At 42.4% G+C, this 144,179-nt stretch overlaps 1 protein-coding gene across 1 annotated transcript; it reads left to right on the plus strand.

Moving 5' to 3' along the window:
* The first annotated feature begins 41,265 nt into the window (after positions 1 to 41,265).
* Positions 41,266 to 104,274, plus strand: LOC124777215 (cytochrome P450 9e2-like). The gene is made up of 8 exons (XM_047252532.1): positions 41,266 to 41,420; positions 49,116 to 49,503; positions 64,901 to 65,038; positions 70,749 to 70,954; positions 71,041 to 71,233; positions 73,516 to 73,737; positions 84,677 to 84,943; positions 103,964 to 104,274. Exons 2-8 carry the CDS (start codon positions 49,119 to 49,121, stop codon positions 104,128 to 104,130), a joined length of 1,578 nt encoding a protein of 525 aa, XP_047108488.1. The 5' UTR covers positions 41,266 to 41,420; positions 49,116 to 49,118; the 3' UTR covers positions 104,131 to 104,274.
* Positions 104,275 to 144,179: the final 39,905 nt, after the last annotated feature.

Raw genomic sequence — 144,179 nt, forward strand, 5'->3', positions numbered from 1 at the left:
TTACACAAACTACAAGAAAAAATCAGAAGAATCCAGTGAGGTATCCTGGCAGGGTCGCCATATGAAACGTCCCCTTTTTGAACAGTTATACACGTGACTGGGCTTAAACTGACACACAATATTCTTTAGCACAACACAATCTGACTTTCAATAATCCCTACAAAAGAATGGCCCTGACTAACATTAACCTATACCTTTCACAAATCACTTACCTCACGAAAATCTTCGTTACTCGAACTACTGCAATACAGCGAGTGCCACTACTGCCAGCTAAATAAAAGATTCAAACTACGGAAGGCACTAACTACTGGTAGGCATAGTTAGCTAAGAAACGATTTTAATAGAGAACAAACAATGTATTTACCTTAATAGTCATAATATATATAGCAGTTCGTGACATCCATTCTTACAAATGTACTGTTTCTGATGGACACACCTCCAGATTATCCATTCTCAAAAATCCGCCATCTCACTTCCCCACATCCACCACTGCTGGCGGCTCGCCTCCAACTGCGCAACGCTACGCGCTGTTAACAGCCAACTGCCCAACACTACAATGGCAGACAACAATGCAAACTAGCCACAGACTGCACACAGCACAGCCAGTGATTTTCATACAGAGCGCTATGTGGCGTTACCAATAAGAAAACAGAAACAGCCTACTTACAACAGATCAATCGAGAAAACAGGAAGAAGTTGTGTGGAACTATAAAAAAAATAAGCAAACTATACAAAATGAGTAGTCCATGCGCAAGATAGGCAACATAATGGAGAGTCTGAGATCAGGAGCACTGTGGTCCCGTGGTTAGCATAAGCAGCTGCAGAACGAGAGGTCCTTGGTTCAAGTTTTCTCTCGAGTGAAAAGTTTTTCATTTTTTATTTTCAGACAATTATCAGGCACTCACACATAATCAACTTCGTTCTCCAAAATTCCAGGACATGTTCAGATTTGCTTGGACATATGCAGGATTTGACGGTCTACACCCGGAAATTTTGAAAACGTTAAAAACATACGTTTTGACAGAGCACAGGGAAAACTGTGCGACTGTGAAACTGTTGCATTCATTTGTTGCAGTTTATGTGACAAACACTTATGTTTTCATCTCTTTTTTGGGAGTGATTATCACATCCACAAGAAAACCTAAATCGGGCAAGGTAGAAGAATCTTTTCACCCATTCGCCAAGTGTACAAGTTAGGTGGGTCGACAGCATATTCCTGTCATGTGACGCACATGCCGTCACCAGTGTCGTATGGAATATATAAGACGTGTTTTCCTGTGGAGGAATCGATTGACCTATGACCTTGTGATCAAATGTTTTCGGTTCCCATTGGAGAGGCAGGTCCTTTCGTCTACTACTGATCATAACTTTGCAAAAATAAACTTTTCACTCGAAGAAAGACTTGAACCAAGGACCTCTCGTTCCGCAGCTGCTCACGCTAACCACGGGACCACGGCGCTCCTGAGTTTAGATTCTCCTTTATGTTGCCTATGTTGGACATGGACTACTCAATTTGTATATTTTGCTTATTTTTTTCGTAGTTCCACACAACTTCTTCCTGTTTTCTCGATTGATCTGTGTTTAGTTTTTCAAGACCTATCCACTGTGCCAACTTATAACTAAATCTGAGGGGGATGCGATGGGGAGGTTCCCTTGTTAGAAGAAAAATTAAGGAAAGGCAAACCTACGTTTCTAGCATTTGTAGACTTAGAGAAAGCTTTTGACAATGTTGACTGGAATACTCTCTTTCAAATTCTAAAGGTGGCAGGGGTAAAATACAGGGAGCGAAAGGCTATTTACAATTTGTACAGAAACCAGATGGCAGTTACAAGAGTCGAGGGACATGAAAGGGAAGCAGTGGTTGGGAAGGGAGTGAGACAGGGGTGTAGCCTCTCCCCGATGTTATGCAATCTGTACATTGAGCAAGCAGTAAAGGAAACAAAAGAAAAATTCGGAGTTGGTATTAAAATCGATGGAGAAGAAATAAAAACTTTGAGGTTCGCTGATGACATTGTAATTCTGTCAGAGACAGCAAAGGACTTGGAAGAGCAGTTGAACGGAATGGACAGTGGCTTGGAAGGAGGATATAAGATGAACATCAACAAAAGCAAAACGAGGATAATTTAATGTAGTCTAATTAAGTCGGGCGATGCTGAGGGAATTAGATTAGGCAATGAGACACTTAAAGTAGTAAAGGAGTTTTGCTATTTGAGGAGCAAAATAACTCATGATGGTCGAAGTAGAGAGGATATAAAAGGTAGACTGTCAATGGCAAGGAAAGCGTTTCTGAAAAAGAGGAATTTGTTAACATCGAGTATAGATTTAAGTGTCAGGAAGTCGTTTCTGAAAGTATTTGTATGGAGCGTAGCCATGTATGGAAGTGAAACATGGACGATAAATAGTTTAGATAAGAAGAGAATAGAAGCATTTGAAATGTGGTGCTACAGAAGAATGCTGAAGATTAGATGGGTAGATCACATAACTAATGGAGAGGTACTGAATAGAATTGTGGAGGAGTTTGTGGCACAACTTGACTGGAAGAAGGGATCGGTTGGTAGGACATGTCCTGAGGCATCAAGGGATCACAAATTTAGCATTGGAAGGCAACGTGGAGGGTAAAAATCGTAGAGAGAGACCAAGAGATAAATACACTAAGCAGATTCAGAAGGATGTAGGCTGTAGTACGTACTGGAAGATGAAGCAGCTTGCACAGGATAGAGTAGTATGGAGAGCTGCATCAAACCAGTCTCTGGACTGAAGATCACAACAACAACAATTCTGTCCCATCCAGAAAGTAAGGTGTCAGTCACAGAGTTGGCAAACGTATCCTGAGTTATTGCCAAGATCCAGTAACACTACAACCAGAAAGAATACCAGCGTTTTGTCTGTCGATCGGGCTTGGAAGCCACTACAGCTTGCACATCGAAGAAATGGCAGCCGAGGGTCGATGTACCAAAATTAAATGCCACAGAATTTAGCTCCCATTTCTGAAACTAGGTTTCAGGACTGTAGCATAATTATTAATAATACTCAAATGCACTGACTGTAGACTATGTACTGTAAATCAATAACTGTAGCAATTAGATTTGTATTTGTGACTCAAGTGCACTGAAAATAGGAAATTTGATTTACCAGACTGGGTTAACATTTTTAGAGCATTCCAGTGATTACTCTATAAACATTGTGTGGAAGTAGCATGTCTTTTGAAGACTGCAGACTTTGACAATATTTTTCTTAAGAATGTAGTTGTTGGCACTATTCCCAAAACAGTGGAAGACAAGTGAAAAGGCAACACAGCATTGATTGAAAAACTTTAACATGTACGGAGAGATTCATTAGGTATGAACAACTTAAACCTCCAAGTCAAAAGCATCGTTGAATATCGAAACCAAGCACCATGATCCAAAAAGTGGGCTCAAAAGGGAGTGGAGAAAATCAAACCAGCTAACTTGAAGGAAGAAGCAATTGTCACTACCAAGTGGGACAAGGGTTTCAGAATTCTGACAGTAATCACTAGAGTAAATCATCCTTACTCAAAGCTGTCGTTCAGTCGATAAATACTGAAAAAACGACAAAAATCGTGTACTAGTTATGGTTACAATATAATCACTTCTGATGGTCTGTCAGTAAAAGCGAAGGGCGTCTGTGGTGAAGAGCACTTCAGCTTGCGTTACACTTAGGACACAGAATATCGCCGGCCAGTGTGGCCGAGTGGTTCTAGGCGCTTCAGCCTGGAACCGCGCGACCGCTACGGTCGCAGGTTCGAATCCTGCCTCGGGCATGGATGTGTGTGATGTCCTTAGGTTAGTTACGATTAAGTAGTTCTACGTTCTAGGGGACTGATGACCTCAGATGTTAAGTGCCATAGTGCTCAGAGCCATTTGAACCATTTTTGAACAGAGAATATCAAGCTGAGCGTGGTGTTAAACTTCAATGCAGCACTTCGTGGTCAGCACAGAGCTTTATGAATTTAGTCCCTGACAGTTCCGTACGAACGATACCTCTGTGCTAACACAATCTTAAACTGTGATTTATCGGGACGCTGCGATAGCAAGCGCTTCCCTCTGACGATGCCGGTGGAAGCAGGGTCATGTCAAAGAGTGGTGACCCTGCCCTGTAGCAGCACGTGTTCTTCCTCACCTCAATACCTTGGGGAAAACATTTCCTAAAACCCTCACATCTCAATCAATTCCTATAGAGTTTCTCACCTTGTCTTAAAATCTACTGGACCAGGATGAGAAAAATGTTGAACTTTAAAACAAAAACACCTCAACCAAGTATAGCTGGAGGCACGAAAAGTACTGAACTGGTAGTCGGACCCATGGATTCTGGGATAGGAGAGCGGAGTGTAGCATACAAAATTCTTACTGTGAGACTTGAAGAAAAATTTGGCTATTTGGAACTCAAATTGCAAAACATTAAATGGGACAGACTCGGAATTGGTGAGACGAGTCTCAAACAAAGGTGAAGTGACTACTGAAGTGGCAGGGGGCCAGTTGGGAAGTGGAAACCTACTGTGGCCCCAACAATAAAGTACATTTTAACAGTGGTCTATTAAAAATAACCAAACTCATTACAGTGATAATAAAATAATGCAACGATAACCAGCGAGAAATTACAAGTTTTTAAAACGACCTATAGGACAAATAAAAATTGCCTTGCACAACAAACTCTGAATAGTTTAGTAAAAATGTGTATCACCGGTCAGCTTGCCGTTAAACATGTAATTGACTTGTGGCTTCGTTCGTAGAAGTGTACCAGAATGAAATTAGAAACTTAGCAGCAGCAAAAGTGTCTTAAGGCCCCGATTTAAAAGTATGTTTTACCATACAACTGAAATTAGTTACAAGCTTGTGTAGTTAATAAGATAACGGTGCAAAGCGAATTAAAATATTCTTCGTAACTGCACCAACGGTTTAAGGTCCTATTAAAAACAAAATAAGAAGGCGAGTTACAATAATATATACAAATGCGAGGAAGAATTCCAAATTAAAAACTGAAAATTTGAAACCAGTGATTTGCACTTGACAACTGTATGAAAGGGCTCATAGACCAAATAAATCATCTAACTGCGTAGGCACTCCACATATTAAGGGGACTGCAAATTTTACAAACACTAAGCTTCAGCAGTATTTGAATACGTTAGAGCGTGTACAGAGTAAATGAATTAACGGGCGGTAGCAAAGAAAAAAAAATTACAGCTGATGTAGTCGTTTTAAGGTTAGACCGAATTCCCCTTAACTGTAAAAAAATCCGTTAGGAAAGTTTCCAAACAAATAGACGGAATTTACATGACAGATTGCCTCTTAAGCGGCATTTCTTTACTTAAACCCCAGTTGTGAGAGTAACAAGAACAGTGAAGATGGATACCAAAACTAAAATTACAGCTAGAACCAAATTTTAAGACTTAGAAGAATTTTTCCTTACAGTACTTTTAAAAGAAATACGTCCACTGAGCCAACGGCCGCCAGTCTCTTAAACAAGTCTTACAATTGGTAGAAGTGGCTTTGGGACCTGCCCTTAAACCCGACAAAAAGACATGGAGTGCATAAGTAATTTATACAAAAAGACTTTTCTCCCCAGCCGCCAATACAGTAGTAAACTAAGTTTGAATTAGAGGGCGCACTTCTGCGAAACCAACAATTAACTTTAGAAGAGGAAACAATGGCAGTAGCTGCTCAAAACTACTGACAGACTGGGTAAGGCCTACTATGCACAATCAAACAAACAATTGACGAATAATTGACAGATAAAGAACTATTTCAAAAATAATAAACGTACGTAATAGTGATCTAAACTACACAGTTGGCCAGCTTGCTTGCCAGAACAGATCACTATAAAGCAACCAGTCTGACATCTGTCATGGCGCTGCTTAAGGCACGCAGTGTGGCCTCTCACAATGAAGCTTTAGTAACGGAATACATACCCTCCAACATACACATGAAATTTAACAGCGCAGTATTCAAAACCAGTGCCACGGATACAAGAATACACGCTAAGGGCCACGTGCACTGGTGTTGCGAGCTGTGACGTAATTGTGCATCTTTTCGCCACGCCGCACTGCAAATGAAGCTTATAGGCACACGGTGCACACATGTTTAATTCTTACGCAGGTGTGAACGTAGTCAGGATATCCCATGTTTTAATATATTATTAAGCTTTATATTAGACTATATTTTTCTACACTCAGTGAAATGCTAGTTTGTAGTTTCAACATCGAACTTTTCCACCATCTTGGAGGGCACTGCTCTTTTTGCTGTGGAAAAGGTTCACACAGTCTTAGATCACATAGACCTCTATCTAGTACGGAGAAAATCCCTATAATGTAATTTTAAACTATTGAACTGTATTAACAGGTTTTATTTTTCTTTTCTGGTAAGTGATGTTACAAACGTTTTCATTTTTCTTTAGTTTTTGTCGCATTTTTTCTTGCTGATAGCTTTCATTCTGGTGAAAGAGCTTGTCCTTATGAAACATACTACAACAAAGTCCTCCATTCCTCGATATATCTCATGTATAATGTCCTTTAACCTTGTAACGACTTGTTGGCTATAAACAATGAAACTGCCGTGGAACTGTTGAAATTCTCTTCCCATTCACGAAGCAAATTACATGAAACTTTCAGTTTGCTTCATTAAAGATCCATTTGAAATCATTTGAAACTAGTACTTTCCTGAAATCTTTCAGTTTGCTTCGTTAAAGATCCATTTGAAATCATTTGAAACTAGTTCTTTCCTGAAACATTTACGTGATCAGTTAGTTTACCATACGAATGTGCTAAGTCGAGGTGTTCACGTTTAACTCTATGAGCAACATATCCTACAATCATCTCCAAATGCTGAATATTTTCCCTCAAATCTTGAACAACTCTCCCTTCGTATTACGTGCAATTCTCAAAACTTTCTACCACTTCTGAAGCAATCTCTTCAACTTTCTTGTTATCCCAATCACTGTCATGCTAAGAGTAAGTGTCTAGCTTCTCGGAAGACAGTCATCTTTTATCCCATCAAGACAATGCCCATTCCATTCAACTGCTCTGCCAAATCCTTTGATTTCTGTGACAGAATCACAATTTCATCGGCAAACTTCAAAGTTTTTATTTCTTCTCCATGCTTCCAGCATACGGCTCCACTCAGAAAACAAACGTTTGTGTTGTGGTGCTAAACAGCGGCCTAGATATGGGACTGCAGTTCCCTTGTTCGTTTGTTGCGAGTCTTAGACCAATAATGTTGGCACAAAATACTGCAGGGAGTCCGTAGTTGTTCTCGGATGGCTGACGCAGATGTGAAGAGGTTACGATATGCACGGTGCACAATATGGCGATCCTCCCATTGTAGTGGGCAGGCGCTGTTGATCGGTGCCCTGAGCATGTGTATGTTTGCTTCTGTGTTCCCTTGCAGTCCAATATCGGACCACTGTGATATCCAGTTGCCCCGCTAACGAGTATGTTGCACGATTCGACCGGCCGGCCATAATGGAGATCCACTGTGTCAGGTGCTGATAATCCTACCTCACATGAGCACACAGCATCACTGTATCCTTCATACTTTTCACTCAACATCTGATGCTATCCACGATCTTACCGAAACTGGTAACAACACTAAACAAGAACTGAACTAATTCGCTCTGTTTACCTTTCTAGTTGCCACAGAGTATTCCAAATCTAACGTTCAATAACCTCCGATATTTGTGTATGAGTACGAAGTTATGTTGCCATCGGACCATATCTTCTGGATCCTTTGATTTTAACAGTTCACGAAGTTCGTGGTGTCAACTTTTTTGAAGAGAAGAATGGCTTCTGCATAGTTCCATGACTCTGGAGTCTTCCCTGCCCTGAGTTACTTACTTAATAGAACTGCGAGTCCTTCTTCGCCTCTCCTCCATTTTAAAGCATCGCGCTCGTGAATTTGCCTTCTCCTGGTGCCTTACAGTTCTTGTGTTGTTCCAGCGCTGTTCGCATTTCATTTTTATCGATCGGTTCTAGTTTTTCCGAACCAAAACCTACGGAAGATTGTTCATGTTCACACTGTTTTTGTGGTCGCCCCGATCAATCTTGTGTTCATGCGTTAACTGATCTCTTCCTTACGTTTTTGTTAAGGTCTCTCTTTTTGGGCGAGTGTCTGTCAGTGTTTCGCTTTTCTTTTATAAGCTGTTGTGTTTCGAGGCTGAATCTCGGAGTTTTCTTTCTTCGGAATGCAACACATTCGGTTGTTCAGTGTGAGAATGTAACCTATTTCATTTTTAACCGTCTCATCAGCGCTTCTCCAGGTCCACAGGTCCACTTCCTTTTCGGACTTTTATTATGAAATGTGTTCGCGCAGTATAACCGATATTTGTTAAGAAACATTATCACCCTTTGTCCTCTTTGGACAAACGGTCGATTTGAAGTCGATAATTTCCAATGCAGGGATAGTTTTATGTGGAATTCACTCCTATCACGGCACTAAAATCGCAAAGCATTAAGGAAATGTGATGTTTTCTGAAATATTGTCGTTGTCAGAACTTCATAAAACTGCTCTAGTCTTCATCGGTTGAGGTGGAAGAAGTTGCAGAGCCACAGGTGATTTGGAGATAATCCAAGCTTTCAACTCCAGGATCACGTAGATCACTCTGTCTGAAATGTAAACACGGGCACTGGCGATAAGGTTCTCCTTACTTTCGTGAAATAGCAGTGCTACGCTGCCAATAGGCGAACACATGTCCACGTTATTCCTTAATACGAGGTGCCCAGACTTGAGGATGGTAGTTGTGCCGTGCGGGCATGACGTCACTGCTGGTATCCATTACAGTCGCGCTGGCCTTCTCTCTGGTCGTTGTTGATCGACAGGGTGGATGGTGGCCAGTGGAGGGTGTGTGTAAACGGCCACGGGCGGGTTTTATTCCAGCTTTTGGCTGGCGGTTGAGACTGGCTCTTGGCAGTGGGCGACGGTCCGTTATCAATGGAGGGCGAATGAGTGCTCCGCGTTGGCAGAACATTGCAGGAAGAGGGCGGCTCCGCTTGTGAAGATTTATCAACGACATCGCACTAGCTGGGAACCTGGGTCAGTTCTGCCCGACCACTGAAGAAAGTAAGCCTGCCGGGGACCTGTTACCTGCACACATTGTGGACTACAGTGAGACACTTGATTGCTGGGTCCACATTTTTGCATCCTGGTTTCTCGTGCGTTTACTAATTAATTGTGGGTATTACGTCTGATATTGTGAACCAAAGCTGGTCGTTTGGTCCGACAACTGAGCACGTTCTCGCGATTTGTTGCGTTAAAGGTGTAAAACTTGTTTGCTGAGCATCTTGGCTGCGTTGTGGTATGTGGAAATGCTGTTTTCTGTTATATACTTTATTAGATTACTTGTCCTGTCCTTTGCCTCTTGTTACTTTTGTATAGAGACGTTCACTACTTGCTTAAACAGTGCTCTAGGCGCCTACTGGTAAGGTTACTTGTATTTAGCTGTCTCACATGTCACTCAGGGGTGTTATTTGTTTTGTTAGCGATTTAAGTTCTCTATATACTTAGCTAATGCACTGATCTCGGTTACTAGAATACACAGTAGGTATCACGAGGTGTATGCCCAGTAACAAAAACAATGGTTCAAATGGCTCTGAGCACTATGGGACTTAACATCTGAGGTCATCACTCCCCTAGAACTTAGAACCACTTAAACCTAACTAACCCAAGGACATCACACACATCCATGCCTGAGGCAGAATTCGAAGCTGCGACCGTAGCAGCAGCGAGATTCCGGACTGAAGCGCCTAGAACAGCTTAGCCACAGCGGCCGGCTCCTAGTAGGAAGCCGGGCAGCTGACTTCAGAGTGAAACCGAGCAGCGCTCTGTGGTCGCCGACTGCCATACAGTTTTGTGTTGTAATTGCCTTTACGAGCGAAAGTGAGGTTGTTCACGGCAGTGTGAACTTTTATTAGTGACTGGCAGTTGAGAGCAGAGCTACACCGTAATTATCAGTTTACCGAGAAAGTACTTGGCCCGAGTCAAAAATAATCGTTTGCAGCATGATCCCAGTTGTACTAACCATAGCAGACAGGTAAGTAGGTTAAAAATTAAATTTCATGTATTCCCTATAAACAATGAGAGGAAATGAAAATGATTAAGTGCTTGTAAACATGCAGATTTGTTTTCAGTTGAAAATGCTCGTGTCTGATCAATACATTTCACTGATTCGGATTTGAAAAGTGTACTGTTAAATTTTCCTCCGAAACGCCAGCTGAATGCTGATGCTGTTCCAGCTGTAAATCTACCACCCTGTGGTGCTGAGTTAGGACGTAGTAGTGAGCCTAATAATGAGAGAAATACTCGGGCACAAAAACGAAGCTACGAAGAAGATATTTCGCAGGTCAATCCATTGCCAAATAATGAAGAAATTTCTACTAGACCCTGAAAATAAACACTGCTACGAATGGGGTAATGGTTCTGACGCCACTAATTATAAATTTTGGAAACAGAAATAAAAACCTGAAGCAAATGAACGCAGATTTACAGAATCGCCTCTCGGCGCAGCGCTGAGCTGTGATTCAAGGCTCAGTTTTCTGACTGTCAGCAACAATTGGTTTTGAAAGGTCAGGTAGTAACTAGTCACGTGAGCATGTTTCAAAAGCTGCGACTTTGCATTCTCTATCTCTGACCAATTTTTGCCTACGACCGTCCCCCAAAGAATTAAGTCTCTGATTTTGAGCCATAATGCTAACGAAGTCCTATCAGGTAGTACATGCAATAATGAGGAAGAATTCGGTACTTTAAGTGTTACTTTACTGGCTGAAACTCGAGCTACAACTTTTCGGTGCACAGCAATGGAATTATTACGTCAGGAAATTCTTCTTTTCACCTCAGATTCAGGTTAGGACTATCTGTTATTTTTGTTGTGGTCTTATCCAAAGACTTCTTTGATGCAGCTCTCAGTGCTGCTCTGTCTTCATCTCCGAATAAGTACTGCAAAATAACTGCTACGACACACATCCTTCTGAAACACCTTACTACTTTCGTCTCTTGGTCTCACTCCACGATTTTTACCCCTCTAATACTGAACAGGTGACCCTTTGATGTCTCAGAATGTGTCCTGTAAACCGACCACTTCTTTAGTACGGTTGTGAAACAAATTATTTGTCTCCTGAGAAGCTCCTCATTTGTTACGTGGTCTACTCATCTTATCTTCAGCATTCTTTAGTACCACCACATTTCAAAAGCTTCTGTTCTCCTCTTGTCTAAACTGTTCATCGTCCAAATTTCACTTTCATACGTGGCTACACTTCAGACAAAAGACTTCGTAACACTTCTATCTATATTCGTTCTTAACAAATTTCTCTTCTTCCAAAATGCTTCTCTTCCTATTGTCAGTCCCTGTTTTATATGCTCTCTACTTCGGCTATCATCAGTTACTTTGCTGCCCATATAGCGAAACTCATCCATTAGTTTAAGAGTCTCGTTTCCTAATTTCCTCAGCATCACCTGATTTAATTCGATTACATTCCATTATCCTTGTTTTGCTTTTGTTGACATTCGTCTTATATCCTCGTGTCAAGACATTGTCCATTCCATTCAACTGCTCTTCCAAATTCTATGCTGGCTCCAACAGAATTTCAGTGTCATAGGAAAACCTCGAAGTTTTTATTTCTTCTCCCTGATCTTTAAATCCTACTACAAATTTGCCTTTGGTTTCCTTTGCTGCTTGCTTAGTGTAGTGACTGAGTAACATCGAAGATAAGCCACATACCTGTCTCATTCTCTTCTCAACCACCGTTTCCCTTTTATGCCCCTCAACTCTTATGAGTCCCATCTGGTTTCTGTATAAGTTGTAAATAGTCTTTCGCTCCCTGTATTTTACCCCTGCTACCTTTGGCATTTCAAGGACTATTTCAGCCACTGTCAAAGATTTGCCTGTAATTAAGCTATCCTCTAAGGAACGTTGTAGGGTGGGCATTGCCTCGCATGATGCTACATTCCTGGAATCCAAACTGATGTTCCCTGCGGTTGGCGTCTACCAGATTTTTCCATTCTGCTTTAAAGAATTCGTGTTAGTGTTTTTCAGTCATGAGTTATTAAAGTGATAGTTAGGTAATTGTCACACCTGTCAGCAACTGTTTTTTCTTAATTGGAATTACTGCATTCTTCTTGATGTCTGAATGTAATTCGCCTGTCTCATATATCTTGCACACCTTTTGTCATAGATGGCTCTCCGAAGGGTATCAGTAGATGAGACAGAGTGTCATCTACTCCCGGGGCCTTGTTTACACTTGGGTCTTTCAGTTCTTCTGTCAAATTCTTCTCGCAGTATCAAATCACCCTGAGCTAAAGAGCTGAAATATTTATTTTTTTCAGACTAGGAAACTCGGCGAGAAGACAGAAACACAGGAAGCTTAAATAAACACTCAAATACCTGAATACATTGAGATACAGCGAAAGCTCTACTGAGGCAAGTCTGAGAGAAGCATAACCCTGCGCAATTTTTCTATCAAGCAAGACTAGCCAGAATTCTAAGTCACGACCCTGCAGCTGAATTTCACAGAAGCTGTGTCGGAAGCCGGTCCGTGAGGAAGATCCTTTGGACCGCTCTGTCGCTGGTATTTACAGTCTTTGATAGCGTTCTGCCTGCAGCTCCTATCTCCCCTCTCGAGATGTTTATCGTCAGCTAAGCCTCTGGACGCCGTGGTGACTCACACTCTCAACTTCAGCTAATGTGGCGTAACTTTGTAGCAACGGTATGACTCACACTGGTAATCTCTTCTTTAGTTAATGTGACGCAACTTTGTGAACACCCTTGCTCCTCTGATGTCACAGGCCAACATATAAAACGATCAGAAATTAAAAATTTGGCGGGACATTGAAAACTAAAAATTTGGTGGGACATTGAAAACAGCCCAATTGTGCTGACATCACACCTCAGAGCCCAGTTTTACTACATGTAAACTGAGTGGAAATCCAAGATGGTACATTGTCTCGTTGGTACGAAATGAAAAAAAATCCAGGATGGCGATCCAAGATGTTGGAAATACAATTGAAGATGGCTGCCTTGGTAACAAAGGGACAGATCTATGATGTCACAATTCAAAGAAATGAGCCTGAGAATACAAGCACAGCCTCTGTGACGTTGCCGTTCAAGATGGAGGAACTGGGAATACGAGCACCATCTGCATAATTTATCAAAGTTCTCAGCTGAGTGGCGCAACTTGAAAGACTGTCAGATATCACTTGTGCTAAGTATAAAATCCTGTATTAAGTCGAAAATGTTGGGAAATTAAAATCGTTGGTTTTCTGCAAATGTTGGCGTTGAAAGACCACTTACCCCATGTTTAAATATTTACATTGGGATAGGATGGAAACAACTGTATCTTTATTTAAACAAGTATGGGCGGGCCCCTTCTTCAGTCGCAAATTTCGCGAGCGCCATGCCACCAGCATCACGCTGGACTGGGCTGGACCAGGCTTCCACACTGAGCAAGCAGGGAAGGCCCGCCTCTCCATCGGCCACCTTGGTGAACCAGTTCAAGTCTCTTCAACGCGACAAGCTGCCCTGGAGACTACGGGCACCCATTCCAGAGTCTATAATCAAAGATCCCACATGTATTAAGTATAAATTGAAAGTAAATTTAAAAATGCCAAAGAGTACTCTCAACTGACACCATTTGGAAGCTACTTGCTGCTGCAAGACAAACACTCTCACAATCTCTCTGGCACCACACCCCACGCTCCAAGTCAAAATGGCGCTGAAATTTGAAAATGGAAGATGCATATGTATGCTTTGTTCCATGTCCAAAAGTGGTGGGAAACTCAAAATTGTCCTAAGCATGTAAATACACATACGCACAGTCTACACCGAAATTCAGAAAATCAAATACACCCTGTGGTGTCACCGCCAGACACCACACTTGCTAGGTGGTAGCTTAAATCGGCCGCGGTCCATTTAGTACATGTCGGACCCGCGTGTCGCCACTGTGTAATCGCAGACCTAGCGCCACCACCAAGGCAGGTCTCGTGATACGAGAGAGCACTCGCCCCAGTTGTACGAGAACCTAGCTACCGACCAGATGTGCGAAGCCTTTCTCTCTCATTAGCCGAGAGACAGAATAGCCATCAGCTAAGTTAATGGCTACGAACTAGCAAGGCGCCATTAGCCATACAGTGATTGTACTTAAAGTCTTCTGTGTATCGTCAAGATCGATGTACCACAAGGAATGAGTAAAGTTAAGTATTAAACCTGCTCCGTACTTTTCTTCCTAACATTAATTACGTATCCTGTTCCAGTACTTCACGCCCATCTGCGTTAGTCTAGCTTGCCTTTTCAGCCATCTCAACTTCACGGTGTCGGCCCAGCTACCGACACAACATTGGCGACGAGATAAAAGAGTTCTTTCTGATTGCTTACATTTAATTGTGTCATGGCTTCGCCACATTCTCCAGATGTACTGTCCGAATTTTATCGCTTGCAGAATCAGCAGACGCAGGCGTTATTGGATGCCCTTGGACAGCTCGTCCAGGGCCAACGTGCGCTGCAAACCGATGCGGCCGCCGCCGCTTCTTCGCTACCGCTGCCACTAAACGCTGTTGCACCTCCCTTTCGACCATACGTGGCAGCCGATGAGACCTGGCACGAGTGGTCTCGCCAGTTCAACTTTCATCTAGCAGCCTACAGAATTCAAGGTAATGAGAGGCAGCCGTTTTTGCTTTCTTGTGTCGGTGTGTCCACATACCGTATGATAGTGAAATTGTTTCCCCGACGAGACGTAGCAACTCTGTCCTACGAGGAAATTTTGTCTGCATTAGATGCCTATTTCAAAGAAACAGTTAATGTGGTTGCAAAACGGTATACGTTCTTTCGTACAAAACGTATGGCCGGTCAAACTAATAGGGAGTGGGTAGCAACATTGCAAGGACTTACTAGGGACTGTGCCTTTGAATGTGACTGTGGTCTTTCTTCTTCAGATACAATGGTGCGTGATGCAATTGCACAGAACGTTTCTGATGTTCGCATACGGGAGCAAATTTTGAAACTAGTTAATCCCTCCCTTCAACAAGTGATAGACATATTGGATAGACAGGACACACTTGACTGTGCTCAGGAATCTTTTGAAACTTCGCCAGCCGTGTGTAACATTAACCGGCCCGCTGGACGCGCTGCGCGGCCCGGTAACCGGGCCTCGCGCACGTCCGCACAGCTGCCGCCGCGCGCTAAGCCACGTGTGCCGCGCCAGCCCACAAATGTAGTGAAATCGTGCCCGCGGTGTGCTACTAGACATTCGCGTGAACATTGCCCGTCACGCCAAGCTATTTGCTTTTTCTGCAATAAGAAAGGACATGTTCAAAGTGTTTGCCAGAAAAAGCTCAGATCAGACAATCACAATCATTCCAGGCCCTTTGCTTCGCGCCGGAATCGAACCAAGGACACTCAGGCTCGTGGACCTTCGCCTATGGACATTCATGTCGTTAATTCCACTTCGTCCAGTGACACTTTCTCTAACAGTAACTGTGTTCGTCCCACAAAAACTGTGCGTCGACGTCGCCGGAAATCACGTCCATTAGCAAGTGATTCTGTACCAGTGTCTATTCAAATTGCACAAAACAGTCGCTCTTATCGTCAGCAGGACAATAAACTTTTTGTGGACTTAGACTTTGAAGGCAAAGTGATACCATTCCAGCTCGATACCGGAGCTGCAGTTTCATTGCTCAATCATGACACGTACAAACAACTGGGCAAACCTCCGTTGCGTTCCGCAAATGTTAAGCTCACTACATATTCCGGACAGACAATTCCTGTGTTAGGACAGTGCAGCCTTCTTGCAACATACAAGGGACAAACAAAACTTGTGTCATTTTACGTTCTTCGTTCTTCTTCTGCAGTGAACTTGTTTGGACTAGATTCATTTCAGTTGTTTAACATGTCTATTGTAAATCAGGTCCTATCAGTGAATCAGACAGTGCCTACAGACGGTGTTTCTCGCTTATGTGACGAATTTGCAGACATTTTTGCACCGGGCTTAGGTTGCGCTAAAACCTATGAAGCACATTTGGCACTGGAAGGAAACGCGCAACCGAAATTTGTCAGAGCGCGCAATGTTCCCCACGCATTGCGTCAGGAGGTCGCAAGAACATTGCACAATGTAGAATCACAAGGTGTGAGTGAATGTGCGCAATGCCTCTTCCATTTCAGCTCCGCTTCATCGCTTACGCCGTACAGGTGTTCCGTTTCTCTGGACGACGGAATGCGAACGCGCCTTTCGCCAGTTGAAATCGGCGTTGCTTTCTAATACTTGCCTTACGCCATTCGATCCCCAGAAACCCCTTTTGTTGATGGTAGATGCATCGGATTTCGGGATCGGTGCTGTGCTTGCGCACAAAGTTGGCTCCCATGATCGCCCGATTGCCTTTGCGTCCAAATTGCTCTCGTCTGCGCAAAGAAATTATTCACAGATAGAGAAAGAAGCTTTGGCTCTCGTGTTTGGTGTTACTAAGTTCCATGATTTCTTGTATGGTCGTCACTTTACCATCATCACAGACCACAAACCTTTGACATCGCTTTTTCATCCGACCAAGTCTGTACCTCCACGTACAGCGCAGAAATTCATTCGCTGGTCTATTTTCCTCTCGCAGTACCGCTACGATATCTTGTATCGGTCCCCTGCTAAGCACGGAAACGCCGATGCGTTGTCCCGTTTGCCTGTTGCTGAGGATAAAGCATTCGATTCTTCCGAACTTGCTTGCATGTTCATTGATTCGGAAACCGATGAAGTGGTCGAATCGTTTCCGATTGATTTTCGTCGTGTCGCTACAGCCACAGCTGCTGACCCTGTCCTTGCTACTGTTTTACGTTTTGTTGCTACGCAATGGCCTTTGTCAAAGTCTCGGATCGAGGATCCGTTGGTTCGCCGATTTTTTGCTCACAACGAGAGATTTTTTGTTCGACGTGGTGTTTTGTTGTTGCGTTCTGATAATGATCAGTCCAAAGTCGTGGTCCCACGTTCGTTACAGTCCTCTGTTTTACGGCTTCTTCACCAAGGACATTGGGGTATAGTGCGAACGAAACAACTTGCTCGTCAGCACTGTACTTGGTTCGGAATCGATGCTGCGATTACGAATATGTGTTCTTCGTGCCCGGCGTGTGCCGAACAACAATCCGCACCACCGCGGAAAGTCTTTGCATGGCCAAAAGCCACTTCCCCTTGGCAACGCTTGCACATTGATTTTGCTGGTCCATTCTGGAATGCTCGATGGTTGGTTCTGGTCGACGCCTTCAGTAATTTTCCTTTTGTTGTCCGGATGTCTTCCACGACGTCCTCCGCCACCATCCAAGCGTTGTCTGCTATCTTTTGCATTGAAGGTCTTCCGCAGACTATTGTTTCCGACAATGGCCCACAATTCATGTCCGCAGAATTTCAGTCATTCTGCCAGGCCAATGGTATTCAACATCTGACATCCGCGCCGTTTTCGCCTCAGTCCAACGGTGCCGCTGAACGATTGGTCCGGACTTTCAAGTCACAGATGTTGAAATTGCGAGAGTCGCATTCTCGGGAGGACGCATTGTTGCTCTTTTTGTCTTCGTATCGCTCTCAGCCCCGAGATGGTCGCTCGCCGGCTGAGTTGCTCCACGGTCGTCCTCATCGCACCTTGATGTCTTTGCTGCATCCGCCGCATCAGGTTCCTGTGCAGCGGCAGACTCCTGCTTTTGCTCCAGGCGACGTTGTATTTTATCGCCACTATCAAGGTTCACGGCGTTGGCTCGCAGGGCGCATTCTTCGCTGCCTCGGCCGCGCGATGTATTTGGTTTTGGGGGCCTCTGGTGAGGTGCGTCGGCATCTCAATCAGCTGCGCCTCTGTCGTCGCTCGGGTTCTGCCGCTCCCCGTCTGCTTTCAGCGACGGTGCCGTCCGGCCAGCGCCCTGGGGACCCATCTACTGGCTCGCCTCATCCCCAGGTGTTACCGACGATGCCTTCCATTTTGCCCCATGGCGACGCGCCGCCGCCGCCGCAGCAGCAGCAGCCGCCGCCGCCGCCGCTTGTTCTCCCGCCGGCGCCGCCCGCATTCGACGCTTCGTTGCAGCCGCCAAGCGCCTCCCAGGGTCACGCGCCGCCGTTCGCTTCCCGTGACCAGCTGTCCTCCGCCATGGCACTCCCGCCCGCTCCGGACCACATGACGTCATCGCGCGTCGGCTACCCCGACGCAATGGAGGTTGATCCTTCGGTCCCTCCTGTCTCTTTACGGGCGCATACACCGCATGTTGACGTGCACACTGGACTAGTTTTTCAGGCGTTTCCTAGCTCCCCTCGGACCGAATGGCCGGGTGCGGGTGGCACAGCCTCGCCTGTTGTTCGGCTCCCCACCTCATCGCATACGTCAACATGTGGTCCTCCCCACGGCGGGCGGAAGCCTTATCACACGACCGTTCGCCGATTTGCGGGGGAGGAATGTGGTGTCACCGCCAGACACCACACTTGCTAGGTGGTAGCTTAAATCGGCCGCGGTCCATTTAGTACATGTCGGACCCGCGTGTCGCCACTGTGTAATCGCAGACCTAGCGCCACCACCAAGGCAGGTCTCGTGATACGAGAGAGCACTCGCCCCAGTTGTACGAGAACCTAGCTACCGACCAGATGTGCGAAGCCTTTCTCTCTCATTAGCCGAGAGACAGAATAGCCATCAGCTAAGTTAATGGCTACGAACTAGCAAGGCGCCATTAGCCATACAGTGATTGTACTTAAAGTCTTCTGTGTATCGTCAAGATCGATGTACCACAAGGAATGAGTAAAGTTAAGTATTAAACCTGCTCCGTACTTTTCTTCCTAACATTAATTACGTATCCTGTTCCAGTACTTCACGCCCGTCTGCGTTAGTCTAGCTTGCCTTTTCAGCCATCTCAACTTCACGGTGTCGACCCAGCTACCGACACAACACACCCGTCCTATTGGAGAACTTGTGCAAATAGATCAGGATCAAAATTAGAGAGAAAAAAGAAAGAAAAAAAAAACAACTAACAGACTAACTGGAAACATCCCCCAGGAATGCTAGTTCTGCAAGGTACGCAGGAGAGCTTCTGTAAAGTTTGGAAGGTAGGAGACGAGGTACTGGCAGAAGTAAAGCTGTGAGTACCGGGCGTGAGTCGTGCTTCGGTAGCTCAATTGGTAGAGCACTTGCCCGCGAAAGGCAAAGGTCCCGAGTTCGAGTCTCGGTCCGGCACACAGTTTTAATCTGCCAGGAAGTATGAAGCACATAGAGAACTAAATAAGTTTATCTGATTTCTGATGTTGAGAAATTGGAAGGCACGATCTGTTTCATTTGGCAACAAACTATCTACACCGGTCACATAAATTATTCTTTAATTCTGACAACATGTTTCGACTCCTGTACTTATATCTTCTGGTCTGTACCATTACGCACATACAAAAGACATATCTTCCATCATTTTTGTTTGAGATTACGAAAAACGGAAATGGAAACTTTACATTTATATACTTTCAACATTTTTGTAACAAAACATGTCCATTGTGAGTTAGAACCTCATGCCATCTTGTCATAAGGGTGGATAGAGTGTGGCACACTATACAAAAGTTTATTAGCCATAAAACATGCACAATTAAAAATTGCTCTTTGCACGTGGCCATGTCTGTATGTATGCTGTTTACATGTGATTGTCAATTCTTAAGAATCACAATATACAGTAAAATGCACATTTGCACATCTATGCAACTGGATGGCAGTTTGGCAAAAATGAACTGTGTATGGCGTGTTATAGCCAGTAGATAGCACTTACATAGGTCTCATAATAAAAGAGTGTAATCTGTTCTCTTCTCACATTTAAAATTACATACTTTTGTGAATAGTCTTTAAACACTGCACTGTTACAAAACTATACCACATTTGTCCACAAAAAATATTTTACATTCCAACAACACACTTCAAACGATCTTTCTCCTACATGCATGATAGGTAAGTTTTGGTATTCACTCTGCTAGCATTTAATATTGTGTTGTGTAATGTGCATGCCAACAACAACAAAACTGAACCATGCACCACTCAAGATGCCCGATGCCCGACGGCTGACAGATGATGCATAACGCATCTGCAAGCTACCAAACACCCTGGGCTTAGTAAAAGGAGAGTGCTGGGTGGACGGGGGATACGGAGCCAATGTGAGCTGAGCACAGGCAACTGGATACTGTAGTGCACGGGCAGCTAAAGTATAGGATTAGGAGTCTGCAGGTTCAAAGTACAGTATCCACAGAAATCACACAAAAAAACTTGCATAGATACCATCAATCCACAAAGTATATATAAATTATTTGAGCAGTGCGTGGCTCGTGTTCATGCATTATCTCATTTGACATCCTGTTTTTACTGTACTACCACCTCGTTGTGTTAATTTCAATTACTGGTGTCACAGAGTTGCCGCCTTGCCTGGCGTATCATCTTTGCTGACTGGTATAACCTCCCGGTTGTCATGTGCTGCTAGTGAGTTCGGATCTGCCAGTGAGTTGGGAGGCGCTAGCAGTGCAGTTCGGACCTGGCAGTGTTTGGCTTAGGAGGTGGCGGAAGTTCGGTCGGGGCGCGGCTGCACTGAGGTCCGGACAGTCATGACTCGTCCGACAGTTGCCGATGCATATCACTTGAGTGCGGACCACCCTGGTTGGTCGTCGGTCGGTCGTCTTGTCAGATGACGTCTATGTTGACCAGCGATCGCTTATGTATTGCCTGCGTGTGCCGACTCGTGATTCTTCCTTGTTATTGCACAGTCGCTGCCGAAGTATTGTCTGGTCCTTGGTGCAAGTGTTCGTGAAACTGTGTGTAGCTTGTGATGTCGACTGCTCAGTTATTTTAGTGCTGTCTCCGTGCTGATGTGTGGTAGTCGGTCGGTTGGCGTGGAGCAGTGAGGAAATCTCAGCGGGGCGTACTTTGGTCGGGCCCACTGGCGGTCTCTATGCGGTGTCGGAGTATGTGGGGCTGTTCCCACTGCTGCGAGGTCTGTGGCTCACCGACCCTGGACACGAGAGTTGAGTTTGAATTTAATTTACCAACAAGTCAAGACTGTTCACATTGTGCCGTTTGGTTTTCGTTGTTGGCTGTTGGGACATTACTGCGAGCAACAACTTCTGTGTTCGAGTTGGCGAAGGTTTAGCCATCGTCCTGTGGAGTCTAACTGTATTTGGTTATTTGCAACTGAAGTGCACCAGCGGAATCTTCTGCCTTGTGGCTGTTAACGTTCCAGTTACCTGCCCGAGCCGTTGACGTAAATTTAGGCAGTGTCCCTTCCCCACTGTGTTGTCGCTGTCCAGCGCGGTGTGTAGTTCGAGAGCCTAATGATGCTTGGTTGTGGGCGTCCATTCCTTTTACGTTTGCATTGAACTCCCGGTTGTGTGCTGGTCGAGTGGAGCGCAAGTTACCTTGTGGGTGGGTCCTTTGACTGCCTGTTGGTTTGGTTGTCGTCGGATCGAGAATGGTTGGGCCGACTGCCTGCCTCACCTAAGTGAACGTTAGTATTTCAGGTGCTGGCCGACACCCGAAACTTCTGAGCGCCGTTAGCTGCGCTTCCTTTTCTTATTTTCTGTCGTATGTATTTGTATGGCTCATAGCCGATGGTTTTGAATTAAAAGTTGAATTGTTTCTAGTGGTGTTTCTAAGTCATGGGCCTTCGGCCACTTTAAAATTAAAGTTCCTTGCTTTTCAAGTGTTAGATTGTTTGGACCTTCAGCCTAATTTAAGATAAGGCCTTCTGTCTTCTTTTTTTTTATTTAATTTTACCTTGAGTCTTAAATCATCGGCCTTGAGCCATCCTTAAATTAGGGTTGTTGCTTTTCAAGTGTTAGATTTTTGGACCTTGAGCCAAATTATAGAACTCGCCTATCGTAAGGCCTTCTGCCTTCTAAATATTCTTTTTGCGTCTAAATTTTGAGTTATTGGCTTTTAGCTGTGTTTTTAAATTAAAGTGATTGTTCCCCTAAGGCATAAGGTAGTGTGGCGTATTCAGACGATAACTAAGTTCAAGAATTTGGACTGTAATGTTAGGCCAAATAAAGTTATGTGTTTGATTGTAGCTGACAGCCACCCATTTTGGCCCCTTCCCACAATTCCAACTACCTGTCATGTCCTGTGGGTTTAGCAGGGCGTCTCACTTTCCCTTATAAAATATTAAAGCAGTTATGTATAATTCTTCACAATGGCATTGTATATAGCATAGAATGAATGTATTATATAATGGCACTGGTGAAAGAAAGAGGCTGTGCAGTTCAACAGTATAAATCTACCTTTTCCTTGGACAGACTTGAATTCACAAAAAACATCTGTAGATAGGTACAAGTAATACTCTACTGTGGACGGCTATACATAAATAGGTGTGAACCAGGTTGTACCTCGTTATAAACAAATATATAAATATGTATATCAGAGTAACTACCATGTAAGTAGAAGTATATGACACAACAACAGAAAACATGGACAGAATGTTATTTATGCAATGTAAGTGGCAACAGGACTATTTTTTCAGACAAGAACATACAGGAGCAAATATTTAAGACAAAAGGTCCCAGCAAAGAAAGTGTTTGGACTATATATTATTTTTGTATTGTAATTAAAGGAAGGTAATTAAAAGAAACAACATACAAGTGCGATAATTTAAGAATAAATAGTCTCCATACATTAAAAATCCCCCCCATGAACCATGGGCCTTGCCGTTGGTGGGGAGGCTTGCGTGCCTCAGCGATGCAGATGGCCGTACCGTAGGTGCAACCACAACGGAGGGGTATCTGTTGAGGGCCAGACAAACGTGTGGTTTCTGAAGAGGGGCAGCAGCCTTTTCAGTAGTTGCAGGGGCAACAGTCTGGATGATTGACTGATCTGGCCTTGTAACACTAACCAAAACGGCCTTGCTGTGCTGGTACTGCGAACGGCTGAAAGCAAGGGGAAACTACAGCCGTAATTTTTCCCGAGGACATGCAGCTTTACTATATGATTAAATGATGATGGTGTCCACTTGGTTAAAATATTCCGGAGGTAAAATAGTCCCCCATTCGGATCTCCGGGCGGGGACTACTCAAGAGGACGTCGTTATCAGGAGAAAGAAAACTGGCGTTCTACGGATCGGAGCGTGGAATGTCAGATCCCTTAATCGGGCAGGTAGGTTAGAAAATTTGAAAAGGGAAATGGATAGGTTAAAGTTAGATATAGTGGGAATTAGTGAAGTTCGGTGGCAGGAGGAACAAGACTTTTGGTCAGGTGATTACAGGACTATAAATACAAAATCAAATAGTGGTAATGCAGGAGTAGGTTTAATAATGAATAAAAAAATAGGAGTGCGGGTTAGCTAATACAAACAGCATAGTGAACGCATTATTGTGGCCAAGATAGACACAAAGCCCATGCCTACTACAGTAGTACAAGTTTATATGCCAACTAGCTCTGCAGATGATGAAGAAATTGATGAAATGTATGACGAGATAAAAGAAATTATTCAGGTAGTGAAGGGAGACGAAAACTTAATAGTCATGGGTGACTGGAATTCGAGAGTAGGAAAAGGAAGAGAAGGAAACGTAGTAGGTGAATATGGATTGGGGGGAAGAAATGAAAGAGGAAGCCGCCTTGTAGAATTTTGCACAGAGCATAACTTAATCATAGCTAACACTTGGTTCAAGAATCATAAAATCAATATACATGGAAGAATCCTGGAGATACTAAACGGTATCAGATAGATTATATAATGGTAAGACAGAGATTTAGGAACCAGGTTTTAAATTGTAAGACATTTCCAGGGGCAGATGTGGATTCTGACCACAATCTATTGATTATGAACTGCAGATTGAAACTGAAGAAACTGCAAAAAGGTGGGAATTTAAGGAGATGGGACCTGGATAAACTGAAAGAACCAGAGGTTGTAGCCGGCCGAAGTGGCCGTGCGGTTAAAGGCGCTGCAGTCTGGAACCGCAAGACCGCTACGGTCGCCGGTTCGAATCCTGCCTCGGGCATGGATGTTTGTGATGTCCTTAGGTTAGTAAGGTTTAACTAGTTCTAAGTTCTAGGGGACTAATGACCTCAGCAGTTGAGTCCCATAGTGCTCAGAGCCATTTGAACCATTTGAACCAGAGGTTGTAGAGAGTTTCAAGGAGAGCATAAGGGAACAATTGACAGGAATGGGGGAAAGAAATACAGTAGAAGAAGAATGGGTAGCTCTGAGGGATAAAGGAGTGAGGGTAGCAGACGATCAAGTAGGTAAAAAGACGAGGGGTAATAGAAATTCTTGGGTAACAGAAGAAATATTGAATTTAATTGATGAAAGGAGAAAATATAAAAATGCAGCAAATGAAGCAGGCAAAAAGGAATACAAACATCACAAAAATGATATCGACAGGAAGTGCAAAATGGCTAAGCAGGGATGGCTAGAGGACAAATGTAAGGATGCAGAGGCTTGTCTCACTAGGGGTAAGATAGATACTGCCTACAGGAATATTAAAGAGACCTTTGGAGAGAAGAGAACCACTTGTATGAATATCAAGAGCTCAGATGGCAACCCAGTTCTAAGCAAAGAAGGGAAGGCAGAAAGGTGGAAGGAGTATATAGAGGGTTTATACAAGGCCGATGTACTTGAGGACAATATTATGGAAATGGAAGAGGATGTAGATGTAGACGAAATGGGAGATAAGGTACTGCGTGAAGAGTTTGACAGAGCACTGAAAGACCTGAGTCGAAACAAGGCCCCGGGAGTAGACAACATTCCATTACAACTACTGATGGCCTTGGGAGAGCCAGTCATGACAAAACTCTACCATCTGGTGAGCAAGATGTATGAGACAGGCGAAGTACCCTCAGACTTCAAGAAGAATATAATAATTCCAAACCCAAAGAAAGCAGGTGTTGACAGATGTGAAAATTACCGAACTATCAGTTCAATAAGTCACAGCTCAAAATACTAATTCGAATTCTTTACAGACAAATGGAAAAATTGGTAGAAGCGGACCTCGGGGGAGATCAGTTCGGATTCCGTAGAAATTTTGGAACACGTGAGGCAATACTAACCTTACGACTTACCTTAGAAGAAAGATTAAGAAAAGGCAAACCTACGTTTCTAGCATTTGTAGACTTGGAGAAAGCTTTTGAAATGTTAACTGGAATACTCTCTTTCAAATTCTGAAGGTGGCAGGGGTAAAATACAGGGAGCGAAAGGCTATTTACAATTTGTACAGAAACCAGATGGCAGTTATAAGAGTCGAGGGGCATGAAAGGGAAGCAGTGGTTGGGAAAGGAGTGAGACAGGGCTGTAGCCTCTCCCCGATGTTATTCAATCTGTATATTGAGGAAGCAGTAAAGGAAACAAAAGAAAAATTCGGAGTAGGTATTAAAATTCATGGAGAAGAAGTAAAACTTTGAGGTTCACCGATGACATTGTGATTCTGTCAGAGACGGCAAAGGACTTGGAAGAGCAGTTGAACGGAATGGACAGTGTCTTGAAAGGAGGATATAAGATGAACATCAACAAAAGCAAAACGAGGACAATGGAATGTAGTCGAATTAAGTCGGGTGATGCTGAGGGAATTAGATTAGGAAATGAGACACTTAAAGCAGTAAAGGAGTTTTGCTATTTAGGGAGTAAAATAACTGATGATGGTCGAGGTAGAGAGGATATAAAATGTAGACTGGCAATGGCAAGGAAAGCGTTTCTCAAGAAGAGAAATTTGTTAAGATCGAGTATAGATTTAAGTGTCAGGAAGTCGTTTCTGAAAGTATTTGTATGGAGTGTAGCCATGTATGGAAGTGAAACATGGACGATAACTAGTTTGGACAAGAAGAGAATAGAAGCTTTCGAAATGTGGTGCTACAGAAGAATGCTGAAGATAAGGTGGGTAGATCACGTAACTAATGAGGAGGAATTGAATAGGATTGGGGAGAAGAGAAGTTTGTGGCACAACTTGACTAGAAGAAGGGATCGTTTGGTAGGACATGTTTTGAGGCATCAACGGATCACAAATTTAGCATTGGAGGGCAGCATGGAGGGTAAAAATCGTAGAGGGAGACCAAGAGGTGCAGATTCAGAAGAATGTAGGTTGCAGTAGGTACTGGGAGATGAAGAAGCTTGCACAGGATAGAGTAGCATGGAGAGCTGCATCAAACCAGTCTCAGGACTGAAGACCACAACAACAACAACAACAACATTAAAAATATAAAATGGCAATCATTTAAGATAAAGTCTCAACAAACCATCCTGGAAATATGTAGGGTAACGTTATATAACAATAGTAACAAAAATATTGTAGAACGTAGGGCGATAGTTGATAATATAACATGACACAGTTACACTCATATATATATATAAGTGTGTGTGTGTGTGAAAATAAAAATTTTGCAGCACTGCACAGCAAAATTCTCAAAGGTGTAATTGTATGAAAACAAGGAATAAACATACATTTCAATAGAAAAGCATGTTAAGAAGGTATTATACTGAAACAGAAATAAAAGTTAACTTCATGTTCAGCTGAGAATCTTGTAAGTAGGTTATGAAATAAAGCACCACAAACATAAATGTAAACCATTTGGTAACGTAGAAGACACAGAAATGGACACAGCATGAAGCATATACAATATAATATAGTAATATAAGACCAGCAATTAAAGCAACACATGACTTCGTTAGTTATTTGTGACAAAACCAAACATAAAAAGGATTTAAAAATACAACATGGAGAAGAACAATACACACTGCTTACACCATGTTGAGCATATGGGATCTTCTGACAAAATATATAAGCATAATTAGTTGAAAGTATACATGTATCATATTCTGCTTCAAAAAATTGTATGGTATGTGCACAAAATTGGAGTGTGTATATTTAATAAGGAAAACATTTTGGTACATCATTCTGTTCGTAAGTTATTGGTGGACAAGGTCTTACAAGGACAAAGATACTGTAGCTAAGTAAGATTAGGCACTGTTTTAGAGAACTGTCTAGCACAGGTATGAGAGAACAGCGATATAAGTTGACCAATACTTAGATAAAAGAAGTAAATTGGATAACAATTAGTTAAGTTTATGTTAATTCCTACATGTTCATACAGCAATAACATTATGTGGCAATTATCATGTAATTACAAAGACGAATTCAAGTTGTATCATTTTAAAAAGAGGGATCATATAGCCAAACTCATGTGAAATCCCCACCAACCATGAAGACATATGCTGTGGTCATTGGTGGACAAAACCTGACTTACCATTCAAGGTGAAGAATTTATAAGTGGGATCATATACCATATTCATATAACATATAATATACATACGTCATATCTAATTGAAATGATTTGCAATGTAAATGTAAACATGGGTGAAGTTATGTAAGGCTGTACTTATGTTACAGATTGTTTCTTTGTATGATGTGACAGTTTTCTTAGGATGGATGGATAGATGGTAGTCTATTAAGGATGGGAAACTAAAAAGATGATGTAACCTTTATGTAAGCTTAATGAAAGCAATGTCTCTTTTTCTTCTTCTCCATGTTGTATTTCCCATCCTTTCATTTATCTTATGTTTTGTCACACATACCTTCACAAGTGATGTGTTGTTTTAAGTACACTAGCTTATGTTATTTTACCATACTACATTGTGTACACTGTATGCTGTGGCTGTTTCCTTGTCTTCTATGATATCACTTAGTTTATACTTGCGTTTGTGGTGCTTCACTTCATGATAACCAAGTTATATGCTCCTCATTATAAAGTTAGCCACTATTTGTATTTCAATATATTATGTACTCAAGATTTTTTTCTACTCTCATATTATGATAACTTTCTGACGTTGCAGTGCCATACCATAAGACTTTTGTTCACATATATATATATATATATATATATATATATATATATATATATATATATATAGTCAAACTATTTTATCATGTTATACTGCATACCACACTGATGGGTTCCTAATGCATTTTATATATGTTGTTATATAACAATTACCTCACATGTTTCCCAGAGTAAAGATACACTGATATCTTTCATCTTAAATGATTGGACTTTTATATTTATAATATGTTGGCACTTCTTGTTCTTATATAATCACAATTATATGTTGTTACTACAAATTGCACTCCAACAATTATCTATTACAAAAGTAGACTGCAGTGACAAAAATCATGGAATACCTCCCAGTATCGTTTCAGACTTCCTTCGCCTAGCGTAGTGCAGCAACACAACATGACATGGACTCAGCAACTCATTGGAAGTCCCCTGTAGAAATAAAGAGCCATGCTGACTCTATAGCAATCTATAATTGTGAAGTATTGCCAGTGCAGGAAGTTGTGCACGAAATGGCCTCTTGGTTATGTCCCATATATGTTTAATAGGATTAGTAACAGGCGATCTCGATGGCCAAATCATTTGCTCAAATTGTCCAGAAAGTTCTCCAAAACAGTCGCAAACATCTGTAATCTGGTGATGTGACATTGTTGTTTGGAACACGAAGTCATGAACTCCATGAATGTCTGCTAACATGGTTTCCAAGTAGCTAAAAAACCATTGCCAGACAATGATCAGATCAGTTCCATGTAAAAGCAGATCACACCTCTATGGACCCACCATCAGCTTCCATAGTGCCTTGTTGATATCCTGGGTACATGACATCATGTGGTCTGAAAACACACTCGAACTCAGCCATCAGCTCTTACCAACTGAAATCTGGACTCAGCTGACAGACCATGGTTTTCCAGTCATCTCGGGTCCAGTCGATTTCTCGTCCTTTGTTGCTTGTCTGTTAGCACTGACAACTCCACGCTAACGGTGCTGTTCTCGGTCGTTATGTGAAGGCCATGGGCGACTGCATTATCTATGGTGATAGGTAATGCCTGAAATGTGGTACTCTTGCACACTCTTGACACTGTGGACCTTGGAATATAGGATTCAATAACGAATTCCTGTTGCTGTTGTTGTTGTGGTCTTCAGTCCAGAGACTGGTTTGATGCAGCTCTCCATTCTACCCATTCCTTTGCAAGTTTCTTCATCTCCAAGTACCTACTGCAACCGACTTCCTTCTGAACCTGCTTAGTCTATTCATCTCTTGGTCTCCCTCTACAATTTTTACCCTACACACTCCCCTCAAATACTAAATTGATGATCCCTTGAAGCCTCAGAACACGTCCTACAAATCGATCCCTTCTTCTAGTTAAGTTGTTCCACAAACTCTTCTTCTCCCCAATTCTATTGAGTGCTTCCTCCTTAGTTATGTGACCTATCTATGTAATCTTCAGCATTTTTCTGTAGCACCACATTTCAAAGGCCTCTATTCTCTTCTTGTCTGAACTATTTATCGTCCACGTTTCACTTCCATACATGGCTACACACCATACAAATACTTCTGGAAAAGACTTCCTGACACTTAAATCTACACTCGAAGTTAACAAATTTCTCTTCTTCAGAAACGCTTACCTAGCCAGTGCGTCTACATTTTATATCTTCTCTGTTTCGACCATCAACAGTTATTTTGCCCCCAAAATAGCAAAACTCATTTACTAATCTAAGAATCTCATTACCTAATCTAATTCTTACAGCAATACCTGATTTAATTCGACTACATTCCATTATCCTCGTTTTGCTTTTGTTGATGTTCATTTCATATCCTCCTTTCAAGACAATGTCCATTCTGTTCAATTACTCTTGCAAGTCCTTTGCTGTCTCTGACAGAATTACAATGTCATCGGTAAACATCAAAAATTTATTTCTTCTCCATGGATTTTAATTCCTACTCCAAATTTTACTTTTGTTTTCTTTACAGCTAGTTCAATATACAGACTGAATAACATCAGAGATAGGCTACAACCCTGTCTCAGTCCCTTCCCAACTCCTGCTTCCCTTTCATGGCCCTCAACTCTTATAACTGCCATCTGGTTTCTGTACAAATTGTAAATAGCATTTCGTTCCCTGTATCTGACCCCTGCCGCCTTCAGAATTTGAAAGAGAGTATTCCAGTCAACATTGTCAAAAGCTATCTCTAAGTGCACAAATTCTAGAAACGTAGGTTTGCCTTTCCTTAATCTGTCTTCTAAGATAAGTCGAAGGATCAGTATTTCCTCAGGTGTTTCAACACTTTTACGGAGTCCAAACTCATCTTCCCCAAAGTTGGCTTCTACCAGTTTTTCCAATTATCTGTAAATGGTTCGTGTTAGTATTTTGCAGCTGTGACTTGTTAAACTGATAGTTCGGTAATTTTCACATCTGTCAACACCTGCTTTCTTTGGGATTGGAATTATTATATTCTTCTTGATATCTGAGGGTATTTAGCCTGTCTCATACATCTTGCTCACCAGATGGAAGAGTTTTGTCAATGCTGGCTCTTCCAAGGCTATCAGTAGTTCTAGTGAGATTTTGTCTACCCCTAGAATCTTGTTTCGACTTCTGTCTTTCAGTGCTCGGTGAAAATCGGCACGCAGTATCATACCTCCCATTTCATCTTCGTCTACATCTTCTTCCATTTACATAATATTTCCCTCCAGTACATCGCCCTTGTATAGACCCTCTATATACTCCTTCGATTGCTCTGCTTTCCCTTCTTTGCTTAGAACTGGTTTCCCATTTGAGCTCTTGATAGTCATACAAGTGGTTATCGTTTCCCCAAAGATCTCTTTAATTTTCCTGTAGACAGTATCTGTCTTACCCCTAGTGAGATAAGCCTCTACATCCTTACATTTGCCCTGTGCCCACCCCTGCTTAGCCATTTTGCACTTCCTGTTCATCTCATTTTTGAGACGTTTGTATTCCCTTTTACCTACTTCATTTACTGCACTTTTATATTTTTTCCTTTCATCAGTTAAATTCAATATCTCTTCTGTTAGACAAGGATTTCTACTAGAATTCGTCTTTTTACCCACTTGATCCTCTGCTGCCTTCACAATTTCATCTCTGGAAGTTACCTATTCTTCTTCTAGTGTATTTCTCTCCCCCATTCCTGTCAGTCATTCCCAAATGCTTTCTCTGAAACTCTCTACAATCTCTGGATCTTTCCGTTATCCAGGTCCCATCTCCTTAAATTCCTACCTCTCTGCACTAGAGTTTTAATCTCTAGTGCATAACCAGTAAATTGTGGTCGGAGTCCACATCTGACTGTGGAAATGTCTTACAATTTAAAAGCTGGATACGAAATCTCTGTCTTATCTCTATGTAATCAATCTGAAATCTTCCGAACTCTCCAGATCTCTTCCACATATACAGCCTTCAAATCGTTCAAATGGCTCTCAACACTATGAAACCTAACATCTGAGGTCATCAGTCCCCTAGAACTTAGAACTACTTAACCTAACAAACCTAAGGACATAACACACTTCCTGCGACCGTAGCGGTCGTGTGGTTCCAGACTGAAGCGCCACAGCGGCCGGCTATACAGCCTTCTTTCATGTTTCTTAAATCAAGTGTTAGCTGTGATTAAAATGTGCTTTGTGCAAAATTCTACCAGGCGGCTTCCTCTTTCATTCCTTACCTCCATTTCATGTTCACCTACTACTTTTCCTTCTCTTCCTTTTCCTACTATCGAATTCCATTCCCCCATGACTATTAAATTTTCGTCTCCCCTTACTGTCTAAATGATTTCTTTTATCTCATCATACATTTCTTCAATCTCTGCGTCATCTGTGGAACTAGTTGGCATATAAACTTGTACTACTGTGGTAGGTGTGGGCTTCGTGGCTATCTTGGCTATAATGATACATTCCCTATGGTGTTCGTAGTAGCTTACCCGCGTTCCTATTTTTTTATTCATTATTGAACCTACTCCGGCATAACCCCTATTTGATTTTGTATTTATAACCCTGTATTCACCTGTCCAAAAGTCTTGCTCCTCCTGCCACCGAACATCACTAATTTCCACTATATCTAACTTTAACCTATCCATCTCCCTTTTTATATTTTCTAACCTACCTGCCCTATTAAGGGATCTGACATTCCATGCTCCGATCCATAGAAAGGCAGATTTGTTTCTTTTGATAACGACGTCCTCCTGAGTAGTGCCCGCCCAGAGGTCAGAATGGGGGACGAATTCCTAAATGGAATTATTCGATGTGTCTTCTTCTAAATACCGTTCCCCATTTAATATTTGTTAATTCCCTTACTGCAGCCACAATCACTTCATAAACCTCTTTGCATAAATCACCTGCATACAAATTTCATCTCTGCCGATGCACTGCCATTTTATACCTTGTGTCCGCTATACTGCCGTCATGTGTATATGTGCATATCACTATTCCGTGGATTTTGCCACCTCAGCGTAATGTGCAGTCCAATCTGTTACTTTTCTGAGATCTTTTGTCTTAAATTTTTGCTTCTGTATTTCTCATCTTAAAGAGCAGTCCTGTTGTCAATTATATTACAAACAAATATGCACGCCTTGTTTTTATTGTGATGTGTGGTACTTATTCAGATATGTGTATCCATATAACGTCCTATGATGAGGTATAACCTGGTTTGCACCTGTGTGTGCATAGCACTTCAGAGGAGAAAATTATTTGCATCTCTCTACAGCACTTACGTGTGAATTCAAGTCTATCGAAGGAAAAGATAGATTTATACTTGTGTTTGAATTGCACTTTTTCTTTCACCAGTGCAACTATATATAACATTCATTATATGCTGTTTACATTGCCACTGTGAATACATTGTGTACAGATAGTCATTATGAAGTGCTTTAATATTTTATAATGGCAAGTTCATTCATTCTTTGTAGATTGATAGTATCTATGCAAGTTTTTTTGTGCGTAAATTTTCTGTAGATACTGTAATCTGAAGCAGCCTGCTGGGCCTGTACGCTACAATATCCAGTTGCCCGTGCTCAGCTCACAGTTGCACCATATCCCCCATCCACCCAGGGCCCTCCTTTTATTGAGCCCAGCGTGTTTGGTGGCTTGCAGGTGCATCACGCATCATGTGTCGGCCGTCGGCCGCTGGGCATCTTGAGTGGTGCATGGTGCCGTTTTCTCGTGGCTGGCATGCACATTACACAGCACAATATTAAATGCTAGTAAAGTGAATAGCGAAACTTACCTATCATGCATGTAGGAAAAACAACATTTGAAGGGTGTTGTTGGAATGTAAAATATTTTTTTCTGGAAAAATAGGGAATAGTTCTGTAACCGTACAATGTCTAACGACCACTCACAAATCGTTGCTGCCGAAAAAAGATCCTGCAAGCACGGGACCAACGACGACTGAAGAGGATCGTTCAGCGTGACGGAAGTGCAACCCCTTCCGCAAATTGCTGCAGGTTTCAATGCTGGGCCGCCTCAACAAGTGTCAGCGTGGGAACCGTTCAACGAAACATCATCGATATGGGCTTTCGGGTCGGAAGGCCCACTCGTGTACAATTGATAACTCCGCGACACAAAACTTTACAAGCTTGCCTGGACGCGTCAACACCGACAGTGGACTGTTGACGACTGGAAACGTGTTGCCTGGTTGGACGAGTCTCATTTCAAATTATATGGAGTGGGTAGACGTGTTCGGGTATGGAGACAAACACATGAATCTATGGACCCAGCGTGTCATCAGGGGACTGTTGACGCTGGTGGAGGCTCTGTAATGGTGTGGGGTGTGTGGAGCTGGAGTCATATGGGACCCCTGAAACGTCTAGATACGACTCGGAGCAGTGGCACGTACGTAAGCATCCTTTTTGATCACCTGCATCAATTCATGTCCACTGTGCATTCCGATGGACTTGAGCAATTCCGGCGGGACAATGCGACACGCCACAAGTCCAGAAGTGTTACAGAGTGGCTCCAGGAACACTTTTTTTAGTTTTAACTCTTCCGCTGGCCATCAGACTCTCCAGACATGAACATTATTGAGCGTGTCTGGGATGCCTTGCAACAGGCTCTTCAGAAGAGATCTCCACCCCTCCTACTCTTACGGATTTGTGGGCGGCTCTGCAGGACTCGTGGTGTCAGTTGCCTCCAGCAGTGCTTCAGACATCACTCGAGTCCATGCCACGCCGTGCTCCGGTACTTTTGCGTGCTTGCGGGGGCCCTACACGATATTAAAAAGGTGTACCACTTTCTTTGGCTCTTCAGTGGCGTACCTAAATCAATTAATTTTCTACATATATCAGTATTTTTGCATGTAATTTGCTCCATTGTCGTTGAACATGTACATCGAAGAACCAAACAGCTATTCACCAGTTCTAAAATCAGCAAACTACACATGACAGCAACCATGGTACCGAACATTTACATTTCAGGGTTCCTGCTTCACCATCTGTTTTGCATCGCACGTATGACAACAGATGTCTCTACGCGATTTTTAAATAATTTATGATGAATGGAAGCGAGTTCCCTCAACGAAGGCGCTCCTTCGCCAGTCACTCGCAGACCGTGGTCGTATGACTCAGTATGGTCGGGACTGAAGCATCAGGCGACCAGAGCGACCAGCGACTTGTGTGGTGAAGTGTCGTTCCATTAAGGCGAAAACAGTTGATGGTGACGTTGTCTCTTGGACGACATAGCCGTTCGTTAGCAGTTAACTATCGCCATCCGCTACCACTATTGACGCGCAGGCACTTTTCATACTTGTCGGTAGAATGGAATCTTCAGCGGTCAAACCTGAAAAAATGTAATGATGTGGTATGATGCACCCAAATACTAGCGTCCTTTTGTATGCAGTGTACTGCTAGCAAGACGTGTTTTTAGCGAGGTTAGATGTTTCCGAAAGATTCTGTATCACTGAAGAATTCGTGGATACTACAGACGTCCTACAGTGTGGACCAGTGTTCAGAGCAGATAAATTTGACGGCTGTGTGAGTTCAACTCGTTCAACAAAGAAATTACAGATGTACACCCTCGTCAGCGGCAGTTGGTGTTTCGTCTCTAATGATATCGATGCAGACTGTATGTCAAGCTCCAGTCATCTTACTGAAAACAGCAAACGATCTTGTATTCAGGCGAGCACTGCATTATTAAATGATCTTAAGCGATTCCTTACGTAAATTCTGTTTTACGTTGTGAACAGGACATCTACATCTACATTCATACTCCGCAAGCCACCTGACGGTGTGTGGCGGAACGTACACTCCCGGAAATTGAAATAAGAACACCGTGAATTCATTGTCCCAGGAAGGGGAAACTTTATTGACACATTCCTGGGGTCAGATACATCACATGATCACACTGACAGAACCACAGGCACATAGACACAGGCAACAGAGCATGCACAATGTCGGCACTAGTACAGTGTATATCCACCTTTCGCAGCAATGCAGGCTGCTATTCTCCCATGGAGACGATCGTAGAGATGCTGGATGTAGTCCTGTGGAACGGCTTGCCATGCCATTTCCACCTGGCGCCTCAGTTGGACCAGCGTTCGTGCTGGACGTGCAGACCGCGTGAGACGACGCTTCATCCAGTCCCAAACATGCTCAATGGGGGACAGATCCGGAGATCTTGCTGGCCAGGGTAGTTGACTTACACCTTCTAGAGCACGTTGGGTGGCACGGGATACATGCGGACGTGCACTGTCCTGTTGGAACAGCAAGTTCCCTTGCCGGTCTAGGAATGGTAGAACGATGGGTTCGATGACGGTTTGGATGTACCGTGCACTATTCAGTGTCCCCTCGACGATCACCAGTGGTGTACGGCCAGTGTAGGAGATCGCTCCCCACACCATGATGCCGGGTGTTGGCCCTGTGTGCCTCGGTCGTATGCAGTCCTGATTGTGGCGCTCACCTGCACGGCGCCAAACACGCATACGACCATCATTGGCACCAAGGCAGAAGCGACTCTCATCGCTGAAGACGACACGTCTCCATTCGTCCCTCCATTCACGCCTGTCGCGACACCACTGGAGGCGGGCTGCACGATGTTGGGGCGTGAGCGGAAGACGGCCTAACGGTGTGCGGGACCGTAGCCCAGCTTCATGGAGACGGTTGCGAATGGTCCTCGCCGATACCCCAGGAGCAACAGTGTCCCTAATTTGCTGGGAAGTGGTGGTGCGGTCCCCTACGGCACTGCGTAGGATCCTACGGTCTTGGCGTGCATCCGTCCGTCGCTGCGGTCCGGTCCCAGGTCGACGGGCACGTGCACCTTCCGCCGACCACTGGCGACAACATCGATGTACTGTGGAGACCTCACGCCCCACGTGTTGAGCAATTCGGCGGTACGTCCACCCGGCCTCCCGCATGCCCACTATACGCCCTCGCTCAAAGTCTGTCAACTGCACATACGGTTCACGTCCACGCTGTCGCGGCATGCTACCAGTGTTAAAGACTGCGATGGAGCTCCGTATGCCACGGCAAACTGGCTGACACTGACGGCGGCGGTGCACAAATGCTGCGCAGCTAGCGCCATTCGACGGCCAACACCGCGGTTCCTGGTGTGTCCGCTGTGCCGTGCGTGTGATCATTGCTTGTACAGCCCTCTCGCAGTGTCCGGAGCAAGTATGGTGGGTCTGACACACCGGTGTCAATGTGTTCTTTTTTCCATTTCCAGGAGTGTATTTTGAGTACCTCTATCGGTTCTCTCTTCTATTCTAGTCTCGTATTAATCGTGGAAAGAAAGATTGTCGGTATGCCTCTGTGTGGACTCTAATCTCTCCGATTTTATCCTCATGGTCTCTTCGCGAGATATACGTAGGAGGGAGCAATATACTGCTTGACTCCTCGGTGAAGGTATGTTCTCGAAACTTCAACAAGAGGCCGACCGAGCTACTGAGCGTCTCTCCTGCAGAGTATTCCACTGGAGTTTATCTGACATCTCCGTAACGCTATCGCGATTACAAAATTATCCTGTAACGAAGCGCGCTGCTCTCCGTTGGATCTTCGCTATCTTTTCGATCAACCCTATCTGGTACGGATCCCACACTGGTGAGCAGTATTCAAGCAGTGGGCGAACAAGTGTACTGTAACCTGCTTCCTTTGTTTTCGGATTGCATTTCCTTAGGATTCTTCCAATGAATCTGTCTGGCATCTGCTTTACCGACGATCAACTTTATATGATCATTCCATTTTAAATCACTCCCAATGCCTACTCCCAGATGGTTCAAGGAATTAACTGCTTCCAGTTGCTGACCTGCTATATTGTAGCTAAATGATAAAGGATCTTTCTTTCTATATATTCGCAGCACATTACACTTGTCTACATTGAGGTTCAATTGCCATTCCTTGCACCATGCGTCAATTCGCTGCAGATTCTCGTTGTAGATCATGTGACATTTCCAGTGGTTTCTAATAGTAGTGTCTTCTGCGGTTGAACCGCAAGTGGACCTGTAAGCCATGTACCTCAGTATCATCATAAGGAAGGTGAGCCTAGGCACTTTACAGATCGACCTCACGAGAGTGAATTTGTTGTACTGTCTTGCTTGGGGCAGTGGAAGCGCTGAGAGGGAGATGTGCTGTTCTTGATTTCCGTCACTCACTATCTCTGAGATGCCAGTTCGTAGCTTGACAGAAGTAGTGTGAAACTCTTGTACCCATTACCGCCGCAAATGACTCTGGACATGGTAGAGTAACCCTTTCGATTGGTGAAAGTCTAGCCTTGAACGATGACAAGTCTAACAAGTTCGAGATTTAGGATAAATGGGAGCACAGCGCTGAGAAGACGTGCAGTAAGTTAATTGTCAGACAAGGACAATCACACTTTCAACGGCATTTTTGAATCATTTCTGACGAACCCAGGTGTTACCTGCATCGATCTGCTTGGTACACATCTATAAGCGCGGAATAGACACTGACTCAGCAAGCTGGTGCAGTGGTTAGCACACTGGATATGCATTCCTGAGGACGATGGTTCATTTCCCGATCTGGTCATCCAGGCAAATGCCTGGACTGCTTCTTTGAAAATGCACGACTGATTTCCTTCTCCAACCTTTCCTAACTCGAGCTTGTGCTCCATCTCTAATGACCTCGATGTCGACGGAACGTTAAAATCTAATCTGCGAACTTCAGGTGTACACATCGACTCTCCCCACAATATTTCTAAATCATTTCTGATAAATACTGGCGTGTTTCCTTCAAAAAGGATGTTTGTGTGTTAAGTCATTTGCTGACCATGGTAGTAAGCGTTCACTATTGCAAGGATTTGCTGCTGCAGTCTACACTGCACTCCAAATGCAGAGAGGTCTAACGTCACGTATTTACACAATTTCCGTAAATTGTGCATCCAGAGCAGACGTTCGATACCGTAGAAAAAGTTCAAAGAAGGGCAGCTCGTTCTGTACTATCGTGAAATAGAGGAGAGTGTACAACAGACGTAATACGTGAATTAGGGTGGAAGTCATTAAGACAAAGGCGTTTTTCGTTGCGGCAGAATCTTCTCGCGAAATTTCTATCACCGACTTTCTCCTCCGATTTCGAAAATATTCTATTGGCGGCCACTTACACAGCGAGACGTAATCATCACGATTAAATAAGAGGAATCAGAGTTCGTACAGAAAGATTTAAGTGCTAGTTTTTCCCACGGTCTTTTAAAGAATGGAACCGCAGAGAAACTGCTTGAAGGTGGTTCGATGAACCCTCTGCCACGCACTTAATTGTGAATTGCACGGTAATCATGTAGATGTAGATAGACTGTCATCAGACATCCTCAACCCAAATAAAAAACAGACTCACCAAGGCGATTGTGGGTGCTAAACCCTCTCAATGTCTATTATTATTATTATTATTATTATTAGTTTTTATGATTTTCGGTTATTATTTCTCCCTCAGTGCAATGTTCCCCTGTGCCTGGTATATTCGAGCAGCAAAAGATAACTCAAAGACCTTTAACACTATAGCTCTAATGCTGTACTGATTTATTTTGCCTTTTGTTTTATTTAATGTTATATCGTTGACTTTCTGTAATTGTTCTATGATTAATTCGGTACTGTATAAAAATGTGTACTTTTTTCTTTACAGAAACTTTGATATCCTGGTTTAATCGTATGTAATGTATTGTCTTTATGAGTTAAATTCTTTGTCTCATTTGGAGGGAGCAAAACTTACTGTATATAATTCTAATTTTGTTTAAATAATTTTTATAGAAATACCAATATGTGAAAATGATATGTTTTGTTTAAAGTAACTACTGGTACTTGCTGTTATGTAAAGACTGATCCTCACTTAGGGTCCTTAGTTATTTTGTACGTAAAAGGTGGTGTGGTTCCCCTCCGGAACGGAACTTGGTAGCGCGCGCAAATTGTGGTTGGCATAGGTAGAAGAGGTGGATTAAGAGTCAGTCGGGGACGAGCTACTGAACCACCAACAGCTCAAGAAAAGACTTTGAATTGTGCTGGTGCCGAGAGAGGCTTTTCGTGCCGTTTTCCAGTGTGCCAAAGCCTCGGATGGATGCAGTAACTAGCTGGAATTATGTTGGAATTGATATCTATCATCGCCACCAAGAAATGACAGAGTCCAGCAATTCTACCTGCAAATCCACCTTCCAACATGCACTCGCCACCACATTTCGCAGTCACTGTAATGGAACAGAACAACTACAGTAATGTACTGTGAAGGATCAGCTCACTGGATTTTATAGTGTGCTCAAATATAAGGTAAATTATAACTGAACTGATGTACCTAGCGTGATTTATCCTCAGTCACAAATCCACTTAGGGTCCCTCCCACGCTAAAGTGCGTACCGAGTGTCCTTTATTGAAAGCATATTAAAATTAATATGGCAGTAGAGTGTGCTAAAATTAATATTGTTTGTTGGAAGAATCTTACAAATATCCCAATTTTGTGTTTCACTGTAATAAAAGTTTAGAATTGCAAGTGTTGAGAGTTAGTTACATTTTCATGCTTGTTAAGTGCTGGTTTCACTAACGTAAAGAAAGTGCGTTTATTTTGCTCCACTACAACAGTCAAGATTAACCCCCCCCCCCCCTTTTGAAAGTAGTCCAAATGCTCAAATTTACTTAACTATAGAAAGTTTCAGTTACTCTTGCTGTTCCTGTGATGTTCTGTACAATATTTGGTTCCTTTTGTGTATTAAAAGTGCGTATTAATGGTGTAACAGGATCCACAGTTTGTCTATTGTGCTCATGCTAGATAACGATTAATAGAAAGACCACTATTTATGAAAACAGTAACTCCTTTATTCAAAAGACAGTGAAAAGTAATTTGTTAGTGAACTCCATTTAATTTTCGTTCTAAGTGGAAAGCTGTTTTGTGGTGAGACACTTAATCTATGGACAATAAGCAATTTTGCTGTGAACCATATCCATATTTCATGTCAGGTAGGAATAAGTTTGAAAAGTAATATTGAACTTATGTCCAATTTACGAGTCTACATTGAATATTAATAGTAACATTATTGAGACCATTCAGTTTGACTAAGTCCTCAAGGTAATAGTGTGTTTCGTTATCAGTTATATTTATACAAATAATTTGTTCTGCTCTGACTGTCAGCTCCAACCTTAACGTGAACATATGCAGGTGCCAGAGTTCATTGCACTCTCGTGTGACAAAGTATAGGTAGCGTTTGTCCGTTAAAGTTACTCTCACGCGTAATTAAGCTGGTGACCGTTTTCTTTATTCTCTGAACAGTGTGGATAGGTTAAGTACTGTTAGTTACTGTTTAAATATTTACATAATTCTGAGTTCCACTTCCGAAAAGCCTCCTCCGTTTGGTACATCGCGGTGAACACAACAAAATTCCTTTGAGTGGGTAACAGTGCTCTGTTGCTTTATACCATAATAGCTTTAACTAGATAGTTCCATTTCACGATCTGCCTCCAGCTTCTAGGTTATGGTAATAGCAGTATTGGACGGTAGTGATATAGACTCCCAGATGCAGCATCCAGATTTCCTGTTCACCAGTGAGCAATAACCATAAACATTACGCCACTTGACTGTTAACCACATCTAAGAGCAATTAGAAATAAGTTAACACTGGATATTCTTTATTATACACTCGTCCCACTTTCCTCTCCCGCTGACTAAACTGTTACTTCAGCGCTGTTATAAGATGTAACAACACCTTCTGCAGCAGACTTGTTCGATAGAATCAACAGTTCGCATCGGTTCAGTAGAAGACTACAGTTTATTGTAAAATGATTAGGAATCATCAAAGACTGGTTACACTGGACGATCTATTTACACCCACAATGTTAGTGAAAGTCCGTTGATAGTGCGCAGATGAATCACAGAGCGAGTTACTGAGGGCCCCGGTGCTTCAGCGTTGGGATAGCCCACGTACATCAGCGCAGTTAGTCTTTATCTTATCGGCTGCTCGCACTCTGTTGCGCTGCGCACACGTCCCTCCTGATGTAAGACCAGCCTCTCCGCCGCCCCCTCCCACGCCCCCTGCCAACTCGTGCGATGCATATCAGCAGGTAGTCGCTTCGTGCGGGGCAACCCCGCCAGTTTCAGGCGTGCACCGCGGTTGGTGCAGTGTGTTCTTACGCTGCAGTACGTGTTGTTACTGTTGCTAGAGCTATACTGTGCTGCCAACTTACAAGTCTCCCTGTAACTGTTGGAAAAAGCGTGCAGGAGACACTTTGGCAGAAAAGGTAAGATGCACTGGGCTAGATTATATGGATATAAATCCCTGCTACTTGCGGGAAGAATAACAATGAAGTCTGTTTTTCTTTACACTGAAGTATGTGTACAGTAGATAAGGTAGCATTGACGTGTTAAGGCTCTTAGACAATAACTGATGAAAGAAGCTTTTAAGACTATTACGTTCTCTGTGTATTGAGAACAACGTTATTTTCACTGATTTCAAGAAGAATTATATATTGAATATTTTCGAGTAGCTACAAACATTAATAATAATAATAGCACTATTATCACACATCAAAGCTTTGCAGAAGTGATTAATGCTTCACTTAACTAGTAGAGCATTCTTCTGGGAGTTTGCCTGTGGAAGGAAGAAGTTTACTTATCGACCAATCGATGATGAAGACGTTCGAGACAGAGCACAAACTTGAATGGGGGAAGGATAGGAAAGGAAATTGGGTGCCAGTATTAAGCAACTTACTGAAACAATATAAAAACCCAAACGTGGTTGGGGACTCGGTTGGCTGTGTAACGTGGCATTGTCTTCTACAGAACGTAGTATAGGAATGCTGAGTTGCTAGAGAATCCGTAAAAAAACACATTCAGAGCGCGTTCTGTCGACCTCAATGAAAGTTACATAATCTGACGATTCGAGACGCTTTCGTTACCAACTTGCCTTTAGCAAAATGTTTCCTTCACAATTAAGAGTTTTTTTATTAATTAATGTCCGTCCAGTACATATTCGTCTCAAATAAAAATCTAAATGGGTAACAGATGTATACACTCGCGAAAACTGTAACCGGCCCTCCGCAGAGTTTTACGAGTCCGTATCGCGACGTTATCATGATCGATATGTGACTTCGCTGTGTACTGGGAAACTTTCTCCCATTTCTGACGCAACTCTAATGACGGGAAATTTTGAATTTCATCTTACTGCTACTTATTACGAGGGTTAGGACTTAAATAGTGGCAACTATTTATTCACAACCGATACAAAGGAGTTACATGTTTGCACCTGTTACTGTCCTTCAAAGTAGTCACCAGCGTTGTGTAGAACCCGTTGCTAGCGATGTGTAAGGCGTAGTATACCGTTAGCACAGCCTGTTTGTTGTTGGTGCGAATGGAGCGGTCTACTGCCTGTCGAATCTCTGGAACAGTTCTGAAGCGAATGCCACGAAGTGGTTTCTTCATCTTCGGAATCAAAGTCACAATGGCTTAAGCCCAGGGAGTATGGTGGATGGTACAGTACTTCCCAATCCCATCGACCGAACAGAGCAGCCACAGCTTGCGCTGTATGCGCCCGTGCATTTTCGTGTAACATGATGGGCGGGTTGCGCAGAAAGCGTCGCCGCTTCTTTGGCAAAGCTGGTTGCAGGCGATGCTCCAAAAACGAACAGTAATACTGTGCATTGACGGTCTGCCGTGGAGGAAGGTAATGCGTTAGGAAAACACCATCACATCGAGAATCATCATAATTTTAGACCGCTCCATTCGCACCATGAACAGAACAGGCTCTGCTAACGGTATACTACGCCTTCCATATCGCTGGCAACGGGCAACGGGTTCTACACAACGCTGGTGACTACTTTGAAGGACAGTAACAGGTGCAAACATGTAACTCCTTTGTATCGGTTGTGAATAAATAGTTGCCACTATTTAAGTTCCAACGCTCTTCTATAGCGGGCAGTGATGAACCTAGTTTTTTCGGTCGGTACTTCAGTCTAGTGACTGACCTTACAGCCACATGAATGAAAGCGCAATGAGAGCACCATAAGCAGTGTCCGCCATTTTCTACATTTGTTGTTGTTAGACTGATTTTGTGTTTTGCGCAACATTTGTAAATATTTCGCGTTCAAAGTAAGTAAGTGCTGAGTATATTAAAGATATCTGAAACACATTGCTAATGTTTCAGGTACGTACAGTGTGAAATGCTATCTATTTTTAGAACTGTAACAATACGTGGACAGTTAAGCCATGCAACAACCTTGAAACATAAGAAGGTCTTTTACGTGGACCAAGCGATACTTGTAAATGAACTAAGTTTCTTAAAAATTTTATCTGTCACGAAATTGTAATTTGTTTTAGTTTCCAGCAGTTTCTATTTCAAAATGTAGGAGGGCATGCTGACTCCGAATTTTTTATTCTGTTCTCAATATCGGTTGAGGTATCACATGTCATGCGTATAACTCGGCCGACTTTCTCGCCGCGCTGACGCAGACTGCAGTCGTCTGCCTCTAGAGCGCTCCGAATTACAGCGTGTAACGTGGCGGCGTCCAACAAATATGTCGGTGCGTGAGAAACAACGTGTTGTAATCTAGTTTCTAACCGCTGAATGCTGCCTCCAGTTGAAATCCATAGAATAACGGAAGCTGAGTGACTGCATCGACAAAAAATATAGTGAGCGACGTTGGATTGTTAGAGCTCGTAACAAAGGAATCGATGGTGCTCACCTGTGTGTCTGTGACGGAGCTCGGGGTTGACGACTACGTACGGCAACCGACGATACTCATCGGAATCTGGTTGATCAACTCATCTCAGAAGTGACACAGACACAGCTCTCAGCTAAGTGTGACATATCACGAGAGCGTGTACAGTCCATCACTGCACAACTGTGGTACAGAAAACTGGGTGCATTAAGTGCGTGTCTCAGTGTTCACTCCTGACATGGAACAGAGGGGACTGGACACCTGCGGGTTTCTTTAGCGTTTTTAGCGTGAGGATGAAAAGTTCCTTGAAAAAATTGTGTCATGTTATGACAGTTGGGTTCATCATTTTCACCCCTAAAATAAAAACACCAGTGGCGTACCGACACAAAGGTCACCGACGGCAATAGAGTTCAAGACCAGCAAAAACCTTGACTCTACTGGGGTCAGTGAAAGATGACCTAGGCCTTAGAAAACGAGGCGTTTATCAAATTCCCTGTCAGTGCGGAAAATCATACACTGGGGAGACAGTCCGCACTGTAGAAGAGAGGTGCCGCGAACACAAGCGCCACACCGAATTACGCCAGGCCACTGAATCAGCCGTGTCTGACCATTGTATAAAGACTCTCCATACTATGGACTACAAAAAAAACAAAAATACTCTGTCAATTCTCCTACTTCAAGGACTGCGTTACTGAAGACGCCATCGAAATCCGAAAAGGACGATCTAATGGCAATAACAACTTCTCCATTTAGAATAACAGACTATTCTATATTTTATTTCGGTAAATCCTGAGCCACGTTTCTGTTTCCTTTTATGGGTATAGAAGCACTTTCTTGCTCTTCTGTTGATATGCACATATCTCATTCGTGAGATTCCACTGTGGTACACAAGTGTTCATTTTATATATTTTTGGTGGGAATGATTTCTGCTATTCTATTGTGTTCTGTCCATTTCACTTACGGCTACACTAATTTCTCGCCGAATTGGGTATGTTTTATCTCTCCAGTTACTGTGATAAAATTTCTCTGTAATATCAACGCAGAAATCCTTGTCACTTAGTACAACTTTCCGTCTGATTATCTTTCAGATATGAAGATGATTGAAGTTTTCCGACCGAAACTATTTATTTTATTATTGTTATCTAATTGTGATCAAGACAATTTAAAGTTTCGTACAATTTTTTAAAAATATTTTTGATAGTAGAAATATGTTTGAGGTCGCTTCTCCCCACCTTGACAATGTCACTTAGTAATTAGAAACTTTTGGTCTTTTGTGTAAGTTTAAATTTACCCCAATTTCGTTTCTTCACTGAGATAAAAGCCCCGGGAGTAGACAACGTTCCATTAGAACTACTGACAGCCTTGGGAGAGGTAGTCGTGACAAAACTCTACCATCTAGTGAGCAAGATGTATGAGACAGGTGAAATACCCTCAGACTTCAGGAAGAATACAATAATTCCAATCCCAAAGAAAGCAGGTGTTGACAGATGAGAAAATTACCGAACTATCAGTTTAATAAGTCACGGCTGCAAAATACTATCGCGAATTCTTTACAGACGAATGGAAAAACTGATAGAAGCCGACCTCGGGGAAGATCAGTTTGGCTTCCGTAGAAATATCGGAACACGTGAGGCAATACTGACCCTACGATTTATCTTAGAAGCTAGATTAAGGAAAGGCAAACCTACGTTTCTAGCATTTGTAGACTTAGAGAAAGCTTTTGACAATGTTGACTGGAATACTCTCTTTCAAATTCTGAAGGTGGCAGGGGTAAAATACAGGGAGCGAAAAGCTATTTACAATTTGTACAGAAACCAGATGGCAGTTATAAGAGTCGAGGGACATGAAAGGGAAGCAGTGGTTGGGAAGGGAGTGAGACAGGGTTGTAGCCTCTCCCCGATGTTATTCAATCTGTATACTGAGCAAGCAGTGAAGGAAACAAAAGAAAAATTCGGAGTAGGTATTAAAATCCATGGAGAAGAAATAAAAACTTTGAGGTTCGCCGATGACATTGTAATTCTGTCAGAGACAGCAACGGACTTGGAAGAGCAGTTGAACGGAGTGGATAGTGTCTTGAAAGGGGGATATAAGATGAACATCAACAAAAGCAAAACGAGGACAATGGAATGAAGTCGAATTAAGTCGTGTGATGCTGAGGGAATTAGATTAGGAAATGAGTCACTTAAAGTAGTAAAGGAGTTTTGCTATTTGGGGAGCAAAATAACTGTTGATTGTTGAAGTAGAGAGAATATAAAATGTAGACTGGCAATGGCAAGGAAAGCATTTCTGAAGAAGAGAAATTTGTTAACATCCAGTATTGATTTAAGTGTCAGGAAGTCATTTCTGAAAGTATTTGTATGGAGTGTAGCCATGTATGGAAGTGAAACATGGACGATAAGTATTTTGGACAAGAAGAGAATAGAATCTTTCGAAATGTGGTGCTACAGAAGAATGCTGAAGATTAGATGGGTAGATCACATAACTAATGAGGAAGTATTGAATAGGATTGGGGAGAAGAGAAGTTTGTGGCACAACTTGACCAGAAGAAGGGATCGGTTGGTAGGACATGTTCTGAGGCATCAAGGGATCACCAGTTTAGTATTGGAGGGCAGTGTGGAGGGTAAAAATCGTAGAGGGAGACCAAGAGACGAATACACTAAGCAGATTCAGAAGGATGTAGGTTGCAGTAGGTACTGGGAGATGAAGAGGCTTGCACAGGATAGAGTAGCATGGAGAGCTGCATCAAACCAGTCTCAGGACTGAAGACCACAACAACAACAACTGAGATAAAAAATCCCATTGTGAATTTGGATTAATCTTTTTGAAGCACACTGCATACTATACTACCCACCACCTACGCCTTTAGGTAACTAACCTGAATCAGTACATAGATGCCCAATGAAGACTAAACTATGATTTGTTACACAAAGGTTTTTAATTAATCCTAAATAGTGGCTCTACAGACTTCAAAAGGATGGTGGAATAGTGGCACTGTAATTTAATTTTGTGACCAGATGAGATAGATATCTGATGAAAGTCAAAGTTACGTAAGTTCTGTTGTTTATTATAAGTCGGCACACAAAACGAGTGCGGTAGTTGGACTGAAATACAACACGAAGATGTTTAATAACATTCTAATCACTGACAATTTGACACAAGAATATGAAAGAGGTACCAGAAAATATGGCTGGCGGAAATTCAAGACAAGGAACCGAATAGTTTGGTTACTACATTATTAACACACTGAACGGTTTCTGCGGTTTGATGATAGTGATTTGCAAAATTTGAGTCCGAAAAATCAGGCATGCCAGAAGGGTGTCTTTCTCCTGTACATTAACACTCTAAGGTTTACTGAGTACATTGCGACCTGCACAAGACGAAGCCGAGTGTAGATCTCACCTTTTCTTTAGAACAAAAATCAGCAGGTTGCGTTGTCCGCCAGCGCTGGAGTCAGTGGCCACTGTATCGGCTGTTATGCCTCTGAATCGCGAAAAGCTATCTAAGGCAAACTTCCATCATCCTCCAGTTGGAGCTGCAAAATGAAATGACTACTTCTCACACATTGTGCGAGCAGAATTCAAAGTGGTCCTCTCAGTAGCAGCGGAAGAAGTGTCCTTAGTCCCTTCTGTCTTCCCTCGTAACATCCGCCCCTTCTTCGAGAGACAGTGCTAGGCTCTAATGAGCAGTCATCCAATTACAACTGTAAATTCTCTTGGAGCGTCCTCCCACTTCTCAATAATTTTCCACAACTACTACATCAGACCTGGCTGAACAACGAAATTCCCGGCTTTTTGCGCCCAGAGGCCTACAACGGAAGAAACCAATTTGTTTTGGCTCTGTCCTGTCGGTGCCTCAAAGGAGCGCGGTATTGTGTTACAGCAAGTTTCTCGCAACCCTTCTGAGACTCGTATTCGTTTTATGTATATGAGGGGCCAAATACAGCTGTTTTTGGGATGAAAAAGTTGCAGTCTCACCTCACACCTCGCCTGCCTTGTTGTTCCGAGAGTATATAGCCATAAATACCTGTAGCTTTCACACAGCCTGCCACCGGTACATTGCTCTCCTACTGGAGGATTGATGTCGTCTTCTCTGCATTCTCCGCCCAAGGCCCGTAGCTGCCCGCCTTCTGCGACCATTACTCTACTTTGCAACGCCCTCACCGCAGAAAAACGCCTTGGGAACACGGGAGCGGCGGCCGCCTCGTGCGGGATTGCGAAGACTCCTCTGAGCCCGTCCAGACGCCTGCAGCGTTGCCTGCTGTCTGCATTGTGTCGGCTTCCAGCGGGCGTCCCCACATCGAGCCCGGTAGCTGAGTGGTGTCGGCAGCGTGTTCGGTCAGACGGTTACGTGCCCTCTGTAATAAAAAAACTGAGTTAATCGATCATCAACGAACTTAAAGGGATGTCTTACGACGTCCGCCCCGAGCAGACGCAACGAACAAAAGCGAACAGAATGAGCTTAAAAAAGAAAAAAAAAGTGGTCAGCGCGACAGAATGTCAATCCTAAGGGCCCGGGTTCGATTCCCGGCTGGGTCGGAGATTTTCTCCGCTCAGGGACTGGGTGTTGTGTTGTCCTAATCATCATCATTTCATCCCCATCGACGCGCAAGTCGCCGAAGTGGCGTCAAATCAAAAGACTTGCACCCGGCGAACGGTACCCGTCATTGATCGTGCCCAGTAGACCCAACAGCCTTCGGTGAATGCTATCCTACCTCCCATCAGCGTCACCTTTTACAACCCGCATTAAGTTAATGGTGCCCATCGCCAAATTTGATCTGCTGTCTGTGAAAATGCTAGCTGAGCCAAACGAAATTCTCAAGAAATAAAACGCCTACAAGTACTTAAAGTAGTGGCAATCACTATCGGATAATCTTCAACAAAAATAAACGAATATGCTATTTTTAAAACGTATTAATTCGATCCATATTTCACATATATAATTTGCATCAAATATCAGTAATGTGAAAGTCGACGACACCAACAGGTTCGCCACCTTTCAATATTAATCAGGAATCAGCTTGTGCTTATGTAACAGTTCCTGTCACGTTTGTCAGAATAATTTGGGCTCTCCAAGCTACAGAGTACTGGTAAAACCGAGTCCACTACGGTGTTATGGTTACTGAGTGAATGTCGTCATAATGTCTTTTACAACTTGATATCTTATAAGGAGAAACAAGCTCCAGAAATGAAGTTTTTGTTACGGGAGTGCTTTCGAACCCTTGTCAATGTTCGTGTACGCTGGAACAGACTAACACGGCCGTTTCTCGCACACTTGTTCCAGAGCATGGTCCCGGACTGGTGGACGCTGTGCTGGTCTGTGGTGTCGGGCGTGCTGGTGCTGGCCGCCCTCCGCTGGTACCGCTTCCACACGCACTTCTCGCGCCGCGGCCTGCCCCACGCAACGCCTCTGCCCTTCGTCGGAAACATGCTGGACATGGCGCTCGGCAGGAAGTCTCGGACAGATCTCTTGATCGCACTGTACAACAGGTTCCGGAAACATCACTACGCGGGAGTCTACTTCTTCGGGATGCCCTTCGTCATGGTGACGGATCCAGAGATCATTCGCACCATTACCGTCAAGGATTTTGATCACTTTACCGACCATAACGACATGATCAACGCTGACAGGAACGACAATCTGCTGCAGAAGATGTTAATCTCCTTGAACGGTAAAATTAATAACGGCAATTCCTTTCTTTCAGTTCCCATCGTTTATAAGAATAACTTCCATTGCTACGAAAGTTTTTCGTGTCATATAAACTTAAGAACAGTAGCCGTGAAGTCTTTCAAGCTGGTTTAGACTTATAAAAACATACTGGCCACATTTTCGTCCTGATCCGAGCGAGGGTCACAGACAAAAATCACCCGTTTGGCCAAATGTGAGGGAGTCGTTAAAAGGTGTCTTCAAGTCCCTTTAGTAATGCGCTGGTGAGGTACACACCAAGAATGGGACGAGCACTCTGGAGAGTAAAACAGTATTACAATTATTCAGATAGGCCTGAAAAATCAGGATCACTATTCTGACGGATGACGCCTACAGCTGGCAATAAGTATGTCTACCAGCTGCCATGTTCTCGCAAGAACTGTCAAGTGCAAGCACAGAGACAGTGATAACCATTCAGTTCCGACATTTTATACAGGATGATGCAGTGATGTAAAAAACTTTCAGGGATTATGGAGGAGGATAAATGCATCAATTTGAGGCAACGACCAAGTCGAAAGTTATAAGCGAAAATCATTGATACGTGTGACAGTGAACTACACATAACGGTGCAGCTGTTGCTAAGATTGTAGCATACGCGAATTTCAGAGGTGGTAGTATGAACAGAAAAAAGAAAAAAAATTCCTAATAAACATGGCCTCTACAATTCATATCTTAAGGACTATGAGCACTTATTAATTTTAGATACTGTGAAATATCTCATCTACTGCAACATCTTTGCTTCATATTTTTGCTATGTGGTGGTATGGACCAAAACAAGGAAAATATGATCAGTAAATATAGGTTCTAAGGTGAATACCTTAAGATCTAAGGGCTCTAGACCAGTAGAAGAGTAGTGTTTGACAGTATCGAAAATGAAAAAGTCCTCATAACTCTGAGGGTATGCATTTTGGTGCTCATGTTCAACAGCCTTTTTTTTCTGTTTTGGTCCCCACTACCACCTCGGAAAGTCGCCCCCACCGGTCTCAGCTACAGCAGTACCGGAGCTCGTATTCCACTGTCAGAGGTATCTGAACGATTTAGGCTTACAACTTTCAACTCCCTGGTTACTGGATCTACATCTACATCTACATCCATACTCCGCAAGCCACCTGACGGTGTGTGGCGCAGGGTACCTTGAGTACCTCTATCAGTTCTCCCTTCTATTCCAGTCTCGTATTGTTCGTGGAATGAAGGATTGTCGGTATGCTTTTGTGTGGGCTCTAAACTCTCTGATTTTATCCTCACGGTCTCTTCGCGAGATATACGTAGGAGGGAGCAATATACTGCTTGACTCCTCGGTGAAGGTATGTTCTCGAAACTTCAACAAAAGCCCTTACCGAGCTACTGAGCGTCTCTCTTGCTGAGTCTTCCACTGGAGTTTATCTATGATCTCCGTAACGCTTTCGCGATTACTAAATGATCCTGTAACGAAGCGCGCTGCTCTCCGTTGGATCTTCTCTATCTCTTCTATCAACCCTATCTGGTACGGATCCCACACAGCTGAGCAGTATTCAAGCAGTGGGCAAACAAGTGTAGTGTAACCTACTTCCTTTGTTTTCGGATTGCATTTCCTTAGGATTCTTCCAATGAATCTCAGTCTGGCATCTGCTTTACCGACGATCAACTTTATATGATCATTCCATTTTAAATCACTCCTAATGCGTACTCCCAGATAATTTATGGAACTAACTGCTTCCAGTCGCTGACCTGCTATTTTGTAGCTAAATGGTAAGGGATCTATCTTTCTATGTATTCGCAGCACATTACACTTGTCTACATTGAGATCCAATTGCCATTCAATGCACCATGCGTCAATTCGCTGCAGATCCTCCTGCATTTCAATACAATTTTCCATTGTTACAACCTCTCGATACACCACAGCATCATCTGCAAAAAGCTTCAGTGAACTTCCGATGTCATCCAGAAGGTCATTTATGTATACTGTGAACAGAAACGGTCCTATGACACTCCCCTGCAGCACACCTGAAATCACTCTTACTTCGGAAGACCTCTCTCCATTGAGAATGACATGCTGCGTTCTGTTATCTAGGATCACGGTCCATTTCCTCCAATTGATATATCTGCCCTTCTCCATCACACAATTCCCTACAGAATCACACTTCCTTCTTCTGAAGACTGAGTGATCCATTATTGCGGTCAAAGTTCCCTAAGTTTACACGAGCATCAGGCACTGAAGATAAACTATCTGAGTAAATGCAGTCTGGATTCTGAGCTGTTCTCCGATTGACCCTAGGCTGAGAAAACTTGGGACTGAGAGCTTAGAGCGTAACTGAGACGCTGACCAAGTTCAGAAAGTGTCCGACTGACCATGAGGGCTGTGTCTTGTGGTTCTGCCAAATTTCTTCTTAAACCTCGCCTGTTTCTGGCGTGGTGTGATGTCCAGTGCTCCTTGCTTTTCATTGGACGCACGTTACCCCTTCTGATCTTGTGTGTTTCACAAGGGAGAGATCTGCTCTTTGTCTTATTATATCTCGTCTAATTCTAGGCATCTCATTGGCTTCCAGTGACGCAGTGTGTTCCGCGGACCGTCCCTTTTTCACGCAACTCTTGCTTTCTCACCATAGTGGTATGTTTGCTTCTGCTGGCTAGGCGGAGCTCACAGTACATCGGATCATTTAGCTAACTGCAGACCCTTTATGCACTGGCTGTATGGCGTTATGCAACCCCTATGAGTCAGTCTTTCCTTATGACTCTGTCGCATTTTTAATCGCCTTATATCCCAAAGATTTTACTCTAATGATTATGTACACGTTTATTTCCTAAGGACCTCACCTCTGTACCAGTAAGTGATGAAATGGGAGTGGAACGCTGGATATCAATTTTTCCAAGGTCAATCTGACATACTTCTTCTTTATTACATTCAGAAACAAAAATCTGATGTAAATCTACGGGTGATATTACAGTGCCTGTGTTATTCTGAATTACGATGCAAAGTTCCTTCGGACACGCAAGGCTGCAATCCGGCTACGAGTACCGATCCGGCTCAAATTTCCATTGTCATTCCGTTCTACAGCTGATTGCTGTTAATATTCGGAACTGCGAATCAACGGTGATTGCCGCGTGACATCCACTTCTTGGTCGGTATGTGGACGGCCTCTCCACGCAGCAACTACTACAGGGCCTTGAACAAAAGCATGCACATTTACAGTATCGTCCCTCGCTGTAGCCTTGAGTTGCATGAAATTAAAACATGTTCAGGAAGTGATTCAGAGCTCTTTTTGTGGCTGTCAACAAATGGTCGTGAAAGGACAGGGTATTAACTGGTCACCTGAAGATATTGCAAAGGCTGCAACTTTCCGTTGCCTATCTATGACCATTCTTTGCCTAGCACCGTTCCCCAAAGAATTAAGACTTTGATTTTGAGCCGCAATGCATCACATCAAACAATGAGAAAGATTTTGATACATTAACTGTTCATATACTGGCGGAAGCACGGACTATGACTACAGAAGCGTCATCTTCCGAGAAGCAAGACACTTATTGTGTAAAGGGAACTGAATACGATAGAAAAAAAGTTGCAGACACGGTTTGAGAGGTGGAAAACATATTTGAGAATTGCATCTAATAGGAAGCATCACATTGAAGAAAAATATAGAGCAGTTAAAGACGATTGCAGGATATTTTGCTTATAAGTTTAAACGTTAATTAGCACATTTATGTTGTGAAATAACTGATCACTTAAATGTTTCAGGAAAGAACTTGTTTCAAACAATTTCAAGTGGATCTTTAATGACCGCTAACTGAAATATTTATGGAATTCGCTTTGAAATTGAAAAGAATTTCAACAATAGCACAGCAGTTCATTTTGTTGGGTTAAAGGACATAAATAAAAACTATCCAGGAATGTAGGAATTACTGCAGTGTGTCTCGTAAGGACTCGAACTTTCATTACAACGAAAGCTATCAACGAGAAAAAATGCAAAGGTAGTAATCGAACTGAGAGTGGGCAAAAGACAAAAACTGAAAAAATGAAAAAAAGTTGAACCGTAACTTTCCAGAATATAAAACTAAAACCGGTTAATGCAATTAAAGATTTTGAAATGACATTTTTTCCGAACTACAGGTCTATTTGAGCCTCTTCACCCAGAAAAAAGCAGTGCTGGCCGAGATGGTGAGAGAGGCTGACGTCCTTCGGAAACTTTACACCAGCGTTTCACCGATTTTAGAAAATACAGTCTAACTAATATAAAACTTAATAATGGACCACTCCTAATATCCGTCGTCGATAGCAAGCAACCAGCTAGGCAGAAACCAACCTTAGTTACACTTAGTCCTTACTGGAAATACTCCACGCCGAAGCAAAGCAGACTCCTTACTGCGGCGGTGTGCCGTGCAAAGTTCATCTTCTTGTATTAGAGGTGTGCAATTGCCAAGTCGTATCTCGGCAATTAGAACACATATAACCACTTCGCCGTCAACAATGTCATCATCTGCAACAAACCAGTGAACACTCGGGATGGACAACACCACTCAACAACGAATTGCACAGACCTGTCCGGAACTTCGTATATGGTCGACAGGTAGCGCGGTAAACCCGCCATCGACAGCGCCGTCCCATATAAGCGTGCAAAACACGGCTGACAAACGAACCGCGAAGTAGCGAAAGCAACTATTTCCGTCGCTGGCTAAGGCGCGAATTCAAACCAACCGGCACACTCCGTTAATACGGATACTTACTACTGACTTTATCGCGTGAGGACTTTTCCTCAGAAATTCTGTCTCGTTACTAATCTTATGTTATTCCAGGACTTGCCTAGTTCTACTGACTACACTCGGATTCAGTGTGAAGCAGTGGACAACATCTACTGCTCTAATCAACATTACATGTTAGATCTTTAGGCTAGGATTTGGAATCAGATTGTGTTTTTTAGAACAGTGCTCTGCCGACTGAATAATTTCAACATGCTTAACGGTTCACCCGACAATTTTAATGTGACATTTTAATAAATGGTTCAATGGCTCTGAGCACAATGGGACTCACCATCTGAGGTCATCAGTCCCCTAGAACTTAGAACTACTTAAACCTAACTAATTTAAGGACATCACACACATCCATGCCCGAGGCAGGATTCGATACTGCGACCGTAGCAGTCGCGCGATACCGGACTGAAGCGCCTAGAACCGCTCGGCCAAATGTGACATTAATTTTTGTCTACTGTTCCTTGACTTATGCAGGTTCTGTGACGCTGTTACTGTGCTTGTATGAACGTTGCTACTTGCTGGGCTTGTCTTAACTTTTTTAAGAAAAAATTTGACATTTTTTCACAGAAGAATTCGCTTATAAGTCGTTTACTGCCATAAAGTTTTAATATTTTTACTGCTTGAAACGCTCACTTTAATCTGCACACAACTAATAGGTTGGGCACTTCACTGGTCTTAATGCACACGTCATCAGAGATTGTGACAACGAATAACTTGTGAATGAAGATCTTGTAGCTCGTTTCTCGTTGTACAAGGATACGATACCATCCGGAGTTCACCAATGACTGTCAAAATAGATCAGTTTTGAAGAGATGGAACTGGTCGTGTGTAGCAAAAAAACTGTTGAATATAACGCTCGATGGCCATCAGGAAAACACATGAAACCACTTGTCACCTCACTTATAACGTGACGTGCGCCACAGCTAGCCTAGCGTTCAAATGAGGGCCTTTCAATGATAGGTGAATATATTTTGTGATCTGATTCGGAAGCCAGTGTTTTGTGCCATAGGATTCTATAGAGGCACGAATCCAAACGTAAATTCGGCCTTTACACGATTTAGTTAAGAACAATATGGGTCTCAGACAGAACTATGTTTTCGAGATTTTGAGCACTGAGGTAAATGCTGCATTGATCAAAACTTACTTAAGATGTAAGTACAAACGCTACTGCCACACACTGTTAGGACAAGTGGAACAACCAGGAACTGCTGTACATTGTGTGGCTACAATACACTACTCAACTATGCTACAAAAAAAACTGGGTCCTACTTCTTCCTTCTGGAGAATTATTTTCGGTGAGGCTGCCCTCACTCGCACAGCTGATGATTTAACTAAACATTACACGTGAAAATACGGCCTCTTAATTTGGCCAAAAGGAAAACGAGCAATGGCTAAATCAATGGGGATTTGGCACAGTGCATTCACTGGTAAAACATACGAATTTATTTTGCAGAGGTTAAATTAGTTTAAAGCCAATTAAGAATATTTAAATAATAATTTACTTGAATCCTGCACAATACCAGTGATGGTAAAAAATGTTAATTATAATTCGCACACACTCACTGTTTGCCAGACCGTAGGATAAAGACAAATGATAAAAACTTCAGGCCAAATTTAAATAACCATAAAAACTACCAAAACTTCAAGAGCAAAGTACACCAATTAAAAAACTTAATACAACTGAGCCGCCTACACAACAGACGAATGCCAAAAAATGCTTATACCAAAATATAAAGTGATCAAAGAAGGAGAACAAAAGATTTTAAACCTCGTTAAACAGACATGGTGGCAAGGCTTACAAGGTTAAAATCCTAGTGGTTAGCTGCCAAAGCATTCGAAACAAAGGTTGGTTGGTTTGGGGGATGAAAGGGACCAGACTGCCATGGTCAACGGTCCCTTTTTCCAAAGACAAAGAACACCCACAGAGAATAAAAAAAGAGGAACAGAAGAGATCACAGACGATACAGAACAAGAGAGACGGAGACAAGGATAAGACAAAACGAACTAAAACCACACAGAGTGTGACGGTGGTTGGCCGACCATAGAAATAAATAAGGAAAAGCCAACCACTTAGAAACACATTAAAAAACCAGTGGAAAATCATAGGCCAAAGGCCAGAGTCAACACAAAACAATAAAATAAAACAGAAACACTCAGAGTAAATGATAAAATCCCCCTGCCCGAAGAAAACGTAAAACTAAGTCAGCCATAGTGGAGTCGTCTGTTAAAAGGGCAGGGAGCGTAGCAGGCAGCGCAAATGTCTGCCTGACCACTGCTAAAAGGGGGCAGGCCAGCAAAATGTGGGCCACTGTCAAAGCTGCCCCACAGCGACAGAGAGGAGGGTCCTCCCGGCGCAGTAAATAACTGTGTGTCAGCCGGGAGTGGCCAATGCGGAGCCGGCAAAGAACCACTGAGTCCCTGCGAGTGGCTCGCAGAGATGACCGCCACACAGCCGTCGTCTCCTTGACAGCACGGAGTTTATTGTGCATTGGCAGTTCGCGCCATTCATCGTCCCATAGCGCCAAGATTTTGCGGCGGAAGACTGCCCGCAAATCAGTCTCTGGGAGGCCAACGTCCAGAGATGGCTGACTGGTGGCCTCTTTCGCCAGGCGGTCAACATGTTCGTTACCCGGGATACCGACATGACCAGGGGTCCACACAAAGACCACAGAGCGGCCGCAACAGGCGAGAGTATGCAGAGACTCGTGGATAGCCATTACCAAACGAGAACGAGGGAAACACTGGTCGAGAGCTCGTAAACCGCTCAGGGAATCACTACAGATCACAGGGACTCACCTGAGCAGGAGCGGATATACTCTAGGGCACGAAAGATGGCGACCAGTTCAGCAGTGTAAACGCGGCAGCCATCCGGCAAGGAACGTTGTTCGGAAAGGTCCCCTAGAGTGAGCGCATATCCGACACGACCAGCAACCATCGAACCGTCAGTGTAAACAACACCAGAGCCCTGATACGTGGCCAGGATAGAATACAAGCGGCGGCGGAAGGCCTCTGGAGGGACTGAGTCCTTAGGGCCCTGTGCCAAGTCGAGCCGAAGGCTAGGGCGACGAACACACCATGGGGGTGTATGCAAAGTAGCCCGGAAAGGAGGTGGAACAGTGAAACCCTGGAGCCCAGAGAGAAGCTCCTTGACGCGGACCGCTATTGTACAACCAGACCGGGGCCGACGTTCTGGCATACGGACGACCGACCGCAGGAACAGGAGACGATAGTTTGGATGCCCGGGCGAGCTTAGAACATGGGCAGCATAAGCGGCCAGCAAACGTTGGCGTCGGAACCGCAGCGGAGGTACACCTGCCTCCACTAGTACGCTGTCCACAGGGCTGGTGCGGAAAGCACCAGTGGCAAGGCGTATCCCGCTGTGGAGAATCGGGTCCAGCACCCGTAACGCAGATGGGGATGCTGAGCCATAAGCCAGGCTCCCATAATCCAGACGGGACTGGATTAACGCCTGGTAGAGCCGCAACAGTGTAGAGCGGTCGGCGCCCCAGTGGGTGTTGCTCAAGCATCGCAGAGCGTTTAGATGCCGCCAACACGTCTGTTTCAGCTGCCGGATATGAGGCAGCCAAGTCAACCGGGCATCGAAAACCACCCCCAAAAACCTGTGGGTCTCCACCACAGCAAGGAGTTCGTCGGCAAGATAAAGCCGCGGCTCAGGATGGACTGTTCGGCACCGGCAGAAATGCATAACGCAGGTCTTGGCTGCCGAAAACTGAAACCCATGCGCTACAGCCCAAGACTGCGCCTTACGGATAGCGCCCTGTAGCTGACGTTCAACAGCTGCAATGCCAGTAGAGCTGTAATAAAGGCAGAAGTCGTCAGCATACAGGGAAGCGGAGACAGAATTTCCCACGGCCGCAGCAAGCCCGTTAATGGCTATTAAAAACAGACAGACACTTAAAACAGAGCCCTGTGGCACACCGTTCTCCTGGACTCGGGAGGAACTATACGAGGCCGCGACTTGCACGCGGAAGGTACGACACGACAGAAAATTGCGGATAAAAATCGGCAGAGGACCCCGAAGACCCCATCCGTGGAGCGTAGAAAGAATGTGATGACGCCACGTCGTATCGTGCGCCTTCCGCATGTCGAAAAAGACAGCGACCAGGTGCTGACGGCGGGAAAAGGCAGTACGGATGGCCGACTCCAGGCTCACCAGATTGTCGGTGGCGGAGCGGCCTTTACGGAACCCACCCTGAGACGGAGCCAGAAGGCCCCGAGACTCCAGTACCCAATGCAAGCGCCGGCTCACCATCCGTTCAAGCAACTTGCAAAGAACGTTGGTGAGGCTAATGGGACGGTAGCTGTCCACCTCCAGAGGGTTCTTTCCAGGTTTCAAAACGGGGATGACAATGCCTTCCCGCCATTGCGACGGAAACTCCCCCTCGACCCAAAGACGGTTGTAAAGATCGAGAAGGCGCCGCTGGCAGTCCACTGAAAGGTGTTTCAGCATCTGACAGTGGATGCCATCTGGCCCAGGAGCGGTATCAGGGCAAGCAGCGAGGGCACTGCGAAATTCCCACTCACTAAATGGAGCATTGTAAGATTCTGGGTGGTTGGTGCGAAACGAAAGGCTCCGACGTTCCATCCGCTCTTTAATGGAGCGGAAGGCCTGGGGGTAATTCGCAGAAGCGGAACTCATAGCAAAATGCTCTGCTAAGCGATTGGCAATGACGTCGGAGTCAGTACAAACTGCTCCATTCAGTGAGAGCGCAGGGACGCTGGCAGGTGGCCGATAGCCGTAGACGCGTCGAATCTTGGCCCAGACCTGCGAGGGAGTGACATGGAGGCCAATGGTGGACACATACCGCTCCCAGCACTCCTTCTTGCCTTGGCGGATAAGGAGGCGGGCCCGCGCACGCAGCCGTTTGAAGGCGATAAGGTGGTCGAGGGAGGGGTGTCGCTTGTGACGCTGGAGCGCCCGCCGGCGATCTTTAATCGCTTCAGCGATCTCAGGCGACCACCAAGGCACAGCCTTCCGCCGAGGGGACCCACAGGAATGGGGAATGGCAGATTCGGCGGCAGTAACGATGCCGGTGGTGACCGATTGAACCACCGCATCAATGTCATCGGTAGAGAGAGGCTCAAAAGCGGCAGTGGAGGAGAACAAGTCCCAGTCAGCCTTATTCATAGCCCATCTGCTAGGGCGCCCAGAAGAGTGGCGCTGTGGTAGTGACAAAAAAATCGGAAAATGGTCACTACCACACAGGTCGTCATGCACACTCCATTGGACAGACGGTAAGAGGCTATGGCTACAGATTGAAAGGTCAATGGCGGAGTAGGTGCCATGCGCCACACTGAAGTGTGTGAAGGCACCATCATTTAACAGCGAGAGATCGAGCTGCGACAATAAATGCTCAATGATGGCGCCTCGACCTGTTGCCACTGACCCACCCCACAGAGGGTTATGAGCGTTGAAGTCGCCCAATAGCAAGAAAGGTGGCGGCAATTGGGCGACCAGTGCAGCCAGGACATGCTGCGAGACATCACCATCCGGTGGAATGTAAAGACTGCAGACGGTAACAGCCTGTGGCGTCCACACGCGTACAGCGACAGCCTCTAAAGGCGTCTGGAGAGGGACAGACTCGCTGTGCAGAGTGTGAAGGACATAAATGCAGACGCCACCAGACACCCTTTCATAAGCTGCTCGGTTCTTGTAATAACCCCGATAGCCACGGAGGGCGGGGGTTCGCATCGCCGGAAACCAAGTTTCCTGGAGAGCAATGCAGAAGAAAGGGCGAAGGCTGAGAAGTTGGCGGAGCTCAGCTAAATGGTGGAAAAAACCGCCGCAGTTCCACTGGAGGATGGTATTGTCCATGGCTGAGAAAGGCGTGAAAGGACTGGGAAGGCAATTTACGCCGCTTGTTCACTCACTGCCACCGATTCAGTACCCGGACGAGAGGCATCCATGGCGTCTGAGGGACCAGCGAGATCAAGGTCCTCAGCGGACGCTAGAATCTCGACTTCATCCTCAGACGCAGAGCGCGAAAGGTGCGGTGGGGTTGGTGCCACCGCAAGTTCTTTAGCCTTAGAGGTCTTTCTCTTGGACTTCTCTCACTGAACCTTGGGTTTCACCGGCGGGGAAGGCTTCACCAATTCAGTCTCCGGGACAGAGGAGGATCGTGAAGCCCTACGCCCGGCTGCTGGGGAGGACTTATGCCACTGGTGGCCGTCATCCTTCCCGCTGGGGTAACCCTGGGAAGGGAGCGTCCCAAGGGAACTCTTACGGGCGAGAGTAGCCGAAGAAGTTAGGCGCTTCTCCGGCTGAGAAGCGGGGACGGACGTCCCCGACGGGTGGGAGGAGGTTGCTCCTGAGGTAGGTGGGGCAGGAGCAACCGGTTGGGGAGAGCCCCCCACGGGCAAGGGGGCAGAAGGAGTCGTACTGCTTATTGAGCGGGCTGGAAGTCTCGCAACGGATGGAGCTAGCACAGTTGTTGTAGCAGCCGCATACGAAGATGTCATTCTCACAGGATGGAGTCTGTCATATTTCCGTTTGGCCTCAGTATAAGTCAGCCGGTCCAGGGTCTTATATTCCATGATTTTGCGCTCTTTCTGAAAGACTGTGCAGCCAGGCGAGCAAGGTGAATGGTGCTCCCCGCAGTTGACGCAGATGGGAGGCGGGGCACATGGAGTATCGGGATGAGACGGGCGTCCGCAATCTCGACATGTGAGGCTGGAAGTGCAGCGGGAAGACATATGGCCGAACTTCCAGCACTTGAAGCACCGCATCGGGGGAGGGATATAGGGCTTGACGTCACATCGGTAGACCATCACCTTGACCTTTTCCGGTAACGTATCACCCTCGAAGGCCAAGATGAAGGCACCGGTAGCAACCTGATTGTCCCTCGGACCCCGATGAACGCGCCGGACGAAATGAACACCTCTACGTTCTAAGTTGGCGCGCAGCTCGTCATCAGACTGCAAAAGGAGATCCCTATGGAAAATAACACCCTGGACCATATTTAAACTCTTATGTGGCGTAATAGAAACGTTAACATCCCCCAACTTGTCACAAGCAAGTAACCTGCGGGACTGGGCGGAGGATGCCGTTTGTATCAGTACTGATCCAGAGCGCATTTTAGACAAGCCCTCCACCTCCCCAAACTTGTCCTCTAAATGCTCTACAAAGAACTGAGGCTTCACGGACATAAAAGATTCCCCGTCAGCTCTGGTACAGACGAGATACCGGGGCGAGTATCTTTCGCTCTCATTCATAGCCCTTCGTTCCTCCCATGGTGTGGCCAGGGAGGGGAACGATTTGGGGTCATACACATTAGCCTTGAATTGAGCCTTGGAACGCTGAGAGACTGCTGACGGCTGGCCGCCAGCGACAGATGATGTACCACGCTTCATTGCGGGTCATCCGCCCTGATGCCACCTACTCCGACCAAGGGCCCTCCCCACGGGCGCCACCCAGCCACAGCAAAGGCCACCTGGCAGGATGGCCATTGCCGGGAGTCCCGATGCCCCAGGGAGATGGGCAACTACTCCTTGGCATACGTGGGGAGTGAACGGCGCAGGCATCAGTAGAGCGACCCCTGTGTTGTCAGGGGGCTACAACCAAGAGGGTACATGGCGGCCCCACCACAACGGACTGGCTACCGTGCTGGATCTTAGGTGCAAAAATGGCCAAGGTCGTCGTCACAGTTAAAAGAAACACTGCAGAGTGCAGCGTGGTAATCGCCCATGAGATCGAAAACGAGCGGGACACCATCGCAACGACGAGAAAGACGGCAATAGGTCTAATTGCACGAAGGATACAGTGCACCATGTAAGGTGCCCTTCCCCAATTGGCTCGCTCTTCGGAATAATTTGGATAGATGGAGGTCAAACCCGAGAGGGGACCATCACATAAGGCCGAAACGTTTGAGACTCCTTTTAGTCGCCTCTTACGACAGGCAGGAATACCGCGGGCCTATTCTAACCCCCGAACCCGCAGGGGGATCGCAACAAAGTGCCAGAGTTCGAAGCACCCCTGAAAAGCAGCGGAGCTCACATAGTACAGAGAGGTACAGAGAACTGTTTGAAACCTCAAACTTATAGCGGTCAGAACTTTGGGGAAAATTTAAAATATGTATGGAAAGGATAGGTAAATAGGAAATGGAGGTAGCGTATTTGTAGCAGTAGACAAGAAACTCAGATCCACCAAGATAGAAACTGAAGAAGCATTTGAGATTCTTTGGGCAAAACTCATTATCAGGGATGGTTATAAAAACGTAACTGTATCTTTCTAAAAAGGTAACTGTATCATCTTCTGATGTAATCGAAAACATCAGTTCGCTTGTACGAGCTGCGCGGTGTAGCCGCGTGGTCTATGGGCGCCTTGCCATGGTTCCCACGGCTCCCCCCGTCGGAGATTCGTGTCCTCCCTCGAGCGCGCTCGTGTGCGTGTGTGTGTGTGTGTGTGTGTGTGTGTGTGTGTGTGTGTGTGTGTGTGTGTGTGCGTGTTTTGTCCTTAGCGTAAGTTAGATTGAGTAGTGTGTAAGCCTAGGGACCGTTGACCTCAGCAGTTTGGTCCCATAGGAACTGACCACAAATTTCCAATTTTTATTTAGCTTGTACGTAAGTTTCTCAATCATACTTAGTCATCGGTGAAGGTTTTTCCATTGCGCAATCAATTAGAAAAATTACAGTTTTGTTAGTGGTGGGCGAGATAAGACATCCTTTGAAACATTACGAAATGCCGTCTCTGAAAACTGCCTAGAACAGATAGTTCGAAACCCCACTTATGGTGATGATGAGGAAGTTTGGTTTTCTTGGGCACTCAACTGCATGATCATCATGGCCCATACAAAGTCCCAATTTTTCTCACAGCTCAATTTCTTTACTCAGTCCATTTTAGCCACTGTCACGAATGATGATGGTGATAATGATAAAATGATGATAACAACACAGACACCCAGTCCCCAGGGAGAGAAAATCCCCAACCTGGCTGGGAATCGAACCCGGAACCCCGTGATCCAGAGGCACCAACGCTAGCCACTAGACCACGAGCTGTGGACCCCACTCATGGTGCAAATATGTTGGATCTAATGACAACAAACAGACGTGACGTCTTTTAGGATGTCTAGAAGGAAGCTGGTATCAGTGATCATGACGCGGTTGGGGCAACAATGATTAACAAAGTATGAAGAGAAACTAAAACCAGTAGAAAGATACAGATGTTCCGTAAACCAGATAAAAAAATCAGTAGTGTCATATCTCGAACTAGAAACTTTCAGTACAGTGCAGAAGCATGTACGGGAACTATGGGACAAGTGTAAAGGAATAGTTGCGTGACTGGCCAGATGTGTACCCAGTAGAACTGTTCATAACAGGAGCGAATCTCCATGGTAAAGTTCAGAAGAAACAGAGGCTACTGCGTAACAGATATGAAACAAAGCATAGGGCTGTAGGTGGAAAGGTGCTGAATGAAACCCGATTGGCTGTCAAGAGGGCAGTGCGTGAAGCTGTCAGTGACTGCGGTAGCAGAGTAGCTGTACTGTCAGATGGTCTCTCACAAAACCCAAAGAAAGTCTGGTCGCATGTAAAGGATGCTAGCGGCACCACGGTTGGTATCTAGTCCCAAGCGCCTGAGAGAGGAAGTGAAATTGAGGGTAGGAATCTGTTTTTAACTTTCTTTTACAAAGGAAAACCCACGAGAACTGCCCCATTTTAGTCGTCGCACCACTGAAAGAATGACTGAAATCGTTGGCTGCCAACTACGTTGGCTGCCTACTGTTGGTCACTCAAGGAAGATGTTCTCCAAGCAAAGTACAGTCAAACATCTACATCAGAAACGTTGTGGACAGGTAGAATGTAAGCACGCTGAGGCTATATGTTTAGCCACGGATGTTATTAATGTGATTATTCACATATTGTGGGTAATGGGAAAGTTATGTAAAAAGATTTGAGATCAGCACAAAAACCCAGTAAGACTCTTCCATCATACTTCTTTTAACATTAAAAAACTTAAATTTTGTTGACCAGTGTTATCAACGAAGTGAGCAACGAAGAGAAACCTCACATACTTCAGTTATGTCTCTAGTATTGTTGCCTTCCTTCGATATTAATAGCCTTAAGATGACCCATTCGAAGTTTATGTATTTTTTGTTAGGCTTATATCGATAAGACTCGGAATTTTTAATGCCACGAAACCACTTATTTCCTATTATTGTGTATTCCTGTCACATGGTTCAAAAAATGTTCAAATGTGTGTGAAATCTTATGGGACTTAACTGCTAAGGTCATCAGTCCCTAAGCTTACACACTACTTAACCTAAATATTTCTAAGGACAAACACACACACCCATACCAGAGGGAGGACTCGAACCTCAGCCGGGACCAACCGCACAGTCTACGACTGCAGCGCCTGAGACCGCTCGGCTAATCCCGTGTGGTCCCGTCACTTGGTCTTGGCACCATCTACACCGTGATAACTAAATCGTATTTGGAGGTTTCCGATAAAACGCGATTATATCCATTATTGCAGAAACATTTTCCTGGAAATTCTGGTACGTTCCAATAGTTCTTCGTCTTGTTTACCTAATAGTGATAGTAGCTTAGTAGTTTCTGCTGGGACCATTTTGGAGACAAACAAAAGGTTGCTCAGAAGAATAACAGTGAGTCTTCTCTCTTTTTAGGAAAGGAATGGCACGACATGCGGACCACGTTGAGCCCGGCATTCACTACGACGAAGATAAAGAACATGTTCGTGCTGATGAAGGAGACTGGACAGCAGATGGTCAATTATTTATCTGAGAGGACTGCGGAACACAAGGGTGAGTAATTACATCATAAGGATGGTTTCTTAATCAGATATATTCTGACTAGCGCAAGTAGGAGAAACATACACTAAAGATAATTTCAAATGGTACCTAATGGTATTACCATAGATTAATCGCAGTGAATCCACGGTGTGCATATGTAGTCCCATAACATGCAAGATGTGCTCAGTAGAACTGAGGACTGGTAATCTGAATGCCAACACAAGCACCTTCATGTCCATAGATTCTTCTTCGAATCACTCTGATTATCCGCAATCAATGTGTGAATCATGAAATTCTTCTAGATAAGCTTAAGTATTGTGGCATGAGTGGGACAGAGCACAAATGATTCAATTCATACTTGGCTGGAAGAATGCAGAAGGTTGAAATTAACAGTACAGGTAGTCTGCAAGGAGGTATCAAGAATGGTGTGCCACAGGGCTCACTCTTGGGTTCCTTATTGTTTTTTTATATATATTAACGACTTGCCACTCTATATTCATCAAGATATAAAGTTAGTTCTTTTTATTGATCATAAAAGTATAGTTATCACACCGAAGAAACAAGAATCAGCTGAGGAAATTGCAAATAATGTCTTTCAGAAAATTATTAAGTGGTTCTCCGCAAATGGACTCTGACTAAATTTTGAGAAAACACAGTGTATACAGTTCTGTACAGTAAATGGGAATTAGTGAAGTTCGGTGGCAGGAGGAACAAGACTTCTGGTCGGGTAAATACAGGGTTATAAATACAAAATCAAATAGGGGTAATGCAGGAATAGGTTTAATATTGAATAAAAAAATAGGAGAACGGGTAAGCTACTACAAACAGCATTGTGAACGCATTATTGTGGCCAAGGTGGACACAAAGCCCATGCCTACTACAGTAGTACAAGTTTATATGCCAACTTGCTCTGCAGATGACGAAGAAATTGATGAAATGTATGATGAGATAAAAGAAATTATTCAGGTAGTGAAGGGAGACGAAAATTTAATAGTCATTGGTGACTGGAATTCGAGAGTAGGAAAAGGGAGAGAAGGAAACATAGTAGGTGAATATGGATTGGGGCTAAGAAATGAAAGAGGAAGCCGCCTGGTAGAATTTTGCGCAGAGCATAACTTAATCATAGCTAACACTTGGTTCAAGAATCATGAAAATAGGTTGTATACATGAAAGAACCCTGGAGATATTAAAAGGTATCAGATAGATTATATAATGGTAAGACAGAGATTTAGGAACCAGGTTTTAAATTGTAAGACATTTCCAGGGGCAGATGTGAACTCTGACCACAATCTATTGGTTATGAACTGTGGATTAAAACTCAAGAAACTGCAAAAAGGTGGGAATTTAAGTAGATGGGACCTGGATAAACTGAAAGAACCAGAGGTTGCTCAGAGTTTCAGGGAGAGCATAATGGAACAATTGACAGGAATGGGGGAAGGAAATACAGTAGAAGAAGAATGGGTAGCTTTGAGGGATGAAATAGTGAAGGCAGCAGAGGATCAAATAGGTACAAAGACGAGTGATAGTTGAAACCCTTGGGTAAAAGAAGAAATATTGAATTTAATTGATGAAAGGAGAAAATATAAAAATGCAGTAAATGAAGCAGGCAAAAGGAATACAAATGTCTCAAAAAAGGGTTCGACAGGAAGTGCAAAATGGCTAAGCAGGGATGGCTAAAGGACAAATGTAAGGATGTAGAGGCTTATCTCACTAGGGGTAAGACAGATACTGCCTACAGGAAAATTAAAGGGACTTTTGGAGAAAAGAGAACCAGTTGCATGAATATCAAGAGCTTGGTGGAAACCCAGTTCTAAGCAAAGGAGGGACAGCAGAAAGGTGGAAGGAGTATATAGAGGGCAATATTATGGAAATGGAAGAGGATGTACTTGAAGATGAAATGGGAGATATGACACTGCGTGAAGAGTTTTACAGAGCACTGAAAGACCTGAGCCGAAACAAGGCCCCCGGAGCAGACAACATTCCATTAGAACTACTGACAGCCTTGGGAGAGCCAGTCCTGACAAAACTCTACCATCTGGTGAGCAAGATGCATGAGACAGGCGAAATACCTTCAGACGTCAAGAACAATATAATAATTCCAATCCCAAAGAAAGCAGGTGTTGACAGATGAGAAAATTACCGAACTATCAGTTTAATAAGTCACAGCGGGAAAATACTAACGCGAATTCTTTACAGACGAATGGAAAAACTGATAGAAGCCGACCTCGGGGAAGATCAGTTTGGATTCCGAAGAAATGTTGGAACACGTGAGGCAATACTGACCCTATGACTTATCTTAGAAAATAGATTAAGGAAAGGCAAACCTACGTTTCTAGCATTTGTAGACTTAGAGAAAGCTTTTGACAATGTTGACTGGAATACGCTCTTTCAAATTCTGAAGGTGGCAGGGGTAAAATACAGGGAGCGAAAGGCTATTTACAATTTGTACAGAAACCAGATGGCTGTTATAAAAGTCGAGGGGTATGAAAGGGAAGCAGTGGTCGGGAAGGGAGTGACACAGGGTTGTAGCCTATACCCGATTTTATTCAACCTGTATATTGAGCAAACAGAAAAGGAAACTAAAGAAAAATTCTTAGTAGGTATTAAAATCCATGGAGAAAAAATAAAAACTTTGAGGTTCGCCGATGACATTGTAATTCTGTCAGAGACAGCAAAGGACTTGGTTGAGCAGCTGAACGGAATGGACAGCGTCTTGAAAGGAGGGTATAAGATTAACATCAACAAAAGCATAACGAGGATACTGGAGTGTAGTCGAATTAAGTTGGGTGATGCTGACGGAATTAGATTAGGAAATGAGACGCTTAAAGTAGTAAAGGAGTTTTTCTATTTAGGGAGCAAAATAACTGTTGATGGTCGAAGTAGAGAGGATATAAAATGTAGACTGGCAATGGCAAGGAAAGCGTTTCTGAAGAAGAAAAATTTGTTAACATCGAGTATAGATTTAAGTGTCAGGAAGTGCTTTCTGAAAGTATTTGTATGGAGTGTAGCCATGTATGGAAGTGAAACGTGGACGATAAATAGTTTAGACAAGAAGAGAATAAAAGCTTTCGAAATGTGGTGCTACAGAAGAATGCTGAAGATTAGATGGGTAGATCACATAACTAATGAGGAGGTATTGAATGGAATTGGGGAGAAGAGGAGTTTGTGGCACAACTTGACTAGAAGAAGCGATCTGTTGGTAGGACATGTTCTGAGGCATCAAGGGATCACCAATTTAGTATTGGAGGGCAGCGAGGAGGGTAAAAATCGTAGAGGGAGACCAAGAGATGAATACACTAAGCAGATTCAGAAGGATGTAGGCTGCAGTAGGTACTGGGAGATGAAGAAGCTTGCACAGGATAGAGTAGCGTGGAGAGCTGCAGCAAACCAGTCTCAGGACTGAAGACCTCAACAACAAATGGCATAACACCATTGATAAATATAGTCTATGAACGGAAGTCGGTTGGTAAGGTAGAATAGTCAAAATTTCTGGGTGTGAGCACTGATGAGAAATTGAATCGGAAGAAACACATCGATGATCTGTTGAAACGGTTAGGTTCAGCTACTTATGCTATTAGGGTTATTGCAAAGTTTGTTGATAAACATATCAGTAAATTAGTCTAATATGCGTATTTTCATTCACTGCTTTCATGTGGAATCATATTTTGGAGCAATTCGTCATTAAGAGAGAAAGTATTCATAGCACAAAAGCGTGTAATCAGAATAATAGCTGGAGCCCACCCAAGATCACCTTGCATACATTTATTTAAGGAACTCACGATACTCACAGCACCTTCGCAATACATATATTCACTTATGAAATTTGTCATTAATAACCCATCCCAATTCAAAAACAACAGCGAAGTGCATAGCTACAATATTAGAAGACAGGATGATATTCACTATTCTGGATTAAAATTCACTTTGGCGCAGAAATGGGTGAATTATGCTGCCACTAAAATCTTCGGTCATTTGCCAAATAGTATTAAAAGTCTGACAGATAGCCAACCAATATTTAAAAGCAAATTAAAAGAATTTCTGAATTACAACCCCTTCTTCTCAATAGATGAATTCTTAGATATAAAGTAGTAAAAAAATAATTTAATTAATTAATTATTTTGTGTAAAGAAAACTTACGTAAAAGTGACACGTTCTACATCATTACGAAATGTCGTATTCATGATCTATGGAACAAGGATTGGTGTATGTATGTATGTGTGTATGTGGTGTACTGTCGTGCAAAAGGTGCAGGTCGCCTGTGAGAGGGTTGTAGGCGGGGACTCGTGTGCTGACGATCGCACATTATATTGCTGCAACCATCCCATGTAAGTATTCCCCACAAAAGAATTACATCTCACGTTCACTGTGGATAACAACAGAATTAGCGAATTTTATCACTGATATCCTTTCAAACTGTAATTTAATCCAACTTTTGAACCTTTCTTTATTTGCTTCATTACTACGTTCATGTATAGATTGAAGAGTAGGGGCGAAAGACTTCAGCACTGTCTCACACCCTTGCTAATCCGAGCGCTACATTCTTGGTCTTCCATTATTATTGTCCACTCTTGGTTCTAGTGGTTCTAGTACATATTGTATATTAACCGTCTTTGCCTACAGCTTACCCACGTTTTTCTCAGAATTTCTGACATCTTGGACCATTTTATGTTGCCGAATCTTCTTCTGGGTTGACATATCCAATCAACGTGTCTTGATTTTTCTGCAGTCTTGCTTCCAGAATTAAGCGTAACGTCAGAACTGCCTCTCTGTTGCCTTTACCTTTCCTAAAGCCAAATTGCCTGCAATCTAACAGATACTGAATTTTCTTTTCCATTCTTTTGTGTATTATCCTTGTCAGAATCTTGGACCATTAACTGTTAAGGTGATTGAGCGGTAGTTTTCACACTTACCTGTCCTTGCTATCTTCGCGACTGTGTGGATGATATTTTCCTGAACGTCTTATGGTACGTATCAAGTGCCGCAGGCTCTATGTGTCAACCTGAATAGCTTGTTTCTCACTTAACCCAATGATTTTAGATCTTCCAATGGAATGTTATCTGTCCCTATGACCTTACTTCATTCCACGTCTTCCAAAGCTCTGTTAAACTCTAACTCTACTGCTGGATCCCTTACGTTCTCCACATCGACTCCCATTTCTTCTTCTGCCATGTCAGACAGACAAATCTCCACCCCGTAGAAGTCCTTAGTGTACTCTTATCATCTATCCGCTCTTCCTTCTGGATGGAACAGTCGAATTCCCATTGCACTGTTAATGTTTCCACGTTTGCTTTTAATGTGAAAGCCGTTTGTGTTGACTTTTCTGCATCGTACACAGTAAATCTACAACTGGCGCCCCAAGTGGCGGGTTGTGTCACTTGGGCCTTAAACCGGCCCTGCTCATCCCTCAACAAAAATTTGTTTCCGAACGTTCGTATGCAGGCCTTTTTTCCAAGTTTTTGACAACAATTGTCTCCTGTAAGAATATTGGTCACTCTTTTTCAGTATTTTGTGTAATCAATTGAGCCGAATGGAGCTGTTGTGTAACCACTTCTGTAACGGCGAAGAATCGGAATTTTATGCCTGGAAAAAGCAAATAATTTTGAAAGAACTTTTTTTTCTATTGGACTGTTTCAACACTTATTAGGTAATAAGATAAATAACTTCTAAGTATCTAGTTGAGACGGGATAAGCTATTGAGCATAGTTGCTTTTATTTCCACAAGGTTCCAGTGGAAATGACGTCCTGATACTGGAGATGAAGGAATTTTTCACTCGTGTTACCAACGATGTAATAGCTAACACAGCTTTTGGTGTCAGGGTGGACTCGCTGTCGGAACCCAACAACACTTTCTACAGCATGGGCCGTACTATCACCAATATGAATGCACTTGTTGTTTTCGGATACTTTGTCTCCCAGAAGCTCATGAAGGTAGGTATTTCATTCAAACGCACGGTATTTTCATCGACTGATCCCTTTCCCCTATTAATTTAGTTTCTTTGTTTCATGCGCGGTAGCTGTTAAACATTCCCTTCTTGGACCAAAGGGCGGAGCAGTACTTCAGGTCGGTGGTTGCAGATACTATCAAGACGCGAGATAAAGAGGGAATCGTTCGTCCCGATGTGATCCAACTGTTGATGCAGGCTAGGAGGGGTGAACTGAAGGCAGAAGAGGACGAAGAAAACGGCACCAGTGGAGGCCGGCGTAAGAGTAAGTACAGAGCATTCACAAACAACCACTAAATTTATGGAAAGAACCTTGACAAATCTATCACTGAACAGAATTCTGAAAGCAGCACACGGGTAAAAAAAATACGTTTCAGTTTTTATGCCTATAAAATAATTTTAATTTTTCTACTAAAATCATAATTTTTTAAACAAATTTTACGTAGAAATAATTCACTCCTTTATCAAAATTGTACATGTACTTAGGAAAGTCATCCAACTTGTGATATGGAAGTGATCGTACTCGACAAACTTTAGCGTCTCCGGAAACAGGAGATATAGGAAGTCGGTGGATTTCACTCGTTTGTAGTATAAAGTTCACAAATTTGGTTGGTGCCATTGTCATAACAATCAGCTGTGTTTACAGTTTGTTTTATAAACTGTGATTTGCTCTGTTGAGTCCTGATGCTAAAAATAATCAAGATTGCTTTTCAGATAGAGTTGTAAAGGAACTTGAGTAGTGCTACGGCATGGCAATACAACATAATGTAAGTAATTTTCAGGAAAGGAGGCAAGCTGTATGGGCAACATGTTTTCACCGATTATCAACTTACGATAATTCTCTTCGTTTTTGTTGTCCCTACGGCCCTTAGTAGCAGAGTAATAACAGAGAAGTTCAAACAACCGGGGTTTCTTTTCACCATAAAAATCCTATCGCAGTAGCAGTTACGGTAGCTATTAAACCAAAACTTGGGGCATCTTTATCTAATGACACGTTTTCATGGTCGTATTCAGAAAAAAAACGCTTGCCTTTTTTAAGGTGTTATGGGTAGATTAAAGGTCCCAGAAACCATTTTCATTGTTCCTGGTGTTAATACCATCAAAAGTGCCAATGCACAAGGCTCAGAAACAGCTGAATTAATAATAAGAACGTACGGGCGACAAGGAGAAGAAAGCTTCTAGGCAAAGCAAAAGAACCAGAAAATGACCCGGATTATTCTGCAGGACACTTTTTGATTCTAAAATTAGAATTATTCGTGAATATTAATAATAATTTACTTTCATCGCATTTTGTAGCATCTGACTTTTTCAGTGTTATATGTAGCAATATCACACATACCATTCAGAATTCAAGATACGTTATAGAATAGTTAACAGGTGCCACTGAGTTAGAGTCGTGACAGCAACTGGCTTAGTTCCTGTATCTGAGAGAGTTGTGAAAAAATTTTCCCAATTAAAGATGATTTAATGGGAAACAATTCATAAATATGTTACCAACAAGAATTAACATTGAGTCTACTTCTATGAGCTAAACACGTATGCCGAAAACAGGGGTCAAAATTTCAAAACTCTAATACAACAAATCCAGAGATAAAGGTACATAAATATAGGCGAATGTAGCATTAGCAGATACGGCGTTCCGACTCCACAGAAGGGAATATGAGCAATGACGGTGGGATGTGAAGATTACCACGAATTCTTTTCCTAGTCGTTATAAAATTCGCTTTCCAGCGTAACGATTCAACTGATTAGCAGTGCCAGGAAACATCACACAAAACAAATTACAGCGAACGAAAGAGATAGTATCGATATTTAACATTAAGTTATTTGGTAGGACTTGGGTATATGATTATGTACACCCTATATACTTCGATTATTGAAAAATTAATACCGATATATTTCCACATATTAAAAAAACTAACTTTTCAAAATAGTTATTAGACAGGCACAAATAGCGTGCTGCTGAAATTTTCAGTTCACTTCGATTACGTTCGAATAATTTTACCTCTCTTTTTTTTCTTTTTGTTTTGTTTTGAAAAGTGATAAGCAAGTAATGCTACTATCAGTAACTCATAAAGTGGAAGCTAATATATGAAGAAGCTTTAAAAATCATCTTCACTTGGGCTGTAGCCCGTTGGCTGATATATTTTCGTGGTACATAACGGCTACGGCTAATGGTGGCAGTCTACTTAACCTTCAGATCTGATGCACAGTGACGATTTGTGGTCCAGCATATGACCCGCCAATATGGGGGCACAGTTCCTAACGCTAGTGACAACGAACTTTTGATAGATGTGAATAAATTGGATACAGTTCGCAATGCAGAAGCAGAAAATGTTAGCCGATACCAGGAATGTCACAGACTAATTTAATGTGGACTTCTGCTCGTAACTTTTCCGGGTATAAATATGAAACGAATGCAGGATGAGTTGTCGTAGAATATTCGTGATGCGTCAGTATTGTTCTTGCCAGTCGAATCTGGTTGGTTTCCAAACTTTTTGTTGAATCCTTGTCAGTTCTGTTGACGTCTTGCTCTGCGCTGGACAGGACTCACCGACGAAGACGTGGCGGCGCAGGCGATGCTTTTCTTCTTCGCTGGCTTCGAGACCGTGGCGACCGTGCTGACGTTCTGCAGCTACCTGCTGGCGACGAACGAGGAGGTGCAGCGGCGGCTGCAGCAGGAGGTGGACGAGCTGATGCAGAAGAGCGGGGGGCAGCCCAGCTACGAGCAGATCGTGGGCTGCCAGTACCTCGACATGGTAGTCTCTGGTAAGCTGATGATACCGATTCCACTCAGCGAAGCTTTGTTAACGTCTGCAATCCACAAGATCTTATTAGCGTGCACTTGCAAAGCCGCAGACTCACATTCGACACCACGTATTCCTTGATTATTACCTCTTCCTTGCTTTGATACTACTATTCTGCAGCTCTACACACTGTTGCTGAATGCCGATCAACTTGCTGGTGTATTTTCTATTTATTGACGAAGGTTTCCCTAGTCTCCAGCCGGGTGGTAGTGTTGATATCTCGCGACGTTTGAGGAAGTGTCATGCTACCCATCTTCTGGCGAAAATGGGTAGTATGACACTTCCCGAAACGTCGCGAGATATCAACGCTACCACCCAGCTGGAGGCCCGAGAAACTTTCATCAATAGTTTACGCCGGGAAAGCCTACAGTCACATATTTTTTTTATTTATGTCGACGACCAGTTTCGGCCTTCACAATCAGGCCGTTGTTCTAATGGATCTGAAAATTTTGTTGTGTAAAACTTTAAAGCAACTATTTGACGTCGTTTCACCAAAGCACAATTTCCGGCCGGAGTGGCCGAGCGGTCCTAGGCGCTACAATCTGGAACCGCGTGACCGCTACGGTCGTAGGTTCGAATCCTGACTCGGGCATGGATGTTTGTGATGTCCTTAGGTTAGTTAGGTTTAAGTAGTTCTGAGTTCTAGTGGACTGATGACCTCAGCAGTTAAGTCCCATAGTGCTCAGAGCCATTTGAGCCGTCTGAAAGTGACCTGGATCTTGACTTAAGTAAACAGTATGTCAGAAACTGGACCGGCCATTCATTAGTTAATTCTCGTAACTGTCTCTTTGTAGGAGAATGATACGTTGCTTGGCTGCCATTGTACTTTCGGCTATTATAGACTGCAAAGATTCTTTTGGAGACCGATATTCCATGTGAAACGTCCCCTTAGAAAAATTAATGAATTACTGTGCTGATAAACCTCTTACATTATTTGATTTTCAAACAGCTGAGCAGAACTGGACGTACTCAGACACTCACTAAAGCGACACACAATATTTTTAGCGCAACGCAATCTGACTTTTAATAATCCCTACAAAAGAATGGCCCTGACTAACAATAATCTATACCTTTCATGAATCACTTACCTCACAAAAATCTTCGTTACTCTAACTACTACAATACAGCGAGCGCCAATACTGCCAGCTAAATAAAAGATTCTAACTACTGAAGGCACTAACTACTGATAGGCACAGTTAGCAAATGAAAGATTTTGATAGAGAACAAACAATGCATTTACCTTAATATTCAAAAGTCATAATATATATATGTATATCAGTCCACGATATCCAATATTAAAAATTTATTCTTTCTGATGGACACACGTCCAGATCGTCCGCTCTCAAAATTCCGCCATCTCTCTCCCCACATCCACCACTGCTGGCGGCTCACCTCCAACTGCGCAACGCTAAGCGCTGTTAACAGCCAACTGCCCAACACTACAATAGCAAATTCCAACAATGCCACCCAGCCACAGTCTCCACACAGCACAGCCAGTGATTTTCATACAGAGCGCTACGTGGCGGTGGCGTTACCAACATAAGAACCTAAACAGCCTACTTACAGATGCAGGAATTATCATGTATCCGTCAAGCAACACTAGTTCGAAGTTCTGCTTGCTACCCTCGTTCATGGCATGAGGAAAGGTGTAGGTATGGGATCGAAGATTAGTGTAATGAATCCTTCGATACGGCTCCGCACCTAGATGTCAAATTCGTTTATGGAAGATCGGAACAAGACTGTGTTTGAATTGAATTTCTAGCAAAAGGAACAGCGTATCTGGTGAAGAAAGTGCATTGCGAATCGGTATTGGCTCAGGTTCAAGGAGAGCATGGAATGAAATAACAATTCTTATAAGACGAAAGACAAAAACTATGAAGCAAAAGTAAAACCATCACCAAAATAAAGGCATTTTGACAAGAAAGAGTACCTGAGGCTCCGGCCATGGCGTGCCAAACTTCACGCGGGTTGAATTTTCGGGCCGTGGACGGGCAGAGGATCAGCCTGAATTGTGTTCGCTCGTTCCTCCCTGGAAGTACTCGGTACAGCGCCACATCTCGCTTAGTACTGCTGTGCGACATTTTCCAGTCAGCACAACTCTCTTCAGTTCGGCAGAATCCCCGTGGTGTCAGCGCTGTTTACCTTTTTTCATTCTGTGAAGGACATCCACAGTTTTCGTTGATGCTTGCACAAAAAGAGACAGTCTAACGATCTATGGTCACATACCTTGAACAATGAATCGGAATGACAGATGAGAGGGATGTGAATTCTCAAATACACAGGGTGAACACTAATAAATCCGATAAACCGCAGGGAGGGATTCCTGGCTGGAAATAAAGGGAAAAAAGGTCCCCTGAACATGTGTCCGGGAATGGACGATGTGCGTGAAACGACAAGAAACAGTCCCGGCGCATCCACGTCACGACAGAAGCCCAAAGTGGCCTCCAGGGACTTCAAGGCATGCGGTAATCATGCAGGATAGGCACAGTCGCACTTTGGCTTACACCACGTTAGCGGGCCACTTGTCTGGCGCTTCTACTGAAGATTGTCTCAAAAACCGGCAGAACCTGGCCCCCCAGGTCTGTTGCACGCACAGTCCGCTGCCTCCCTGCACGTTCGATTTTCTGAAAGGACCAATGATCACACGAATGCCCAGAACGGGCTTGAAATGTTGTGTGATGTGATTGGTTTCTGTGAATGCACTTGTTTTCGTACGGCTGTGCTGCCTCTCGACCGGTTCTCTCTGCTTGGCCGTACAGAAACACCATCTCGGCTTGTTACCGACACGAATACCGAAGCATTCTTCTGCTTACAGTACGCTGAGACAGTCACACAACCTGCAACACGTAAGGAACACAAGACACGTAGTCAGAGGAAACGCCATTCGTCACCGCCATTTACCGTGGCAACGATGCGTTTCGGAAACATGTTCATAGGACCTTTTTTTCTCCATTTACAGTCAGGAATCCATCGCTGCAGTTTGTCGGCTTTATTAATGTTCACCGTGTATCGTGTGCAGTCGCATAAGCGACGGGTACTAAAGATATGCTTCGAAACGATATTACAATATCATGCAGACAGAATTGAAAGATTTAGTTGTCAATGAAACAGCAAAGAATTACAACAGTCGACAGATGCGATTCACTGTTCAGAAGCTCTTTGCGCTAAATTTTCAGGCATGCAGCATGTGAAGGTATTAGTGGTACGAACAGTAAAATTTCTGATGTCGTTCGCATTATTTCACTGTGAGCTGCAACTGTTTTTGACAGAACTGTCCGAAAAGTACGGAGACATTATACATATTAGAGAAAAATACATTGGTTTAGTCAAGGCGAAAGCCTGGAACAATTTTTCAATTAAGAACTCGCTATTGTTGAATTTCTTAAGGAAAAAGAACTGCAGGAATGAAAATTGTAACAGCCATAATGGATTGCAGACCCTCGGATTTAAAATGGAATTGACTGCACACTGTCCACAGTAAGACACTGGAAGGTGAGGGACAACTTCTCTCTGATATGATGGGAGGCATATAAAAAGAAAATCGCTTTATAGAAAGGACATATGTCGACATACGCAGTTTCCTGAACTCACTGCCCTTAAAAGAAAACACATCGTCTGAAGAATTCATTGTGGCCTTGAAAGAATTACAAAGGTAGTTTCCTAAACTTTCTGAGGACACAGTCAATCTATTACCCGTTTATGAGGTATTTTTGAGACCGTTTGCCGTTTCAGCTGAAAGCATCCCAGTGCATATGCAGATGTAACTGATTTATCTGCAAGATAATTCAGTCGTACCTAGCCACGAGCAAGGCTGAACCACCTGAAGATGTCGGACAGTTGTTGCGAGGAAATATTGTGGAATTTGCACAACGTGATCGAGCGGCAAACTCGTGAAGACTATTTACAAGATAATTCCCGTTTAAATGACAAATTCTCCTACGTTAAAACTACCCACGATATCTACCTTGATTCCCCAGGTAGAGTTCCCCTGACTGCTTAATGAGGTTGTAAAAGTGGTGCAATATTTCGATCGACGCACTTGTATGGAAGGCATTTTTCGATTATGAAACTAAATAAGTCATGATTATGTGGAAATCTGAGTGCAAAAGCTGTGAAAATGTCCGCGTCTGTACGAATGTTGACAGTTTGTACCAGATAAAACTTATGTCTTCAGTGCTGCAAAAATAATTAAAAGACTGAAAATTTGTTTTCTTTGTTGATCTATGTCGTTGAGAAATTTGAAATATAAAACCAAGTCGTATGCAGTGCGACTGCACTGTTATTTAAATGCGGCGCGTTCGCAGTTACCGTCTCCCCACTCCTGCCACTCAGACAACAGGGGCGGTGGTGGGGCAAGTGTGCAGCGAAGTGCGCGCCGTGGCACAACCCAGCGCAAGGCCGCGAGCCATCTTGGCCACCCATGACGTAGATCTTTCGCACAAAATGGCTCTGAGCACTATGGGACTTAACATCTATGGTCATCAGTCCCCTACAACTTAGAACTACTTAAACCTAACTAACCTAAGGACATCACACAACACCCAGTCATCACGAGGCAGAGAAAATCCCCGACCCCGCCGGGAATTGAACCCGGGAACCCGGGCGCGGGAAGCGAGAACGCTATCGCACGACCACAAGCTACGGACCTTTCGCACATATCGAGTTTAAAATGTACTGCTGGGTAGTGTTCAGGGCTCGACACAGCAAACAGTCGCGTATCAATCTGTATTTTATTGCAGATCTAGCTGTACTCGTACTTTAGCTACAGTATAGCTACTGTCAGTGCTTCAAAGTATAAGAAACATAGGAATCACACTTGAATTCATTATATCAAGAAAGATTCAAGAAACATAAAGCAGTCATACAGACTGAAGCTTACATGGTAAGACGAACATACCGTTTGGTAGCGAGTCATATAAAGCCAAAAAACTTGTATAGACACATGTTGTTAAAACAACATTGAACTGTCCATACTTCAGGTACAGTTAGGCTAATGTTCACAAGTGTCAATAGCAAATTGTGCTGTATTACCTACACTCTGTATCTGTATTATTTCAAACCAGTTTCATGTATTCATTTCAAAATTTATAATTATATAACATTTAGTTGAATGGAATGAGATTTTCACTCTGCAGCGGAGTGTGCGCTTGATACGAAACCTCCCGGCAGATTAAAACTGTGTGCCGGACCCAGACTCGAACACAGGACCCTTGCTTTTCACGGGCAAGTGCACTACCAACTGAGCTACCCAACCGCGGCTCACGGCACGTCCTCACAGCCTTACTTCGCCAGTTTCATCTCAGCTCACACTCCGCTGCGCGTGAAAATCTCAATCTGGAAACAACCCCCAGGCTGTGGCTAAGCCATGTCTCCGCAGTATCCTTTCTTCCAGGCGTGCTAGTTCTGCAAGGTTCGCAGGAGAGCTTCTATTAAGTCTCGAAAGTAGGAGATGGCGTACTGGCGGAAGTAAAGCTCTGAGGAGTGGGCATCAGTCGTGCTTGGGTTCCTCAGATGGTAGAGCACTTCCCCGCGAAAGGAAAAGGTCCCGAGTTCGAGTCTCGGTCCGTAATACAGTTTTAATCTGCCAAGAACTTTCATTTAGTTTAATATTTTACACCTTATTTTTATATTCTATTAGGAACATACATAAACTGTCATTAGTACCCAAAAGATAAGTAGTATAATGGGTGCCTTTACTGAGTATAGCAGGGGTGGTGGCCAAGTATTCAGCTCGCGAGCCATGCCCATCACTCATTCCGGCGGTTCATTCCCCCCATAGACACGTCGTGCTATCTGAGCAAGCAGAAGAAGGGGGTAGGTGGAAACTGCGAACGCGCAGCATTTCAACAGCAATGCAATCGCACTGAATACCACATGGTTTTATATTTCCTACTAGCAAACCCCGCAATTTCTATTTACGTATGGGAATTTTACATACATCCTAATCTCCTCCTCCTCCCCATCTCTGTCCATCGCATCCTGCCCCCTCTCCCTGTCCATCTCATCCTAGCTCTCTCTCTCTGCATCTTCTCCTCCCCCTCTCCATACATCTCCCCTCTCCCCCCTCTCAATCTCCACTTCCTCCATCTCTCTGTCCGTCTCGTCTTCCTTCCCCTCTCTGATCCAGATCCTTGTGTATTGTTATATCAAGCGAAAAATTAATTGGGAATTTAAGGCGCTTGAAATGAATGGCTGAATGGGTTGTGATCATTAATATACAGGGTATAACAGAAACCTTTCTAGGTGCTGGCTCTGTGAAGATTATGGCTGGAATGATAGTATTTTGTATAGTTTTAATCTGCAAATACGTAGGATTTCAATGTTAGCCGTAAATACAACATTCCTGTTTTCTATTAAAATCGACTGCAAGGAAGAAAACAAAACAGTACATTTTTGTCTAAAATTATGTATAAGGAGAATGAATATACATGGGAGAAGCGAACTTTCTGAAGGTGTAAATGCTGTGCCATTGTAGTTAAAACCGACTTCGAAAAACGATACGAAACTGCGCATTTTCGAAGCACAGTGCAACACATTCCCTGTCACAGTCAGTTTTAACGGAAAAAAAGAGCCTTTGTTCCTATGAATGTTTATTAGAGCATCATGTGAACATCTGAAGTAAGTCAGTCAACAAGTTTTCGAGCTTTTTGCTAACAACATTTCTCCTTTACATATCACGTATTTTTATCTACTTCATATATTTTCTAGAAAGGATGTTATGCTGCTCCGAATGTTCGTTATGATATAATGTGAAAATTTTAACTAAGTCAGACAAGACTTTGTCAAGATTTTTGATAAAGTTATTCTCTTATGATATATTTATGTTGTGTACGACATATATTTGAAAATGTAGTCTGTTTTTGTTCCAACGTTTATTAGAGTATCATGTATAAATTTGCAGGAAATCAATCAAGAATTTTTCAAGATGTTTGCTAACAATTTTTCGCTATTATATAAACATGTACATACTGTATATATTAAGAAATATATGCCTGTCTCTACACAAATTTTTATTGGAGAATAGTGTAAAAATATGGAGAAAACTTATCAAAAAGTTTTCGAGGTGTTTGTTAAAATGGTTCCCTTTTTATATACCGGTATTATATATGTATATTTATATTTACATGTCATAAATATTTGAAAAATATACCGTATAACCATCTGAATGTTTATTGGAGCAGCGTCTAGAAATTTAAAACAATTTGTTCACGACATTTTCGAAGTTTTTTGGTAACAACATTGAACAACAACTGGTCTTTACACTGGGAGAACATTAATAAAACAAACTGCGTGGACGTATTCATGACTGTAAATGTAGTAAAAACGGTCGTATCAACATGTGTCCAGAAAAGCACCGTTGCGAAGGTAGGAGGCACTGACGAATGACCGTTCCTCTTGCCGCGTGCCGTGTGTTCCTCCTGGGTTGCGGCCTGTGTGATTCACTCAGCGTACTGTAAACAACTGCACGGTGCGTACGCTAGCAGCGACACCTGCAAGCGGGGGGAACAGGCGGCCGTGTGCACTTACTGGCATCGTTCTTTCTTGCGGTGTTTAATGTAAGCGGCTTCAGTATGCCTCGTAGAAGACAGCGAGTGTTATTCGAGCACGTTTGGGAGTTAGACGGAGGAAGAACAGTTGCTTATAGCGACTGCGGATTATCCTCCCGAGAAATTGGCGGTCGTGTCGGGCGGAACCAGGCAACTGCGATGCGGACGTGTAATGGCTGGAGGATGCTGGAGGGAACCACGGACCGACTGCACGTACCTCGTTGCACCACTACACGTGGGGACAGGCAGCGGCGGATTACTCTGCCACACAACGAGGCGCATCACGAGAAATTCGGTCTGTTGCGTAACAAGCAGCGCCCCGACGTCGTCTGCAGCGGGGCATCCGTTGCCGTGTTTGCCGCTGAGTCAACGCCACAGACTTTTCCGCCGGCAGTGGTGCGATGAACGACAGACGTGGACAACTGAATGGAACGACTTTGCTATTACCGACGAATCCCGAATCTGTCTGCACTGGCAGGACAGTTGGACCAGAGTCTGAAGACACCGTGGCTGCCATTGTTCCACAGACGCTGAGTCACTCTACTGAAAACTTGGCCAGCAGATTTCAAGCTGTGGTATAGGCGAAGGCTGGGGACGCCCCACATTAATACGTCCACCAACAGGTCTACTTACTTTCCATGTCCGGATCTAGACTTCAAACTTCCAAAACTCAGCAGCCAATATGGCCTTGTCATATGCCTCCCGTAAGTCATTCATTGTGCAGGGCTGGTCTAAATGTGGACAGATAAGCAGGTGTTGAGGATTCTGGACAGGACCACACAGACAGAGAGTGTTCTCATTCTCTTTTGGGAAACCCCATTGCTGCAGGTTTGTCTTTCACTTTGGCACTTCTACCCTCACACGGTTTAGGGTTCTCCAGACTGTCTATGGTAGGTCTCCACCAGGCGCCAGTTCTTCTTTTACGTCTTTATGGGGGTTTCTCAGGTCGATTTCCCACCTTTTCAAACGATTCTGTGTAGCCGAACCTTCCAGGGCTCGGGTACGTGACAGGAAACCCTTCCTCGAACAAAACCGTCGGTCAGCAGGCTGGTGTCCATATAAAGGGTGACGCATGTCCTTTTCTTGCTTGGTTTTTTCGGCTTCGGCAGCGATGTCACGTCGTATGTTGGGCGGTGCGATCCCCATGATTAAGTACGTTTTGTGCACCGGGGTTGGCCTCAAGCATCCGGTAACAATCCGTGCCATTTCATTCACCGCGACATCAACTTTTCTCGCGTGTGTTGATGCAGACCATACTGGAGCGGCGTATTCCGCGGCTGACACACTGAGCGCAAGGGCTGAAGTTCTCAGGACTTTTGGGTTTGCACCCCAGGATCCGCTAGTTAGTTTCCTGATGATGTTGTTTCGAGTTGAGACTTTTTCCCTTGTGGCATTACAATGATGTTTATAGGTCAGTGTGCGATCCAGCGTGACACAAGATATTTCGGCGTTTTACAATGCTCGAGAAGTTCACCTCTCCATATTACATTTAATTCGCGGTTTGCCTCCCTGTTCTTTAAATGGAATGGAGAGGTCTGCGTCTCGGCAGGGTTCGGCCTTAGGTGGTTTGCCTCATAATACTGGGAGAGAGCTTCCAAGGTACTGGTTAGTTTCTCCTCTACATCCATAAAATTGTTTCCGTGGGCTGCAATTGCAGTGTCATCGGCATACATAAATTGGCGCGTGATGTTTGGCACTGGTTGGTCATTTTTATATATATATTATACAGAGCTGGGGCGAGGACGCTTCCCCCAGGTTGGCCGTTCCTCTGATTTCTCCACCTGCTCTTCTTGCCCTGCAGACAGACGAACAATCTCCTGTCATGCAGGAAAGTACTTGTCAGTGATGTTAAATGATAATCTCTTGTCACATTATATACTTTCCTGAGGAGCCTCCGATGATTTACAGTATCATATGCAGCTGAAAGGCCTATGAATGCCACTCCCGTGATCTCTTTCCTCTCAAACCCATCCTCGATATGTTGGGTCAGGTTCAGGACTTGACCGCAGCACGATTTGCCTGGTCGGAAACCTGCCTGCTGTGGGATGATCTGGCTGTTCCAGGACGCTTCCTATGCGACCTAGCGTCAGGCGTTCCAAGATCTTAAAACAGTGACATAAAAGAGACACAGGTCGGAAATTTTTTGGATCATTAGAGTCCTTTCCTGGTTTCAGAAGTGCAACTACTCGGGCTTTCCTCCACATCTTTGGAATATGGAGCCTTTCTACACATGCGTTTATCAAATCTAGCAGCCACTGTAGGGTATTAATGCCGAAGTTTTTAATTTGCTCGACTCTAAGTTCGTCGATACCAGGAGCTCTGTTAATCTTCAAGCTGGAAATGGCTGCAGTAAGTCCTGACATTGTAAATGGTGCCTTGAGGTGATGATTTTCCTCTGCCGGATCATGTGCTAATGGCTTCTGGTACTTTCTGCCGTGGATTTTGCCATTCATAAGGACTGTAGTGGCGACTTGGTCTGCCGTGACGTTAGTAAATTTATCGTTTGACTTTGTGGCGTCACCGTTAAAGTTCCTTAACGGTTTCCAAGCCCGCCTATTGTTCACTTTCATGTCCAGGTTCTCCACGAGGTCACACCATTTGGCTTTGCCGTTCTCAGCTATGACAGACATGAGTTCATCGCCTGCTAAAAGTTTCTCATCATCAAATGGGTCGTTATCGAAGAGCTTCTGGTATCTTTCCAGTAGCGGCTTTGCGTCCTCGGACAGTCCCGTAATGTACTGCGTTCTGCATCCTCGCGGTATTGTTTCCCTAGACACCTTCTGAACGAGTTTGACAAAAGAGTCGTAGATCTCAGGTTGTGGGGGGATTTTTGTTATTTCTACACCAATGAGCTCTCTAAATTTCTTCCTATTGGCCTTTTTAAAGTTGAACTTTCTTTTGAAAGGAACTTGTTCAGGCTTAACAACTGCACTGACCGTACAAATTATGGGCCGATGCTGCGTGTGGGGAATTAGCTCCCCAATCAGTTTTCCACATTCGCCAGCGAGTTTCGTGCTAACAAAGATGTTATCGGGATTGTACCGTTTCTTCCATCTGCCACTATTAAAGGAGCTTGGCCGTTTCGGGTCATGTATGAGCAGTAGATCGTGTACCTCAGCCCAGGTCTCTGGTTCCACTGCGCTGCTGTCCACTAACAGCCGTCCGGATACTTTCGATCAGGTACTGTAACTACGTGAACTTGGCTGCATGGACCCACTTTTACACTGAATTTACGTATCGTGCAATTACAGCCCGTTGTACGAATCCCTGAACCACGCTTTTCCTGTACTCCAGACTGTATTGTGAGTGTAAGCTCTGGTGAGCGAGAACCGACGGCTAGTTCTGTATCCACAGAGACGCTCCGGATGTATACGCCGGGCACTAACTCCGACCGCAAGTGCGTGAAGCCGTACCGCCTGCCCGCCACCGACACCTGTCCTGACGGACTCCAGCTGGAGCCTGGAGACGGCGTCTGGATCCCCGCGCACGCCCTCCACCACGACGAGAAGTACTTCCCCGACCCCGAGCGCTTCGATCCGGAGCGCTTCAGCCCGGAGAACAAGCACCTCGTCAAGCCCTTCACCTACATCCCGTTCGGCGTTGGACCTCGTATTTGCATTGGTAAGACATTTTCCGTTCCTGTTAATGTCTCCATCTTCTCCACACGTTTGTATTTGACATAATTAACTTATAGAAACAGACTTGCCACTACGTTTCTACTATTTATGCTTGAATATTTAGTGAAAACTATTTACACAAACAGTTTATGTATGTGTGTCAGTCATTATCTTCATTATTAAGCTGTGTCTAGGACACTGGTAACGACAAAAGCATATACACTGTAAAAAAATCTAGAATTCAGTGGCTGCATTCAGTCTCGTGTTTTCCTGGACAGACTCTTTCATTTCCACGACGTGTAACTGCGGTCACTCTAAACAGCCTGACTGCGATGGTGCCACTGACAGTGAGTTACTAAAACACCGTTTTACGAAAATCCTTCAGCAAAGAAACCTAAGCAAATATTCCAGAATTTGAATAAAGAACTGCCGCAAAAATCAGTAGTTTAATAGTGGATAACCAGGTGTACCGAAGCAGCTCAAATCACTTAATAAAGGCAAATCCTGCGGTCCAGACTGCGTACCAGTTAGGTTCCCTTCAGACTATGCTAACCTAACAGCAATCACATGCAATAGCTCGCTCGTCGAAAGATCCGTACCTAAAGGTGAGAAAGTTGCAAATATCACACCAGTACTAAGGAAAGAAAATGCGGACAATGCGCCGAATTACAGACCTATTTCCAGTGGCATTGTGAGAAATATATTGTGTTGATTTTGCTCGAGGTAAACTGGCTGTTGACGTACAATTCAGAAAATATCGTTCATGTGAGAAACAAGTAGCTCTTTGTTCTTGAGAAATTATGAGTTCTATCGACAGGAGGTCTCAATTTGATTTCACATTTCTGGATTTCCGGGAGGTTTTCGATACCGTTCTTCACAAGCGACTCCCATTGAAATTGCTTGCCTACGGAATACCGTCATACAGTACGACTGGTTTCGTGATCTGCTGTCAGAAAGGTCTCAGTTCATAGTAACTGACGGCCCAGTCATCGAGAAAAACCGAAGCAATGAGGGGCATCCGTAAGGAAGTCTTATAGGTACTCTGGTGTTCCTAATCTATATAAATGATTTTGGAAACGATCTGAACAGCCATCTTAGATTGTTTGCAGATGATCCTATCATTTGCCGTCTAGTAAAGTCATCAGAAGATCAAAACTAATTGTAACATCATTTAGACAAAATACCTGTATGGTGTGAACAGTGACAATTGACGCTAAATAATGAAAATATTGAGGTCATCCTGTAGCCTCCCTCTTACTAATCGGACTATCCTGCTTGCGATGTAAAATATGACCGTGGATCGCGCGTATGCCAAATGGATTTTTTTCCTAATTGTAAAAGGCTATCTTTCCCGAAGAAGTGATACCAATAAGTAGGAGGAAAATGTACAACCGACCCTTCTGATGGAAAGTCTACTAAAAATAAAAGTAATTAAACCGCACAGGGCTATAATTTGGAAAATGAAAGTTATTTTGTGCATTCACTCCCGAACAACACTGGACAGAAAGGGGTTCCACTGATCATGAATCCAAAAATTTACACTAATGAACGAAAAGGAAGTAATTAACGGTCGCCAGCCCACTAAGGCAATTTACATCCAAAATCCTGTACAAGATGATGGGAAAGAAAAACATGTATTATTAAACACTGACGTGGCAACTATGGGTTGCCACTTTTTTTTTTTTTTTTTACACTAATTTTAAGTGAGTATGTAATGATAAAGAAAACTAAAAAGTCACTCTTAAGTTTTGTTTGGCATTAAATTTTGAAAAAGGCAATCGAGTAATGATTGGAAAGTATGTAAGTAAACTGTATGTTAGTAGTGAACTTCGTTACATGAACAATGACTTTCAGTGACCTCAACATAACGTCATGAAAGAAATTTAGAAAAAAAAAAGTAAGCACTTGCGACTTTGCCGTTATTTATTTTGCAAATAGGATTTCATATTATTGTCTGAACAACTGAGTCTCTTTTGCTGACTTGAACACTAGAGTACGTACCAAACCAAACAGCCATGTGCTCCAAGCTGTATGTAAAATAAATAAAACTTCTGCACTTTTAATTTGTGCATTTCTTTGGATTTGTATTTTTTCCAGAGATTGATTCTTGAAAAATGAAATTGCTTTACTTTAGTCATATTCTGAAACCTCTGTTGTACAACAGTTAATTGAAAGTAGACTGGGGCTAAAATTCTTAAAAGTGAAATTATTCATTAATAAACTGGCTGTAACTATTCAATTTGTTTCTTATGACACTCAGTTAGCATATAAAGAAAAAAAGGAACAAGGATCCTGCTTGGTAATAGTGTCTGGGGACAATGAGGACACAATCGCCCTAAATTCAACTGATTATTATTCAAATAAATTTTATCAATCAAATAACATTCAGTTGTGCTGCCGGGTTAGCCGTTAATACTTTCTACCAATGAACAGTCTTACTTCAGTGCTGTGCATACGACGAAACTCGAAGCCGACGACGAAACTGCGTTGCTGGAACTGCTTCTGTTGTTGAAGATGGTAGAATATTGTGGAGCCAGGCTAATTATGGGAACAGGCAATCGTAATTAATACAGCCTCTTCCGCCCGTCCACTGTCCATACTCCAGCTCTAGACATCTGGCCGGCACGCGTACATGATACCGCCGAAAATGGTACTCTCTACTGCGAGAGCGATAACACCACACTTCCGCACACAGCAAGCGCTGGAACCCGTTTCCCTCTCTTCCACGTGCTCAGCGCAACAACTCCGTACCCAAAGATTTTACAACGCACAAGCACTGCTATTATCGTTGCTAGTCGATGCAAATAACAATTCCTTTGGCTTTTTCCCAGAGCTTATAAGTTTCACAGTAAAACAATGAAACGTCAACAGACTTGTACCTAAATGTACACATACACTGAAGTAATGTCCTTACTTATTAAAAGAAAGCATTTAAATTACAAATATTTACGTACAATTAAAAGAAAAGTTATATATCGGTAGCTGGTGCCATGCATCCTGCATTTTCAGTGTTACGATCCTTATGAATACTACTAAAAGGAATCTGTTAAATTTCAGTTACACAACAAATTACAAAAATCTGAGGACTGTCAATTCAAATAAATGCCTGGAGATAACAATTACAAATACTTGAACTAGAATGTTCACACAGAAAATTTTGTGGGGAAGAGCAACCAAAGGTTGTGTGCCGTTGAGAAAACTTTTAGAAGATGCAACAGGTCTGCTAAAGCACCTGAATATACGACGCTTGTCAATTCTCTTCTGGAGTATTACTGCGCGGTATGTGAATCTGTATCAGACATAAATTACAGAGGACATCGAAATACTTCAGAGAAGGGCAGCTCGTTTAGCACTGTAACGAAATAGCGGGAGAGTGTCACGGATATGATACACGAGTTGCGGTCGCAATGATTAAAATAAAATAAAATTGCGGCCAAATCTTTCCACGGAATTTCGATCACCAAATTTCTCCTCTGAATGTGAAAGTATTTTATCAACGACCATCTACATAGGGCGAAATGTGCATCGTATAAAATAAAAAAAAAATCTGAGCTCGCACGCAATGATCCGAGAGTTCGTTTCTCCCCAGCGCTGTTCGAGAGTGGAACTGTAGAGAAACAGTGCGAGAGTGGTTCGGTGAATCGTCTGCCAGACACTTAATGGTGAATTGAAGAGTGCTCATGCAGATGTAGATCTAAGATATTTCGTGTGAGGCTCTGAATGAACGGAACGTTACTTTGACTGTCATTAAGTTGCAAATGTAGTTTAACTTTTAGTTTTATGTACCCAGCCTCAGCTCTTGGTGTGTCATTCAGTTCACTGACCTTGACTGTAGCAGTAAAAACAATTATTAAACATTATTTTGGAGTCTTGCGGCCGCTGTGTGAGGGTGCTGGGGGCCAGCGCGGCGTACCACTTGTCCAGTAGAGTCGTACAGAACTTTACTAACGGGTCTCTAATGGAGGTCTTCTCAGAAACTTTCGTCTGCTGATACATCTACAGGTAATTTGAGACTCACTGAGAAACTAATACAGGCACAACAACAGAAAAGGTTAAGTGTGGGCGCCATAAGTTCTGCGTTAGTTATTCAGAAATGTAGAGACTTGCACAAGATAGTCTTACGTGGATAGCTGGCTCAAACCAGTTTTCCGATTAAAGACCACAATAACACCAACAGTAACAACAACAGTTCTTAGTTAAATCCTCAGTCAACCGTGTGTTTTTATGTTACTTACAGAATAAATCGTTAATTTGCTTCGACCCCCCCCCCTCCCATCCCAAACAGGACAGGATCAAGCCAGATGCGCATTGAGTCACCTTTGTTTTTATTTGGGAAATTTGTTTAAGCAGCACAGCTAAACAGATTATAAAGGAAAAAAGTTCCTGGACATCCAGTTGAACTTACCCTGTAGGACAGTATGTTGCGCATGCTATGGCATACACGTGCAGTCGAAATTCGTCAACAAGAAAGGTTCTTTTACGTCCTAATAACCAACCGAGAGAACCCACGAATCCGGACATTGCAAGAGACAGATTAAACGTGCGCCTAACATTACAAATGGCTCTGAGCACTATGGGACTTTAACATCTGAGGTCATCAGTCCCCTAGAACTTAGAACTACTTAAACCTAACTAACCTAAGGACATCAAACACATCCATGCCCGAGGCAGGATTCGAACCTGCGACCGTAGCAGCAGCGCGGTTCCGGACTGAGGCGCCTAGGACCGCTCGGGCACAGCGGCCGGCTGCCTAACATTACAATTAGCAACATTATTATCAAGTGCATACTTCCGGAAGTCACTGATTCCAGTCACAATGGTGATATATCAAATTAACCGATGCGCGCCACAAACTCTGAACTTCACTGTTGACCTAAGGCAGGAATAGTCGTTATAAACTGTTGTGGAGGGAGAGCTTTTGATGTTGTCTGGTAGACCCCAAGCGACAGCTTCAGCTCCCTGATTGGAATGGTTTTCTTTCCTTGTGCACGTTGCTGTCTTTCAACATTGAAGTTTGAGGATTGTGAATTAGGTATGACGGGGGGAGAATGGGGCGGCTGCCGAGCGACGGACGGATCACCATCAACCATCTCACATGTCCTCCAGACATGTCCAGGAGACACTGCCAGGGGTTTGGCATTTAACACAGTACACCAGCACAAAATCCGGTGATCAGGAATCTTACGAAACCACGTCTCCTCCTAGTGCGGTGAAATTTTCTTCCACAAGCGGTGTTCTGACCTGTTACCGCCTACGCTAGCTCGAGTGCACACTCGTGCGTCAGTAATTTCTGTCTCGACTTACCTTAATATCATTTATCGAGAGGCTATAGGATTCTGTTTTAGCCGGCCAGAGTCACTTTGCGGTTCTAGGCGCTACAGTCTGGAGCCGAACGACCGCTACGGTCGTAGGTTCAAATCCTGCCTCGGGCATGGATGTGTGTGATGTCCTTAGGATAGTTAGGTTTAATTAGTTCTAAGTTCTAGGCGACTGATGACCTCAGAAGTTAAGTTCAATAGTGCTCAGGGCCATTTGAACAATTAGAGTTACAGGAAGGGTTGATATATGGTGCTGGAGCTTCGTAGAGCTGCTGCTCACAAGCTATTTGTAAGAGTCACGGCCGGCTCGTCATTTAGGACATTTTGTCATGATACCGAGAGGTTCGTAAACGAGGGATCGGTTCTGAAAATACAGTCGAAATTAGATACACCGTGTACAGCTTGCTGCTAACGATCACAGCCTCTCTTCAACCACTACGGCCAAAACAGTTTATATTAATTTAATAATTTAGATGATAGTGCGAATCATGAATGAAAGAGCCAAAATTGCTCGCCAGATTACTAAACTGAAAAAATGTGAACATCGCTGTTTAGTTAACTCGTCATACAGTAGTGATTTAAGTAATCTCGAAATACATGTAAGACACACATAAGGCAACAGGAATTTGTGTCTAGCTAGGAGAAGGCAGTCTGTGATTGTGTTCAGAAAATGTATTGTTTGTGAAATTCTGGGAAGTATTAATACAGAAAATGAACTGTAGCTACTTACTTATTATGAATTGTTCCCCAGTAGGCACTACAAACTCATCACACTACATTAATGCTCATTAATGCTAACTACCCCGCCCTCCCCCCCCCCCCCCCCCCATGAACCATGGACTTTGCCGTTGGTGGGGAGGCTTGCGTGCCTCAGCGATGCAGATGGCCGTACCGTAGGTGCAACCACAACGGAGGGGTATCTGTTGAGAGGCCGGACAAACGTGTGGTTCCTGAAGAGGGGCAGCAGCCTTTTCAGTAGTTGCAGGGGCAACAGTCTGGATGATTGACTGACCTGGCCTTGTAACACTAACCAAAACGGCCTTGCTGTTATGGTACTGCGAACGGCTGAAAGCAAGGGGAAACTACAGCCGTAATTTTTCCCGAGGGCATGCAGCTTTACTGTATGATTAAATGATGATGACATCCTCTTGCGTAAAGTATTCAGGAGTAAAATAGTCCCCCATTCGGATCTCCGGCCAGGGACTACTCAGGAGGACGTTGTTATCAGTAGAAAGGAAACTGGTGCTCCACGGATCGGAGCGTGGAATGTCAGATCCCTTAATCGGGCAGGTAGGTTAGACAATTTAAAAAGGGAAATGGATAGGTTAAAGTCAGGTACAGTGGGAATTAGTGACGTTCGGTGGCAGGAGGAACAAGACTTTTGGTCAGGGGAATACAGGGTTATAAATACAAAATCAAATAGGGGTAATGCAGGAGTAGGTATAATAATGAATAAAAAATAGGAGTGCAGGTAAGCTACTACAAACAGCATAATGAACGCATTATTGTAGCCAAGATAGACACGAAGCCCACGCCTACTACAGTAGTACAAGTTTATATGCCAACTAGCTCTGCAGATGATGAAGAAATTGATGAAATGTATGATGAGATAAAAGAAATTATTCGGGTAGTGAAGGGAGACGAAAATTTAATAGTCATGGGTGACTGAAATTCGAGAGTAGGAAAAGGAAGAGAAGGAAACGTAGTAGGTGAATATGGATTGGGGGGGAAGAAATGAAAGTGGAAGCCGCCTGGTAGAATTTTGCGCAGAGCATAACTTAATCATAGCTAACACTTGGTTCAAGAATCATGAAATACAGTTGTATTCATGGAAGAACCCTGGAGATACTAGAAGGTTTCAGATAGATTATATAATGGTAAGACAAAGATTTAGGAACCAGATTTTAAATTGTAAGATATTTCCACGTTCAGATATGGACTCTGACCACAATCTGTTGGTTATGAGCTGTAGATTAAAACTGAAGAAACTGCAAAAAGGCGGAAATATATGGAGATGGGACCCGGATAAACTGAAAGAACCAGAGGTTGTACAGAGTCTCAGGGAGAGCACAAGGGAACTATTGACAGGAATGGGGTAAAGAAATATAGTAGAAGAAGAATGGGTAGCTTTGAGGAATGAAATAGTGAAGGCAGCAGAGGATCAAGTAGGTAAAAAGACGAGGGCTAGTAGAAATCCTTGGGTAACAGAAGAGATACTGAATTTAATTTGATGAAAGGAGAAAATACAAAAATGCAGTAAGTGAAGCAGGGAAAAAGGAATACAAACGTCTCAAAAATGAGGTCGACAGGAAGTGCAAAATGGCTAAGCAGGGATGGCTAGAGGACAAAGGTAAGGATTTAGAGGCTTATCTCACGAGGGGTAAGATAGATACTGCGTACAGGAAAATTAAAGAGACCTTTGGAGAAAAGGGAACCACTTGCATGAATATCAAGAGCTCAGATGGAAGCCCAGTTCTAAGCAAAGAAGGGAAAGCAGAAAGGTGGAAGGAGTATATACAGGGTCTATACAGGGACAATGTTCTTGAGGACAATATTATGGAAATGGAAGAGGAAGTAGATGAAGATGAAATGGGAGATATGATACTGCGTGAAGTGTTTGACAGAGCACTGAAAGACCTAAGTCGAAACAAGGCCCCAGGAGTAGACAACATTCCATTAGAACTACTGATAGCCTAGGGAGAGCCAGTTCTGACAAAACTCTACCATCTGGTGAGCAATATGTATGAGACAGGCGAAATTCCTTCAGACGTCAAGAAGAATATAATAATTCCAATCCCAAAGAAAGCAGGTGTTGACAGATGTGAAAATTACCGAATTATCAGTTTAATAAGTCACAGCTGCAAAATACTAACTCGAATTCTTTACAGACGAATGGAAGAACTGGTAGACGCCGACCTCGGGAAAGATCAGTTTGGATTCCGTAGAAATGTTGGAACACGTGAGGCAATACTGACCCCACGACTTATCTTAGAAAATAGATTAAGGAAAGGCAAACTTACGTTTCTGGAATTTGTAAACTTAGAGAAAGCTTTTGACAATGTTGACTGGAATACTGTCTTTCAAATTCTGAAGGTGCCAGGGGTCAGATACAGGGAACGAAAGGCTAATTACAATTTGTATAGAAACCAGATGGCAGATAGAAGAGTTGAGGGTCGTGAAAGGGAAGCAGGGGTTGGGAAGGGAGTGAGACAGGGTTGTAGCCTATCTCCGATGCTATTGAATCTCTATATTGAACTAGCAGTAAAGAAAACAAAAGAAAAATTTGGAGTAGGAATGAAAATCCATGGAGAAGAAATGAAAACTTTGATGTTTGCCGATGACACTGTAATTCTGTCAGAGACAGCAAAGAACCTGCAACAGCAGTTGAACTGAATGGACAGTGTCTTGAAAGGAGGATATAAGATGAGCATCAACAAGAGCAAAACGAGGATAATTTAATGCAGTCGAATTAACTCAGGTGATGCTGAGGGAATTAGATTAGGTAATGAGACTCTTAAAGTAGTACATGAGTTTTGCTATTTGGGGAACAAAATAACTGATGATGCTCGAAGTAGAGAAGATATAAAATGTACGTGCAATGGCTAGGTAAGCGTTTCTGTAGAAGGGAAATTTGTTGACATCGAGTGTAGATTTGTGTGTGCAGGGTGAAAATCGTAGAGGGAGACTAAGAGATGAATAGACTAAGCAGATTCAGAAGAATGTAGGTTGCAGTAGGTACTGGGAGATGAAGAAACTTGCAAAGGTAGGGTAGAGTGGAGAGCTACATGAAACCAGTCTCTGGACTGAAGACCATAACAACATTAGGAATTCGTTATTGAATCCTATATTCCAAGATCCACAGTGTCAAGAGTGTACAACAATACCACATTTCAGGCATTACCTCTCACTCTAGGTAACGCAGTCGCCCATGGCGTTCCCGTGACGACCAAGAACAGCGGCGTTAGCGTGGAGTTGTCAGTGCTAACAGACAAGCAGCAAAGGACGTCATCTCCTGCAGCGCGTCTCCTGTGCTCCCAACCACATAGACTGGATCCTAGCTGACTGGAGAACCATGGGCTGGTCAGCTGAGTCCCGACTTCAGTTGGTTAGAGCTGACGGCTGAATTCGAGTGTGTCGCAGACCGCATGAATTTGTGCACCCAGGATGTCATCAGGGCACTATAGAAGCTGATGGTGGGTCTATAAAGGTGTGACCTGCCATTACAGAAAGCAGATGGCGGTTATAAGAGTCGAGGGACAAGTTGTAGCCTCTCCCTGATGCTATTGAATCTGTATATTGAGCAAAAAGTAAAGGACACAAAAGAAAAGTTAGGAGTAGGTATTAAAATCAATGGAGAAGAGTCGACCTACAAGTTTTCGTGAGTATTAAATAGGTAAACAGTTCCTAATTTATATTTTTTTTTTGTCTTAGACCGGTTTTTGATTTATTAGGGCACCTTCAGGTGACAACTGAAGGTCGAAAACACAGAAAAAATGATTTGCGACTTAACACAGTTGTCACTTGTACAAAAGATACAAAAACTATTTATAGGAAAACACTGCAATTTTTGTCGTGTATATAGATTACTACATGAAAAATAGGGAGGGGAAACCAATTTTTTATGTGGAGATACTGTCAACAGCTGATGATAAATAAGAATAATTTGTAATCTGAATCTAGTATTTGTAAATAAAACTTAGTTTCACAAAGGGGAAAATAGAATCGAGTCTTATCATATAATACTAAGCTCACATTCTGTGTGTTTCTTGTATTTCATCACAAAACATGATACAGAATGCTAACTTAGCATTAAATCTTCAGACTCGATTTACGTTTTTGGTCTCTGTTAGATTAAGTTGCGTTACGAAAACTAGATTCGAACTGTATAGTCGTCTTATTTTTCATCAACTGTTAAATGTATCTGCGCGTAAAAGCTTTGTTGCATCCCCCTTCTTTTAGTTAATGTAATTCTTCCTACGTTATAAAAATGTAATGTTTTCATCTGTAGACACTATATGTAATTTTTCTATCTTTTGTGAAAATAATATCTATATATGTCACACATCATTTTTACCTGTGCTTGCAACATACAGTTTTCACATGAAGATGGCTAAGAAGCCGAAAGCCTCTTCATGACCACAAAGAGATAATTTTGCAGAATGTTAGGAAGTGGTGTGCTCTTTGATATTGTTATCATGTTCTGCCGAGTACCCCCAGAAAATTCAAGCTTTTTTTGTATCTGTCGGTTCTGAAGACACTATGTTGTGGGACGACGTATGACATCGGCCCACAGTTCTCCGGTAATTCAGACCACTTTATGATACTACCCAGTAATGCTTATTACTAGCCGTAACAGCACCTCTCTCACAACTCCCCAAAGAGCGAGCCTTGAAACAGCTATCCTGCATGACGACCCCAAAAGTGTGCTACAGAGAAGTCCCCAAGCCTACAGTTTACGGTAGAAGCTGTCTCTCTCTTTCCAAGCTTTTATCCTGACTCGTGGGGTCTGCATTGTAAATACTGATTTGGAATGGTTAACTTTGAAGGGGTGACCGGTTGCCCTTCCTGTCCCCCCCCCCCCATATCCCCCTGCACGGAAATAGACGGAAATAGTGTACCCCAGCTGTCTGCGTCTAGTGTAGATCATGAAATAGTGCACATGTGTTTGAAATGCCTGCGAGTCGTGTAAATGAGGCGGGACGTGGGGACCAGTCTGGTATTCACCTAGTGGGATGTGGGAAACCGCCTAAAAACCACATCCAAGCTGGCCGGCACACTGGCCCTCGTCGTTAATCCGGTGGGCGGAATCGATCCGGGGCCGGGTCGCCTACCCGAGTCCAGGAAGCAACGCAGCTAACCTGGCGGGTTTTACCGTAGAAGCTGTAATGAGATGAAATAAAACTATTCTTCAGTGTTATTTCGTGCCTTCGAAAATAATTTTGTCAAAGAAAGGGATAGTCTTCATGAATGTTCTGCAATTTCTGCAGAATCAGATAACTGCTTGGTTTTATTTACTCAGCATACAACAAGCAATGAAGGAACATTAACACATAGCTAAGGATGTGTTTCAGTTATCAAATAGCCATGCTAGAACATGCAAAGTAGTTGTCATCAGATAAAATCGTAGGGACAGAAAGTCCTCGTCTTACTCAAAATCGGTTATTCATGTCCCTCTGTTTGTCCCGCCACACTACGGCTTGACGAGCATTGTGAAACGTCCCCTTTGAAGATTTTGTTCCATTGTGTCTAACTTTTGAAGATTTTTCCCATTTGTTTCTGATTTTGTTCATGCGTTGTTCTAACTTTTGAAGATTTTGTTCCATTGTGTCTAACTTTTGTAGCCTTTGTCCCATTTGTTGCATTAACTGTAATAACAATGCACTGGTGTCTGAAACATGTTCCTCAGTGCTTTTCGGCAGTGAAGTTGCACCGGCAACATTCACATTTTGACAAGCAGAAAATGTGTCTTGACTTATTTGAGAAAATGGTGAGGACCCAAAACCTGAATCTGCAGTTTTTGCGAGATTGTGTCCTGTCATTTCGGATTCCTGAGGCAAGCTGTTGCCGACCGATCGATCGATAATGCTTCCCTGTTCACTACCTGTTTCACTGTCTACACCATTATTTGACGCCCGCTCCATTTCCCTATGCACAATTACCAAATTACTACTTTGAATGTCTGTTAATTCATTACACAGCGGTGCTGGTAAGCTACGCTCGTCGTTACTATTATTTCTCAGTTTACTTTGGAGCCTAGTGTTACGTTTTTCACACTCCATTATTGTCACAATATTTCACACGACTCTGTTAAGCCAGTTTTACTACTGATTTATTTTTATTGTTTGCTGCTCATTGCCTTATATTAGTTGTAATATTGCTGTTTGCTTTGCCAATTTGCCTTTTTTTGTCATTGCTGTTTGTGTTAATTGTTTTGTGCTGCTGCATTGCCTCATCCCTTAGTTTAGCATCTGAGCTCAGTAGATTTAAATTAGCTTAAGATGGGGTAGGCCATATAAGAGAACAAGTTGTGATGAATTGGAAGAAATGCATTGAGACGCTATAAGAAAATGGTTTGGCCAAAAAAGTATTTTGAAAGAGGATATGAACAAAAAAAGTAGGGTTTAGGGACAACGGGTTTAGGTAGGATTTTCTTGGAAATAAATGATGAGGTAAGATAATGGAAAATAAATAATGAGGTAAGAAATGTGTGAACATATAAATACAGAAAGCATGCTTGGATAGGATTTTTTTGGTGGGAACAAATGTTGAAATAAGAGGAAAGATATATGGAATGAAATTTTGGGTTGGACTGCAGTACCAAATGTTACACTGAAAAGAAACCCTGCCCTTTCCTCTTGTGTTATTCTGCTATGTGTTTGTGTACTCTTGTATATTTGTGCTTTTCCTGTCTTTATGTGTTTAGCTGATATGAGTTACGTTGTGGAATTTTTCTAATAATATGTTATTTTCTTTGTAAAGATGTTTAGACATTACTTATTCTGTTCTCTTTTAATGCTCATGTGTGAAGTTGATGTTTCGAAAGTTATTCTGATGTTTTATGTATGTAATCATGTCATAATTCCTGTAACACTGATGTATATGTTATTTCGATTCTTTTGTAAAGCCTGTACTACAAATGTTATCTGTATTGTTTTGTACCTTTGTAATTGTATTCTTATGTTATAAAATTGTAATAGACACCAGTTCATCATATTATTAACTTGTAAGTTCCATTTCACTGCACACGTGTCTGTTGGTCATAGTATATGGACAATATGTGAGAAGTAAGGACTGATAGTGTTTGGATGTGTGTTAATAATTCACAAAGGGACTGGATAACAGCATTGCTGGTTCTAAGGAGAATTCCAAAAACTTTGTGAGTGCACAAGTGGTGGTTTATGGACTTGCCATATTATCCACAAGACTCTTCAATGGTGATTGTGCACCTGCACAGTCACAACAGATGGCTGCTAGTCATCTCTACAAGGACTACAGTGGGTCTGCATCTTTGATGACCCACCAATACCATTATTTCTACAAGGACTGCAGTGGGTCTGCACCTCTGGTGGCCCACCAATACCGTAGTCTCTACCAGGACTACAGTGGGTCTGCTCTGGGATGACCTACCTACCAATACTCTTCAAAACGTCGAATGACTCTGCTGTGGGTTTGCTCTGTTGTGGTCCATTACCTGTCAGCATGTCAAGAGTCAGCACTGTCTTTCCATTGGAAGGACAACACTACTTCTTCAAGACTGCATGGAAATCCACTACTTCCGTGTGCATTGTCTTTTACTGTCCAGACTTTGAGAAAAACACTGCAATTTTACTCTGATGAACGATCAGGACTGTCTTTATGGACTGTGAGAAAATCTTTGCTTTTGACCAACATTGTATTAATAAGTGTGTGCTATTGATATCTTTCTTACTGTAATTATGAAAAATTTTTTCAAATCTGTATTGGCCAGTGCCCAAAACAATTTGTAAAATGTTTTTATGGGGAGCATGGGGGCTATGTAAGTACGCTGTTTGGGTTTTTGTATTGGTAACGCCACGTAGTGCTCTGTATGAAAATCACTGGCTGTGCTGTGTGCAGTCTGTGGCTGGTTTGCATTGTTGGAATATTTGCTATTGTAGTGTTGGGCAGCTGGATGTAGCGTTGCGCAGTTGGAGGTGAGCCGCCAGCAGTGGTGGATGTGGGGAGAGAAATGGTGGAGTTTTGAAATTTGTAAGACTGGATGTCATGAACTGCTATGTATATTATGATTTTTTGTTTGTTCTCTATTAAAATCTATCATTTGCTAACTATGCCTATCAGTAGTTAGCGCCTTCCGTAGTTTGAATCTTTTATTTAGCTGGCAGTAGTGGCGCTCGCTGTATTGCAGTAGTTCGAGTAACCAAGATTTTTGTGAGGTAAGTGATTTGTGAAAGGTATAGGTTAATGTTAGTCAGGGCCATTCTTTTGTAGGGATTATTGAAATTCAGATTGCGTTGCGCTAAAGATATTGTGTGTCAGTTTAAGGACAGTCATGTATAATTGTTCAAAGGGGCCGTTTCATAGAAAAACGTAACACTAGGCTCCAAAGTAAACTGAGATAATAGTGACGATGAGCGTAGATAGCCAGCACTACTGTGTAATGAATTAACAGACATTCAAAGTAGTAATTTGGTAACTGTGCATAGGGAAATGGAGTGGGCGTCAAACAATGGTGTAGACAGTGAAACAGGTAGTGAACAGGGAAGAATTATCGATCGATCGGTCGGCAACAGCTTGCCTCAGGAATCCGAAATGACAGGACACAATCTCGCAAATACTGCAGATTCAGGTTTTGGGTCCTCACCGTTTTCTCAAATAAGTCAAGACACATTTTCTACTTGTCAAAATGTGAATGTTGCCGGTGCAACTTCACTGCCGAAAAGCACTGAGGAACATGTTTCAGACACCAGTGCATTGTTATTACAGTTAATGCAACAAATGGGACAAAGGCTACAAACATTAGACACAATGGAACAAAATCTTGAAAAGTTAGACACAACGCTTGAACAAAATCAGAAACAAATGGGACAAAATCTTCAAACGTTAGACACAACGCTTGAACAAAATCAGAAACAAATGGGACAAAATCTTCAAACGTTAGACACAATGGAACAAAATCTTCAAAGGGGACGTTTCATATGTCGACCCTTAGCCGAGGATACCTCACTGGAATCTTCAGATTTTTTCTTGTAGTTTGTGTAATTAGTGTAGCTTTTGTTTATTACTAGCGCGTAATTGTAGAGAGAATTTCCTTTGTAGTTGTAGTTTTTCATTCTTGTGCAGTAATTTTTCTAAGGGGACGTTTCAATTGTACACATTTTCTGCTTCGCTGACTTCTTTAGTTATTGCGCCTCCCAGCTATTTGTATACTTCCTACTTTTCGTTATTTCTTTATCATTAAGAGAATTATATTTACGCTCTCTTGAAATGTAATACTAGGCCCAATAATAATCTTTACAGGGTTTATAGGCCTAGTAAGTGGTACAGAAAGGAAGAAGGTATAAGTGTGCTTGACAACCTAACAGACCGTTTGTAATGCCTTGTGGACAATATTGCGAAGCTTAACACAGAATTTAAACTCCTCTTTTGGTCAAATCCTTCTACCCCAAGAAGATGACTTTCATTCAAACGTTTTTGTATTACATTATAAATAAAATGAGCATTGTAATACAGTAATACTTTTATAGAGTTAAGTCATTTCATTGCGTTGTACGTAAATAAAATGAGTAGTTCGATTTCCTTTCCACAGCTCAGAGATTATTTTCTGTGGCTTCATGAAATGTGAGTGACATAATATAATACCGACAAACCACGTATGTTACAACTGAACTGTCTTTATTTGCGCATCCGGATGTGGGATGCTTATTCGATCTTAAAGTGTAGCTCTATGGCTTCGCCTAAACGCATAACAGTGGATGGTCGATCTGTAAGTAACTGGACAACACATGTTAGTAGATGGACTTTCCAGATGATGAGCATGAGATTGTTGTTACAATAATGAGTAATGTTCGATCTACACTGATGAACCAAACCATTGTGACAAATGCCCACCGCGGTGCTGGGTGCCACCTAGTGTACTCGCGGGCACGTGACGTGGTAACGAAAGTACCGGGTGATCAAGAAGTCAGTATAAATTTGAAAACCTAATAAACCACGGAATAATGTATACATAGAGGTAAAAATTGACACACATGCTTGGAATGACATTGGGTTTTATTAGAACCGAAAAAAAACACCCCCATATTGCTAGACGCGTGAAAGATCTATTGCGCGCGTCGTGTGATGATGATCGTGTGCTCAGCCGCCACTTTCGTCATGCTTGACCTCCCAGGTCCCCAGACCTCAGTCGGTGCGATTATTGGCTTTGGGGTTACCTGAAGTCACAAATGTATCGTGATCAACTGACATCTCTAGGGATGCTGTAAGACAATATCCGACGCCAATGCCTCACCGTAACTCCGGACATGCTTTACAGTGCTGTTCACAACATTATTCCTCGACTACCGCTATTGTTGAGGAATTATGGTGGACATATTGAGCCTTTCCTGTAAAGAACATCATCTTTGCTTTGTCTTACTTTGTTATGCTAATTATTGCTATTCTGATCAGATGAAGCGCCATCTGTCGGACAGTTTTTGAACTTTTGTATTTTTTTGGTTCTAATAAAACCCCTCGTCAATCCAAGCACGTGTGTCAGTTTTTACCTCTCTGTGTACATGATTCCGTGGTTTATTCAGCTTTCAAATTTATTCTGACTTCTTGATCACCCAGTATGTAAGCGGAGCAGGGGCGGACAGGGATCACCATAGCGAAGGCATGGGCTGCAAATTGGGAACTCTATGGAGCTAAGCGACTTTGACAAAGGCCAGATAATTATTACGCAGAGCCTTGAAAGAAAATCTCGGAAATGGCGAAGCTGGTCGAATGTTCATATGCTACTCCCTTGACCATCTACGGAAAGAGTAGAAGGACAGTAAAAATATGATTACGCTCTAAATGGTTGGAAGCACACGACTCTTCACAGAACGCGGGGTTCGGAGGATTGTCTGCTCTGAAAGTAGACAGTGCCGGTGCACGTACAAGCGTTTCACATCACACTCTTCGTCATTCACTGTCGGACATGAAGCTGCACAGTAGACCACCCCAACGCTTTCACATGTTGACCCAACGACATCGTCAATTACGATTGTAGTGGGCACTGGACCATCGGGATTCGACCATCGATCAGCGGAAACGTGTCGGCTCTTCGGATGCATCACATTTTTGCTACACTAGATCGATGGTCCTCTGCACCAATGCTCTCGTCGAGGTGAATGGCGGCTCGAAACGTGCAGCGCGCCACGGACGCAGGCTGGGGGGAGCAATATAACACTATGGGACACACAAACTACGTGCATCCCTTCATGTTTGGTGTCTTCCCCAACGGCGATGTCATCTTTCAGCAGTACAAGTGTTCCAAAAATGACTTTACAAGTTTAAAAATTCATATAAATTTCTTGAAAGGAGATATAGAACTGGATTTAGTGTTATTTTGTAGGCAAACACGTCAAGTTTTTTTTTACCTTACACTAAAGATGTTGTTCGTGGCTTACGACGGTTATCGCGCACACATCCGCTGTAGCACTGCAGGTGTAACCTGCTCAGTGGCGGTTTAAATTCTCGCTCCAAGTTCAATTAGAGAAGCCGTCACAGGATATACAAACACGCTGTCCTTGATGAGTCCCCATAAGAAAAATCAAGTGGTGTCATGTCGGGCGAACGTGGGGGCCATGCAGTTGGCGCATCACGGCCAGTCCATTGACCTGGAAAGCGGTCACTGAGAAATTCCCGGACGTCAGCCGGGCAGTGGACTGGTGCACTATCTTGTAAGATTTAGTTCTTGATCATCCTCATCGGTCTGTGGTATCAAAAATTGTTGTAACGTATCCAGGTACACTATGCCATTGGTGGCTCTCTCACGGAGAAAAGAGGCCGTGCACTTTGTTCTTGCTCAACGCACAAAAAAGTTCAGTTTAGGCCTATTACGAACAGTTTGCAATGTTTGATGTGGATTTTCACTGTCCTAAACCCTACAGTTATGTATGTTAACCTTTCTACTTAAGTGAAAAGTCGACTCGTCAGAAACGATGATTTTTGTCCAAGAAATGTTCATCCTCATGTAGTCGAATCAAAACATCCGCACAGAAGTTCTTGTGGGCCAGTTTATCAGTGTCTTTTAATGCTTGTACGATCGTCAATCTGTACGGTTTGAAATGCAAACGATTTCTCAACCCACGCCAAACGTGGGATTAGCACTTCGCGAGATGCACGCCTCGCCGATTTCGAAGGGCTGTTTACAAAACGTTGTCTCACTCGCTCAAAGACGTCGTCAGATGTGCTTGGACGACATGATGATTTCCCATGTCTTACCGAGCACCCTGGTAAATTGCAGTCCTACTAGGAGGACCTTAGCGTACGTGGTACGGAAATTACGCTGAACTGTTGCCTCCGACTTCGATTCTTCAAACCAAAAAGCACAGCTAACACGCTGTGGTCCAGTGAAGGCAGTCATCTTTAACATCACTGCCGCCAGCGCTCCTTTCGGTGCGATTCGGCACTAGCGAACTACGCGAGACAGTACCTGATGGATATCCCTGCAAATTGACACTACAATCACCTCTGTAGGTGCTATGAATTAATATATGAATTTTCAAAATTGTAAACTCCTTTTTGAAACCCCCTGAATAATTGCCGCTGCCTCCGAGCCAGAACCGTGCTATCAAGGTTTGACGAGCATTATAGAGAACTCATGTTTATGTCTCGGTGACCAAATTCCATTATGCAAATCCTATGAAACCCATCTGGGCCGTCACTGGCTGCCATAACCGCGTACACAAATCAGCGGCCCGTTATTTACTCGAATTACATGACCTATGCGTAGATATCTAATGGTACGAACCTCCACAAACCTACCAATAAGCTTTCGTATCCCTGATACGGAGAATCAGTGATGTATTTCGTTCGAAAGACGGACCAACAAGCTATTAAGCAGCTGATCATAATGTTTTGGTTCATCAGTGAGTCTTCTGACATATGTGCCTTTTTTTCTGTCCACCTAATTTTATCTGCAGGCTGCGGTTGTAATTCAGTTTACGTAAGTTTCTTCACTGGATAACCCACTCGTGTTTCAGCCCAGAGGTTCGCGCTGCTGGAGATGAAGGTGATGCTCGTCTACCTGCTGTCCAGATTCAGTCTCCAGGTGGTCGACAAGACGCCGGTGCCTCTCAAGATCGACCCAAAGAGTGTCGCACTGTCCATCAGTGGCGGCGCCTGGGTGGGAGTCCGTCCACGATGCTGAAGCATTGAGTCGTGATTGGCCGCTGCGTGCAACTCTGCCGGCCTGTTGTCAATCGCACTTAGGCGCAACGTAACTTATCCGTAGGTGTTACAGTATTACCGATATGTACCAAGGCAAGTAAAGTGTCTGAATTTGTCCTGATAATGATAGTGTGTCGTGATGGCGTGGACTCGACACTACGCTAAGGCTTGCAGCGGGGAACATAGATACTCACACTCATATTATATGATCTCTCGGCTTAGACATCTCAAGTCCGTGGAGAGTGTGGTAGCATTGTGTGTGGTAGTATGATTCTGTGCGTGTTGTGTTAAGATGGGAGATTGTAACGTGTGCGTGGGGCACACAGTACTCATTAAAGCCTGTACTATGGTAAATGAGTGGGGTTTACCTTACGAGACAGGATTTTTGTATAGATATCGACCGCGTGTACCTGAATGGAGGCAAATCAGACTTACATCCACTCTGTAATAACAATGATACGTCAAGCAAGTCCGAAATGCAACTACACGTCAGGACGGACAAAAAGCAACACAGAAGATGCTACCAATTTGTTAATAATACGGTCGCCAGCCTAATTAGGCATTAACTGAGTTTCTACCCTGTACAAGTTGATGTATATTCAAGCATAACAACACGTAGTAACACTGCATAATATAGTAAATTTTAGAACCAGAAAATCTATTCAACTGATAGTTTCACTTTCTGTACTGATATGGAAAAACCCACGAAATACATAACACTACACTATAACGTATACTACCAAACTTCGTACTGTCTATTGATCTGATTAAAATCAGGCACAGGTTACCCTAGAAATAGCACTTTCGACCCACACACAAAATGTCAATGTTGATAAAGATAAAACACTGATAAATTTTGGCTTTTGGATTAACTTTAACTTTGCTGGTCAAATCAATTTAGAACACTTCAGAATTCAAATGAATAAAAAGGGGGGGGGGCTGAAACTGTTATGATTACTGTATTAAAAAAAATTGATTATTGAAATCATTATGCGCTCAAGATTTCCAATATATGAGTTACTACTCTTTTTATCTTATTTCCTGCTCACTTAAATACCACTATATCTGTCTCGAAATAATTAAACTTCGTTACTAAATCAATATCAAAGTTATCTTACAACTTTGTCAGACCTTCGTTATTCATTTACTGGTTCATTAACACAACAGTTCTTTAAACACCATTCTTACATAGTTAGGTCTGCAAGTAATTATTATTAACACAAAATTTAATTTTTCATTTCGGGACACTCGGATTGCACAACATTTGGAAAGGACCCTATCTAGGTTAGTTGTGAGGATAATTAAATGACAGGACAGTTCTGGTAAAATTTAAGTTGTTATTGAACAGTATGGAACAAAAGTAACACTGATCCATACGAATACAGTACTAAAAGTTTCAACCTGTTTGTATCGATGCGGCGGTTGGTGGGCGGCGAGATGGCGAGGCACAGAGCACACATACAACCACAGCTATGGCTCTTGATGTATCGGCACTTTACTTCTTCACAGCGTCGCAATACTTTTCCATTTAGTGCCTATGGAATCTTGCCATGCTGTATGGGCGTTGGAACGGCATACCCGAGGCTCAATGAAGCTACGTCTTCCAGGAGAGCCTCCTCGCTCCAGAACGTGTTACCTAGACCGATGCCCAACTCCGACTACTACTGCTGAGCCCGTTGTGCCGTGCAGTGCCCGTGCGCATTTTCCCGCGCTAACCTGCCATCCACCTTTTACCGCTCCTTTACAGACAGGTTATTCACCCGAGGTTTTGCATTCTACATATCCTAACACATTGCCTACGTATGGACCAGACGCACAGTTACATCTTACAACAGTCTCAACATTTGTTACATTTCAATTCTATTACAATATTGCTTGACATTTGACATAAATATTAATATTCACATTGAAATTTGTTTACAGTTTTCTTAACACAATGACATGAGACAAAAAAGAAATGAAATCAGAACATCAATTACCCAAGTTTAACGAAAAATCAGATGGAAAAAAAAATTATTTATATGTACAATAGTACAGCGTCGTTGTTGTTACAAGATGAGTTGATGGTAGACAGCAAAAATAGTTTCCCTGTTACTGATGACTCCACATGCACCCTGACTTCCAATACATTCAATACGTCACACCCAGCTCTAACAGAACCAGCTCACACGAACTCCACAACTTCTACCTGCTCGCTACGCGAACTCCACATCTTGTCCAACTTGTCCAAGACTGACCTTACACGAACTTCCGAACCAGTACAATACTTCGGAATTATTCTTGGCCACTCATCCAAACACTTTAGTAACTTATATTGCGGGAGTGTAGTAATTTTAAGCTAAAGAATAATTATGCATCATCATTACAGAATTCAGAAAAAGGTACATTATTATCTTAAATATGCTAAATGGAAGAAGAAAGACTAAGGAATATTTAAAGACAGTCACTTATACAGAGTGCTTGACAAAGGTACAAACGTTAAGTGTTGTCTACATGACACTGAAATAAGCAAATAATCCCAATAGACATAAGTTGGGAAACCAACGGTTTCCCTGCGCGACGTATTACGACTGAGTACATGCAAGCCTTACAATGTAGTCACCGAGGGTCTAAACTGCAGATGCGCCCTTGAGAACAAACACGTTCCATGTGTTTGATATGGGGACCCTTCAACGATGCCCACACAATTTCAAAAATCCCGGACGTGTTCCTAATTCGCAGTGCGGAATTCATCGAACTATCGACAGGGTTAAAATACACCAAGCATATCCACATACACAATAATGTAAATGTAGCCTTAGACATCAACAATGTTACAATATTGGCATGATTGCAATTCTGCAAACGTCGTATAGGGGAAAGAACTGGTCTCTGGACCTGCGTTTACTAGGATTATTTGCTTGTTTCATTGTCCTCCACTCGCCCCTTTGGTTTTTTCTTATAACAGTGAAATACTCTGTATAATAACGAGCTTCAGTCGTACGTGCTTACATCAGGAAGGTATATTTAACCCAATTATAACGTTTAAGCTATGTAAGAACCACACTTCAGTATGTGCAGTCTTACCATTTCACCATTTCACACCTTTGTTCTGGATGAAACTTTGTCTTTCTTTGATTTGTTAGGGGAACAGAAACTGTACGATTTAGTGGAACGTACGAGTCTGTCTGCACAGTTCTGAAATTACCAAAATTCAAGTGTTAAGGTGAACCGATTCAAGCAAAGAGTTACAACGAGATTGAAAACTCTAACTGTCGTTTTAGTTCTCCAAGGGGCAGAGGACTCCTATGTCCAAACACATACACGTGCTTTCTAACTGCAGGGCAAGTTGTGGATTTCGGATGGGGAGTTTAGGGGACCCTTCCTAGACCTTTTCTTTATTCTAGAATTCCTGTGCCCCCAGCAGAACTAGAACAGCAGCGACACACTGTTGCTTTTCGACGTTCTAATTGCTGCTATCGATATGTACCAACTACGACACTTAACAAAGATACTGTCCGCGAAGAGTGGCATGTGCAGTTCATGGAAAGGAGATGGTATCGCGTAGAGTAATTTCGGGCATGGTGTTGCCGTGCGAGAAACTGACTGCTGCTGGTGTACTTGTCTACTTGCTGTTACGAGCTTAGGCAGCCTACGACGACTTTAGACATCTGCGCGTTTCATTCTGTGAAAAATGCGACTGTGGTGACGGCTTTATCTGAACCACAGTACACTACTGATATAACGCCATATGGAATGCGACTGCCTGACCGATATTGGGAGTGGGGTACATGCGCGTGTGGCTTTCAGAGGAAGATGTGACGTAACCTACTACTGCGTTAAATCAGGACTGTAATAGGCTACTGAGTTTGACAGAATGCACACACTTCCACGGCACCTTCATCTTGTGCTGTGTCTCTCAGCGAAGACAACGTTGCCTTCCCACTAAAAACTGTAAACAGGCAGAATCATAGTTAATAGAGTTCTATATCCTGACCAACGCTCAAACATTTGATTTGCTGTCGCAAATGCAGTAAAGTCATAGTTAAAGAGCACTGCTGTAAGGACAGATATGACTTAAATGCACTGTCTATTGTAACAGAAGGTTTTTCTTCACAGGTGATATCAATGTAAAGCTTGGGTTGCTAACAACATCTAAAAGACAACTGATTTAATTTTTGTATTACAGCTGTGATGAAGTGTAATTTATTTCATTATTTACTAATAAAATATACACTGTCTTATACGAGCAAATTTTTCCACGCTCTTAGATGGAGCAGTTTAATGTTTAAGAATCGAAAACAAAAAAAAGACATGTTTTGTTAGTATCAATTTGTAAGCAAGGAGCATAAATCATGATTTGTGGTTTTAAATTTTTTTAAGTCTCCCACTACCTTGTGTTAACTGATATTTTTGTTGATACAAGATGTACGCTAAAATAATAAAAAAAAAAAAACAAATTCTATTTGAAGGTTTTTAAAAACTGATTTCCTATCCTTATCGAATTTAAGTAGCGCTCCGCAGCTAATAATCACGATATTACTGGAACGACATGAGCAATCTTTGTTTTATTTTTTAAATTGCTGTGTTCAAAAATATTATTTTAAGACCCTACCAAAAAAAGAAATTTACGCTGCGTGCTGCAGGCAACTATTCGAAGTCTTGTGAAGGCATGTCTTATGTCAGAAGTATGTACAATCATCACTCCAAGTCACACGCCTCCAGTCATTTGCTGCCAACATCAAGCGTCACTTAACAACAGGGGTGAGAGTCTTATGGGGAGCGGCTCGACCACTGTACGTACCCCACTACTTTTAACTCCCAGCGCGCCCAGCCATTGCACTGGCTGGGTTGCCAGTAGCACTCTGGAACTCACAAGTGGTTCCTTCCGCTGGTTTCAGGCGACTTTTTACTACAATCTTCCACAATACTCGATAATCCCTCTTCGTCACTGAAATGAGGTCTTACTGGCCTTGATTTAGGCGTGGCTGTTCCTTCGCTCTTCTACTTCCCACTGACATCACCCACAGTCGGCTTGGGCAGCTTCAGAACTGTTTAAACCTTCCTAATGGATTTCTGCTAATGTGACATCCAATGACCAGTCCACCTTCGAGATCAATGAAGTCTGACCCTTTCTGCTGCCGCTGCTTCCCTGCTTACCGCGTTTAACGTGCGACACATTTTCCAGGGTACGACCACCGAATTTCGGAGTCCCCTTTTCCTATCGCGTCTACACGTTATGGTCTGAAGCTAATTTTCTAATTTACCCAGTATGGCACTTGGAAAACAGCTCTTTCTGTTTCTCATTCACTCAGCGCAATCGCTTTTTCCCTTCGGTTAAATGTTGCAGGTAGACAGCTTCACGCTGAGTCCTATATTTCTAATGCTCCTTCACCGTAAAAAAAGTTACTCCATCCACATTAGCCGAAAATTTTTAAAAGCAACACGTAGCTTGACAACCGAAGCACATTTCAAAACCGGTTGTGCGTTTTCATGAGAGAGGGACGTTTCATTCCTTCTTATTGTCTTTACTGTTATTATGTCCTTACTGTTTTAACTGATTGTTCACAAAATGACTACAGTGCTGTCCGTTGCTTGCCGCACTGGTATGTGTCATATGTTACCAAGCTGAACACGGGGCTAAAATTTAACTAAACGTTTTTTAAGTGTCTTGTTATCTTTCGATTTCGAGTAATGCTATTCATGGAATTAATTTCTCGCTACACCGGTTGGTTGTTTTATCCTATAAAACTGTACACAGTGCTAAATTTCAAAATTTAATATTGGCTCTTGGTTGCTGGTATGTTTCGGGCTATTGTATTCGTGAGATCAGTAAGTGTAACTGGCTGCGGAGGGCAAATTAAGATTGTTCCGTAATCAATAAACTAGTAATAGTTGTACCGTAAATTCAGCCAGTCCATTACACCCTTCTATTTTTCGTATGTGCTTATCTACCTGCTTGCGACAATGGGTAGCACGTTACAGATCGCCGGCGGTGCGGCCGAGCGGTTCTAGGCGCTTCAGTCTGGAAGCGCATGACCGCTATGGTCGCAGGTTCGAATCCTGCCTCGGGCATGGATGTGTGTGATGTCCTTAGGTTAGTTAAGTATAAAAATGGCTCCGAGCACTATGGGACTTAACATCTGAGGTCATTAGTCCCCTAGAACTTAGAACTAGTTAAACCTAACTAACCTAAGGACATCTGACACATCCATGCCCGAGGCAGGATTTAAACCTGCGACCATAGCGATCATGCGCTTCCAGACTGAAGCGCCTAGAACCGCTCGGCCACACCGGCGGGCAGTTAGGTACAAGTAGTTCTAAGTTATAGGGGACTGATGACCTCAGATGTTGAGTCCCATACTGCTCAGAGCCTTTTTTTTTACCTTAGAGATCAAGATATGTTACTTTGACCGAATGCATATTGGGTAAATACACCAGCCATGCTGGATGACAGCTGTACCAGAGATTAAAGAGACCTGATACGTGGAAAATGACTCGCGACACACGGGGCTCATCATAAAATAAGTGTCAACAACAAAGTCCATGAAACGAGTGAAGAGTGTAAATGTGTGCTACGTGGAAAATGGTGTAAAACATATCACATTATAGCCTGTACCAAGAGAACAAAACCATTGCCGACTATAGTAAGGATTAAAAAAAAACTTGTAAAAACTTGAGGAAATAGTTCACTGGACAGGGCTGGCTGTCAGTCTCCAAAGGCCATAATATCTCGGCAAGCGACCGTGTTACCAGCAGCCCATCATCAAGTGTGCTGATGAGCTGACCACTTTGCGGCCCTCTTGCCCTCCCTCCCCCCCCCCTCCCCACCCCCTCGTACCCGCCTCCCGCTCAAACCCACCCAGCGAATTGCCATTCTTGTATTATAATACGTAGTCTGCACCCACTTTTCTCATTAATAATATTCGTTAGATACTACACGTACATACGCCATCTTATCAAAAGTACCCAGACATGCCTACGCAAGAGTGGAACTGACAACTAGACGTCATGAGAGGCGGACTGGCCAGTATGGAACGAGTCAGAGAGTATTACATCGTCGTGCACTATGATTAAGTGGGGCTCCCAAAACCGGACTTCTTGAACCGATTTCCCAGTACCACTTCTGGTTGGTCATCTAAACACTCAAAAGTCGCTTCTCGAAATCCGGTTCTGGCTGTTGGTCTTCCGAAATCGATTTTCTAGGAGCTCGGATTTTTCCATTGAGAATATCGGCTTCACATAGACCTTGGTGTTCGAGACTCAGTCCACCAGCAAACACAAGGCACAAGGAGTAGTATACGAGTATTGCGGATCTCTGTGAACACAACCAGTTATCAACACAGTACTCGTGACACAATGCAAATAACAAATTGTTGCACATCTCCACGAAAATAACCAGCCACCACAGCCACAACAGAAGTCAGTGTAGAGGACGTGACCAGGAGACAGCCATACCGCCAGCACGTCCATCAGCCGTACCTCGAAATGGCTCGTCTCAGCAGACCCATAACAATTCTGTTCCACCTAAATAACGTGCCCTCTACTCGCGGGTCAGCCGCCGAGCACAGCAGCCTTCCTCGAGCCTCGACAACAAGTCCACAGTAGCTTTGTGCGCGCAAGTGGTCGAGTACCACAGACCCGCTCTCGTCTCACGGTCGGGTCGCTGATCACAGCAGCCTTACTCGAGGTTCCACTCACTGTCTCTAACAGCTCCATAACAGATCCCAGTATCAGCAGTATGAACATGATTGGTTGTTACGATCTGGGTTCGAAACTTGAGCATTTCTTTTCGCAGCAAATGTTTAAACTATTTTAGAATATCCCACGAACGCCTCAGAACTACGTTTCCTGATGCTATTAGAGTGACACTGCTATTCTCATGGAAGACGAAGAAGAATTACAAGATCTGTCGAATATAACAATAATGGCGTGTGACGAGGGCCTCCCGTCGGGTAGACCTCTCGCCTGGTACAAGTCTTTCGATTTGACGCCACTTCGGCGACTTGCGCGTCGGTGGGGATGAAATGATGATGATTAAGACAATACAACACCCAGTCCCTGAGCGGAGAAAACCTCCGTCCCAGCCGGGAATCGAACCCCGGCCCTTAGGATTGAGAGTCTGTCTCGCTGACCACTCAGCTACCGGGGGAGGACTCCTGCCAAATGAAATGAACAATCTAATGAGTGCAGAATACGGACTGCGAGTAAATCTAAGAAAGGCAAAGGTAACGACAAGTAGTACATATTTAACATCAGCATTGTTGATCATGAAGTAGACGGAGGAATAAAGTTACCGAGGCGGCGAAATAACCGATGACGGACGGAAAAGGAGAACATAAAAAGCAGACTAGCACTGGCAAAAAGGACATACCTGGCCAAGAGAAGTCTACTAATATCGAACATAGGCCTTAAACTGAAGAAGAAATTCCTGAAAACGTACTTTTGAGCATAGCATTGCACAGTAAATCGGAACAGAAGAGAATCGAAGGAGTTGATATGTGGTGCTTCAGAAGGAGTATTAGGTGAAATGATAAGGAATGAGGAGGTTCTCCAGAGAACTGTCGAGGAAAGGAATATTTGGGAAACACTGAGAAGAAGAAGGGACAGGATGGTAGAACATCTGCTGACACATCAGAGAATAACTTCCAAGGTATTAGAGAGAGCTGTAGACTGCAAAAACTGTAGAGGAAGACAGAAATTGGGATATAAGCAGCAAATAATTGAGAAATTAGATTGGAAATGCTACTCTCAGATGAAAAGGTTGGCACACGAGAGGGAATTCGTCACGGGTCGCATCATACCAGTCAGAAGACTGATGACACACAAAAAATTACAGGTTTTCTTCTTTATACACACATCAAAAAAAGTTTTGCATCACCCCGGTTCCCAAAACTCCTGAAGATAGACGTTGTCTGTGGATATTGTATCACAGACACAGCCCCTTTGACTCTTCAGAGCTGTCACTAAACCTGCCCAAAGATGTAAACAGCCATGCATGAGCAGGGCCTATTAGACGGAGGGGGTCGAACAGCCGATCAGTTCCAGTCATTCCACCAGGAAGGAGGTACACGGTTCGTGTTGTCTGTAGTTCAACCATGCCTAGACAGTCAATACCGCGGTTCGATCGCGTTCGCATTGTTACTTTGTGCCAGGAAGGGCTCTCAACAAGGGAAGTTTCCAGGCGTCTCGGAGTGAACCAAAGCGTTATTGTTCGGACATGGAGGAGATACAGAGACACATGAACTGTGCATGGGGGCTTATTTTAATATATATAATTGAAAATGATTTTTGTAGCTGTCTGTCCGATTACGTAAGTCTCGTAATCGGTTGGCCCTGACTAGAATTGTTACGCTATCTGACTGCAGAGAACAATGTAAGAAAATTTCAGTAAACACAGTTAATTAATTAAGTCCCCAGCAACTAAAAAAACCAACAAAACCAATAAGCACAAAAGTAACTGTTCTGTATGTGGGAGTGTGACTCAACGTCCACATCTGGCACGGTTCTTCTCAAACAAGACAAGAATTCTTAAATACCAACTATACAGACGTGACAAAAGAAAATTAGAAAACTATAATTACGCAAGAAAACCAGAATTCCACTCTAATCCAAGAACACAAGCCAGATGCTTTGTTGACTGAACCTGTAGTGACACATTATTTCAGATAGACAATTAATAAAAAAAAAAACATTATAAATTTTACCTTCATATATATTGACGAAATGCACTCATTACAATAACATCTGCTATCTCTCCCATCAAATAACTGCATAAAACAAGGAGCAACACTCTTTACTACAACATCTTACTCCAACTTCACGACAACCACGAGCTCTTAACACACACTGTCCTCTACGAGCTCTCTGCTAGCACTGACTGCTATGAACTCTCGACAACCACTCACTGCCACGAACTCTAAACACGCACTGTGGAGGCGGCTTAATAGTACTCTTTGGCGCACTCTCTGGCGCAGTGGCACAGTGTAGCCACCTTTCATATGCCCCTCCTCCACAGGCCAGAATTTGATGGTATTTTTGCCAGCATTGGTGGTGAAAATACCACCAAATTCGTCCACAAAAATACAGACAAAAATAAAAGATAATATTAATACCTAAATATCACATAATTAGTTAAAAATTTTGGCTTTGCACTGACCTTACAGTAACCTAATATATAAAGTACAGTAGGCAATACAAATTCTTTTCATACACGTGGCTTTACATAATAGTTTACACAATATACAAAAAAAATCAGTTTATACAAATGTTCACATAAAATGCTTTCAACGATTAGTTAATACAAAAAAGAACACCAACAGGTAACATCTTTTCAGTAGAAGCAGTCCATCAGTTGCACCCAGTAAAGTTTAGCAGGTACACCCAGCAACAAGTCACATTAGTTCAGTAGAAGCAGACCATCAGTGGCACCCAGTAAAGTTCAAGAGGTACACACAGCAACAAGTCACATTAATTCAGTAGAAGCAGTTCATCAGAGGCACCCAGCAATGTTGAGTAGGTGCAGACAGCAACAAGTGACATTATTCAGTAGGAGCAGTTCCATCTGTGGCACCAGTAAAGTTCAAGAGGTACACACAGCAACAAGTCACATTAATTCAGTAAAAGCAGTTCATCAGTTGCACCCAGCAAAGTTTAGCAGGTACACACAGCAACAAGTCACATTAGTTCAGTAGAAGCAGACCATCAGTGGTACCCAGCAATGTTGAGCAGGTGCAGACACCAACAAGTGACATCATTTCAGTAGAAGCAGTCCATCAGAGGCACCCAGCAATGTTGAGTAGGTGCAGACAGCAACAAGTGACTTCATTTCAGTAGAAGCAGTCCATTAGTGGCATCAGCAATGTTGAGTAGGTGCAGACAGCAACAGGGGACATCTTTTCAGTAGAAACAGTTCATTAGTTGCACCCAGCAATGTTGAGTAGGTGCAGACACCAACAAGTGACATCATTTCAGTAGAAGCAGTCCATCAGTTGCACCCAGCAAAGTTGAGCAGGTGCACACAGCAACAGGGGACATCTTTTCAGTAGAAGCAGTCCATCAGTGGCACCCAGCAATGTTGAGTGCAGGTGCAGACACCAAAAAGTCACATTTCTCAGCAGAAGCAGTTCCACAAAATTCACTAACACTGATCACACAGTTCATCAGCAGAAATTAAACACGACCAAATGTCACACATCATGTTGAAAAATGCAGGTAACAGTTCAGAATATTTATCTTCACTAATCAGACAGTTCAGGCATGAACAATAGTTTGAATACACATACAGTGCTTTTACAGTAACATACAAATCATAACAAACACACAAATGATATCAGATAATTGTCCTATTAACTATTACAATACACAAATATCAGTAAACCTATAATATTCATGGGTGTCAGTGCAAGCCACTACCAACAAATAAAATAATACTTAGGAGATAGGTGGGTAGGATTAGTAAAGGAAAACACACAAAACACACTCACTCATCTCTCATCCACATTAAGTACTACTGTGTAATTGAATAGTGTTAATTGTGTAAATGTAATTCTGTCAAAATCTGATGTTCATCATGTGTATCAAGTAGTACTGGCAGCAATGTATAACAGTCAATAATAGTTAGGTCAACGTCATAATCATCATGTCACGACCAATGTTTGCCAAGCCAGATCAAAATGTACTGTTGTTGAACAACTGTCAGTGAGCCAAGATATGCAATTACTTCCTCTCTCCAAAAAAAAGTATATACTGCTTAGTGATTTAACAAAGTGTGTGTATAGACTATCTTCCTTCTATTTTAGTGTTCTAGTCTGCTATCTTCATCCTCCTTGTTCCATAAGACCAACAAAAAAAATATGCTCCTCACTTACTTTACCTCTTATACACCAAAACTCCAATAATCATCAACTTAATCTCAATACGTCACTAATACTTCTTCAATACGTCGATACATATAACTCTTATCATCAATATCATTTACCTTACCTCTTGTCCACAAAAACTCCAATAATCAACAACTTAATATACTCTCAATACCTCAATAATACGTCGCTACATATAAACCTCAGCACCAATATCACCTTACCTCTTGTCCACAAACAACTTCATATACTCTCAATACCTATAATAATACGTCGATAAATATAAACCTCATTGCCCATATCATCTCACTTCCAACACAACTCTTTCCTCTAGTCAGTCTCCTTGAACAAGTACAGATAAAATCCTAATGCAACTTCAATTCAGCATCCCATACAATCCGAAGACACAGTGTCCACACACAACCTCTGTGTAATCCATCTGACCCAAATTTTCTACTCATTATAAATTATAAGATACATTTTGGTTCCTTGTCCATCATTAAATAAAAGAAATGCATACCTGACCTCTAACAGACTTAGTTCGAATAACTCTCAGTAATTAAGTACGATTACGGAGTGTGAATGATCATAATATTTCACAGTGTGTACACCACTTCAAGAATTATGGCAGAAGCAAACATGTGGAGTATTTTTTGTGTCAAGTGTCACTTCCTATTTCAATTGCTCACGAAAAATGCAGTGTAATAACTATTAATGGTCTAAACCTAGTATTGGTATGTCATGTCGTTAGCTTCCTTCCTATTAGCATAAATTTATACAGCTTCCATAAAACCTCAGCTCATGTGACTTCTATGACTTTCTTGTACTAATGTCGTTCGTCGAATTATAGCAGTTAATTTTCTTATCTTAAAAATATAAGGCACTGAGCGTAAGCAAAACAAGACAGCTTCCATAAAACTTTAGCTCATGTGACTTCAATGACTTTCTTGTACTAATGTCGTTCGTCGAATTATAGCAGTTAATTTTCTTATCTTAAAAATATAAGGCACTGAGCGTAAGCAAAACAAGCAATAGCGAGTAAATAGACCAGTAAAGAACAGAATGTCAACAAGTGGATGCAGCACAATTCCTACAACGAGGCTCTGCCAAGCGAACAATCTATAATTAATACAATAGTGTGACCTAAACTCTATGTTTATACACAGTATATCAGCATTTCTATACGCCAAATTAAAGAGCAGTTATGGCAACAAAACAGAAATGTGTAAATATGTAATCCATACGCATAGCAGTAAACATATATCTTACGTAATAAACGGGTCATTATCATTATATCAGCATACGCAAATAAATGTTCATATGTAATCTTAATAAGTAAACATGAAGGCGCAAGCAGATAAATCACAAAGTATAACTTACATAATCATAGTCAGCACAATTAATCAGATAACAATTATAATTTAAATAAATAAGCACAGCAGGCACATAATAGAAAAATATGACATCAGTGAAAAAGCATAGCAGCCAAGCGATGCATAATATACACAAGTTACAACCCAGTTCATTAATCAATAATTGTCAAAATCAGTAAATGTATGCAAGCATGTCGCTTCACAAGTAAATTCATAGAACATGAAATTAGCACAAAGTATGAATCACGTAATCGCGAGCAGCAAATTACGTCTAAGTACGTACCTAAGTGGAAATATGTTACCTGAAAAATGAACTCAATTAATAATTACCCTTTTTTAGTTTATTACTTTCTTCTTCGAAATTACATTCTTCCTGAAATTTTCTCGATAGCAGGTCGTCTTAAGGTCGGACACGCACAGAATTTACCTGAAGTTCTTAAATACTTTATACAACCGTATCCTGCAAAATACTGAATGTTAATAACATAATTCATCAAGTCACTATAGCTTTATACTGAATTTAGTCGGAGAAATTAGACTGTGTATTTGTTTACGTCTGTCAGTGCATTCGCACTGAGCGCTCGATCAGCTGTAGGCGCGTGACGTAGGAAGCAATTGTTTGCGGTCAACGACTGCCTTGTGCGGCGCGCAGACTTGACTGTTGCTTTGAGTATGTGCCGCCGCCAAAACACAGCGCGGTATCCTTGTACTCTCTGCGTGTTTACATCTAGCTGTTAGTTCTCTAAAGTATGTCATTCCACAAAAATTTTTACGTTTGATATATGATGTATTCCCTTAGAGCGTCGTGATTTAAGAGTTTCTACTTCAACAGTGTTATCATGAATAATTTTACGAATTCTATATGGACCGTTATAAAGCAGAAAAAATTTGCGACACAAGCCTTTTCCTTTATGAGACAAACGATGGGACTTAATTAATACCTTTTGACCAACTGACAAGATTTTTAAACGACCAGGACGCTTCGCCGATTTCTTTCTTCTAGCAGCCGCAGATGCAATATTTCGTAGAGCCATGTTCACAACTTCAGAATGCCGTAGTTTCCGTGAAGGCGGAAAAGGAACGATTTCAGAAATGCGATTTGTTGGTGCTTTGTTTTTTTAGTATCAATAGAGGCGGTAAAGAAGTTGAATCATTAGGGAGTTCATTCAGAATATTTTGAAAAATATGAAGATACTGATCCCAAGTTCTGTGATTCTGATGACAATAAAGACGGCACAATTTATTGATTTCCTTCATCCATCTCTCTGAAGCGTTAGATTGAGGGTGAAAAAGTGAAATGAAGATTGGTTTAATTTTACGACGGTGTAGAGTACGAAGCCAAATTTTAGAGCGAAACTGTGATCCATTATCTGATATAACCTTGTCAACATGACCAACTTCTTTAAGAAAATGTTTGATGAAAGCGTTAGATACTGAACGAGCTGTTGCTTTGCGTAAAGGTGTAAAACACACATATTTTGATGTCAGTTCCACTGCTACGAAAATGTACGCAAAACCATTAGTAGAACGAACCACTGGACCGAACAAATCGACTGCAGCCATCTCCTTTAATTTCGCTGGAATGATGGGAAACAACGGTGCTCTGTGAGAAATCGTTGGAGGCTTAGCCATTTGACATAATTTGCATTTGGCAAGAACAGATCGGATACGTTTTTCCATATTACTGAAGTAACAATTTTCTCGTAATTTATGAAAGCATTTTCGGGGACCAAAGTGTGCATAACTGAGATGCGTATACCAAATCAATTTATTGACCCACTCATCAGGAATACAAACTAGCCAAACAGAGCTGTCGACCGATTTTCGTTTAAAAAGAATGTCATTGCGAACTAAATAATGCTGTCTAATCGCTACGCTTTCCTTTCTCCTCCACTTCTCCTTAATGTCCTTCCAGATTGGATCCTTATTTTGCTCCTTAGCGATGTCCTGGAGCGAAGACGAAATAAAGTTCTCAAACGCAACACCTTGAATATACATCAAACCATAATTGTTTTCCTTGTAGTCCTCTTCAGCACTTTGTTTCAAACCCATAGGTGCACGTGATAAAGCATCAGCAACAATATTTGCAGAACCCTGTATGTAAACAATACTAAAGTCAAATTCCTGTAGGTACAACGCCCATCGTGACAATCTGCCATGAGTTAATTTTGTTGACATAAGAAATTCCAGAGCTCGATGATCGGTGTAAACCTTAGTATGTCTGCCAAACAAAAATGTGCGAAATTTTGTGAAAGCCCAAACAACAGCCAAAGCTTCAAGTTCCGTAATCGAATAATTCTTTTCTGATTTAGAAAGAACACGACTTCCAAATGCAATAGTTTTCTGGACTACAACGCCGTTTTCTTCTATCTCTTGAAATAAATGTGCACCCAGGCCCTTGTATGATGAGTCCGTCGCCAAACAAAATTCTTTAGATAAATCCGGATGTGAAAGAAGTGGAGCAGCAACTAAAGCATCACGAAGCTGTTCAAATTCTGACTGAGCTTCCTCATCCCAACACCAATTAGATTTCTTTCCGGATAGTTCACATAAACGAGGTGTGGCCAAATCGTCCAATTTAACAAAGCGTCGAAGAAAATTACAGACACCAAGGAAACTACGAACATCACGTTTTGTAGTAGGAACAGCATAATTACGAATAGCATCTAATTTCACTGGATCAGGAAGAATACCTTCTGTAGAAATAAAGTGACCGAGAAATTTCACCTGAGAACGACCAAATTCAGATTTTTCCAAGTTTACTGTCATGCCAACTTTTGCAAAGATACGTAATAATGAGTCCAAAATTTTGTTGTGCTCACTCCAAGAACGTTTAGCAATAAGAATGTCGTCAACATAAGAAGTAATGTTGTCACGAAGATAAACAGGTAAAATTTCATTTAGACTACGAATGAATGCTGCTGAAGATACAGTAAGTCCAAACGGTAATTTCCGAAGTCACTTTTGGGTAAAACAGTCATATCCGGTTATTGTTCTTACTCACTAGATAGATTGATAGTCGAAGAGTTGGTTTGACAGATGCAAAGAATAGTAAAAGAGTAGGCAGCGGTACAGAAAACTAAAAGAGAAATAGCACCACTACAGCTCGGGGCCCTATGCTCGCTACGGCACATATTCACTTAGAGTAGTGAATCCCCTGAGGACCTTTAATAACTGCACATAATTTCTAGTTTGTGACTTAATGGCAACTTTGGCGGAAGTGCGTACATAAATTGATCTAGCCATGAACATGGATGTATGTCATTCTTAGAGTTACGGAAGATCTTAAATTTCAGAACAGTCAAACAGTGTTTATAGTCAAAGTTTTCGCCTCGTGGCGACAAAGACCTACCGCGTCTGTCCCGGTCCGAATGTCGATTATTGTTAAATTCACGCGCCTCGCGCTCTCTTACTGCATCCCGTAAATGAAATAAATTGCTTTCTTCAAACCCCTCTGCTAAACTAAGACTTGTCAATTTATCTGAGATGTTCTCAACTCTTTCCGATGAGTCACTTATTTTTTCTTTCTGTTTGTTTACGTCTTCCGTAAGTGTCGCGACTCGGGTTTCAGTATTGACACATTTGGTAGTTAACTGTTCATATTGTCGTGTTAGATTATTTATTCTGTCATTTGGTACGGATTCTTCGATTCTTTCAAATATTTCTTTCTTATCGTTTGCACGTTGTAAATTTAACTCTGAAAAATTCTGTACTATCACGCGATCTCTTTCTTCCTGTTCTCTGTCCTGTTCCTCTTGTCTGATTTCTGTTGAAATTAAACTATTATTGTGAGCCTTCAAAATCGGTTGTACTTCTTCTCTCATTTCATTATTTGATTCGTCATTCGTATTTTTGAAACATGTCCCTATTCGTGAGCATAACCGTGTTGTCATTGCTTCCATCTCAGTTCTAAATGTTTTTATCTCTGTTTTAAATTCAGATCCTAAAGTTTCCATTCGTGTTTCCATTGTCCCTATTTGTGTTATAATTGTTCCTATTTGTGTTTCCATATCTGTTTTTAATTCAGATCGTAACTGTGATCCCACATTTAATATAGCACTCATCAACTGCTCCATAGTAACTGTTTCAAAATTCTTTTCACCCCTCACATTTCCCTCAAAACTAACTTCCTTCTGCATAGCCATAAGGCTATCTGTGTTCGATACTATTCCAGAATCTTCTGTCATTAATCTCGTATTCTGAAAATTTTCTGATTGAGAAAAATTTTGAAATGGTTCTGGACTATTTTCCCGACTTATTACATTGTTTTCAACTCCATCATCCACCATACTGTTTTCCTGTGTTGGCGAGTTCGCCATGTCAACAATTTCGTTATTCTCACTATTCATCATTTTCGCCTTTTTCATAGATCGCGTAATCATTTACAAAATATACGAAAGATTCGTCACTGTACGAAAATTACACACAATGACTCTTTATCTCCAACAATACTATTCACACTAGATGTCTCCCTCAAACACGATTAACGAACAATTGAAATAATTACACAAAATTGTCAAACGCGTATACAAGGCAATAAAAATTAAATTTTGAAAAATACCATTAGAAGAATGCCAATTACCAAATCTACACACTCAATACAGACTACAATCACTAAACTCAAAATTACTACAACAATACTACAGTCTACAATTTTCACAATCAGAAAAATTCCAAGGGACGATCCTGGCAGGGTCGCCACGTGCATGGGGGCTTATTTTAATATATATAATTGAAAATGATTTTTGTAGCTGTCTGTCCGATTACGTAAGTCTCGTAATCGGTTGGCCCTGACTAGAATTGTTACGCTATCTGACTGCAGAGAACAATGTAAGAAAATTTCAGTAAACACAGTTAATTAATTAAGTCCCCAGCAACTAAAAAAACCAACAAAACCAATAAGCACAAAAGTAACTGTTCTGTATGTGGGAGTGTGACTCAACGTCCACATCTGGCACGGTTCTTCTCAAACAAGACAAGAATTCTTAAATACCAACTATACAGACGTGACAAAAGAAAATTAGAAAACTATAATTACGCAAGAAAACCAGAATTCCACTCTAATCCAAGAACACAAGCCAGATGCTTTGTTGACTGAACCTGTAGTGACACATTATTTCAGATAGACAATTAATAAAAAAAAACATTATAAATTTTACCTTCATATATATTGACGAAATGCACTCATTACAATAACATCTGCTATCTCTCCCATCAAATAACTGCATAAAACAAGGAGCAACACTCTTTACTACAACATCTTACTCCAACTTCACGACAACCACGAGCTCTTAACACACACTGTCCTCTACGAGCTCTCTGCTAGCACTGACTGCTATGAACTCTCGACAACCACTCACTGCCACGAACTCTAAACACGCACTGTGGAGGCGGCTTAATAGTACTCTTTGGCGCACTCTCTGGCGCAGTGGCACAGTGTAGCCACCTTTCAACTGTTGATGACATGCCTCGCTCAGGCCGCCCAAGGGCTACACTGCCGTAGATGACCGCTACCTACGGATTATGGCTCGAAGGAACCCTGACAGCAACGTCACTATCTTGAATAATGCTTTTCGTGCAATAGGCTGCATGATGCGCAACTTCATTCCCGACGTCCATGGCGAGATCTATCTTTTCAACCACGACATCATGCAGCGCGGTACAGATGGGCCCAACAACATGACGAATGAATCGCTCAGGAGTGGCGTCACATTCTCTACACCGATGAGTATCGGATGTGCCTTCCACCAGACAATCGTCGGAGACATGTTTGGAGTCAACCGGGTCAGGCTGAACGCCTTAGACACCCTGTCCAGCAAGTGCAGCAAGGTGGCGGTTCCCTGCTGTATTGAGGTGGCATTATGTGGGGCCGGCGTACGCTAGTGTGGCCATGGAAGGCGCCGTAACGGCTGTACGATACTTGAATGCCATCCTCCTATCGATAGTGCAACCATTTCAGTAGCACATTGCCGAGGCACTCGCCTTCATGGACGACAATGCGCGCACCCATCGTGCACGTCTCGCGAATGACTTCCTTCAGGATTACGACATCGCTCGATTAGAGTGGCCAGCATGTTGTCCAGACAGTAACCCTGTCGTACAAGCCTTGGATATGCATTTTCAACTTCTCGCGGCGTAATGAATAATCCATTAAATTTCGGGCATGCAGCCGCGCAAATAAAATTTCTTCTACTGATATTTCGGCCGCGTATCGTCCGGCCATCTTCAGAGCGAGTTCCAAGACTGAACTCGCTCTGAAGATGGCCGGACGATACGCGGCCGAAATATCAGTAGAAGAAATTTTATTTGCGCGGCTGCATGCCCGAAATTTAATGGATTAAGCCTTGGATAGATTGAAAAGGACTTTATGGACGAGGAGACCCACCTACCTCTCTGAGGGATCTACGCCGAATCGCAGTTGAGGAGTGGGACAATCTGGACGAACAGTGCCTTGATAAACTTGTGGACAGTATGCCACGACGAATACAGGCATGCATCAATGCAAGAGGACGTGCTACTGGGTATTAGAGATATCGGTGTGTACGGAAATCTGGACCACCACCTCTCAAGGTCTCGCTGTATGGTGGTACAACGTGCAATGTGTGGTTTTCATGAGCAATAAAAAGGGCGGAAATGATGTTTATGATTATCTCTATTGCAGTTTGCTGTACAGGTTCCGGAACTCTCGGAAGCGAGGTGATGCAAAACTTTTTTTGATATGTGTACATTACTGTGTTAAATTCCTGAAAGGAAGGGCAGATGGTGTAACCGCAAACTAGATGTTGGTCGCGCAGAGCGTTCATTCTATAAAACCGATTTTACTCAGCGGATATATCTTAAGTCCTGTTACTATTGGTGCGGGGATTGCTAGTTGAACAGAGCATGCAGAAAAGGCTGTGTGTGGTCGGCTGTCGAGGGAACGAAGTACAGGAAGTCTGGAGATTTGAGTCGTCTGTTGAAGTGATTCGGATAGCAGGCAGAACATCTCTCTTCTTACCAGAGAAACATTTCATTACATCTACAGCCATACCCCATGAGCCACCATACGGTGTGTGGCGGAGGGTACCCTGCACCACAACTGGTCGTTTCCCTTCCCTGTTCACTCACAGGCAGAGAGAAGGAGAAAAGACTGTGTAACCTCCCCACCGTAATTTAAAAGAAAAAGAAAAGACAATACTTAATACAAATGGGAGCCGAGTGTAACCTCCCCGCAAAATTTATAATAATTGACAATATTATTTAGGGATGCTAATGGACATTGCTCTATGCGTAACCTGCCCACAATGAAATGTACTGACAATGGCAACAAAAACGTGAAATTCGCAATCTGACTCAAATATAAATCCTTCACAATTAAAGTCCATTCAGTGACAAGAAATTTCAATTAAACCGAAATATCGGTCTTTGGCCCTGTGTAAAACAATCAGAATTAAAGTCTTACCTCAGAATAAATGGATGTCACATATCTGCTCTTGTTGTTGCGCACCGCTCGGAGGAACTGCATTGCATATAATAATATTCTCTTTTTTTGTGATTCTAGTGAAATTTTTTCTTCAAAAGAAGTGGAATGAAATGGGAAGTGCAACGAGATCTTTAGTTCAATAAAAAATTAAATTTTTGAAAAAATGCTTTTGAAATAAAAAAATTATTATTGGGGAACTTGTTGGAGAATAATTACAATAAATAAATTTTTACATTATCTAATGATTAAATTAATTAATGGTATACCTTATTCCTCATCTTGACCAGTGTTGCCGACCGCTCTCCATGACGACTATTGGCGTACAGCACGCGACGACTACTGACTGAGTACTCGCAACGACTACTCACTGAGTACTGCTCTCAACTAGACAGAGCTACAGACTCGCAACGACTGAACTGACAGACTGAGAAACGACTACTGACTGAGAACCGCTCGCAACACTCGCGCGGTCAAGCGCATACTCTCTGGTCACAGATGCTACAATGCCTCGCCATCGCTGCTATGTTACATACGTGTTTCATAACCCTCCACTGGGGGGGCAAAAATTTGGCAGCGATGGTGAGTCATTTGGACTTGCCAAGCGCGGCAAAATTTTTCTTAATTAACAAAATTCTACAACCTACAGAATATTTAAATGTTGTGCACACGCACTAAGTACAAAATATATCAGACAAAGACAAAATGTGAATACTAAACATAGTAGCAAATCAGAAAAATGTATATACAAATTTTTTGACAGATAACAAAGTGCATAGGCACTGAAAAAATTCTTTAGCATATTCAGAACAAATAAACAGACTGGCAAAAAATATTATGTTGACAAGTGACATAAGTGTACTCGCATTGGAGTTCAGCGAATCGAAAAATGTATAACCTATGAACATAAATGATGTTACCAAAAAATTTTTTCTTTATGTGACAAGAATCAGGATAGGAAAGGGAAGGATTGCATCATGGTTGTAGCACTTTAGATTGCACACAGCTGCTCTGAAAGTCCATATCTTTCCACAGAAGTACAACACCAAGTGACACAACTTGAAGATCTTTTCCCATCAGAATTTATCAGTGTAGCCAAGACACTGAACTGTCGTAGTAATGTTCCATGTTTTCATTTTGGCAGTACATTACGTACACCAAACAGTGGGACCATAATAATGTCTTCATCGCTCATGGTGGTGGACAGCATGTCGTGTCAACACCACACTCTTACAAGGCACACCAACGTAGAATTAGTGCAAAACCAAATATAGTGCTCCATGATCACTAGGATAAACAGGACAAATGTACATTGCAGTAATTCAGGGTAGTCAGCTTATGAGGTGAAGGACATCAAGTCACATAATATTGACAATTACAGTCTTCATTGATAGTTTGTGGCATTCATAGCCCAGTTATTGAACATTTCTGTACCAAGTATGTAGTATTACAGAAAAATGTTCATTAATTGTTGTACATAGAATCAGTAGTCTTCTTTTCCTGGTTACAAAGCATTATGAAGTAATCGCATTCCTTTCAGTTACAGAGTATAATTAAGAATCATTAACCTTCTCCTAATTACAGTTAATTAATCATTTTCATTCCAATAATCATTAGCCTTTTCCTAATTACAGTTAATTAATCATTTGTCGTTAATTAATCATTTGTCTAATTACAGTTAATTAATCATTTGTCTAATTACAGTTAATTAATCATTTGTCGTTAATTAATCATTTGTCTAATTACAGTTAATTAATTAATCATTTGTCATTTCAATATAGTAAGAATTATTAGCCTTAATTAATTACAAAGCATTATTAAACAGTCACATTCTTTTCTGGTTACAAAGTATCAACATTGGAAACAAGAGCTAATCAATGGCATAATTAATCACAATTCTTCAAGTGACAATTATTGGCACTCAGTGGCCAGCAAGTATTGAATAGAATCATCATTCAGTATTATTCAGGTTATTACGAAGTCATTATTAAAAATCAGTTAATTACAGTCATAGCATTAATAATCACAGGCATTATAAGTGGTATCATTACAATAAACAGTGGCAGTTATTAGCTAGTGACAAAGCATCATTTTGAATATAGTCTCATTAAGAGGTCATTACTCAAGTGACATGCTCTTCATAATTGATCAGTATTATTCAGAATTATCATAAACTAGTGACATTATGTGGGACTGGTAATACATTTTTTTGGTAGCAATGCATTGCGTTGGGATCGATAATTAATTGCTGATACATAACACTATTTGCTTTTGACCTATTGCAGCAAATGAGGATAGGTAACGTCATTCGTCATGAGTCAGCTGTAGCAAGATTATGTAACAAGGCAGTACATGTGATCACATTTATAAACGATAGACACAAATGGGTAAAAATATAAAAATGCAAGTACTAGAACAGGTATAATAAGTAACAGGTTTAGTAAGTATCATGAAAAAAACTTCTCCTGGAAAAATTACAAAAACGGATTATTGACCTGAAAGAAGAAACGCACACTATGCTGAAAAGTAGTGAACTTCGAATTAACAGCCAGTGAAGTGTGTATAAAAATGTGTTCCATAGCTGTCCTTTCCAAAACTTTCAGTCATCCTACTATGCAATGTAACACCTGCTGTCAAAGCAAACTGCAACAAATACTTAAATAACTACGTAGCATAAATACATTACTTCAACATTATCCTCATCTGTAAAGAAAAAAAAACTTCATTATCCATATCATCATAACTTCACCATTATCATCACCTGTAAAGAAAAACTTCATTATTCATAACAGCATATCCTTCATCATTATTCATCAGTATTCATTATCATCTGCAAAAAATCACTTCATTACTCATTATTCATCTGTTCCTTATCTCTAGCATATTTTATCACTAAAACTAAGATGTGTAGTTCAGTCTGACAGCCTGCATCAATCACCTTGTATTCTGAAAGAAAAAATTAGTTAAGACTGCTATTCTGTGATGAGTATAGTATATTCTTGTTAATGTTTGTTAATCCTGATCCATTTACTCTTCCTCATAAAGTTATTGCATCTCCTTTCGTTTATTCCGTAGGTGAAATTCCCATTTATGTTAAATTTATTTCTTAGAATCATCATTCCTTTCTGAAATTGATGAATAAAGATTAATGTCCTGCATTTAAATCATATACCCACTAAATAATGACTGGTTTATGGTGACATAATTAACCATACAGCATAACATGACAGAAAACGTAATATGTTAAAGACGTTGACAGTGTTCAGATGCAAAAATGTACACATAATAATACAATGCAGCAGCAAAAAAAAAAAAATGTGAAACAGTCACGATGTTGAGATGTCATAAGGCAAAAAGAAATGTCAAAGTCGACTGGTGTGTGTTATATCTTAACTATTTCACAATACATACAAACAAAACTGGAGTACAATCATATACACAAAAAAAAGTGGAAAATGTGCACGGTCTGATGTGTAACGACAAGAAAAGCGACCTGCTAACCTTACCTTGCCGGGCACTTGCCAAGAAAAAATACGATAATCATCAGTAATTAGTCAGGCGAATTAATTGCATTAGTAAAAGACATCATAGTGTGTTGAATCATACAGTGGTTTCACTCAATAAACGGTTTAATGTTTGATATATGGTGATTGCCTTTCGATTTTCTAGTTCTCAAAGTTTCGACGTGTACAACATTGGGGTGAGGGATGCTGCGAATCCGATATGGACCTGCGTATAGAAGTTCAAATTTACTGCACTTACCTTTTAATTTGCTGGATAAATAGTGTGTACGTACTAGTATCTTCTGTCCAACGTGAAAGACGCGGCGTGTACAAACCTGTTTTTGCTGTCTTCTCCGGCGCTCTGCAGCACGTTTCATGTTGTTCAGCGCAATGTCAATTATTTCGTGGTGTCGTAGGCGACGACTTTTGGGAAATTCTATTAATTCTTTAATTTTGTTCGGTGGTTCAACGTTTTTCAGTATAACAGTCGGAGATAGCATAGTGGATTCATTTGGAATGGAATTAATGACATCTTGGAATGAGAGTATGTGTGTATCCCAATCAATATGTCTTTTGTGGCAGTATATTCGGCACAGCTTACCAATTTCTTTCATTAATCTTTCACAGGGGTTCGAAGAAGCGTGGTACTTGGATATATAAATCGGAGAAATGTTTCTGGCTCGTAACATGCGTGTCCATATACTACTACGAAATTGTGATCCATTGTCGGAAATTACTTTCATTACATGCCCTACATGAGATAGAAAATGTTTTACAAATGTTTTCGAAACAGTTTTAGCAGTAGCTTTGCGTAACGGAGTGAAAGTAACAAATTTTGAAGTGAGCTCAACAGCGACAAATATGTAGCAAAAACCTCTGTTAGTTCTGGGAATCGGACCAAAAATATCTACTGCGGCCATGTGTCTTAATTTCACAGGTATAATGGGATATAAAGGAGGAATATGTGAAGTGGTGTCTGATTTAGCTTTCTGGCAAATTTTACAAGACGCTAAAACTCGTCGTATACGTTTTTCCATGTTAGTAAAATAACAGTTCTGTCTCAGTATAAGAAAACATTTTCGTGCTCCGTAATGTGCGTAACTTAAATGAGTGTACCAGATTAATTTGTTAACCAGTTCGTCAGGTATGCATAATAACCAGCTGTTGCTGTCAGGATGAGAGCGGCGAAACAGAATGTCATTGCGTACAGTGTAGTGGTTTCTAGTCGTAACATTATTCTTATCTTGCCAAAGGTGTTTAATTTCTTTCCACACATTGTCTTTATTTTGTTCTCGTGCTATGTCCTGTAATGACGATGAAATAAAGTTTTCAAATGCAACTTGCTGAATGTACATGACACTGAAATTTGTTTTGCAGAAGTTGGTTGCTACGTCTTGCTGATTATTGCCGAGAGAACGCGATAGTGCGTCTGCTATAACATTTTGTGTACCGGGAATGTGAACTATTGTAAAATTAAATTCCTGTAAATAAAGTTTCCATCTACTTAATCTATCGTGAGTGAATTTGGCCGAAAGTAAAAATTGTATCGCTCTGTGATCTGTGTAAACTGTGGTATGTCTGCCATAAAGAAAGTGCCTAAATCTCATGAAAGCCCATACAACACATAATGTTTCAAGTTCTGTAACGGAGTAATTTCGTTCAGCAGGTGACAAAATGCGACTTGCAAATGCGATGTTTTTAATTACTGTAGAACCATCTTCTTCAATTTCCTGAAAAATGTGTACGCCTAAAGCGGTATTGGAACTGTCGGTGGCAATGGAAAAATTTCTAGTAAGATCTGGGTGCGATAAAAGTGGTGCATTCAACAGAGCATGTTTCAGGTTCATGAATTCAGAATGAGCTTGCTTATCCCAAGACCAAATAGTGTTTTTACCTGTTAATTGACATAATCTAGGCGTGTCTAAAGCGGAGTGATGAATAAATTTGCGAAAAAAGTTAATTAAGCCCAAAAAACTGCGTAATTGCTTCTTCGTCGTAGGAACGGTAATGTCACGTAGAGCTTGAAGTTTTTCCGGATCAGGTGCAATGCCTTTTGCTGAAATTACGTGTCCAAGAAATTTTATAGAAGTTTTGCCAAAGTGCGATTTACTAAGATTAACTGTAAGTCCTTGTGCATGAAAGGTTTGTAACAGTTGTTCAAGAATCATATTGTGTTCAGACCAGTTAGCTTCTGCGATAAGAATATCGTCTACATACGTCGTAATTCTGTCTTTAAGTTCTGTCGGAAGTATTGTGTTCAAACCGCGAATAAAAGCTGCAGAAGAAATAGTTAAGCCGAACGGTAGTTTGCAAAATTGATAACAGTCGCCGAAACAGAGAAAAGCTGTATATTTTCTACAATTCGGATGAAGTTGAATTTGCCAAAATCCCGATTTCAAATCTAATGTGGAATAAATAGCTGTACCGTGAAATTTCTGTAAAAGTTCCTCTAATGTCTGTGGTCGATCTGTTTCATTAATAATAATGTCATTAATGTGACGTGAATCAAGTACAAGGCGAAGTGAGCCATCTTTTTTTCTTAACAATATGTAGCGGGTTTATGTACGGACTAATTGCTGGTTCTATAATTCCTTGGTCGAGCATATCCTGCAATTCTTTTTTAACCTGTTCTCTGTGAATGTATGGAATAGGATAATGCTTTGCTTTAAATGTGTCGTGCGGTTTGACTTGAAATTCATACATAAAGCCGGACATAGTACCAGGAATGTTGTCGAAAACTGGAGCTTGCTGTAAAAGAATTTTGTGTAATTGCGTTCGTTCGTCGTCTGTACTTGCACTGCTCTCTTTAACCTTATCAGAAATCAATTGCATTACGTCGTAGTCAGCTTCGTCTGGAGTATTATAGTTGTGTACGTACGTATCCGTGAACAATGTGGGATTACAGTCTATGTTACGTGTTGCGGAAATGACCTCTGTGCGATTAATTGTTTGTTCTTCCGCAGATAGCGAGTGCTGAAATTCTAAAGCAAGTTGTACATTTTCATCCTTTAGCATTAAATAAGAATTTTCAAAATCAACCACTGCATCGTGTTGTACGAGAAAATTAGTACCTAAAATTACGTCTGTCGTCAATAAAGGCACAATCCAAAAATTAGAGTGAAAGGTATGACCTCCAATACAAAATGATAAATGCGTCTGTAATTTAACGTCTACACCTTTACTCGATACTGCTCCTTTCACTTTTGTTTTGCCTAAAGGTAACGTCGGATAAGTATTCTCTTTGTTGCACTCGTTGAAAGTCTCCTCATTTATTACTGATATAGGTGATCCGGAATCAATTACTGCTAAAAATTTCGAAGAACCAATTTTAATTTCGATGACAGGATGTGAAATAGTTTTCTGAACAACTGGTCTTTCCTGTAAAAGAGTGTCTCTGATGTCGTCAAAAGTAATTACATTTTCGTGAACAACATTTTGCGTGTCAAAGGTAGTGCTTGTGTTATTAGAAGATGCGTCCTGTGCAGTATTTAGTCAGATTCTATCTGACGTGTTATTATTATTAGGAGGATTCTGTGGCATTTCGACTATTTGAACAGTTCTATTACTTCTTCCAGACGTGTTACGCTCTGGATGGTACCTACTGTCGGGTTCATTCATGAGAACATGTTCTTGCGTATGATTTTGCTGTTGGTATGACCGACTGTTGTTAGATGTTCGCTGAAAATTGTCCTCATTATTTTTACGTCTGTCGTAATAGTCATTCCTATACGGTGCATTACGATAGGAATTGAAATACTGTCTTCTTTGTACGTAGTTGTTTCCTTGCTGACGTACGTTACTATTTGTTGGACCAGGGGCTATACGTCCACGCGGCGAAACATTAAAGCCTGGTTGACCTTGTGTATTCCATTGTTGGGTAGGTATGTTAACCGGCTGGTTTTGATGTTGTTGTTGTGAAACACCTCTATTGTTACTAAAGTGTTGTTCCTGTTGCTGAAAATTTTGACGGTATTGATAATTAGAATTTTGCCTGTTATTAAAGTTTTGGTAATTGTCGTTCCTAAAACGTCTGTTATCTTTCCGATTGGAATTACGTCCCTGATCATAATTGTAGTACTGTTGTTGACCTTGGTTGTTACTCAAAAAGTTTTTGTTTACAAAAGAATAATCAGATTGTTGTACTTCCAAGAGCTGTAAAAGATCTCTGAATGCTGAAATGTTTTCTTTTTGCTGGCCCGTTAGAAGTGACACTCGTAATGACCGTGGTAATTTAGAGATGCATAGTTGTATAAGTGCGGATTCACTGTACGGTTCACTTAGATACTGGTTTTGTTGTACCATATGCTCAAAAAATTGCGTTACACTGGGAAAATTTGAGTTTTCATAGTTTGGCAAACTAATTAGTTGGTCTTTAATTCCGCGCTGTGTCGTCTTCGACCAGTACGCTGACAGAAAAGCATTCTGAAATTCCTCTACCGAGTAACACTGTCTCGCGATCGGTCTCATACGAGTTGCCGGTTCGCCTTCCAAAAAACTGCAAATAAATTCAAGTTTATGTGTTACAGGCCAAGTCGGTGGAAGAGCAAAACTGAACTGTTGAATCCAATCCAGTGGGTGAATCTGCGTTCTATCGTTTTTGAAAACCTTAAACTTTCTCACTGACAGAAAATGTTTGTAGTCGAAGTTATCATCTCTGCATGATGGAACAGGTTCAGGATCGTAAGAGTACCTATTGAACTGTGGTTGTTCGGAATCTAAGTCCCGTACTCTCTGCAGATTACCCAAATTATACGCGCTGCGTGAGTCTGACACATGTTCATAAAGTGGCGTCTGTTGTGTATTATTAACAGAAGTGTTTTTCATTTCTGTTACTTCTTGTTGTAAATTTGATAACTTCCTACGTAACGTGTTGTTAGATGAATCGATCTCATTAATTGTCTGCTGTAAATTTTGAAATTCAGGTGTTTGGATAAATGAAACAGGTGCAGTATCGTCTGATTTATTGTCATTAGTATTTTCGATAGCATCAATACGACTGGCCAATTCATCACATTTTTCAGTCAGTATTTTAACCTGATCATCGGTTTTAGAATCAGACGCATTAATCTGTTTTTGCAACTTGCGCGTAGTTTCGCTCAGTTTTTTAACATCACCTTTGATAACATCACAATCCTGTGTTAGATCTAATTGTTCGAATCTGTCTGTCACTGATTGAATATTTACTGTGTGTGTATCTGTTTTTGATTTAAGATCAGAAATTTCATCCCGTAATTCCGCGTTCAATTGTTCTATGGTATTAATTTTGTCGGACACTGTAGTAATATTATTGTCTACATACGTCTTCGCTTTCGCGAATATTTTACGTTTGTCCTCTTGTCTCTGAGCAGTGATTGTTTCCATGACTTGTCGTTTTACTTTGTTTTGATCCTGAATAAATCTGCGGAAACGCGTATCACTGTTCTGTATGTGCTGATTAAAGCGCTCGTTAATCTGAGTGTTCTGCTGTTCGAATTTCGCGTCTATCTTTGCGTCCATAGTGCGCGAAAGTTCTACCGTCATTGCTCTAAACTCGTCCCGTAATTGTGTAGCTTTTTCAGAGCACTGTTTGGCGACTCCGCTAATTTCGTCTCTGAGTGTATCTGTCGCGGCTGTTTGCATTTCCCTTAATTCTTGCGCAACCGACTTTATTTCTTCGCTATTTTTTTGTGAACAAGCCTCAATTTCCACGCGCAACTGTTCCTTAGTGTCATGGCACTGCGCGGCAACGGCTGTAATTTGTTCACTAAGTTGTCTGGAATTGTCGTCTAATTTTTTATTAAGTTGTTTGAGATTTTCGTCATTATTGTCAAGTTTCTCATTTAAGTGTTTGTTATCTTCCCTAAGTTGTTTGAAATTGTTGTCTGTTTTCTCATTCTGTTGTTTGATATCTATCAATATTGCCATAAATTGCTCCAAGGTGACATTACCTACTCTATTCTCAGTACTGTTTGATGGTGTTTCTACAATTGTCGCGTTTTGTATGACCATTTGGTCATTCTGTAATTTACAAAAAGGTTTATCAGCCGTATGTATACTGTCGGTCACTATTTCGGAATTAAATAGATCCATCGTACTTTGTGTGATCTGTTCATATTCATTAGACAAATTTGTCTGTTCGTTACTTGGGTTTTCCAAATCGGGTGTGTTAAGCTCTGCAGCGCTCATTACAATAGAGCGTTCTGCGTCATCAATTGTCGTCAAGTTAACAGACGAGACAATTGAGTTCGTTTGTTCATCATTAAGGTGAAAGTCATCATTAGTGGTTGGAATGCACTGATTGTTAGTGAACGCAGGATTGTCATCATTACGTTGCGTATCACAATTACTATCGGTCACGTTGTTTAAGTCGGTAATTTCATTCACAATACTTCGCGATACACTATTCACAGTCTTTCGCGGCATTTTTACAATAGTCAAAATTTTTCACAAAACAAATCAACACAATGCAAAAGCAACACACAAATACAACAAAGCAACAAATTGCCGTTGACCTGTAGAGAGAAAGTCACAATATTATTAAAAGCGTTGCGCTAAATCCTAATTATATCTAAGCAAACAAGAGCAGATATCTGACTGTCGCTCAAAAGACTCTCAACGAAATTCGATCCTGGACTGGGTGTCGCCAAGTGTAACCTCCCCACCGTAATTTAAAAGAAAAAGAAAAGACAATACTTAATACAAATGGGAGCCGAGTGTAACCTCCCCGCAAAATTTATAATAATTGACAATATTATTTAGGGATGCTAATGGACATTGCTCTATGCGTAACCTGCCCACAATGAAATGTACTGACAATGGCAACAAAAACGTGAAATTCGCAATCTGACTCAAATATAAATCCTTCACAATTAAAGTCCATTCAGTGACAAGAAATTTCAATTAAACCGAAATATCGGTCTTTGGCCCTGTGTAAAACAATCAGAATTAAAGTCTTACCTCAGAATAAATGGATGTCACATATCTGCTCTTGTTGTTGCGCACCGCTCGGAGGAACTGCATTGCATATAATAATATTCTCTTTTTTTGTGATTCTAGTGAAATTTTTTCTTCAAAAGAAGTGGAATGAAATGGGAAGTGCAACGAGATCTTTAGTTCAATAAAAAATTAAATTTTTGAAAAAATGCTTTTGAAATAAAAAAATTATTATTGGGGAACTTGTTGGAGAATAATTACAATAAATAAATTTTTACATTATCTAATGATTAAATTAATTAATGGTATACCTTATTCCTCATCTTGACCAGTGTTGCCGACCGCTCTCCATGACGACTATTGGCGTACAGCACGCGACGACTACTGACTGAGTACTCGCAACGACTACTCACTGAGTACTGCTCTCAACTAGACAGAGCTACAGACTCGCAACGACTGAACTGACAGACTGAGAAACGACTACTGACTGAGAACCGCTCGCAACACTCGCGCGGTCAAGCGCATACTCTCTGGTCACAGATGCTACAATGCCTCGCCATCGCTGCTATGTTACATACGTGTTTCAACTGTCTGTATACCTCCATACGAGACCTAATTTCTCTTCGTTGTCCCTACGCGGAATATATGTTGGCGGCAGCGGAATCGTTCTGCAGTCAGTTTCAAATGCCGGTTCTCTAAATTTTATCGGAAGTGTTCCTCGAAATGAATGTCTTCTACCATCCAGGGACTCGCACCTGAGCTCCAGAAGCATACCCGCAACACTTGCATGCTGATCGCACCTACCGGTAACAAATCTAGCAGCTAGCATCTGAATTGCTTCGATGTCTTCCTTCAATCCGACCTGGTGCGGATCCCAAACACCCGAGCAGTACTCAAGAATAGGTCGCACTAGCGGCCTACACGCGGTTTCCTTTAGTGATGAACCACACTTTCCTAAAATTCTCCCGATAAACCGAAATAGACCATTCGCCTTCCCTACTACGGTACTCACATGCTCGTCCGACTTGATATCACTTCGCTACGTTACGCCCAGAGATTTAAACGAAGGGAACGCTGTATCCAAATACTACGGGTTTGCTGTTCCTCCTCATTCACATTAACTAACATTTTCCACATTAATAGCCAGTTGTCATTCGTCACATCAAGTATAAATTTTGTCTACGTCACCTTGCAGCAACCTACAGTCACTTATCTTCGACACCTTGCTGCACACCTCAGCAACATCAACGAACGACCGCAGACTGCTGGCCACTCTATCTGCCATTACAGCTATTTATATAGAAAATAGCAACGGTCCTACGCTGTTACCTGGGGCACTCCTGATGTTATTCTTCACTCCGATTAACCCTGGCCTTCGAGGACACCGTTTTCGGTTGTGTTACCTAAGAAGTCTTCTAGCCAGTCGTACATCATGCAAGGAAAATACAACAGTCCAGTGAACTCCATTATATCTAAATATAACAAATTTTTACATGGGCAAATAACTGTCCACATTTATCAAGAGAGTTAATGAAAGTTTTACAATATTGCTCATGACTTCTCCCACAACTGAGCTCCAACTAATCCTTTCCCCTACCATTTAGTCCGACGAAACCCATGCCGAAGCCATTGCGCGTGCAAAACGGGCCAGCGTGAAGAACGAGACATCGCAACACAAGCCGACATGTCGATAATATTACTTATTTACACGGTTACTTGTTTTAAGTGACACTGCTCTCGTAGATAATTAACAGTAATTTTATTCGTGTTCCATATAAATATAAATTTTTAGACAAATAATACATTAATGGAAATTACAGTCTTAGTGGGCGTCGTCGAATGTGACTTCTTGGGAAAGAATGTAATAACACGTCACACAGATGTAGATATTGTCACCAAAAAATTTAATTACAGGAAGAAATACTTCCCTTAGACGAATTTCTAATAGGAAAGTACCTAAAATACCAACAACTCTCAAAATTAGGATTCCTAAATGGCTTCGTGGTTTTGTGGTAGATGTAAAAACCAAACGGCTTTTTTGCGTCGGTCCTATATCTTTTAGAAAATGGGCCCAATGTTGCACTTTGAGTCGAAGAGGTGCTTAGCCTAGTGGTGGTTTTACACGCTTTCCTAGTCCGGCTGTTGGACATTCTTTAACATTACCTCTGCTACATTTAGTCGGTAATCAACACTTCTTATCTTTTTCTGACCCTGTATTGCTTTTTGGATAATGTTCGTGTTGATTGGAGTTTGGCCAGACTTCCGTTCCCACAAGTGTGACTCGTAACGTTTGCGTTTGGTCCGCTTTTGTTTCCACAAGTGGGCTTCATGAAAGTACGACAAAGGTTTAAATGCAGCAAATTAGCAGGATTGGAAGCACTTGCACTCATAAATCCTTAGGAGAATCAACTTGTCTTTGGGCAGCCACACCATAGGTTTTCTGGCTGACAACCAGATCCTTCCTGGATAATAGTCAAAACAAACCAGCACTTGCTGCGCATGCAACGAGATACACCAAAATCCACAACGCCGAACAGACAGCGTCGACACACTGGGTCACCCGATGGCATCCGCTGCCATTATCAATACAGAGCCGAGAACAAAGGCCATGAAAATTCAAGAAATAATGATTTTATCTTGGAACTCTTCCATTTGGCCCGTGTTTGCACAGAAAAACAGCAATATCAGAAAATTGAGTCCTCCTTGATGCAAAACACCTTGTTATTCGTTTATTTCTTTATTCTCCCAAACTAGTTTCGACGACAAATATCACCATCATCAGTGGTTTTTTAATCTTGTTTTATTGTATGTTACAGCATGTTTTAAGCAATTACTGTCGCTGTCTGCGACATATTTTCTGTGCGCTTTTTTCTGTTGCCGTTCATTACTTAGCGAACATCGTGTCATGTTCGTTGGTTGCTATGTGGCTGCTTTTATACACAGAAAGAAAAAAAGTGCACAGAAAATACGTCGCAGATAGCGACAATAATTGTTTAAAAAGATGCTGTAACATACAATAAAATAAGATTTTTAAAAAACCTCACTGATGATGGTGATGTTTGTCGCCGAAACTAGTTTGGGAGAATAAAGAAATAAACGAATAACAAGGTGTTTTGCATCAAGGCGGACTCAATTTTCTGATATTACTGTAAAACTCCAGGACTTTGAACGTGGTCAGGTGACTGGGCGTCACTTGAGTTAGATGTCGGCACGCGAGATTTCCACACTCCTAAACAGCCCTAGGTTCAGTGTTTCCGATGTGACAGTGAAGTGGAAAGGTGAAGGGACACGTACAGTGCAAAAGCGTATAGGCTGACCTGGTCTGTTGACTGACAGAGACTGCCGACAGTTGAAGAGGGTCGTAATGTGTAATAGGCAGACATCTATCCAGACCATCACACAGCAATTCCAAACTGCATCAAGACATCAAGATCCACAGCAAGTACTATGACAGTTGTGCAGGAGGTGAGAAAACTTGGATTTCATGGTCGAGCGGCTGCTCGTAAGCCACACATCACGCCGGTAAATACGAAATGACACCTCGCTTGGAGTAAGGAGAGTAAACATTGGACGATTGAACAGTGGAAAAACGTTGTCTGGAGTGACGAATCACGGTACACAATGTGGCGATCCGATGGCAGGGTGTGTGTATGACGAATGCTCGGTGAACCTCATCTGTCAGCGTGTGTAGTGCCAAAAGTAAAATTCGGAGGCGGTGGTGTTATGGTGTGGTCGTGTTTTTCATGGACACGGCTTGTAGCCCTTGTCGTTTTGTGTGGCACTATCACAGCACAGACCTACACTGATGTTTCAAGCATCTTCTTGCTTCCGGGTGTTGAAGAGCAATTCGGGGATGGCGATTGCATCTTTGATCACGATCTAGGACCTGTTCATAATGCACGGCCTGTGGCGGTGTGGTTACACGACAATAACACCCCTGTAATGGGCTAGCCTGCATAGAGTCCTGACCTGAATCCTACACAAAACATTTGGGATGCTTCGGAACGCTGATTTCGTGCCAGACCTCACCTACTGACATCGATACCTCTCCTCATTGCATCACTCTGTGAAGAATGGACTGCCATTCCCGAAGAAACCTTCCAGCACCTAATTGAACGTATGCCTGATAGAGTGGAAGCTGTCATCAAGGCTAAGGGTGGGAAACAACATACTGAATTCCAGCATTACCAATGGAGGGCGCCACGAACTTGTAAGTCATTTTGAGGCACATTTCCAGGTACTTTTGAACACATGGTGTATGTTGTTACTAAAAAACCTATGTAGGTAATATTAAGATTTTGTCACACCAAAATCTTGGTCATATTTAAATTTTGGGTCTGAGGATTAGTATAAATCTCAGCTTCCTTCACTGATTGTTAATAGAAATTTTCGAGCGTTGATTAAATGTGTACGTCTACGCACAGCATTACTCGCTGAGGTGACAAAACTCACGGGACAGCTACGGTCGCAGGTTCGAATCCTGCCTCGGGCATGAATGTGTGTGATGTCCTTAGGTTAGTTAGGTTTAATTAGTTCCAAGTTCTAGGGGACTGATGACCACAGATGTAAAGTCCCATAGTGCTCAGAGCCATTTGAACCATTTGACAGCGATACACACATGTACAAATGGCGGTAGTACAGCGTACAAAAGGGAAGTGCGTTGGCGGAGCTCTCGGGTGTCGTCTGGAGATCCACGTGAAAAAGCTGCTGGTGTTATTGTGGTCAGCGACGGGAAGTGAAAGACTTTGACCGCGGAATGGTGGTTGGAGCTGACCACATGGGACATTCCATTTCGGAAATCGTTAGGGAATTCAATACTCCGTGACGCACAGTGTCGGTTACCAGTACCTCTCACCACAGTCACCTCAGTGGCCGACGGCATTCACTTAACGACCGAGTGCAGCGGCGTTTCCGTAGAGTCGTCAGTGCTAACGGACAAGCAACACTGCGTCAAATAACCGCAGTAATGCAGGCGTAGAACGGACGTATCCGTTACGACAGTGCGGCGAAATTTCCGCGTTAAATGGCTATGGCAGCAGACGACCGACTCGGGTGCTTTTGTAACAGCAAGACATCGCCTGCAACTTTTCCCCTGGGCACCGGAGAACGTTGGTTGGATCCTAGACGACTGGAAAACCGTCGCCTGGTCAGATGAGTGCAGATTTCAGTTGGTAGCAGCTGATAATAAAGCTTAGAGTATGATGCGGACTCCACGAAGCCACGGATCCAGCTTGTCGGCAGGGCAATGTGCCAGCTGGTGGTGGGTCCAGATTGGTGTGGCCTGTGTTTATATGGAATGGACTGGATTCTCTACTCCAGTCGAACCGATCGTCGACTGGAAATGGTTCTGTTAGGCTACTTGGAGACCACTTGCAGCCATTCATGGACTTCATGTTCCCAAATACACTACTGACCATTAAAATTTCTACACCAAGAAGAAATGCGGATGATAAACGGGTATTCATTGGACAAATATATTATACTAGAACTGACATGTGATTACATTTTCACGCAATTTGGGTGCATAGATCCTGCGAAATCAGTACCCAAAACAACCACCTCTGGCCGTAATTACGGCCTTGTTACGCCTGGGCATTGAGTCACACAGAGCTTGGATCGCGTGTACAGGTACAGCTGCCCATGCAGCTTCAACACGATACCACAGTTCATCAAGAGTAGTGACTGGCGTATTGTGACGAGCCAGTTGCTCGGCCACCATTGACCGGACGTTTTATATTGGTGAGAGATCTGGAGAATGTGCTGGCCAGGGCAGCAGTCGAACATTTTCTGTATCCAGAAAGGCCCGTACAGGACCTGCAACATGCGGTCGTGCATTATCCTGCTGAAATGTAGGGTTCTGCAGGGATCGAATGAAGGGTAGAGCCACGGGTCGTAACACATCTGAAATGTAACGTCCACTGTTCAAAGTGCCGTCACTGCGAACAAGAGGTGACCGGGACGTGTAACCAATGGCACCCCATACCATTACGCCGGGTAATACGCCAGTATGGCGATGACGAATACACGCTTCCAATGTGCATTCACCGCGATGTCACCAAAAACGGATGCGACCATCATGATGCTGTAAACAGAACCTGGATTCATCCGAAAAAATGACGTTTTGCCATTCGTGCACCCAGGTTCGTCGTTGAGTACACTATCGCAGGCGCTCCTGTCTGTGATGCAGCGTCAAGGGTAACCGCAGCCATGGTCTCCAAGCTAATAGTCCATGCTGCTGCAAACGTAGTCGAACTGTTCCTGCAGATGGTTGTTGTCTTGCAAACGTCCCCATCTGTTGACTCTGGGATCGAGACGTGGCTGCACGATCCGTGACAGCCATGCGGATAAGATGCCTGTCATCTCGACTGCTAGTGATACGAGGCCGTTGGGATCCAGCACGGCGTTCCGTATTACCCTCCTGAACCCACCGATCCCATATTCTGCTAACAGTCATGGGATCTCGACCAACGCGAGCAGCAATGTCGGGATACGTTAAACCGCAATCGCGATAGGCTACAATCCTACCTTTATCAAAGTCGGAAACGTGATGGTACGTATTTCTCCTCCTTACACGAGGGATCACAACAACGTTTCACCAGGCAGCGCCGGTCAACTGCTGTTTGTGTATGAGAAATCGGCTGGAAACTTTCCTCATGTCAGCACGTTGTAGGTGTCGCCACCGGCGCCAACCTTGTGTGAATGCTCTGAAAAGCTAATCATTTGCACATCACAGCATCTTCTTCCCGTCGGTTAAATTTCGCGTCTGTAGCACGTCATCTTCGTGGTGCAGCAGTTTTAATGGCCAGTAGTGTATGATATTCGGAGGTATGCCATAACGTTTGTCACGTCAGTGTAATGGTAAAACTGCACAAAACTTCAGCTATAAACTGATCACACGTTATGGACAGCGCGTTTGAACGGTTTAAACTTGTAACTACTTCTTTACAGCCGTGAAGAACACAAAAACGCGTCTCACAACTGACTGATGACACTTCACGTCTACTTCTTAGTGCCGTTCTGTCTTCCTCTTAGGTGCAATAAAATTAAAAATAAGTTTAGTTTTCTATCCATACAAAAGAACTAAGTATGAAAACATTCAGGCAGCAAACGTTGGAATCATAGCTTTGTATGCTAGTTTGTCTTAAAAATGGTGGATTAATTCACTCTTTGAAACAAAGGGTAATTCAAAACACTCCATGAAAGTGTTTGCTAATATTCAAAACAACACATTTTCCTTGACATTTCATCAAGAATTCTTCGAAAGTGGTTCAGTCAGTAACAGCAGAAAGTGGTAGAGTAAATGATTCGCTAGGATGCAGTTAATCAGTTTTTAAGTTTTCCCTCCGATGTAACGTCTGAAGTTTGAAAACAGGCAGAAATGTTGTTCAACTAACCTCAATTCAGGAAAAGTGTCAGATTGATCCTGTGATAAGAAAGATCCTGGTACACGACCCCTCCAATATCAACCTAATGACATCCGTAAAGAAGTTTAGAAGAAGATAATCTTATATCGGGCATCGTTACCTTTGGCATTTCAGACTGATAACTATTAACATCAACTAATCCCCTCTCGATTTTATCTTGTCATCATGTTACTCTTTTATGATGAGAAAAGAGATTAGCATTTAATGCACCATGATTCATTTAATTACCCACGTTTTAAGTGCCATACATAACAACAGAGACATTTCCGTAAGTTTAGCCCATAACACTATGATTTTTAATGAAACCGGAATACAAAAGCTCTGCATGTGCTACTTTTTGCGGAATCCCTTTAACCATGTTTTTTTTCTCTTTCTATTTTTTATTTTCTGTCCTTAGTACCACAACGTCATACTGTGTATGCGATGAATCTGAAACAGTGCTACCGAGCAGTGGATGTGTGAAACTGATAACATGATCGTTTTATTGAAACATGCATCAACCAGTTGCACAAAAGAAATTTTATTTCCTTAATCGGTTTCAGGCATTGAGTGTCTTTTTTCATAATGTTATAAGCATCGTATAATTTGCAAATGTCAAAAATAGGATGCGCACAGCACATTGCTGTGGTCATATGGTTCGTAGTGCCTGTACAAAAATGCCTGTACCATTTTTTACGGGAAATATGGCCCACATAACCACAGCAATGTACTGTATGCATCCTATTTTTGACACCTGAATAAAATACGACGCTAATAACATTCTGAAGAAGGGCACTAAATGCCTGAAACCGATTAAGCAAATAATTTTTTTCTGCAGCTCGTTGATGATTATCTCAATAAACGCAACTATAGTTGCTGAAGGTGGATAAAATACTGAACAATAACGTGGTCACTTGCATTAAAGAGATTTTCTTTCTTAGTCCTCTATATTTTTTCTTTGTTTTTTTTTATTTTTATTTTTTTCTTTATTTTGAGTTATCAGTCTTCCGACTGGTTGATTTGGCCCGCCACCGATTCCTCCCTTGTGCAAACCTCTTGATCTCAAAGTAGCATTTGCACCCTACGTCCTCAAATATGTTGTGGATATATTCCATTATCTTGCTTCAGCTATACATTTTACTCTCTATAGTTCTCTCAAGTCCCATGAATTTTTCGCACCGGTCTGTGCTTGCTGTCTCTGGGATTATATGGATGATATTTTTCCGAAAGTCCGATGGTACATAGCATGTACACACCAACGTGAACAGTCGTTTTGTTGCCACTTATCGCAACGCTGTATGGAAGTGAAACATGGACGATAAATAGTTTCGACAAGAAGAGAATAGAAGCTTTCGAAATGTGGTGCTACAGAAAAATGCTGAAGATTAGATGGGTAGATCACATAACTAATCATGAAGGACTGAACAGAATTGGGGAGAAGAGGAGTTTGTGGCACAACTTGACAAAGAAGAGATACCGGTTAGAAGGACATGTTCCGAGGCATCAAGGGATCACAAATATAGCATTGGAGGGCAGCGT

Source organism: Schistocerca piceifrons, chromosome 2 (genome assembly GCF_021461385.2).
Source record: "Schistocerca piceifrons isolate TAMUIC-IGC-003096 chromosome 2, iqSchPice1.1, whole genome shotgun sequence".
In the NCBI taxonomy this organism is placed as follows: Eukaryota; Metazoa; Arthropoda; class Insecta; order Orthoptera; family Acrididae; genus Schistocerca; species Schistocerca piceifrons.

Bases quoted from the DNA above. Each gene is read 5' to 3' on its own strand.
- LOC124777215 (XM_047252532.1), top strand. From the start codon at position 49,119: ATGGTCCCGGACTGGTGGACGCTGTGCTGGTCTGTGGTGTCGGGCGTG. The intron at 49,504-64,900 runs GTAAAATTAATA...CTCTCTTTTTAG, and splicing joins GATGTTAATCTCCTTGAACG to GAAAGGAATGGCACGACATG. The intron at 84,944-103,963 runs GTAAGACATTTT...CTCGTGTTTCAG, and splicing joins TGGACCTCGTATTTGCATTG to CCCAGAGGTTCGCGCTGCTG.